At 35.6% G+C, this 144179-nt stretch overlaps 1 protein-coding gene and 1 long non-coding RNA gene across 2 annotated transcripts; both read right to left on the bottom strand.

Annotated features, from left to right (window-relative positions):
- Positions 1-68471: 68471 nt before the first annotated feature.
- LOC149538283 (alpha/beta-Hydrolases superfamily protein) lies at positions 68472-130224 on the bottom strand. The gene is made up of 9 exons (XM_089799652.1): positions 129860-130224; positions 101896-102144; positions 93705-93751; positions 80734-80852; positions 80490-80650; positions 69663-69772; positions 69415-69514; positions 69109-69232; positions 68472-68881 (listed from the first exon to the last, which is right to left on the bottom strand). Exons 1-9 carry the CDS (start codon positions 130072-130074, stop codon positions 68756-68758), a joined length of 1251 nt encoding a protein of 416 aa, XP_089655778.1. The 5' UTR covers positions 130075-130224; the 3' UTR covers positions 68472-68755.
- LOC149538284 (uncharacterized) lies at positions 69961-70851 on the bottom strand. The gene is made up of 3 exons (XR_016356027.1): positions 70833-70851; positions 70359-70438; positions 69961-70011 (listed from the first exon to the last, which is right to left on the bottom strand). It is a non-coding gene; the product is annotated as an uncharacterized LOC149538284 (long non-coding RNA).
- Positions 130225-144179: the final 13955 nt, after the last annotated feature.

The following is a 144179-nucleotide window of genomic DNA, read 5'->3' as shown; positions in this document are numbered from 1 at the left end:
TATTAATTGGAAATGGTGGAATTACCCATTTCTTGAGTGACATTTCCATTACTTGATTTATTTTGCTCGGTAGATTTTGGAATCCACTGTTGCTTCATTTGCTTCCGAATGTTGTCTGCTTTGATTTTCTTCTCATCTTCAATTCTTTTGATATTCATGCAATTTTGAGCTATATGACCAAGTTTTGTACATGTATAGCATCTTACTGTAGTGTCTTTTTTCCTTAGGTGATGTCTAGCACAATTTATGCCAGAAAGTCCATATTCTCCACAATAGTGACATCTGCACCAGGTGTTGTAGTCCCATCCAAATATGGCTTTGACAATCTGTTTAGCTAGATTGAATGATTTGGTTTTGCATTGGAATGCTTTGTGACCATGCTTTTTGCATTTTTGACAGTTGCCCTCAAATTTTGGTTTTTCTTTACACTCATTTGCCTTATGACCATGCTAATTGCAATTGAAGCATTTGCCACTAAATTTTGCTTTCCCATTGCTCCAGCATTTGTTTGATGTATGTCCTAACCTGCCACAGTGATTACAAGTGGGTCTTTTATTCCTTTGTTCACCTTGTTTAGAGGATTCACCTTCTTCCTTGTATCCAAGACCAACTTTACCCTTTTGTCTATGAAGGTTTTCCTCATTTTGTTGATTTAATTGATTTATATCTATTTGGGATTTCATCATTCTTTCATTGACTTGCCTTTCAGAGATTAGGTCATTTTCCAAGCTTTCATTGATTTGTCTCTCATTTCTTAAGTCACTCTGTAGACTTTCATTGATTTGATTTTTAGTGTTTAAATCATTCCTTATTCTTTCATTTTGTGCTCTGACAATCCTGATTTCTTCATTTGCATTAGAGAGTTGGTCTATAAGATCTTCATGCTGATGGGATTGATTGTGAATTTCATGACTTCTATCTTCGAATTCTTCTTGTGCTTTGTTTCTTTGTTCCAAAACTTCACATAGCCTGATTGACTGTATTTCTTGCTCTCTTTTAAGCTTTCTTACCTCTTCTTGCAGAGATCCATTCTTTTCTAGAAGTTCTTTGATTGCTTTGTCAGCTTCTTCTAAATTACTTGATGGTAACAAATCTTCAATCCTTTCTTCAACATAAAGATGGTCATTCATTTGTCTTGCAAGTTCCTTTCTTCTTTTTAGGGATTGAGAAAGATGTTCCTTTGCTTCTTTGAGTTGAACCATGGCCATTTCTAGATCTAACTTTTCATTTTCTATAATATCTCCATTGACTTTGATCTTTGCTCAAGCTGTCAAGCTTTGTCCTGAGAACCAAATAGCTCTGATACCAATTGTTGGAAATATTCAAGATATAACAAGTTACTGAGAGGGGAGGGGTGAATCAGTAACAATACAACTTTTAAGTTAATTCAGCATAAACTGAAAATCATTCATTCACCTAATCTGATGCATGCAAGAGATAAATAAATATTCATAACACATATGCACAAAGATTTTCGTGACCCAGAAACCTTCCAAAATAGAATGTAAAACTGGGGTGGGGATGAAACCCACAAAGCTTCTTTTCTGCAGTAGGAAGTTAGCCGGTTAAGGCATACAATGATCACTTCTGGTGATCTGCCCTGTTAGGAGTAAAGAGGATTGCTAGATCCACGTTGTTAAAGGATTTAAAACATACTTTACAAGTATGCACTCTATTAGGAGATTCATACAAAGACTGTTAAGTCTACCTTGTTAGAGGATTTTTAGATGATTCACCTGTTAGGATGAACCAATTAGATCTACATATACCTTGATTAGATCCTTTGCAATAATCACCTCTTGTGATTGATGAAATCTTTACTGCACCTTGTGAACCTTGCTAATATACTGCTCTGCTGCTGAATTCACATCTGTCTCTTGTATCACAATATATTCATACATGTCTCATATCCATTACAACAATTACAACTCTATATTATACACATATATATACCATTTCAGCAATTATAGATGCAAGGTCGGCTGAACACAAGTAACCATTGGTGACTCGGTAGATATAGTGTCACTCGGTAAAAACTAATTTCTTTGTTAACCGACTGAGCTCGGTTAACATTGAGTCCTTCTTTACTCGGTCAATATTGCTTCTATCTTTACTCGGTTAACACTCCACTCGGTTTAACACTAAGTGAAACTTTACTTGGTTTGAACTATGTCTTCGATGCTCGGTTTGAACTATGTCTTCAACGCTCGGTTTGAACTATGTCTTCGATGCTCGGTTTGAACTGTGTCATGAGTGTTGTCACTAATGGAAAATACCTTTATTCCAACAATAATCACCCTTGAGATAAGCCTCCACAATTTCTTAATTGATGTAGGTTCATAGTGGGCACTAGTCTTCACTAATTCCTCCATTTCCATAACATCCTTTGCAAAGTCTTTCACCACGTTCAGTAATATTTTCTTATCCCTATAGAATTTTATGCCCTGATTAGGAGAATCAATGACCTTAGCCATGATCCCTTCATTGAGCTAGAAGTTGATACCATCAATCTTCACCTTCCCATATTTCCATGACCTAACCACAAGGTCAATTATCTTCAGATCCCAACCATGAAGTTTTTCAATGAAGGTCGAGATGTTGCCTTCCCTCAACTTCTTTGCCACCTTCAATCTCCTCTTCCACTTCTTCACTTCTCCCTTTGGCTCTCTATGATGCCTCTCCCCTACCATTATGTTGTAGAAAGAAGAAAAAAAACTCTGAGTTCTCCAAGCACTATGAGTTGACCATTGGTTTTTCTCACAAAAATTGTACTTGCCTCCTTCCTCAGTAAAGCAGTAGTAATAGCAATTACCAATCACCCATAAAACATGCCATAAAGCCCCCCAATTATGATACCTCTGATTCGACCCATGCCAAGCTTTCATCACTTTAGAAGTTTGATTGATAGCATTAACTTCCATAATTACACTTTATGTTACCCGTCCTCCCCTGGATTCTCTCAATCTCTATTAAACTTTTAGCTACCATCAAAAACCCCTCACCATTTGGCCATCTGTTTGATTTGTCCCTTCTTACCACCTCATTTGCCATCCAGTCAACAACCATGTTACCCTCATGGTAAACATGTGACGCATAGACCCTTTTGAAGGAAAGTAAGATATTTTTCATTTCCTCCATAATATTCTTAATACTCCATGATAGAGGGTGTTCTCCACTTAGGAATTTATAATATTATTTGAATACCCCTCCAACCATGGGCTTTTGACCCCTACCTCTTTTGCCAACTTAGTTGTTTGGAGGGCAGTACAAGCCTTTGCATAATGATTTTTTTGGTGTCACTGGGTAAAAGTAATCATCACAATTCCATTTTCATGATTATTTATGAGCACCCCTCCAAAACTTATCACTCTCGGATTACCTTTGACCGCTCCATCAAAGTTGGCTTTGTGTTAACCCTCCAAAGGTAAAGATTAGTGACACTCCTTTCTTCTTGTCTAAGTATCATTACTGCTACCAATTTCACCTACGAGAGGGTTAGATCCTTTAATAAACATATAATTTTCCAAAAGGGCATTTTGAATTTTATCAGCCACAATTTTAGTAGGAAGGTTGGCATCCCTAAAGATATTGTTATAGTGTTCCTTCCAAATACCCCATCCAAAATGAGGCAAAGCCCATTTACTTATAGCTTGAAGCCCTGATTCCTACCAAGAGTTATCCCATTGCCTAAAGATTTCAATAGTCGAGATAGGAGCACACCAACTCAACCCAAAAGCTTGACTAAAAATAGACCAAACCTATCTAGTGAAGGAGCAATGTGTAAGTAGGTGATCCACAAACTCTGCCTAGATTTTGCAAAGGACACATCTATTAGGAATAGAAAGACCCCTATTACTCAAATTATCTATTGTCAAGATCTTGTTCTTGAGTAAAAGCGAGAAGAAAATATTGATTTTAGGGATAAGACCAAGGAACCAGGCCTTAGCCCAACCCAATCTCAAATCCTACCTCATAATAGTTTGGTATCCTGAAGCCACCGAGTAGATACCATCCGAAGTGTTCTCCCAAAAAAGTCAGTCCTTATCATCATTCAAAACCACAGAGTGGAGAATAGTCATTAGAGGTTTTAGGTTCCTTGATATTGAAGCAAGATCCCTCCAACCCTAGCCTTGTCTATAATCACTCACAAATCTACCAAACCTCTAGATGCAAATGCAAGCCCATCTTTCATAATCAGGGATGTAGATAAGAGGTCCCTGGATCATCTAGTTGTCTTGCTAGAAAAGGGTATCCTTTCCATTCCCAACACTCCATTGGCAACTGACCCTCCAAAGAGCAAGTTCCTAATTGAAGTTCTTTGAAGGTATTTATCTTCCAAGATGTCCCTCTAGTCTCCTTTGCTGGAGAAGATTCTCCAAATCTATTTAACTTGGAGATATTTGTTGAAAGGTCTCATTTTCCTTATCCCCAGTCCTCCATTCTATTTTGGGAGGTGCATATTATCAACGCCACCAGGGGAAACCTCTTGTCATCTTCCAATCCTGACCAAAGAAAGTTTTGTTGGATCTTCTCCAAGAGATCCGTATACTTGCTGGGAATCCCAAAAAGACTCAACGTATAAGTTGGGAGAATCTAAAGAGTAGATTTGACCAACTAAATCTTGTTAGCTTGGCTAAGAGTTACTCCTTTCCAGCTAGCCAGTTTTTTATTAAACCTGTCTATAAGGTTATTCTAGAAATAATCTAGGGGTCTCAGTCTCATGGGGAGACCCAATAGAAGGGAGGCTTCCTAGATCACAACCTAGAATAGTAGTAATCTTCCCTTGTCTCTCAATCATAGTATTAATGAAGAAAACAAAGCTCTTGTTCCAGTTGATAAGTTGCTCTGAGCCCCTAGAGTAAGAGCTCAAGATCTTTTTCACCACCATGGCTTCACCAACAGTGGCTTTCCCTCCCATTACAGTGTCATCAACAAATTTTTGGTGGGAGAAAACTAGGGGACCGAAAGAAGGTTTGATTCTAGACAAAGCTCCAAAATTTATGTTGGTTGAAACTGTCCTTCCAAGATAGTCCAAGATATTCAGCCAAAATAATGAAAAGAATTGCAAGATCGGATCTCCTTGCCTGAGCTCTCTAGAAGGTTTGAAGAAAGTTGAGGGGCAGCCATTGACTAGTACAACTAGGGAGATAGTAGTCACAAACTAATTAATAAGTTTGATGACCCTAAAATTAAAACCAAAGGCCCTAAGAAATTTGAAGAGAAAGTCTTAGTCCACATGACCATAAGCCTTTGACAAGTCAAGCTTGAGGAGGAACCTTCTCTCTTACCTTCTTCCAAAGAGTGGATAACTTCATGGATTGTCATAATTGAGTCCAGGATTTGTCATCCTAGGACAAAGACAGATTGTTGAGGTGCTATAATGGAAGGGAGAACCTTGATGATCCTTGAAGCTAGTACTTTAGAAATAATCTTATAAAAAGAGTTGCATAGGCTTATAGGTCTAAATCGGTCCAAAGAATCTACCCCAACCACTTTTAGAATAAGCACAAGGAAAGTGGCATTTACCTCCTTGAGTAGACTCTTTGCACAAAAGAACTCTTGCACTGCTTTGGTGACATCCTAGTGAACCACATTCCAGAACATTTGAAAGAAAAAAGATGAGAAACCATCCAAGCCTGGGGACTTGTCAGTTGTAAGAGAAAAGACAGCCTACTCAACTTCTAGAGGGGAAGGAATAGCCCCAATCATAGTGTTCTCCTCAGGTTGGATCAAAGCTAGAATATTCGATAAGATATCCAACTAATCTTGATCCACCAGATTTGGATCTTTCAAAAGTAGATCAGTGAAGAAAGAAATAACCTCAGCTACTATTTCATTTTCCTCTTCCAAAACAACTTCCCCCTCCTTGATATTGTTTATTCTATCATGGACTCTATGTTTCAAAGTAGAGGTGTAGAAGAACCTAGTATTTTGGCCCCCCTCTTTCAACCATATAGCCCTTGATCTCTATTTCCAATAGGCCTTCTCTTGACTAATAACACTATGAAGCTCAGTTAGAATAGTTTTTTCCACCTTCGACCTCTCTTCATTATACCCCTTCTTCTAAATAGCATCTTGAATTATGCTAAGTTCCTCTAAGATCTGAGCTTTGGAGTGAAAGATGTTACCAAAATTAGACTTGTTCCACTTTCTAATGTTCAATTTAATGTTTTTCAGCTTCTTAGCCACCTTGAACATGGTAGAACCCTCGATGTGGATGTTCCACCAATCCAAGATACGAAGAGAAATATCTGGGTGGGAGGTTTATATTTTCTCAAATCTAAAGGGGAAGTTATGTTTGATATCAAAAGGGTCTAAAGTGAGAGAAATGGGCAAGTGATCTGATCCTGTCTTGGCCATTAAAGAAAGATTGCAACAATATGAATTCATCTAGTTTAAAGAAATAAGAGCCATGTTCAATTGAAGTTGAATGAAATCTCTACCCACTCTCCTATTAGACCAAGTGAAAAGACCTCCATGAAGGTCAACATCCAGAAAAGCCAAATCATTAATAAAGTTAGAAAGGTCCTACCTGTTGTCCGGATATGGAGGCAGAGCCCCTTGTTTTTCATCATTCCTTAAAGGGGTGTTGAAGTCCTCCATGATAATAAAAATTTCCACTTGGAATCTTGATAAAACATTCTTAATTTTTACCCAATAGTTCCTCCTACCAATCTTAGTGTTAGGAGCATACACATTCAAAAGAAACCAGGATTCTTTATTTTTAATATTTTCAACTTGAATGAGGAGAATATTACCTTCACCATATGAAACATGCGACTTGAATAGATTAGAGCTATAGAGAGTTAGCAAACCTCTCGATACCCCATCCAAATTCATAGCAAGGCCTTCCAAACTTCTACTGAAAGAGATTCTTTCCACCGCCTCCTTTCTCATTTTGGTTTCTTGGATAAGGATGAAATCTGGCCTATGATCCCTAAGCATATTTCTTATTACCTCTTGTTTGTGGGATCCATTTAGCCCATGAATATTCCAGTATGTGACCTTCATTTCTTCTTTGATAGGAAGGCCTCTTTGATGGACCTTTAGCTCCCATTCGCCAAATTCCTTCTTGTCTCCTCTTTCCTGTTCTGACTATGACTATTTCTCCCGGGAGTCTTAGGTTTTGGTCCATCATCAAATTTCACTCTGCTTCTCGTTGGAGCTAGGGAGACTGGGGAAGGGTCATGACTCTTCTTTTTCTTTGTAACAGATGTCCATTCCCCCTGGCATTCATCAATACAAGTTGCAAATAGAGCCTTCATTCAAGTAAGTTGGCCCGATGAAGAGGATCTTACCATATCCACCACTCTTGAGATCTTCCCAGGAGAGGCAATTCCCTTACTAAGATTACCACCTCCCTTGAGAATTGACCTACAAGAGTGAGCTACCTTGACACTCTCAACCAAGATGTTGGAAATGGGGACATTAGATATTTCCCTGCCTATTTCTAGGTTGGTCTTGCTACCCTAGAAAGATCCTCTTGGATTGATTCCCCCATAGAGTATGATTGTAACAAGATTTCTAGAGCTTATGGCTTAGAAACTAACCTCTTCTCCTCAACCACGAGCCTTTTTGATACATCACAAATTGTTTTGGTTCCTGCAAATACTCGAGTTAAACTACTAACATACTTATTTGTATTATAAGTATTGTTTACCTTGATCTTTTCCTTCGAGATTGTTATTGTAGGAAAAATGATTGATATCAAATATAGATGAAGTTTGGCACTTTGTTAAAGGTAACTTTGGATAAGTAGCTTAGAAGATTGATGTTCAAAGGGAGTGTGACACATTCATTTGAAGGACTAGATAGAGGATATGGTTCACTTGATCCTTGAAGATCTTAATCATATTAGAATCAAAGGGAGTTTTGACTTCATGTAGACAATTAATATCATGTGTATGATTGCATGATTTACTAGGCCTACCCCCTACATACAGCTTGAGGAAGTGACGACTTCCAAATGATCATCACTTGTATATGCAAAAGTTATTGAAAGGTGACGATCTTATAGTAACTTAATTTTCTATCATGATGGACATCTTATAATGTATATGCATAAAATGATAGATTATACTTTACATGATATTCAAGGATACCAGTACTCATGATATCAGATGTGATATCAAACATTTTTGAGCAATTGGTGAATATCATGTATTTTGGAAGACCAATACACATGATACTAGATGTGATGTCAAAATCTTTTTAAGTACTTGGTGAATATCGAATGTCAATATTCTGGGAGACCAATACTCATGGTATCAGATGTGATATCAAAACTTTTTGAGTACTTGGCAAATATCAAATGTCAATATTCAGGAAGACTAATACTCATGATATTAGATGTGATATCAAAACTTTTTGAATACTTGGTGAATATTGAATGTTGATATTCTAGGAGACCAATACTCATGATATCAGATGTGATATCAAAACATTTTGAGTACTTGGTGAATATCATGTGTTGAGATTCTAGGAGACCAATACTCATGATATTAGATGTGATATAAAACCTTATTTGGGTACTTGGTGAATATTGTATGTTGATATTATGGAAGACCAATACTCATTATATCAAATATGATATCTAAATATTACTCAGAGTATTTGGTGAATATCATTTGTTGATATTCTAGAAGACCAATAATCATGATATCAAATGTGATATTAAAATGGTGGATATCTTCTTTTCAGAGATGTCTTTAAAATTTGTCATTCTGAATATTATCAATAGTGTAATATACATCATCTATTTATCCTCCCTGGCTAAGAGGGAGTGTTAATGTTTTATAGCTTTAGTTGGATAAACTCATGAGACTAAACTGAAGTTATATATATATATATATATATATATATATATATAGAGAGAGAGAGAGAGAGAGAGAGAGAGAGAGAGAGAGAGATCCCATGAAGGGAACATGTCTCTTCATATTCCTTTCTCATTATAAATTAGAAGTTGCTGCCATTTGAAACACACATACCAAACATTATGGTAGTATTATTACATTTGCAACAATCCTCAGAAAAAAGAACAAATACTAAAAATAATTTTATTATAAATCTATTTTTAACTCTTTGATTTACTATATCTTTAACTATTATAATATTCAATTTCTTTAATTACAGATTCAATTGTGTTTGGATCGCTACAAATTCTATTTCAACAATTGATTATCCTACATGTTATTTTTATTACAATGCACCTTATCCTACATGCTATTTTTATTGCAATGCACTTTAATAGCAAGACATGCCACTATGTGGCACTTGTTCAGATTTCAAGATTTTTATATCTTAAGTCAATTTTATTGATATAAAATACAAAAAAAAAATCTTGTTGATTCAACATAACAATATTACTACAACTTGTCCGTGTATGCAACTTAAAGATCAACTCATATGTCACCACATCTTATTACAAGCTTACATGCAAATATGATAATAAAACTCTAGAACAAGACTCAAACTTAGACTCATGGCTCTTAACTCTTTCATGCTAACTTGCATTTCTAACTAACCAATTGGTTTCTAGTGAATACATGGGTGTATATATATCATCTTTTAATTCCAAGAATGATATGTATCTGTCATAAGCTTACATGCAAATATGACAATAATATGGATACCTAATTCTAATTACACCACTAACATAATCTTATTTAGTCATCTCCTAGGATATTAATAATTAAATATTTATTATTTAATTAATTAATCATCATCCCCTAGTTTATTTATTTATTTAATTAACTATAGTCCAATTGATAAAATCAAATGATAACCCAAAATCAACTTAGCAATTAAATCCCTATTCCTCTATTAAATTAAATAAATCCTCAAATCCATTTAATTTAATCCCACATCCCCCGTTTATTAAATAAATCATTTAATAAATCATCGTAAACCCTTAAACCATCTTTAAACCCTATCTTTGCCCCTAATCCAACCCATCCACCCATACTAACCTCACTTAGCCTCCTAACTAACCCATCCCATCAAAGCTAAGCCACTTGCCCCCCTAACCTCCTTCCTAAACCAAGCCTAATCCACCTCCTAAACTTGTGCACAACTTTAAGCAAGGTTTAAGACTTAATAACCCATGCCAAAGTCAACAAGTCTCTCTTGTCCTCTTACATCCCTATCCAAGAGTATTAATGGCTCTTACATGCCACTAATGTCTCTTACATCCCTCTTACACACTCATCCTCCCTCATTACTCCCCTTGACCCTCCATTTTGACCACCCAATCCCCTCATGACACTTCTCACAAGACTAGAGCCTAGAAGAAGCACAATCCATGTGTTCCCCTTTCAAAGCATCCTAGCCCTCCCTCACCATTCTTCTATCCTTGCATCTTGACCCTCCATTTCACTACCCCTTGGCCTATAAATAAAGCCCTTCACTCTCACAATCCATATCAACTTTCATGCAAACTTATAATGCCCCACTAATCACTACATCATACCCATTTTGCACCATAGCCATGTTAAAATCCATCTTCACTTCCATTGTTAAAACCTCTGTTTACGCCCCATGCTCGATAAACACCCCATCATTTGAAGCTTGAGGACAATCGAGCACACATCCCTCATCATTGGACATATCTACATCATCATAGGTCACACACAAGGAGCTTACCATTCTTGGTTTGCCTTCTTTCATGGCGTCCACCTCGTCTTATCATAAGTGTTTACTTGTTTAGTTTTGTGAATGCTTTTCGTTAATAATTAGTATTCAATATTGCATTACTAAATTAGGTGAAACATTTTGGCATACCTGGTGGGACCTTGCATTTAGGTCACCATACTCATGCTTTTTTTCTTGTTTTTATTAAAACTATCCCACCTAATGTTTTGAGCTTATTTGTGAAAATAGGTGGTGTTTTAACATTGTTTGCAGGCATCAAATTCTCTAATTAGGAAGCACACTCTTGGCCATACAAATAAATCCCAATTAAAAGAACCTTTCAACAACTTTAGTTTGCAAATTCGCAATCGTGAAATCATAAATTTTTACCAGCAAGAATGCAAACTTGTGAGGATGGGATTGCGATTTGTCCTAAACCCCACAACTACGTGGCACCAAACTATTCTTCATAGAATGTAGGATTTTACTAGCATGATCATTGTAAAGCCTGCTGGAATGCCTGGCCAAATCAATCAAACCCTAAACCCCACTTTTTTCCTCCTTTATCGAACCTGCATATACATCTATTAGTAGGAACACTCCCCCATAAACTTGTGGGAACGCACTTTCATGGGATCACTTTGTTACCTTTTTCTCACAGCTCATTTTTCCTACATTTTCACAAGTTTCCTATACCCTTGATCTCGTGAATTTTAATCTACTTTCTCGCACTATGGGATCACTGCTTAAAACCCACAGGTTCACTAGTTTGACCAACTAGTGGCAAATTTTTAAATTTTTTCATTACAGGTATTTCTTGGAGCAGAACTCTAACATGTATGTTTGCAGGCTTTCTTAGATGCTTGCTAGAAAATAAGTTTTTAAGAGCTTAAAATGAACAATTTTTAGCTTTCTAGGATGGAATAAATGTTTAGATCTTAAAAACGTTTTCATTGGAATGTTTGAATATGTTAATTACAAAATCCAATCTTGAATGTGAAGTGTTAAAAACTAAACCAATGTGATAAACATTTCATTTATTTGCAAATGAAAGTTATGAAAACACACTTCAATTTTAGGGTTTAAAAAGAACTCATCCAATATTGAATGCTATAAAGACAAACTCACTCTTATTCCCTCCTTTTTAAAGCTTCCACGATCGATTTCCTTTTATTGATGTGATTTACTTTGTTGGCCATCGCTGTAAAGTTGGAAATGAACATTGAATGCTAAAATCATGTGTGTCTTCAAAATTAGTTGTTAGAATACACTAAGGCATCCAAAATAGAGATGAACCAAGTATCTTGCGTGTTCTGAGATTGTGCCCTCTAGCACATTTTCATCTTCTCTATTTTCTACAAATTAAGACCTTAAAATATGTGGCGCATCTATCAAAAGTTGTTAGCAAGATCATTCACAACAACCTAGGAGTGCTTCTAGTGAGTTCATCCACCTCTAGGAAGCGCATCCCCTTTGGTGAGAATCTCAAACCGATAAAAATCTGATTGGTATATAAATGAGGGGAAAGGTAAACTTTCTCGCTCTATCTCCCAAGTTTGGGTGGTGTGTTTCTAGGGATAGCTTGAGGTGGGAAAACTTTCCCACGATTTCAACATGTCTAGAATAGATCCTTAAGTGGATCACATACGTAACAACCATTTGGCTAACTCCACAGACCTATTTACAACCCCATTTTAGTCATCATGATTTTATCTTTGGTATGTTAATTCATGGTGCAAGGGAAACAACATCCCCAAGATTACTCACCATTGTGCTCCCTTGGTAGAGGCATAAGGCTACTTGGATTTCATCTCCAAATGTCATTGTCCCCGCAAAAGGGGGACTTCTATTTGCCATGCCTTGAAGATTCTTTTATGTGTATCATTTATTGATTGACTCTTGTATGGACTCATCTCTTCGATTAGAGGGACATTTTGCACTAGAATTAGGAAACATCAAGTTGTGAACCATTCAATAACATATTGCAACCAAAATATTGATGTTAGGGATAAAGAGTGTGTTTGAATTGTCTTGTTTGTGCAAAAGACCTATGAAAAACATTTGTTAAACATACACAGTTTCTATGGTTACTATCAAATCCTTTTGCTAAAGAGATCACTTGTCTATCTTTGTCAAAGTTGTCTTGTCCTTTGAGAAACTATTTGCTCATAATACATCGCATCTGAAAGAATCTTATCCTAGTTATCTCAAAGATAGTTGTTAGCAAGTCCATTCACAACAACTTTTAAATCTGGTTGGTTCAACTTTACCTTTTTCAAAAACTATCCTTGTTATCTCAAAAATGATTATTAGAAAACCCATTCGCAACAACTTTATTTCCCTTGGTCCAAATTTATCTTTTTCAAAATATCCTTGTTACCTATCTTTCTTGACCAAAAACTTTCTTTGTAAACATTCAACAAACTATTCACCTTCAAAACAAGTTGTCCTTACCTATTTTAAAAAGGGATTGTTAGCAAGTATATTCGCAACAGTCCTAAGCCTAGTTTTTCCCACTTTACTACTTACATCCAAAAAACACCCAAACCACTTTGCCCTTTTTACATAAACACACGATTTCTTGAAACCTAGTTACTCCTCAACTGATTTATGTTTTCAACCCAAGGTTAAAAGGTATACTTAGTGTAGTCACTGCCTCTAAAAAACCCATAGTTGTGATTAATTTCATAGAGTTATGTCATGTTAGGAAAAACCAAGACTGAGTCCAAAAAGGCTAAACTTCCACAAATACTTGCTTACAAAGAAATAGAAGTAGAACACAAGAAGCATATCGCCAACCCACGGATCACTAAACTAGACCAAATTGAGAAAGATGGTGTAGACGTTGCACTAAAAACTGAGTGGGATTACAAAATTCAAAACTTAACTCTTCGACACGATGTCAACCATAGCCTTATCGATAACTCTAGTGTTACTTACTTTGATTAGGTCCTTCTTTTTCCACACACACTTATGCACTTATTCCCCCTCATAAGCTTAGTATTTCACATAGCTCCTCATCCTATTTAAAGCATTTGGTAGAATCATCTCCTCCATTTCTATCATCAACCTTAGGTTTTCATAAATCATCCAAATAAGCATTATAAGCCCAAGTATCCTCCATTATTTACTCATCACTTGAATCATTTACCATCACCTCATTAAAAGTTTGGTTTCCCTAAAGAACTCTCTGTCCAACTCACTATCATAGTTATCCTTGAGCTAAGCACTATTTAGGAAAAACTATCACTTGTGTCCCACATCACCTTGAGCAAAAGGTTGGGCTATGCACTTAATCCCCATTTTTCTCCCACAAGGTCACAAGGCTACCTTAGGGGTTTGATATCACTATCCCATTTTCAAGTTCACACATAAGGGAAGCATACTTTCTTTTACTTAGTACCATATCATCTAGGTCCCCCAGATATCATTAGGAACATTTCCACACACTCTCCTTTGCGTCTTTGGAAATCCCTCCACCATACTTGCACCTAGGCAAATCATATCCTCACATTCACTTATCATCGTCCTTAGGGAAGTCATCATTCATGCCACCCGCCACACATTTTGGTAATAATAAATGGAGAGAGAAGGACATGGATCCTACTCTTAGTAGTAGCATAGCTCGGGCACAACTATACACCATAATTTCCATGGCACCATCAAACCCACCACCACACATTCATGAAGAAAAAAGTTCTTCACTAGATATTGAGGCTTTCATGAACCAACATGGATAGAAAACCATTGTTAATGCCACCATAGACCGAAATAGGGAAACCATCATGGAAAACTTCATGAGAGATAATGTTGGCACCTTTGATTTTGGAAGACCACCACCTACCACCATTACAGATCCTGCACATCCTCTGTTTGGATGGAAACCACCATCTACCCCTCATGATTCTTTCTAAATTTACCAAAAAGCAAGTACCAACCAACACAAATAGAACCAAAAAACTTGAATATCCCTTCAACCCAAGTCAATGCTTCCATTCCACAAAACCCCCAACCCATCATCACTCAACCCTTAGTCCATACCACATCCCAACCAACCACAAGTATACCATCTGCATCTACTTCTACCACCCATATCTCGGCTTCACAATATACTCCTTTTTCACTTATCAACATTGCATCTTCCCTTCCATCTCAAAACACATCCAATCCATTCACTAGTACCATAAACATCCAACCTACATCCCAATACACTACAGGGATGCCTCCATTAAGGTCAAATACTTCATCTTCCATCCCACCCAACATCACTATCAATCCATTTGTCACTAGCCAGAGCACTTCTACCTCATTTCCATTGGGACCTTGGAGCTTTGGTCCGGCACAAGGGCCTGCCACTAGTATCCCCTTTAGTGTTGCATCTGTGTCCATACCTCAGTCACATCCATCTCTTCCTCCTCAAATCTATTCATTACCACCCATTACCAACTACTTCTCTATGCCACCCTTAGGCAATAGCCAAATTACCCCTCCATCGCAATACTTAGTTGTGAACACTCTTCCTCACGTCAATTATCTAGCCCTTGTTCCTACTCAGTTGCTTTCTCAAGCAAGAGTACAACCAACATACATTGGGCAAGGTGTACATTCCCAAAGCATGGCCCAAGTATTACCTATGCTACCATCTTTTCAGCCATAATCATCACACCAACAATATGCCTAGGCATCCCCACAAAATTATATAGTAGGGCAACAACCCCATACCTACATTCCCCATCAACAGTCTACCCAATAGATGTAGGAGTATGCCCAAACTACATTCCAACAACTAATAACATCAATCCCAATAGTAGCACAACCCACTTTTCAAACATCACCATATGGCAGTCAAGGTTTTCCATATCAACCTTCAACATCTGCTACATACCTCACACCAGGGGCACCAAGATTGGGGGCATTCGTTACCCTGCCTATAAACTCTAAATGGAAAGAGATGAAAAATTCTCTCAAACCCCTAGAGGATGGGATAGACTCAAAAACTTTCAAATTCAAAAATGATTATCCATACCCATTTGACAAAACCATTACGATGACACCTTTTCCTAAACATTTTGAGATCCCAAAGTTTGATAAATTTAGAGGGAAAAGCGACCCTGTCACACACATCAAGAAATTCTATATGCACTAACAAGAAGTGGCCTATAATGATGTGTTCCTCATGTAGCTTTTTCCAAAAAGTTTAGGAGGTCCTACCCTTGAATAGTTCTGTCGTATACCCTATGGTACTATTAAGAATTTTGTTGATCTTTCTGAAGCCTTTGTGGCTCAATATGCTCATCTAGTCGAGAGTGAGTTATCTATAGTAGACCTAGTTCATACCAAGCAAAAGTGAGGAGAAAGCCTTGCCAAATACTTACAATGTTGGCAAACTCTTAGAACTCAAATCTCATGCACCATCCCTCAAATGTCACCTTGTCAAGATGTTCATTAACAACACACATCCTAGTCTTGCCCATCACATGGTTATGGACTATTTACAAACATATAAAGACATTAAGGGAAAAGGAATGGGACTTGAGCAAGGGCTTATCAAGGATTTTGTCATCAAAATTTACAAGGAAAACACCCAAGATTGTGATCCAAGCAATGAAAAACCACACTATTGGAGTAAAAATAAGAACATAGTTACTGATGGCATCATCGACACCCAACATGTTCATGTTGTCGAGGAAGCAACCAACATCCCCACCACATTTTGTAAACAACAGCTTTATCAACAACAACCACCAATCTATCAACAAACACTTGTGCAACACAATCAACACAATATCTAGATACCCAACCATCAAAATCAAACTAATGCTATCACACTTTTGGCTGGACCTAGACCACGTTTTCAAAGACAACCTTGTGTATACACCTCATTGGTGGAACCCCTTGATGCAATTTTTGAGAAACTAGCCAAGGATAATCTTATTCGACACCCACAAACACAACCCTCAAAAATTAATTAGTCTAGGGCATCTTGGTATAAGGATAATGAGTTTTGCAAATTCCATTGTGTCAAAGGGCATACCACCCTCAAATGCATGCAACTTAAGGACTATGTCTAAGACCTTATTGATCAAAAGGAGATCATAGTGGGGGCACAAGCCTCATCTAATGTAGGATTATTGATATACCAAAATGCTTTCCCTCCCCATAACACAAACATAGGCAAGGCCCCTACAAACACCCCTATCAATAATAAACTCAACAATGCTCACAACACACAAGGAGATAATCGAGATAAGTCTCTGAACTATACTTTAGCACACTTGGACTATGGAAACTTCATTGGATGCATATCACATGTTGAGCCTTCTAACAATGTTATAAACATCAAAGGCCCAGACGCCCAATGTGTGGTTACCACTCGACGAGCTCGACTCAACATAGTTGGCCCATCTATATCTACACCATCGAGACCACCTTCATTAGGACCACCCCCATTAGGACCACAATATAATATCTTGTAACACCTTGGAAATACACCAGCTCAGATTTCCATTCTAGATCTCTTATGAACAAGCCCACTTCAATCCTTGACAATATCCTCCATGAGTCATGCATCCCCATTGACATAAATGCCACTGAGTTCCACAACTTGGTTGGCCACCTTTCTACATCATGTGCTTTGTCCTTCAAAACCTTTGACATCCTCGCAGTTGAACTCGATCATATACTTCCACTTCACATAGTTGTCATGGTTTCTAACTTTGTGGTTAAATGGGTCATGATAGATAATGGATTGGCTCTAAATCTATGTACTTTAAAGTTCTTCAAACAAGTAGGATACAATGAGCAAGATATCCTCAATGAGGTCATTACCATCAAAGCATATGACAACTTAGAGCGCACCACTGAAGGAACCATATTGCTACCTCTTAGAGTTGGCCCTACCACTCAAGAAATAATTTGTCACATAGTTGATCTTAACCTTCCATACAACATCCTCCTTGGCCAACCATGGATTCATGCCATTCCATCCACATATCATCAGTGCATCAAGTTTTTCGCATAATGACACTAAGGTAACCATCCACACAGATCCTGAACCCTTTGTTTATTGTAATGTAGTCAAAGCTTCATACACCAACCATTGCCCTGGAATTGAAATTGGCCACACCATGGCTAGTTCATCTAGAACTTGCCACAATTTGGATACCATCTTAGCCTCCACCATTTCCATGATTAACATCAACTACCAAGGTTGCAGAGAGTATAGTCTCACAGATGCTTTTGTTATCGATGCTTTACCACTTGATCCACATACTCAAGGGCACCTGACACATTAGGAGTTGAGGCCAAATACAACCCCTCAGCTCATGAAACTAGGCTCTACCACATTTATTACCAAAGGTATCCTCGATGGAGAGGAAACTGCTTCAAACATTACTACATGGCTATATAGAGAGCCTCCTTTGAAAAGTGAAGAACTTCTGGATCACCTCAAACAAAAATACCCATGGTCTCATCGCCTTGCTATCGAGAAATGGGATTATCAAGGAGGCAATCTAGGCCATCTGGAGTTAGGCATTAAGTAGCCTGCTAAAGCATACAAAGAAAAGAAAAAGAAAGGCTTAGGCTATAGACTCCTTGTAATTGAGGGGACCATGAAAGAAGGCCATGCCTTCATAAACATCCAAAATAGTCCCATTGAGGTTGAAGACATTCCTAAGGAAGTAGAAAAGAAAGCATATGATGATATCCTTCTTGATGAAATTATCCTAGGAGCCTTTATACTCTGCCAATTATCCCTCAATCTTATAGGCTTACCACTTGCTCACACTGAACTCATTAATTGGGACCAACCAAGTGTTGTCCATGTTGACGAATTCTCTATAGAACACGTGCTCCTTAGATTCCTGGGAGCAGAAACACCACATAAATGGCTGCCACCACCATCAACATATGTCTACAAGCTAGATCTAGTAGGTTACTTCAAGGAGGAGGAAACCTCCAATTGCAAAATTGAACTGAAAAATGAAACAAAAAGGCAAAAAAGCTTACCAAATCCATCCTCTGGTGAAAGCTCCTCTGTAGCACCATTAGATTATTCAAAAAATGAAAAGAAAATAAAAGATGCATCCAATAGTGAAAACCTCTTGGAGGCACTTGAGGATGGACATTAAAGCCTTCCCTTATAGGATCATAGGCCCTCCATATCATCAATCTTGACAGAAAAAACTAGATTGGTCAATATCAGTTTGACTGTACTAAAGATCACATACATTGTGACATCTCTACCACCCAAATAGGTGAAACTTCTCATCGAAGTCCTTCATGAAAATGTTGGTCACTTTGTATGGTCCTATCAAGACATTTTGGGTTGTACCCCAAGCTAGTAGTACACCATTTAGTCATGGATCCAAAGGCTAAGCCTATCAAGTAAAAACTCTGAAAGATGCACCCCAAAGTTGCTTTACTAGTTAAAGTGTAGTTAAAAAAATTGCTAGAGGCAAAGATCATTCGCCCGATTGACTATTCAAAATGGATCTCCAACATGGTACTTGTCACAAAGATTTTTGGTGATATTAGGATTTGCACAGACTTCAGAGATCTCAACAAAGCTTTCCTAAAGGATGATTTCCCATTGCCAAACATAGACATGATTGTTGATCTGACTATAGGCCATGAGCTCTTGTCACTCATGGATGGTTTTGCCAGATATAATCAGATTTAGATAAAAGAGGTAGATCAACATAAGACAACATTTACCACCCCTTAGGGAACATTTTGTTATAACATGATGCCATTCGGATTAAAGAACTTCGAGGCAACATATTAGCGTGCCATGATAGTCATCTTCCATGACCTAATCCATAAGACTCTTGAGGATTATGTGGATGATATTCTAGTCAAATCTCTTAATTCCCTTGATCATTTATCTCATCACAGGGAAGTGTTTGATTGATTAGCTAAATATCGTCTCATACTCAACCCCAAGAAATGTGTCTTTGGTGTTACCTCAGGAAAGCTCTTGCGATTCATTGTATCACAATGTAGTATTAAGATTGACCTTCCTAAGACACTAGGAAACTTCACTCTCTCCAAGGGAAACCACAATCAGTCAGGAGGTTCATCTCCCAACTCGTTGATAAGTCTCAACCATTTACGCATTTAGTCAAAAAGGGTCAAAATTTTAGGTGGGACCCTATTTCCCAATGCAACTTTGAACTGATCAAGCAATACTTGACTAATCCACCTATCTTGGTTCCTTCAGTTGCAGGACACCCACTCATATTATACATTACAGCTAGCCCAACAACACTAGGTGCTTTTCTAGCACAACTTGACGATGCAGGAAAGGAGAGAGCTATTTACTACATCAGTCATACTCTAGTTGGGTATGAGCTCAATTACACGCTAATGGAAAAGGCTTTCTTAGCTATGGTCTTTGCCACTCAGAAGTTGAGTCATTATATGTTAAGCCACACTGTGCAACTACTATCCAAAATTGATCCATTAAAGTATATGTTGTCACACACAGTGCTCACAGGATGTTTAGCTAAATGGGTCATGCTTCTCAACGAATTCAACATCCAATATGTCAACAAAAAAGCTATCAAAGGTCAAGCTATAACAGATCACTTGGTCGATGCACCTTTGGTTGCATATCACCCTCTCATTATGGAATTCACGGATGAACACCTCTACATAATAGAAGAACAAACATCCTATAAGTTATACTTTGATGGATCTTACACGTCCCATGGCTCTAGAGCCAACATACTCTTGGTCACCCCTCAAGGTGTTACATTCCTAAATATTTTAAACTATAGGTCTAGTGTACCAACAACATCTCAAAGTATGAGGCCCTTATTGTAGGGCTCAAAATAGCAATTGAATGGAACATCACAGAGCTATAGGTCTTCAGAGATTCACAACTTATTATCAAGCAGGTTATGGATGAATATCAAATCAAAGATGACAAGTTGCAACCTTACAAAGAATTGATAAATCAGTTGAAGAAATTTTTTACTCATATTCAGTTCACACAGATACCTAGATTGCAAAACAAGGCTATAGATGCCATGGCCACTATTGGTTCACTTTTAGAGATCCCTCAGGAGGCTATACCAGTATGAATTCTTAGTTGAGTAGCTACACAAGCCTATATATGAAAATGATGAATCAACACGGGTATGCATCTTGGTTGGTCCCCAATCCGCATGGTACCATGAAATTCCTGCTTACCTACTAAATGGTCTCATATCTCCCCATCTCAGTCAAACCCAATGCTAGAACCTTATTCATACAGCATCTTGTTACACTATCATAGCTCAAATGTTATATCGTCATGGCTATCATGATACTCTTTCTCAATGTTTAGACCAAAATGAGGTTGCAATGGCTCTCAATGAGGTACATGCCAGACTTTGTGGTGCTCACATGAGCGGAATACTTCTAGCTAAATAAATCCTTTAGGCTGGATATTATTGGCCTACTCTAGAGCATGATGCCTGCAACTTTGTGAAAAGGTGCCTACCCTGTCAACAACATGCTAATATAATCTAAGCCCTAGCTTAAGATCTTTAACCTATTGCACCGCCATGGTCATTCGCATATTGAGGCTTTGACCTTATTGGTGTTATAGCACCTCTCTCTTCAGAAGGACATAAGTAGATAATCACTACCACTGATTATTTCACTAAGTGGGTAGAAGCAGTCCCCCTTGTCACTGCTATAGGAGTTCAAGTGTCCAAATTTATCCTCTATCATATTGTATGTCGCTTCGACATCCCAGCTACCATTTTTATTGACCATGGAGGTAATTTTGAAAATCTCAATATGGAAGAGTTGTGCACTTCCCTTCATATCCATCATCATTTTTCTAGTCCATACTTCCCACAAGGTAATGGTCAGGTGGAGGCAACTAATAAAACCCTACTCAAAATCCTAAAGAAGGTTGTTAATGATTCTGATTGTGATTGGCATTTGCAAATCAACCCCACCTTATGGGCCTACCACACCTCATTCCATACATCCACAGACACAACCCCATACTCCCTGGTTTATGGTGATGAAGCAATATTACCTATTGAGGTCAAACTCCCATCCCTGTGCATTTCTTTGTAGGGCCAGATATCAGATGAAGATTATAGAGTGGCTAGACTTACCCAGCTAGATTTACTTGATGAAAAATGGCAACAAGCCTATGACCATCTCATGGTCTACTAGAATTATCTCAAGCGCAACTTCAACAAGAAGGTCCATTCTTTCCAATTTCAAGAAGAAGACATAGTCCTCAAGGAAAACATGAAGGTCCAAGTTGACCAAGAAAAGAAAGGTAAGTTCAAGCCCACATGGCTTGGTCCTTATGTGGTCACAACATCTTTCGATTTAGGGCCATATCAGCTATCCACACTTGAAGGTGAAGTCATGAATGATCCCACCAACATCATTCACCTCAAGAAATTATATGCCTAAAAATCCTCAGTGTATCCTATATACTGCTTCAAAGAGAAAATGGAAAAGAAAAGAAAAGAAAAGAATATATAGTAAAGAAAAATAAGTGTCAAATGGTGAAAACTTGGCAATTCAAGCGCCTTGGATAGGTACCTTGGTGAAAACTTAGCAAATAGGCGCCAGGTGTACTTAGCCTATCCATTATCTATCAATGACCTACATCTCCCCTATCACCCCTTTTTCAAATCTCATCACCCATCTTCCCATTTTCCCATGGTGCTCCAAGAGTTTCATTCCCGCACTCCAACAACTCATGATATACTTTCAACATCCCTTGGCTTGGAAGACCTACCTAGATTGTGTATTCTATTGTGATTAGCACATCTATCCCACTCGTGTACCCTACCACATGTATCATATCAAGTGTATCTCATCCTTTTCATCATGTCCTTGCAACAATAGCAGTACCCTATGTATCATACCCTTGCAACACTACCAATATAATGTGTATCATACCTGTATAATCATAACCATATTACATCAATGCTAACTCCTCATCCCGAGATTTTCCCCATCATATGCACACCTGCTCCCATATTTTATCATAGTTCCTAAGTCATCCGCACGTTGTATAGTCTGACCTATACATTTTTGAGTTCTATAGTGAAACCTCGCATCACTAACTAGTTGTCTGTAGGAAGTTATGTTGGCCAAATGTTGTCATTGTCCTAAAATATTGTCGCTAGGCTCTTACAAGATGCATCCTTCCTCATACCTAACATTATCCTGTCAGTATCTAGTTATCCCTATCTCTTTGGCAAAAGTTTACTTTCTCATCAATTTATTCTTTCTTTTGATATTGGGTTTTTGTGTATTTTTATTTGTTCGGGTCTTTTTCCAAGTGATTTATTTGTTCCCTCCTCACGACCACCATGATCTTTTATATCATGGTTTGCTTTGACTGGGGCAACTCGAAAGCAAGGTTTTGACCAAGGTCTTTTTCTACTTGTGAGCTAGTCGGATATCACCCTTGCATATTCCAAACATGTTTTCATTTATGATCACATGATGCAGTTGGGAAGTATCATTTTCTTGTGGATCACCTAGCATCGTTTCCATTCTAATTTCTTTGGGACTCATGTGTGATGTTGGGACAATTCTTGCATGCTTGTTTGAGTCAATCTTATGTAATATTGGGGAAAAGGCCTTGACGTTCCTAGTAACCTTGGAATATCCCTAATATTCCTATGTCAAATAAAGTTCTCACACTACATGGTGGTACTTCTTTATAAAGTATCCCACCCTCAAGCTTCAAGTATATCCCCTCACTCTCACCATTTTGTCCCATATGAAAAATTACTTGTTCATACCACCTTTACATGCCTCCATACTAGCCCCCTCCTACACATTCACTGCCTACATCACACCTATCCCCTTTACCCCCACTCTCTCAAAACTCTTATCTACCATGTTCTCACATTTTCTTGTCATCTCAATCTCCTACCCAATCCCTGCATCCCCCTAAGTCTCCTACACACATTGTGTTTAAAGTTGTGCATACTATTTCTCCCTCCTAACCAAGGTTATGATCGATTAGTGATATGTTGCACCATCCTCCTACACTCCGCATATGTTTCCCTATCACTCTACTAACCTTTCATATCATGACCGTTTGTCTCCCCTTCATTTCCTTAAATCCCTTCTCCTATTTTTCTTCATCACTTGCCTCAGCTTAATTTTTTCTTTATGCCGCCCATCTTTTTCACCCTTTGGATCCCTCCATCATCAGAATTGCTTGATTTAATTTCCTTATCCTCAACATTGAGTTCATCTTCATTATCATACTCTTACAAATCATAATCCCTAGGCTAAGGTTTCACCATCATCAATTGTGTTCTTTATCATAGTTCACCATTGTAGACTTAGGTTTATCTATCCTATTTCTTATCATCATAGCTAGAGTTCTTTTCAAATTATTTTCCATCATCATACTCTTAAATTTGGTTTCTCATATTTTTAAAGTTCATTCTTTATCATAGTTCACCATCGTAGATTGAGTTGGTTTATCATGTTCTAACATCATAGTTTTAAATTCTTTTATTATATTTTACCATCATAGATTATGTTTATTTGTCATCTCCACCATCATAGTGTTAAATTTATTTACCATGTTGTACCATCATAGATTATGTTAATTTATCATGTCCATCATCATAGTTTTGATTTATCTTATCATATTTCACCATCATAGATTAAATTCATTCATCACATGTTACATACATTTATCATGTTTCATCATTCTAATCTTTAGTTCATTTATCATATGTTATCATCATAGCTTTGAGTCCATTTATCACATTTTATCATCATAGTTGGATTTCAGTTTAAATTATGTTCCATCATCATAAATCTCATGTTTATTTCATCATAGTTTGTGTTCATTTTATCATAGTCATTATCATAGTTTATGTTCTTGTTTATCATCTTTTATCATAGTTTAAAGTCCCTTTTTAGCATGTTCATCGTCATAGTTTGCATATTCTTTTATCCTACTTTTTTAATCATAAATTCACATCCATTTCATTGAAACCTTCAATCAAATCCCATACTCTGTGTTTATAAGACTTGAACAAACCATTCTTAGTGATATTCTAATTTCTCACCTGATTGACCACCAACTCACTATCTCCATATACACTTAATGTTTGGATTCCTCTTTTTTGAGCAAGTAGAAGACCTTGAATCAAGGATTCATACTCAGCCTGGTTTAATATTCAAATCATCTCTGGGATAGAGAATAGACATGCTAATAGACTTGTAGTAGTAGGTACATCTTATGATATTCCAAAGGACCTTGAAGTTGAAAAGAAGCAGCAAATTAAAGTGGTAGTTAGGCCTGCTATTCTTGACAGTAATGCTAAATAGTAATTCTTTGAATCTAATGAAAAAATTGTAAGTTTCTTGTAGAATGAAGTAGAATTCTTAGGGAGAAACCAATCTAGGTTGCACAACCAATATGGGGATCAAATCATTAACCTCAGTTATAAAAAGTTGCCTAAGGGTCTCATTACTTTAGAGATTCTTCAACCCTGATGACCAAGCAAGAAATAAAAGCATGAACTTAGCTACTGACCAAGATGAATACACACTAGAGTTGTAGTTGCTAATGGGAAGACATTAAACATGGGAAAGGTATTCTCTAAAACTAAGCAAGAGAATAGCATTCATCAATGTCAAGAATTTAATGATGTGTTTACTTGGACATATGATGATTTGAAGGGTTTTGACCCAAGTTTGTTTTAGCATATCATAGACTTAATTGATAATGTCAAACCTATAAGTGAAGTAGAGGCCACTGAATCCTAAGATTGAGCCACTAATGAGAAAAGAGCTATCCAAGCTAATTGAGGCTAATATAATTTTCCCTATCAAGCACTCATCATGGGTAGCAAACCTTGTCCCTATCAAGAAGAAGAATGGAGAAATAAGACTATGTGTAGACTTTAGGGACCTTAACCAGGCTTCTCTTAAAGATCATCATCCCCTTCCTTCCATGGAATAAATATTGTCTAAGGTTAGTGGTTCAGAAAGGTTCTCTTTCTTGGATGGGTTCTCTAGTTACAATCAGGTGTTAGTCAAGGAGTCTGACAGATACAAGATTGTATTCACCACCAAATGGAGCACCTATGCTTATACTAAAATGTCTCTTGGGCTAACAAATGTAGGTCCCACATTCCAAAAGGAAATGGAGATGGCCTTCAAAAATATGATTGAAAAGTTTGTATTGGTCTATCTTGATGATATTACAGTATATTCCAAGAGCATGATAGATCATTTTGGCCATCTTAGATAGGTATTCCTAAGATGTAGAGAGTTCGGGCTATCCCTTAACCTAAGAAAGTGTGTCTTTTCCACCAATCAAAGAAAAATATTAGGACACATTGCATCAAAGGATGGTCTGACCAGTGATCTAGAGAGAACTAAAGCCATACTTGCTCTCTCTCTTCCTAGTCATAAGAAAGGTCTGCAAAGTTTTCTTGGTAGGATAATTTTTTTAAGAGATTTATCCCTAATCTTGCTACCATGGTGAAACCTCTTACAACCATGCTTTAAAAAAATACAGTGTTTACATGGATTAAGGAGGGGAAGGTAAGTTTTGAAGATACCAAAGTAGCCATAGCCTCAACCCCTACTCTCATTAATCCAACTTTTGAAAAAATATTTCATTCTTTATACCTTAGGAGGTGAGTCAAGTATTTATGCTATCTTGACTCAAAAAATGATAAGAATGAAGAGAAACCTATTTTCTTCTTTAATGAAGGGCTTAAAGAGTATGGAGACAAATATAGTTATGTAAACAAGCAAGCCCTTGTGGTCATAAGAGCTTTGAAGAAATTTAGACACCTTCTGTCACACAACAAGATCCATTTGCTAGTACCCCATGCCAGTGTGAAGGAATTTATTTTAAGTAAAGATATTGGTGAGAAGAGAGCAGGTTGGATCACTAAGGTAATGCAGTATGACATGAACATTCAGATTACCAAGTTGGTAAGGGGAAAGGGATTGTGCAAACAGATGATTTCATCTCAAGAATCAGATGAGGAAGTTGCTATGGTATTGACAGAACAACAAGAAGCAAGAAATGATAATCCAAGGAATTGGATGGATGACATGATGACCTTCTTGTTAGGTAATGGATATCCTCAAGGATTGGATAGAACTAAAAGGAGACAATATAGGTCACAGTCAATTCCTTATGCCATAGTTGATGGTATCCTTTTTAGGAGAGATTTCAATGGAGCCCTATTGAGATGCATTGATATAGACCAATGCAAAAGAATGATCAAAGAGCTTCATGATGGTCCTGACGGTGGCCACTTTTCGGCAAGGACAACTGCAATAAAGATTATGAGAGCTAGTTACTACTAGCCATCCCTATTCCATGATTGTCATAGGTATGTATGAAAGTGTGAGAAATATGCTTTCTTTTCTAGTATGAAAAGACTTGCAGCCCTTTCTCTTCATCCCATTCAGGTGGACCATCCTTTTTCTCAATGGAGATTGGATTTCATAGGCCCCATCACTCCTTCTTCTAGCTCTGGTCATAAATGGATTCTAGCTACTACGAATTACTTTACAAGGTGGACAGAGGCAATAGCATTGAAGGATGCCATATAATCTTTGTTTGTTGAATTAGTTGATGGAATTATAACTAGGTTTGGTGCCCCTTCAACCATTATTTTAGATAATGCAAAATATTTTGTAGGAGCTTAGATTTTTGCATGGGCAGTTGATCATAATATCTACTTGAGAACATCCTCAAATTACTATCCTCAGGGAAATGGATTAGCTGAGTCATCTAACAAGAACCTAATTAGGATTATGAAAAGGACTATTGAAGATGGCCAAAGATGATGGCATAAAAAGTTGAAAACAACATTGTGGATTAATAGAATAACACCTAAGAGAGCCATAGGAAATTCTCTTTTCATGTTGGTATATGGCAGGGAAGCTAGAATTCCTATTTCACTAGAATTTCCTGCTCTTGAGCTAGCTCATCAGTTGGAGCTAATGGAAAATGATGTTATGTCTATAAGAATGATATAATTGATGGATTTGGAAGAAAAAAGGGAACAGGTCATGCAGACCCTAGAAGCACATCAACAACAAGTCAAGAAGTCATTTGATAAGAAGGCCAAGGTTAGAATTTTCAAAGAGGGTGATCTTGTATTAAAATGGGATGTATACAGAGAAAAACTAGGCAGACACTCAAAATTTGATACATTATGGAGTGGTCTCTTTGTAGTTGTTAGTTACAAGCAGGCCAATGCTTTCTAGTTGAGCAAACCTTATGGTGAAATCTATTAGGATTAAACCACAAAAAAAAAAAAAACAATTACATGAAAATATAAACAAAATCAAAAAATAATAAATCACACAAAAAAGAGCACAAGACACCAAGATTTAACGTGGTTCACCCAATCTCTAGGTTATGTCCACCAAACAACAAGTCTGATATTATTACGATGCACAGTGATTACAACCTAATTACAATCTATAATCCCTTACAACTCAATACCACCACAATAACCTATTTTTGCATCACAACAATGAAATAATCCCTAACCCTAATCAGTCACCACAAACTAACAAAATCCTGCCAATTCTAGTTAATGGGATATATCTCAAACCTTGTTTCTAAGGAAGAATGATGTTTCCTATACATAGTTAGAGTAGTTTGTTTCAAATTTGTTCCTATTTTCCAAGAAGTGCATGAACACATGTGTTTTTTGCAGAGGATTTTAGTTCCTGGTTTTAGTTGCAAAGAGGCAATTTTGAGATTCCTGGGCATATTTTCTATGATTTTAGGGTTTTGTTGGGGAGATCTTCATGATTCCTATGACTCTACTACCCAATGGATGCACAAGCTACTGGTTTATGATTAGCTAGCTTGCATTCCCCCTAAGTCACCAGATTTGTTGATCATTTTTGCCTTCCTGCCAAAATTGCCATATTTGAATTCAAACATAGTAATGTTTACATATTTAAAAATTCAAATAAATGAGGCAAAAAAAATACCTTATGCTAAAACCATATGTTATATTCCAATTCCTAAGTGACTGCACACTTTAATATTTCCACAAGTCTACATCTTCCCAATTGTTAGATCTTATCATAATCCACGATCATCGCTTTGTCGCATTGTAGAAATGCTCATCTTTTATTTCATGTGAAAAAGCAACATTTTGTCGTGTGTATATGTGGGTCCAAGTTAGTTTGGTGGGCCATAAAGTGACAAATTGACAATTCAGACTGAGTTGGTGTACAATAGATGTTTCATTAGACGAGTCTCTAACATGGCCAATGAATTGGTTGCATGTTCTTAGTTTTTGCTCTCACCATCAGATCAAGGATCGTCTATGGTCATCGTTATGTCACTATGCAAAGATGCAAGGGAGTTATTTTATGCAGCATAGCAACATTGTAACACATGTATCTAGTGATGTCATTCCCTTAGCAAGCTACAAAAGAAAATATTGGTTAGACAAGTTGACATACATCTTAGGATCTAATTGGTCTTGATCCTAGTAGGGTCATTGAATTGGTTGCATGTGTCTAGGTCATTAGATGAAGGTAGATCAATGTCTCTTATTATGTCACTATGGAAAATTGATCGATCTTTAGTTATAGTGACATGACAAGGACTTGACACGTTTCCCCGATGGGCCCCTTTTCATCAGATCGCAAGAGGTGGAGGGTTATGGTTACGATAATACGATCAGGTTTTCATGTTATGATCTTACGATCCAGCTTAAGATGAAGTTAATTTCCAAGGCCGCCAATGTTACGATATTCAATGAATGTAACATTGTAGAGGTGTATGGTCGCAAGAAATGGTAAGAAAGGTTATGACCTTATGATATGCAATTATTGTGAGATTATAGATGTGGTTGAAGAGGTCTTCCAAAGGTGCAAAGACAAGGGTTTGTTGTAGCATCGTGATGATTGAAAGATCGTAAAGAAATTTCAAGGGAAGCTCGATGTTAAGATAGGTTGACGATCGTAAGATCGTAGAACTTTGGGTTGACTAGAATAAAGGTGATTCACTCATCCAAGTTGGAAAAGAAAAGGATCTTCGACCAATAGAATTGTAGGAAAGGTACATGATGAATGTTGAATATGATTGACCTACTGATACATCTAAATTGGTGTGCTAGTAGCAAAGATGAAACAACTCTTTAATGGTGAATTAGATTTTTTGATCGTCTCCAAATTTCTTTCAACATCCCATACCAAGTAAATGCAAAAGGAGCATGCACTCATCACTTGGTTATCATCTATCCAACTATGCATTAATTGGCATCATTTCCATGATTTTCATGCCTCTGCAAGTGTACCAAATCAAATCTATTATTGAGATCCTCTTGATTATGCTCTGAGCACTTAATGGTAGTGGTTGTGGAGTAACTTTAGTTAGAAATATCTTAGTTATGCTTGAACTATAAAAATAAGGTTGTAATTTTTTCTTAGGGTCGACTTTTCTCTGTTTCTCTTATATTGCTCTCCAAGTTCATTATAAATTTCCTTTGTCTCTACACCTAATGACATCTTACCTTATCTCCTTCACCCATTGATGACTGTGTAAGATCTATTTACCTCTCTTCAATTTTTTGTGGCTATCTGTAATTCATATGATTGTATCTCTTTGACCTATGAATGATATATAAGTGAATCTCATCTTCCTTGTGTCATTTATTCAAGTTTTTTGATCTGCATGTGATTGGTAGATTAAAAAAAGTCTAGATGTGTATATCTTTTGGTTCATGATGGTTCAAAAGTGCATGTATGGGAAGAGATTGGTTTGAACACTCTATTTTGGTGCATCACCCCTTAGATTAGAATAGGTAGATATTCTTTCTTGCATCTCCTTATCCCTTTTCCTCTCTAAGTGTAGTTAGGTGCACTCTGATAGTAAAGGAAGTCAGCCTTCTCTAGAGACTCAACCTCATAGTTCAAGTCCCACAGCTTGGAGGTTGTTTCCATGTTTCAAAAGGTTGTCCTTAGGTAAAAAATTTGGACAAAGGTGAAAACTTTTGTGACAACAATTACCAAGGAAATCATTCACAAGATCACAAGACTATCGACACAAGGGAAAGGATGACCCTTACATGTAAGCACTACGAGTGAGTTGAATTAGATTATAGAAACTAACTTAGATAGGATATCAATGTCAATTGATAAAGTCAAGGACATGGGTACTCATTTTTCCACAATGATAATAAGATACAAAGTGTACAAGTCCAATTGACCAAAATGTGTGTCTGGCACTCTAATATGGATAGTTCATGAGATGGCCACATTAAAAAAAGTATGTGTTTTATAAAATATGGTTGTTACCCAACTATATGTGAATATGGAATGATTGAAAAAGGATTGTCTATATGTTAAGAAAATTTTTCCTAGAATTGGAAATGTTGAATGGGATGAAAATATGTCCATTATTTACGTAATTAATGAGTATGCTAAGAAGATAGGAGGAGAATTTGATAAGATTATGTGGGGATACTTTAAGGAATTGTAGCTCATATTATAGGAGTGCTATCAAATTCCCACACAAATTAGAGACAAGTATAAGGGCTCTATATGATTTTTGGTTGACACTGACTATTGCAAGTTACATCTAGTAGAACCCATAACATCTTGGGTACCAACACTTGGATACGAGATCACTGAAAAAGAAGTTATCGACTATGCTAACCACATATTATGTCTACCCAAGGATGATAATACAAAGAGATTTGGCATATACAAAGAAATTTATTAGAGCATTACACTAAAATCAAAGGCACCATAGAAGGAGAACAAGATATAAAAAGTCAACATAAAAACATGATGAAATGACTAGTAGCTATTCTTTGAAAGATATCAAATTTGATATGTCATTATTGATAATAATTACACTAGAGAAGAAAAAGAAGAAAAATAAAAGTGCATAAAGTTAGAGGAGACTTTGGTTCTATCATCTGCACAGGAGGTTCATAAAGAAGAAGAAAGTGATGATAATATTGATATAAAAACTCCAATTACTGGTGGAGATGATACACCAGAAGAAAGAGTAATAAAAAATGACAAGGGGAAAGTATTCAAACAAAGGAAAACACAAGCACCTTTTGCAAATTGGAGAACCACCATGAATCAAGCAAGGAATCCACCGACCACCAAGAAATCTAAAATTGAATTGGAAAAAGAAGTCAATTCATAGCAAAGGAAATCAGAAAAAAGAATGTACAAAATCCCTCCAGAGCCAGAGGCATTGGCACAATACATCATTGATACTAGGTTAGTTGGGAAAATGGATCCCGCAACCTTTTCTATGTTACTTGAAAAAGACAATAATCTAGTTGAAGACACAATCATAGATCATTTTAGATAGTACAATAATTATCCTCAAAATTTTATGGATAATGTTTTTAACTATACAAGGAATTACAAATGAGATGGAATTCTGTACGTCACACACTTAAGGAAGGAAATATTGAAGGAGCTATTGCCATAAATATTTGAAAATGATATAAATTTTGTGGTTAAATAAAGTAATAAATCGAAGAAGAGTAAGATAATGATCCACAATTTGACATATTGAAGAAAAATATTTTGAAACTAAAGAAGAAAGATCAAGAAAAATTTGGTCAAGTTCTACAGATCGACATCAATAGATAGAAGGAGGTCTAAAAGACTTAAGAAAAAAGTCTTGGACAAAACATAGTACTTATTTGAAGATTTAATGCCTAACATGATTGTGAACAAAGAGCACTCTATACCTAAACAATTAAAAGTTTATCTAAACAAAATGGATGAGTCTAGAACAGATATGGAAGAACCACTTGCAAGAGATGCATCATATAAGGTTGAAGAATGAGCCAAGGAGACATCACTAAAATTAGATTTTTAGTTCTTGTTTCCAACAATGTAAATGGTTTTGGATTCTAAGCTCTAGGTCAAAAGTTATGACCAGGACAAGTTAAGGATGCCTTTTTATCTTTTGCACAAAGAAGCAAACATTAGTTATCTTATTTTGAAAAAACCCAAAAGAGGACTCCACAAGACTTGGACTGACAAAAAATTGGGTCAACACCAGTCAAAACAGACAAACCCCCCCCCCCCCCCCCCCCCCCCCCCCCAAAAAAAAAGATTTTTCACACTAGTGCACATTCCAAGGACATGGAAAAGTGCACAGTTGCACACTAGCACACATGCACACCTTGATAAGGTGCACATGGTGCATATTGTGCAAGAGAGAGAGGGGGCAGGGTTCTTAAGTATGCACCTCCATAGGTTCACACCTTTGAAGGTGCGCACCTCTGAGGGTGCATGCATGCGCATGTGTGCATCCCTGGAATGGGGTGAAGTGCGCACTTGCACACTTGGTGCACTTGTGCACCTTGTCAAGGTGCACATGTGCGCTAGTGTGCATGTGTGCACTATAAAAGCACATGAAATTATTATAATTGACATTTTTTCTCCTGTCTAATTGCCCGACCCTTCCCAATCACCCAGGAGAGGATCCAAAATGACTCAGGCTTTAGACTAGATGCCTCATAGGGAAACTTCAAACTAGGCAGTCCCCATTTTGTGACTCAAAATGGGGTGTGCATTGTGAAAACACAATAGTTTGCATGCCTAAAGCATTCAATGAAGTGTGGATACAATTTTTTTTAAGTCATGTATATGATGGGTCACTATGGATTGATGAGGATAAACCTATAAATATTACTGAGGAAATCATTCACAAGATCACAAGACTATCAACACAAGGGAAAGGATGTCCCTAACATGTAAGCAGTATGAGTGAGTTGAATTAGATTACAAAAACTAACTCAGATAGGATATCAATGTGAGTTGAAAAAGTCAAGGACATGGGTACTCATTTTTCCACAATGATAATCAGATACAAAGTGTACAAGTCCAATTGACCTAACTGTGTGTCTGGTATTGTAATATGGATAGTTCATGAGATAGCCACTTTTAAAAAAGTATGTGTTTTATCAAGTATGGTTTTTACCCAACTATATGTGTTCATATAGAATGATTGAAAAAGGATTGTCAAAAAGATATCAAATATAGTTCTTTACTTGTTTGAATTTATCTATATGTTAAGAAATTTTCCCCTAGAATTGGAAATGTTGAATGGGATGAAAATAGGTCCACTATTCACCTAATTAATGAGTATGTTGAGAAGATAGGAGGAGAATTCAATAAAATTATGTGGGGATACTTTAGGGAATTATAGCCCAGATTACATGAGTGCTATTATATTCCCACACAAATTAGAGACAAGTATAAGGGCTCTATATGATTTTTGGTTGACACTAACTATTTCAGGTTACATCCAGTAGAACCCATAACATCTTGGGTACCAACACTTGGATATGAGATCACTGAATAAGAAGTTATCAATTATGCTAACCACATATTACGTCTACCCAAGGATGATAATGCAAAGAGATTTGACATATACAAAGACATTTATAAGAGCATTATTTTGAAATCAAAGGCACCACAAAAGGAGAACAAGATTAAAATAAGTCAAGATAAAAACATGATGAAATGGCTAGTAGCTCTTCTCTAAAAGATATCAAATTTGATATTCCATTATTGATAATAAGTACACCAGAGAAGAAAAATAAGAGAAACAAAAGTGCATAAAGTTAGAGGAGACTTCGGTTCTACCATCTGCATAAGAGGTTCATAAAGAAGAAGAAAGTGATGATGATATTGAAATAAGAACTCCAATTACTAGTGGAGATGATACACCAAAAGAAAGAGTAATAAAAAATGACAAGGCGAAAGTATTCAAACAAAGAAAAATGCAAGCACCTTTTGCAGATTGGAGAACCACCATGAATTAGGCAAGGAATCCACTAACCATTAAGAAATATAAAATTAAATTGGAAAAAGAAGTCAATTCATAGTGAAGCAAATTAGAAAAAAAATGTACAAAATCCCTCCAGAGCTAGAGGCATTAGCACAATACATCATTGATACTAGATTAGTGGGAAAATGGATCCCAAGAGCTTTTCTAAGTTACTTGAAAAAGACAATAAGCTAGTTGAAGAGACAATCATTAATCATTTTAGAAAGTACAATAATTATCCTCAAGATGTTATAGATAATGTTCCTAAATATACAAGGAATCGCTAATGAGATGGAACTATGTACATCACACACTTAATGAAGAAAATATTAAAGGAGCTATTGCCACAAATATTTGAAAATGATATAAAAGTTTGTGACTAAATAAAGTAAGAAATTGAAGAAGAGTAAGATAATGATCCATAATTTGACATATTGAAGAAAAATATTTTGAAACTAAAAAAGAAAGATCGAGAAAAATTTGGTCAAGTTCTATAGATCAAGACATCAATAGATAGAAGGAGGTCTAGGAGAATCAAGAAGAAAGTCTTGGACAAAACATAGTAATTATTTAAAGATTTAAAGCCCAACATGATTATCAACAAAGAGAACTCTATACCTAAGTAATTAAAAGTTTATCTAGACAAAATAGATGAGACTAGAATAGATATGGAAGAACCACTTGCAAGAGATGCATAATATAAGGTTGAAGAATGAGCCAAGGAGACATTATCATCCAAGATAACAATTTTGAGAAGTGAGCTACAACAGGTTATTGATTCTTTATAGGAAATTTTGATTGAGGAAATATCCATGTATACTATATTGTGTAATTTTGATATATTTACTACTGAGATTAAGACAAGGATTATCATAATACAAAGTGAAATAATGAGTCATATAAGAGGACTAGACTCCACATCAAATGCCACGGAACTATACCATCTTAAATTGGATGCACTCTAATTTAATGAAGGTTTAGCACCTATTTAATGTGATATCATCAATCTCCTTATGTCTTATATCCTTTCTTCCCTTTTATGTCCTTTCTCCTAGGTGGAATTGGGGTAAAGCCTAATAGATCCTCTTTAAAGCTCTTATTTTTACAACATTAAGCTCAAGCTAGGATCTATACTCCTAAGTCCTCCCTTTCATTCATCTATCCACTTGGAATCTACTCTTCACACCAAATGCAATTTCCTCATAATCTATACTAGAATTCCAAATTCTAGAATCTATTTGGAGTCCCAAGATAGTCTTGATGGTTTTTGCACCTGATCATTAGGGGAGTTGTGCACCCTTGACCAATTTGGGGTGCATTCTACCCCCAATGGGTCAATCAAGGGTGTATTGCACCTTTGATGAGGCCTTATTTTGGGTCTCCTCTTTGAGTCATATGTTCTAGAATGTTCGGGGTATTGGTCTATAGACAAGTCAGCCTATGGGAGTTAGTAGATTATAATCTCTATATAAACCCTTCCATTTTCACATCTCATTCTCAAGTATCCAACCATTCTATCACTAAAACTCTCTAGCATTGAAGTCTTCAAGCATTCATTCAAGCATTCCTCTATTGAAGATCAACGATTCAATCATTGAAGAAATTAGAGAAGTTTATCTTTAAGATCTTATTCAATCCATTCAAGATCCTTTGTTTCATCTTCTACATCCATTCATATTTATCTTCTTGGTCCAAATCTATTGGTGAAGGAAGAACATTGCATTCGATTCAAGAGATCTAACTTCTCTAAGGTGAATTTGTACATTTACTTTACATTCATGCTATTTAAATTCAAGGTTAATTCTTGAACTAGGGTTAGACTAAGGAAAACCCCCCATCAACAACAAAACCCCCCTTTTTTTCACTGCGGGTTGCAAATATCAAATTGGCAAACAAGTTGCAGATCTGAGTATCCTTTTCAACTTTCTACAAAACTATTAAGTTAGAATCAGTGTCACACATTGTCATTAGGAGCACACTGTACCCCTGATGATCCCATTTTTCTATTGAATATCTGGTTTTCCAAAAGATTTTTGGGTTTTGTATATTATGCAGTTTTGGGCCCAAATTTTATGACTTCCATTCAATTTAATTAGAAAATCAAGCATAAAACAAACTTTAAAGGTGTGTTCTTCATCCTCTTTGTCTTTTAAGAACATTTAGATATATCTAGCTCTAGTCTCTTAAATTCATCTAGGGTTTTCAAGGATTTTGATACATTTCCCCTATTCTTCCTAGACTTAGCTTGCATCAATGCTCCTTGCTTATTTGGTTAGCACTAATCTTTTTGAATCTAGTTTTCTAGAATCGAGATTGAAAGGATTCTTCTCCTTGATTTCCTTCCTCTCATATTGCATGCATATGTGAGGTGGTTATGTGATGAATGTAGGTCTTTTATCCTTGATTCACATTTATTGGTAAACCTAACTTACAAAATTTCCACTTTTGATTTTTTGTTAGATTTCTTATTCAAAGTTAGATCTTTGTATGCTCTTGTATTATCTTGGGATCTATCTTTGCATGCTTTATATCTTTCTTTACTTTACATTGGATTTAAGTTCATTTCATAAGGTTAGATATCTTTGTGTCTCCTTTCCTTATTTGGTGTATGAGCTTTACTACTTTTAGTCCTACTTATAGTATTCCTGCTAGGAGAAGTCATAGACACGTGGATCTCTTTGATCTAGATTCCTCTTCTCCTCGCCTTGGAAACCTTAGAGACCATATGATTTCTCATGATTTTAATAATTCTATGGAGAATGACTTCCCACTCATCTCATTATGAGGATGAAGTTTCAAGGGTTCCTCCTTAACAAAATGGAAAACTTGCTACTGACATTGATAAAATGTATGACCAAATTTTACAAGAAAATCACAATACTAAGACTATTGCTACTTTTGATTCTCTTAAAAAAGTTATCTGTGATGATGAACATGGTTTTAATATTTCATGTGGTCTTACTCATATTCCATACTCATGCTAAGCCTTTGACTCAAGTTGCTCCTGAAGTAGGGATTGCTTTGCTTCTGTCTACTCTTGAGCATGTTTGTTTGCTTTTGTACCTATCTCCATTATTTCCACTTATATTCCTCCTATTGTCACTACTTTGGTTTAGATGCATGAAACTCTTATTATTCTTCATATTCCTTATTTACCTATGTGTGCTACACATGTTTCATTGTTGACTTCACAACCTTCATATAATAGTGTTCCTTTCACTTATCCTACTCCTACTATGGTTCCTAGTAGTCCACTTGAAGTTTCATCTATTCCAACCAATTCATAAACCCTTCCTAGTTTGTCAAATGTTCACGTGCCACCTATTTCTTCTAATTATTTCACTATCCTTAGTCTTTCTCAAACTATGTCTTCTTTACAACAACAAATGGCTTCTTTCACTCAATCTAAGTTTAATGTTCGTACATGTAATATGGGCAGTCCTTTGTCTTTTGACAATATCTATATCACTTCTCCTCAACAAGATTATATACCTCACCTTGACACTTATAATGGTAAAAGTGATCTTGTGACATATCTTAAGACTTTCCAAGTTCTATGTAGTGACTATACTCATGATCATAAGATTCTATTTAAGTTATTTTCTTACACATTTCATGAAAAAGCTTTACAATGGTATTTCTCTTTGACACTTTATTCAATTGATTCTTTTCATAACCTTTCTAATTCCTTTACACAATAGTTTCATAATAATATTGTTCCTTGTGTTTCTTTAACTAATTTTATGCATTGTAAATAGGGTCCTAAAGAAAAAGTGATCGATTTTATTGGTAGATATAAGCATTTGCATGCTTAGATTTCTTTTCCTATTCCTAATCTTGATATTCAACATGTGTTTATTGCGAACTTACAAAAATATATTAGAGATAAGATTATGATTATTAAGTTTACTTCTTTTTCACAACTTTGTGCAAGGCTTCATCATTATCAATTACAAGAGAGTTATTTTGAGAGAACCACTCCAATGGATCATATACCTTTTAACAAGAGTGGTGTTGCACCTAATCCTAAAAAAATTCATCAACCTAACAACTACATCAAGATTAACAAAGCTAAACATACAGTAGATGATCAAGTAGCTATTGCATCCCAAGATGTTGCTACTTTTTTCTCTATTTTTTGGATGAATCATAAGTTTAATCCTCTAGATGAGTCATTACATTCTATTGTTACTAAGTTGTTTAGTGTTAATATGATTACACTTCCTCCTATTAAAACACTTCTTCCTTCTACTACATCAAGTACACACTTTAATCCTCAAGGTTTTTGTCAAATCAATCGCCAGCCTGGATATGATACAAAGGCTTGTTATTCTTTGAAACATAAGATTTAGGATTTGGTTGATACTACCATTATTTTTTGATACTCAAGATTATAGAAATAAATCTATCACACCTCCTAATAAGAATCTTCAAAACTACACTAAGACTTTACCTCAACATACTACTAATACTATTGTCGACCAACCTTCTTCTTCTTCCCTTCCTAAAGTGAATGTTGCTTATAATAATATACGACAAGAGAATGATAATAGTGTTGATTCTTTGGATTGTGTATCTCAACTTCCACCTCCACCCAAGAAAGACATTCCCTCTACATTTAATGAACAACCGAAATCAAAACCAAACCGTAAGTGTTCTAGAGCCCTTACTATCTCATTCACTAATGCTAATAAGTTCAAGGCTCTAGATGGTCCTCTTTATAGTACTACTTAGATTACTAGAAACATCCTTCTTATGTGTTTCTTTTTTGTCTACTTCTATGGTTAACATTATTACCAAGGAACATTTACATGCTAAGAAAAAACACCGTGATTTCTATAACTCAAATGATACTTGGATTCAAACTTGTAATGGTTTCTTGTATCCTCTTCAAGGTTCCATCTCTTTTCATATTGAAATATGTGGTAAAGTGGTGAATAGCACCTTTTTTGTCATTCCTACTTCCAAATAGCTCCAAGTGAAGCTTGGTTTACCTTGGTTGACTTCCATGTAAGACATTGCTTCTCCTATTCATCAATGCATTTAATTTCCTTATGATGTTGAGATTAAGATGATCAATCATAGTCTTTATCATCCCTATAGACCTTGACATTGTGCTACTCTTGATTTATTTTGGCATTTTATTACTACTACTCCTCCTACTCAACCTAATTATGTTTTTCACACTTATCAAGCTAATAAATATCAAAATATTTTTGAGTTAAGTATGCCTAGGGGTATCTCTCATGGTCTTTTACCTATGCCTTCTACACCTATTTCTTCTAAGTCATCTATTTCTAATGGTCAACCACCTCTTGCAACTACTAATCTTCCTAGTGTGGTTCCTTCTCCTAGTATGGATCCTCCTAGTGTTGTTCCTACTACATCTAATACTTATGTCATTCCTCCTCCCATGTCTTTAAAAGGTAAGGAACCTATGATTGTTGATTTTCCTTCATCTTCTAAACAAATATATAATAAAACTAAGTGTAACTAACATGCTCAAGAACATCAAAAGGGCTGTCAAGCTTGCGCTAAAGCCCATATAAACACTTCTCATCAAGCCATGTTTGTCAAGGAAGTTAATGCTATGTATATTACTATTTTGGATTGCATTTCTACTAATTCAGATGAAGAAGATACTTTAGATGATGATGAGCATGAGATTATTGATCTTGATCTTGATTTACCTATCATTCTTTCTGTGAAGCTTATACATACATCTTCACCTAAGCATAGTGACTCTTCCAAGAGTCCTTCTTTGGATTATTGTTCCTACCATTTTGGATATAACTCCTCTTAAAACCTTTCCAACTTCTCTTATTACTACTAAGGGAAACATGCTTGAAGTGAGTTCTCTAGCATATTAGCTTTTTGTGTGTTTTCTTGTTGTTATGTGCTTCCCCCGTATATGGTTTTCTTAATGTTTTTTTAGATTCATTTAAATGAACATTGTTTTTATATTGGCACAAGGTGATAAAGAAATAAAAGTATTGTATTAGTATTCTATGTTTATCTTATTTATTCTATATCTTTGTTCTATTGTTTTTACTTGTATCCTTGTGTTATCTTCTTGGACTTGTGACATGGTAGCATCAATTCTTTTTTGTCTCCATGTTGATGGTCCAAAAAGACTTTTCTTTGTAAATCTTATATGCCTTTCTTCCATTGTATTGTAGTTTTACTTCCTTTGGGTGATGATGATATTTCATACTTGATATAATATCTACATATTATCATATGATATTATTGAACCCAAACTTATCAGATCCCTTTTATGCTCTTACATGTTATGTTTCATTTCCCTTGATTTATTTTCTTCTAAATGCATCTCATGGTGGAAACATTTTCTACTTATTGCATGTATACTTCGTTAAAGCCATTGTTATTGTTCAAGCATTACCAATAACTATAATATGGGGGCATATGTTTTGCTCATTTTTGCAATCCACTCATGGGGTAGTGAATACAGATTCTGAATCTATCTTGGGGTTCTTTAGTCTTGATGTTTAGTATGCTTTCTAAATTAGCATCAAATCTATGCATTACCACTTCATCCCTCTCTTTCAATGCACATATTTTATGAGTCCCTTTATGGATTATGCACAATCCTAAAGAATGGATTCTCTTTGCACACATTCAATATAGGAAATGAGCATCCTTGACATTTGGGCCTATCTTTCCTTCACATGCACATATGCTAAATCTCATCTATAGGTAACGCATAACAATTTGTTAAGTCCCATACATGGGTAACACATTCTTACTAGACCTTTTGGATTGACTAGCAGGTTAACACCTCGTTAAACTATTTCAATCCATCTTTTGCAACATCTTTTCTAGTGATTCATAATAGGGTAGAACCCTACTAGGTGAGATAATCACTCCTCTCTTTTTAGTCATCGATTTCTCTCTTATTTTGATTTGAGAGCTAGCAAGGTCTCAATTCTGGGGGGGGGGGGGCTTGATGAATTCCTTGTCTCCTTGAGTTTAATAAGAGTATTTTATGTATTTTTATATACTCTACTAAGAGTTTGGATCAACTCCATACTCTCACTAAAGTGGGGGCTAAATATATTATCTTAAATTGGACACACTCCAATTTAATGAAGGTTTAACACCTATTTAATGTGATATTGTCAATCTCCTTATGTCTTCCATCATTTCTTCCCTTTTTTGTCTTTTCTCCTAGGTGGAATTGGAGTAAAGCCTAATAGATTCTCTTTAAAGCTCCTATTTTTACAACATTAAGCTTGAGGTAGGATCTATCCTCCTAGGTCCTCTCATTCATCCATTGTTACACTTGAAATCTACTCTTCACATTGAAATAGGATTTCCTCAAATTCTAGACTGGATTTATGGATTTTGGACCTATTTTGGAGTCTCAAAATAGTCCTGAGGGTTTGTGCATTTGATCATCAGGGGCATAGTGTGCCCCCGATGAGGCCCTATTTTGGATCTCCTCTTTGGGTCTAGTATTTTGGAACATTCGGGGTGTTAATCTCTAGGATGGTTGGCCTACATGAATTAGTTAATTCTGAGATCTATATAAACCCTTCCATTTGCTCCATTTTCACATCTCATTGTCAAGAATCCAACACTCTAACACTCAACATTCAAGTCTTCAAGCATTCATTCAAGCATCCCTCCATTGAAGATCAAGGATTGAAGCATTCAAGCAATTGAAGAAGCTTATCTTCAATATCTTCTTCAATCCATTCAAGATCCTTTGTTCCATCTTCTACATCCATTCATCTTCATCTTCTTGGTCCAAATTCATGGGTGAAGTAAACACATTGCATTCAATTCAAGAGATTCAAATTTTGTAAGGTGAATTTGTACATTTACTTTATAGTCATGTTATTTCAATTCAAGGTTAATTTCTAAACTGGGTTTTGAGAAAGGCAAACACCCCATAAAAAAACCATTTTTTATTGTAGGTTGTAGATATTGAATTGACGAACAAGTTATAGATATGAGTACCCTTTTTGGTTGTCTATGAAGCTAAAAAATTAGAATCAGTGTAGCACATTGTCACCAAGGAAGCATTGTACCCCTGATGATCCCATTTCACCCCTAAAGATCCAATTCGCCCCTAAAAGTTCATCAATTTTTTTTTGGGTTTTGTCTATTACACAATTTTAGGCTCAAAATATGACAATTTCCATTCATTTTTATAAGAACAACAAGCATAAAAAATACTTTAAAGGTGTGTTCTTCATCCTCTTTGTCTTTTTAGTACATTTACATACATCTAGCTCTAGTATCTTACATTCATCTAGGATTTTCAAGGATTTTGATACCTTTCCCCTATTCTTCCTAGATCTAGCTTGTATTAGTGCTCCTTGCTTAATTGGTTAACACCAATCTTTCTAAATCTAGCTTTCTGGAATTGGGATTGAAAGGATTTTTCTCCTTGATTTCCTTCCACCTATATTGCATGCATATGTGAGGTGGTTATGTGATGAAATTAGGTTTTGTAGCCTTGATCCACATTTCCAACCACATAGGAACATTCAATAAGGATAAAAGAGCTAATATCAAGAGAGAAAGATTTGAAAGCTAAAAAAGACAGAACAATTGCAAAAGTTTTGGAGCTAGAAGGAATGGTAACACCACACACTAATATTAAAAAGTCTAACCTAGCATAAGAAAAACAAATTGTTCAATTGCCAAATATGTGTAGAGTCAAAAGTCTTGAAAGTTTTACATCTAATCTAATAAGGCACATTACTAGTCTGACCACATTAGAGGACACACATCATACTTTTATCAAGTCATAGGTACAAGGTGTACCTCCATTCTGACAAATTTATTATGCATCTATGTTTTTTATGTACATATATTATTTAACATATTTATTCGACATTGACTACAACAAACAAAAAGGGGAGAATAATATACATAGGGAGAGTCAATAAACAGTAAAGAGATATAAAACATGGGGAGATGAATATATATATACTAGAGAGGAGTGCTACAAATTCAATTTTTTGTAACCATCAATGCCAAAGAGGGAATGTTTGGCATATGATGAGGATATAGATTGGTTGGCACATAATATATAGTTTTGTCATTGATGTAAAATAACATGGAACCTATATTGTATAGTACTATCAACATATAAGGAGAACCATCAGTCAGAAGCAAATGTTATCGAATTCCTATCAGATTATAGCTAGCATTATTGGATAATTCTAGAAGTTGTCTAAATATTGGATTTAGGTATCAACTAAGGGAATTTTTTTATACCAGCTGACAATAGAAAAGAAAAGTGTTGAACCCTACAATAAAAGGTCTATATTATATGAAGGATTAATAGGATCAAGGATGATAATTAAAAAAGATAGATGATGATAATAGAAGAGGAGGAGAAAGAGAAAAAAATGAAATAAATCAAGCACAAAATTGAGGATTGAAGAAGAGCGGTTGAACAGATTTGACAAGATTAGGCAAAAGCAATATCAAGCCAAGTTATCTAGTATAAATCCATGATCAATTTTCTACAAGGTGTATTAAATCCTTCAACAAGGTAGTTTTCGAAAGCAATATTAAGGTCATATAGAAATTTTTATAAATCTTTTAATAGGGTGAATTCCATAAATGTAAGATGAAATCTCTTAACAAAGTAGTCATAATAGGCTAAAGATAATATTTGCATTGTATTAGTCATTCCTTACTGGGTGAGTCACTCAGAAGGTGAAAAAGTTGTAATCCCTAACCAACAACCTTATTTCACTGTAGAGAAGAAGTTGCAAATACCATCCCTACCAAAGTTTCCCCCTCTGACCAAGGGTTTTCTGTGACACCAAAGATCTTGTGTTATGGACATCTAATTGATTATGCATTTCTATTATTTACTTTATGGATTTAATTTCTAGCATATAAGTATTACTGAGACAACTATCGGTAAAATAATTAGTAATGATAATGTATTAATTGTTAAAATTGGTCAAATATATAATTATTGATTCACCACCCCCCCTCTAGTACTTAAAATCTCCAATTAATAGTTATCATATGATGGTATGGTCTCCATGTAATATTTGTACCTAGCAACAAATCAAATCTGACTCTCCAGTACAGTATGTCTCCAAACTGCCAAGTCTAGCCCAGTGTGTTTGAAAATACTCTAGATGACTTGATTGGTATATCTACCAGATGTCCTACAAGCATCATGCTTGTGAAGTGATCAAATCACCACACATGTAGGAGTGTACACACGATCATTATTTGTCTCTAATATTTGATAAACTTTCCAAGCTCATGGTGAAGGTGTTCTAGCATGCTATGTTCCCATGCATAGACCGTCGAATCTCTCTCTATACATTAGATAATATGTGATAGAGGGGTTAGGAACATGATACCCTTTGTATTAAGTATCAATGTCATGACTATCATGCAAAGTTGATCCTCCAAAGAAAAGGAGATCATCCTCATAGAATGCCCTTTAGGATCACTTGATCATATGCAACATATCATATACCCATGCAATAGCCAAAGTCTTTACTATTATCCTCTAGAGAATGGTTGCGCCATGGTCCAATTGTCAGTCCTTGGACTGGAAGATATAGGATCTGATAAACATCCTATAAGGTGACCATCATCTCTCCCACTAGTAGATGGAATGTACATGTTTCCTCATCCCATCTCTCCATCAATGCTAGTAGCATGCTTTGGTGGAATCTCACATATGAAAGGACAACTACCAAGTATAGAATAGTACCTTTAAGTATCTATGTCTCTATTGTACCTAGCTCCCCTATGTGACCTCAAACATGCACCATGACATTCAATATGTAGTTCTCCTGCATCATTGGTGGCTCTTGTAATAACATCAGAAGGGAATCTCATTAGTATATCACATTAAATATCAATTTGTAACATCTCTTTCCACCTTATAGTCTACCTGATCAAAAATAGGTTGACCTCCTTGGGAACATATTTACTTTGCTGGGAACAAGTCAACTTCCCCTAAGATCAGGTGGACTTTCTCCTGGTGTATCCTAGATATACCTAGGAACAAGTTGACCTACCAAAGGAATACATAAACCTCCTGCCTAGACACCCTAAAACACCTATCTATGAAACAAAAACTCAAATTCTATGCCTAAGAAAGAAGAAATGTGTAAAGGAAAGGAATTGAAGCAAGTAGGGGGATCAAGACATACCTCCTCAAGCTTAGAACCATCTACCACTACTTATTGGAGCATCTCCATTCGTGTCAGCTGTAACACTTCCATCTTAGGCATATTTCTGCTTCTTCTTCTTCACCTATAATTGAAATTTCACAAATGAATTTCCAAAAGGTAAATTGGGTTTATAGAGGACTTGTAGCTTACATTTTGAATTTATATTACAAGATTAACTCTAAAACTAATACCTCTAGACATTCTTTTGATCATATCTTGGGCTTGGTAACTTCAATTTGTGCTTTGTTAGATGCGTTGGAATTATGATTCAATTATCTTGCTTCCTAAGTACCTACAGGAGAATTTTGAATTCATCTTGAGATGATTTGAATGATACTTTTCATCACATCCCATCTTTAGTTTGTTGTGGTAAACATGATGCCTTGTTTCATCTTTTCTAAATGAGCAAGCCAAAATAAGGGGGAATAGCCCCCATGAACTTCACCAACCTTCTCTAGTAAGTATTAGGTGATTTTGGATTAACACTAATTTATGGTTTTATAAGGTGGGGTTACTTTCTTGCAAAAATTGTGCGTATGGACTTAGCTATATCCTTTTTCATATTTTTTTTTTCCTTACTTTAGCTTTCATATACACTTAGTGTCATACATAGCTAAAGTGGGTGATAAATGTACTGCCTTCAATTGGAAGAAATTTAATTTATGACCTTTTAGCTCATCTTTAGTATATTTTCATTTAACGATTGCAGAGCACAGATTTTCCTTCTTTTCTTTTCTCTCTCCTTGGTGAAATTGAGGTAGGACCTAAGAAGTCCTCCTTGATTTCCTCTTCTCTCATATATTGGCCAAGGTAGGATATGATTACTAAGAATCCTCCTCCTTTTAGGCCTCATATCCTAGATTTGTTCTTGGATTACCAAATTCTGACATACATTACTCGAACCCCTACAATCTTTGAACTTGGAATATTAGAACCTTGAAATTGAGCCTCTTGGAGAAGAGGTCAACCTCAACCTCTTCTTGGAAGAGATTGACCTTAGGTCAACCTATTCTAGAATAGGTCAACCTGTTCATGGAGGATCCTAAAATTTTTGGCTCATGCCTATTTTACTCTCCAGGTTGATTCTCGCTCATTGCAATTGACTCCCATGGGGTAAGTTAAAAAAATATCAAAAATACAATACAAAAGGACATCAAATCCCTCCTTTACACATAAAGGAAGCAAGAGGAAAACACACATGGACACCCCAATCTAACATAGGGAAATTTCAAGGTAAAATCAAAGAGTTGGTTTCTTAATCTTCATTTAAATCAATGGAATTATGAATATGGTTAGAATAATTTATCCTTGGGGGTTTGGTATGATTTATATACCATATTAAGATCTGATTCTTTGCACCTTCACACATTTTAATTACATTTACATGTGCACATTTATATCTTAGGCTTTCACTCATAGAGTAGTTAGCATTCTTAGCACTTTTACATTCTAGATCTACAATTTAGGATATACACATAACATCTTTCCTAATGGCTATTTGTGGTGGTGGAAATCACCAAAGTAGGGAGTTGACTAAGGAAAATACCTTTATAGCTACCCACACACTCTAAATCTGTAGCAGGATTGAAGGACATCGTATTAGCAATTTCAGATATGAAAACCACTCCTTGGGTCCTTTTTGGAGAAGTTAGGACAACCTTCCCATAGTGCCACAGGAAGATAGTGACTTCGTGAAAATATTTTTGGAAGAATTTCCACCATATTGACCTAGTCTCTGTAAGACCCCTCCTCTTATGCACTTAATAAAACCCTAATTTTGTGAGTGTGCCCTTGTTAGAGGGATTTAAAGATTAAGTATGTGAGATGAGACATTACATTTGAGAGACAAGTGACAACTTTACTTGAGAATATTGTTGTGAATCACATATTGTTCTCCATGTGGAAAGTTTTCACAGGGATATCATTAAGAAGATTTCTTGAATTTCTTGTATATCATTTCCTTCATTGATTGATTAATTGTGGGAACTTATTTGGGGATGATATATCTTTTCATCTAATTCCATTATTAAATCTCCTGTTCAATTACATTAGGTTGATGTGTTTAGATTTATTGTGAAAATACTTGATGTGCCATTATATTGGAGTAGAACCTATGATTGAGGTTTTTTTGACACTTCACGCTTTATTAGAGTTTATTGATGGTTAGTAGGGTAGAATGTTTTGGTAGAACCATTAGAAGTTATAGATAAGATTTTCTTTTGACTAAGAAGTGTTTGCATGGTAATCTTAATGTATGGTATTAAATTGCTATATTAGTGTATGATTTAAACTTTATTGTCAAGATAGAAGGTATAAGTGCTTTCTTATAATGGTTGATTATCAACATATGTTGACATCATTATGTATGCATCTTGACCAATTAACTTAAGTGTTTTATGAATTATGCACCTAATTCTACTAGGTCTTACCTCTTGATGATGATTAAAAATTTTAAATGATTTCATGATGGTTAATTGATCAAAAAGGATATTATGTGGTGTGAGGCCTCATCTCGAGCCCAACATAACATTTGATATATTTTCATAGTAAACTCATTTTTTTGATATATCATATTGATGTTTTATGGATTGGACTATAGTGACAGGGATTGCTAGCATTTATTGTGATGCATTTCATGTTATGACAGATTACATAAATTACGTTGACATAATTTTCTATATGTTTTATTTCATGATGATAATTGAAAATTCTAGTGCCACATTATGGTTAATGGATTTTCATAGAAATTACAATGTGATAAATGTTCTCTATATGAAAGAACTCTGGAAATGGTGATTTAGTTCATGTTATGTGAATATGGTCCTAATGGGAATTAATTTTGTTGTATTTTGTATATTGGAAAATATTGAATTGAATTGATTTGGTTAAATGGTGAATTGAATCATGTGATGTTGGCATTTTTGCACATTGTTTATATATATATATATATATATATATATATATACATTGTTCATATTGATTTTTTATGGATTGGACTATAGTGACAGGGATTGCTAGCATTTATTATGATGCATTTCATGTTATGACAGATTATATAAATTACGTTGACATAATTTTCTATATGTTTTATTTCATGATGATAATTGAATATTCTAGTGCCACATTATGGTTAATGGATTTTCATAGATATTACAATGTGATAAATATTCTCTATATGAAAGAACTCTGGAAATGGTGATTTAGTTCATGTTATGTGAATATGGTCCTAATGGGAATTAATTTTGTTGTATTTTGTATATTGGAAAATATTGAATTGAATTGATTTGGTTAAATGGTAAATTGAATCATGTGATGTTGTCATTTTTGCACATTGTTTATGTGTGTGTGTGTGTGTGTGTGTGTGTGTGTGTGTGTGTGTGTGTGTGTGTGTGTGTGTGTGTGCGTGTGCGTGCGCGTGCGCGTGCGCGTGCGTGTGCGTGTGCGTGTGCGTGTGTGTGTGTGTGTGTGTGTGTGTGTGTGTGTGTGTGTGTGTGTGTGTGTGTGTGTGTGTGTGTGTGTGTGATTTCTTAGGCTACCAATCAGATTTTATATGATATTCTATTGATTGCAAGTCTCTCATCTTAACTCCAATTGGTGGGAGCTTGAACTCAAGTCTTGTAATTTTAGTTATGCATGATCTCTTTAATGGAAACTTTGTACATATGTTTTTGGTTCTTCTCTGGTTAATTACAACAACATTATGCTCTATATTGTATTCCTTTTGCCTTCCATTAATGAAATATTTATATTTTTATCTTTTCTTGTCGCTCATTAATTTGTGCATGTTTATTACCTTGTTTTGAATCTTTCTTTTCCATTTTCTCAGACTTGCACATTGTGTTAATTTTATTGGTAGTTCCCGCATAAGTGAAAAATCCAATTCCTTTTAGCATTTGATTAGTTTTAACCTTCATACAAGTTCTTTGAAAGTAGATTAAAGTTGAAACTAGTGTATATTTGGGTGTTTCATTGATGTTACATGCAACTATAGGCAAAGGTAGTAACCAACAATTTAATCCGTTGCATCACCCCCTTTCCATTTAAGCAACTTACTTTCAACATTTGTCTTTGTTTTCCTCAAAAATTTGTAGTTTAGGCGCATCTTGATTGTAAGGAAGTCAACCTTCTCCAGAGAGTCAACCTCAAATCATAAGTCCCACACATGGAGGTTGTTTCCATGCTACACATGGTTACTTGAGGGTCATACCTCAAGTATGGGTTCAAAATTTTGTGTCAACAATTTTTGGCATGCCTGGTGGGACATAGTTTCAACCTCATAAGTTTGTTGGTTATCCAATTTGAGATTTATTCATTGAGAATTTGGGTGTTATTCTTAGTGCCAATAGACTTTGGAGGAATTCCATCAAACACCATGATGACTTTAAGTGCAAATCTACTAGTTTTAAACTGACCAAGTGTTGGTATGTGTAAGATCATTTTCGATCTTTTGTGATTTTCAATATTTCTATGAGATTATTTATTTGAATGCCTAATCATAAACCCATTTCATAGAAATGACTACTATTCCCCCCCACCCCCCATACCATGAAAATTCTAATCCTCGACCCTCTTACTCTCAATATCAATCTCAACCTTAACCTAGGTGTAGCTCATTTTTTATTGCTGCACAAAATGGGCAGTATGCTCAAAATTCTTACTACCATCTTGCCTCTACTCCACCAGTCCCAACATCCCCATACAAAAATCTTACAAACATAATGTTGCAATTCCAAGGGAGGATGGACATGAAGTTTCAAGAGCAATATAAGAAGTTGCTAACCTAACATAGGCAACTTAATGAGATTGAGACGCAACAAGAACGAGAATGACAGTGACAACAACAAGAGGTGGAATACCATGCCTATCTCCAAGAAGACAAAGAGAGGGAGAACCATCAAAAATAATTTGAGGAGAAACTTGATAGGCAAGTTTTTGTAGAAAAGAAGAGAAAGTGAGGTTCAAGATGACTCATTTTCAAACCAAAGAAGCAGAGGTAGCCCCTTCTCCAAGATTTGTCATTCCAAGCAAGAAGCCCTCTCCATTACAAGATCTTGTTGTTGTAACTTCTCCACTCCCTGTGCAAAAAAGATGACCCTATCGGCCTTTTGTACCTATCACCATGTCACTTTTTAGGGTGGACAGATTTTATGGACTCCTAATGTTCCTAATATACCATTTTGGGAGAGTAAAGAAAAGTTAAAGTTGTCATGGGAGGAGTCATAGCCTATTGTTTTAGAACCTTTACCTGGGAAAGAGGAGGAAAAAGAAGTGGAGATTGAGCATAAGGAAGAGGATCCAATCCTCTTATTTGAACAACTTCCCTCTTTTATAGAAGAAGAGGAAATTCATGAAGTTGTTCCTTCTCTCGAGGAACAAATATTGTCTTTTGAGCCTTTACAAGAAAATGAGGTTTTGTTGCAAGAAGCAAAAGAAGACCAATTATTGCAGAAAAAAATCCTCCATGATAGGGAGGATGATAAAGAGGACCCCAAGGATATCTCTATCCTTGAGGAGGAACATGCTGATATGCATGAGGTTCCCCTTCAACCCATGCATATTACTACATCAGAGCTAGAGGAGTTTGATGAAGAAGAGAACTTTTGGGGTGAGATCGAATTATTTTGTTCATCCATGGATGCCAAGTCATCTTCTCCTTCATCAAATGATCATGAGTTACAACAAAAACATGTGGAGATCCACATCATACTAGTAGCTCCCATGGAGGTGGCTTAGGGGCAACATGAATACAAGGTGGAGATCATTTACTCATAGGGAAAAAAGGAGCCACTTTCAACCAATAGGATGCAAACGTTGCAAAGAACATTAGCACAGTCAAGGTTGATTTCCTAGACCCAAATCCATCAAGAGGATGCCTCATAAGGCATCCAACTCTATGAAAAATCAGAAAGTTTCCTCTGTCATGCTTATTTTTTAGCATGAGGGTGAGTTTCAAAAAGAGGAGCAAGTATTTCTTGCTTAAAGAGACAATCTCCCAGAGCTAGAAAACTTCTTTTTCCTCAACATTGGGAAGGTATTTCATACAATAGTATACTTGTCATGCTTGTTGATTTGTTCAACTACCCACATGCATGAAAGGAACAATCAATTAGGAAGGAAGGTCTACTATTTTAACAAGCTAGTCAATGGATGTGTTTGATTTATATTTTTGTACATTCATGCATAGTAGGTTAGATGTTTCCAACTTTCCAAAAAGTGCACAGGCACAATTGTTTCCCTCTTGGAGATAGAAAACTTCGATATTTTGCCAAGTTGCAAAGTTGATGATTTCTATGTTGTGACAAAGATTTGCATCATGTTTTGATGCTAATGACTCTATCCCCAATGGATTTCTTCAAGGTCATTGATCATATTCTTAATAGGTAAGAATCCCCATTAAGTCCCCAAAAATGTTGACATTTTTGTCACCCTTTAGCCCATTGTAGATAACCGATCAAAGACATCTTTCATGGGCTAAGTTCTATTTATTTTCATCCAGGAAAAGTTGTGTATCTACAAAATTCTCTGGTGCTCAAAAACATTGTGTGGTTTCGAGCATCATAGGACTTTTATGTCATAGGAGTTTGGCAAAGGAGTTTGTCTTATTGTAAAAATAGTTTTTTACTTCCTAAACATTCATAGGCCAAAACCATGATGCATGTTCATGCCCGCACATGATCGCAAGTCAAATTGAAGAGAAGAGCTTTCTTGGTGTGATGTTGCACAAACCAAAAATATTGTACATTTTTGGGCATTGTAAAAATTGATGATGAATGATTTCAAGTATTGTAGGAAGCCCTTTTTTCTCATTTAATGTTGCGAAGTTGTGGATGTTGCAATCTTGGACCAGTATGTTTTTGAGCTTTTTGCATGAGTGTGGGTTAGTCTAAAGAGATAGAAAATCTTATTGTGATGGAGTAGAAATTGAAACTGTTGTGTGTTTTCATGTTTTGTGTTACATTGAAAGTCTTTTGTGTAGGAAGAGGTTTCATGTTACGATGGTGCACAAGCCGAAAAATGTTGTGTGTATTCGTGCCTGCATTAATTTTTCTATTGATTGTGATATAAACCAAGAGCTCAATAATTATTACTAAACTCGTTTTTGGGCTTTTTCACGTCACACAAAGGCTTTTCTTTCCTATGTTGTCACTTCCAAAGGGTATGGGCATGATTTTATTGACTGTAGTAGCATTTATTGGCCCATTTTCCATCATTACATGGATTAGATACACACGAAAATCAGATTTATCCTATCTGGGCTATCTTTTCATTTTCTAGAGTTCTTCATCTCTGGTTGTTCTCTATCGCTTCATGATTAAATGTGCACACAAGATCATATATTATCTTATATTTTATTAATTTCAAGTCTCTAATCTTAACTCTAGTTGGTGGGATTTTGAACTCAAGTGTCGTAATTTGAGTTATCCTTAATCTCTTTAAACTACAACTTTGTACATATTTTATGGGTTATTCTATGGTTCATTACAACAACAATATGCTCTATATTGTATTCATTTTTATTTTCATTTATGAAATACTTATGTTCTTACATTTTCTTGTCATTCATTAATTTGTGCATAATTATTGCCTTGTTTTGAATGTTTCTTTTCCATTTTCTCAAACTTGCATGATGTGTTGATTTATTGGTAGTTGTTGCATAAGTGAAAAATTTATTTCCTTTAAGCATTTGATTAGATTTAACCTTCATACAAGTTCTTGGAAAGTAGATTAAAGATGAGACTAGTGTATATTTGGGTGTTTCATTGATGTTAAGTGCAACTATTCAATTCAGTCCATCACCTCCTTTCCCTTTCAACAATTTACTTTTAGCATCCTGATTGTAAAGAAGTCGATCTTCTCAAGAGATTCACCCTCAATGTGCAAGTCTCACACTTAGAGGTTGTTTCCATGTTACACAAGGTTGCTTGAGGGTCATACCTCTGAAATTTTTTGTCTCAATGGTTAGGTTTATTGAAAAGACAAGACCTCCTTTGTAACAATGTTCTATTTGTGAGTGTATTGTTTGCATGTGTGTGTAATTTCTAGGTGGACATGCAAGTGTGTGTTGTGATGTGTATTTATAGTTTCACTTGACACATGTGAGGTGTATATGTGGCAATGACATGTGCACTTAGACATATGCGAAGCCCAACTTGACCATAGGACCCTTTTGGAATCCATATGTGATCCACTTGGTTAGAGATCCTTAGGCTAGTCAAAACACTTGGAACCCGTAGATAAAATTTAGGTGGATTTTTGAGGGGTCAAATTAGCACCTAGGGTTGAGTTTAGGTTGTTTTTAGCAAGCCCACTTGGTAGAATTTTGGGTAAGGGTCATTTTTAACTCTAAGACACCCATAGTTAACTTGGGAGATGTTCCAAGAGTTGGCATTCTAGGATGGACAAAAATCAACTTTTGGAAGCATGACCTTGGATGTGCAACCTTCCATTTTGATGCTAGACATCATTTTCCCTTTTCAGTGCCACCTTTTTCGTTTCCAAACATAGTAACATTTAAGTGGTTGGGAAGAGGGACCAATGATATCTCATACTTTCCCCAAGAGGAATTTGAGAAATGTGTAGAGCCTTTATAGTTGGTTCCCCCATGGATAGCCAAGTGTTCATCCATTCTCCAACTTAGGAGAGAATCTAGGAGTTAGAGATTTTGGAGGTTTTTGAAGAAGGCTCTTCAACATGTTGGAATTATGATATATTTGTCATCAGTGACAACACTTATTCGATTCTGAATGCTTACCGAGCTCATCACCTAGTCTACAGTTCACACCGAGCATTCAGTAGTTACTTTATAAAATTCGCATGTAAACAGTTGATACCGAGCATTCTTCTGGAAACCGAGCATATGGGCAGTTCAACAGTGTTCTCCAAGCAGTCAATGCTCACCGAGTCATCAAAAGAACTTAGTGTTTACCGAGTGATCAAGGTAAACAAAGAACTTAGTGTTTACCGAGTGATCAAGGTAAACAAAGAACTTAGTGTTTACCGAGTGATCAAGGTAAACAAAGAACTTAGTGTTTACCGAGTGACCAAGGTAAATGAAGGAATCAGTATTTACCAAGTGAAGAAGGCTATCAATGGATTCAATTTTTACTGAGTGACACAATATTCACTGAGTCACCAATGGTTACCGGGTTCCAAGCTACTTAGAATGATTAGTATGGACCGTGCCTCTACTCTTACTGAGTGCATGACGATGTAGTGTATTGTAGTGGATGCCAAGTATCAGAAGGTCACCGAGTTAGTTTGTGGAACCCGAGTTTTCTACCACCTAGCCAACTCAGTAATACTTGTTCACTTGTATTTGGCCGACCTTGCCAGTGTAAATATTGGATTGGTATATATCATGTGAAATGATGAGATGTTATGTTGTTGGTTATGATGAGTAGCAATTTTTTGAGAAGAGGGAAAGTGAATCACTAGCAGAACAGAGGAATACAGCAAGGTCAACATTGATGCAGAAAAGATATATTTGTCACATCAGGTGATCAGAGCACATGGTAAAATATTGTTATGCAGAAATAGGATTAAAGTTTTAGAGTTACTGATTCACCCCTCCCCTCTCAGTAACCTTGTTAGTCTTGATTATTTCCAACAATTGGTATCAGAGCTTTGTGGTTCACAAGACAAAAGTTTAATAGCTTGAGCAAAGATCAAGGACAATGGAGATATTCAAACTTGACAAATCTATTGAGAATGAAAAACTAGATCTGGAAATGGCCATGACTCAATTCAATGAAGCAAAGGAGCATCTTTCTCAATCCCTGAAAAGAAGGAAGGAACTTGCAAGACAAATGAATGATTATCAGTATATTGAAGAAAGGATTGAAGACCTTTTACCATCATGCAGTTCAAATGAAGCTAATGAAGCAATCAAGGAACTCCTAGCAAAAAATGGTTCTCTGCAGGAAGAAGTAAGAAAGCTCAAAAGAGAACAAGAAGTCCAATCCATCAGGTTATGTGAAGTTTTGAAACAAAGAAACAAGGCAAATGAAGACTTAGAGGTAAGAAATAATCTATCCCTTCAGCATAAAGATCTTATAGGACAACTATCTAATGCAAATGAAGAAATTACGATTCTAAGACTTAAATGTTGAAAAAAAAGTCAATGAAAGGATGATAAAATCTCAAGCAGATATGGATTAATTGAATTTTCAAAATGAGCAGAATCTTCATAGACAAAAAGGTAAAGCATGCCTTGGATACAATGAAGAAGGTGAATCTTCCAAATAGGGTACCCAAAAGAATAAAAAACCTACTTGCAATCACTATGGAAAGTTAGGTCATACATCTAACAGATGTTGGAGCAATGGTAAAAGAAAATTCAATGGTAAATGCTACAATTGCAATCAACATGGTCACAAAGCAAATGAATGCAAAATGAAACCAAAGTTTGAGGGAAAATGTCACAAATGCAAGAAACAAGGTCACAAGGCATCTGAATGTAGATCTAAATCATTCAATCCAGTAGAACAAATTGTCAATGCATTATTTGGTTGGGACTACAATACTTGGTGCAGATGTCACTATTGTGGAGAATATGGACACATTGGAATAAACTATGCAAGGCATCACCTAAGGAAGAAAGATACTACTATAAGATGTTATACATGTACCGAACTTGGTCATATATCCAAGAATTGCATGAATACAGGAAGAATTGAAGATGAAAAGAAAGCCAGAGCTGATAACATTCGAAAGCAGATGAGACAACAGTGGATTCCAAAATCTACCGAGCCAGAAAATTCAAATAATGGCTATGTCACTCAAGAAGTGGGTGACTCCACCATTTCTAATTAGACTCATCAAGAAGGACCAGGGACTGCATCTTCAAGAAAAATCCTAAGCAGTTCCAGAATGTAGAAGTGCAAATGACAAATCAGTATTGTTCACTGTGATGCATTTTACCGAGCAAGGTTGGTTTCAGACTTAACCGAGCCAGGTCGGTAATATGAAAGATTTTTTGTTTGTATACCGAGTTGCAAGGTCTACCGAGTAAGTCAGTGACTCTCTGAAAAACCTTAGGTCATCTCAGCTACCTTCGTACCTGAGCATTAATGGCAGATTTTTCATCAAAAGGGTAGAAATTGATCTCATTTTTTCAACGCGAATTTAGAATTTACAGAGCAAAGAGTTTCCAAGAGTGCGAAAGAGAGTTCAAGCGATTGAAAGTGATTTTCCAGCGAAGAATTTGTTTAACAAAATCATTCACTTACCAAGCAGCAATGGCATCCACAAGCACCAGCAACAGCAAGGCAAAAAGAGGCTCTGAAATGCTTGTGAAGGGAGTAGAATGGAAAGCACCCAGCTTCAAGCTCGTTCCCGCCATAGCTGAATTGCTCGATCCTCATGGAGCTCAATAAAAAATTCCACCAAAGGTACTTCTTATAAACGACATTCGTACTCATTTCAAATGCACTGTTCAAGAAATAGGGACACTAGATATGGATAATGCCCTAGCCGAGTTGTGTGTGGATGGAACCCTCAAACCCGAATTCAAACATCTGGAAACCAAAGGTCTGACCCATATCCCTCATCTGCCAAGGAACTTCCAAATGAAATGGATAAGATACATTTTAAGCTGTGTGCATAATGGTCAGTTGTGGTTAGAGCAACCCATCTTGATAACAAAGAAAATGATTCATAAGATCACGGGTTTGCCAATTTTAAGTAAATCAAAAACCACCAAAACTCTAAGTCAGGATGAACTCCAGAAGTTAACCCTAGCTGAATGGGATGGCAGAGGATTAAAACCTAACAATGTATCTGATGCAGAGTTGAGATTCGGACTCTATTTAATTGCATATAAAATGTATAGTTCTAGCAGATTGAACAGCGTGCCCTACGAGGCTATAGATTTAGCCTATAAGGTTATAAAGAAAAAATGGAGTTTGACCTAACAGATGTGCTGCTTAAACAATTTAATAAAAACATGGACAGTATAAGGACCTCAAAAACCAACTCTTGTAAATTTGGTTCTTTGTTGGTTTGCTTATTTTTCTATGTACAGAAATTTTTCCCTTCAAAAGGTACAGTTGTATGGAGGAAAGATATTCCAATTTTGTATCAAATAAATGAGTTTGTAGCAGAGATGGGTGAAAATTTTGATAGTATTATGGATAATTATTTTGAAGACTTCAAGGAAAGAATGAATAACAGATTTAGAATCCCTCCTAAGTTTGTTGAGGATTACAAAGATGATGTGTGCTTCATGGTTGACTGTGACAAGGTATACATTCAGGTAGTCAGACCCTGAGTTGCATGGGTAAAACCTCTTCCTTATGAGGTAAATATTGATGAAACCAGAGACATCATAGAGGCACTAGTAAATGAGCCAGTAGACCCAAGACAACCAATTTTTGGAACCTATGAAGAAGCTAATGCCAGAATTGAGCTTGAAATCAAGCTACCACGGGCCATAAGCAAGGGCAAGAGGAAAATAGCAAAATTGAAAAATTATACCGGATCTCTTATGCTCACCGAGGGAAAAGGTGAAGATGAAGAAGAAGAAGAAAGAGGAGAAGAAGAAGAAGGTGAAGAAGAAGGAGAAGAAGAATCTGTAGAGGAATAGCCAAAGAAGAAAGGTAAGGTAATCATTACCAAACCTAAGAAGAAGCCTACTGCAGTATTCACCAAAAGAACCAGGAAAGGTAAGCAGGAACTTATACTAGTTAGGCTTGCACCCACATTTGAGAAAAGGCTCAAATAGTTGGAGGAAGGAGCTGGCATCACAAATTTCAAAGCATTGAAATTTGAAACTAGAACTGATCCTGAGAAAATGCAGATTGAGGAACTGGTACTCAGCAAGATGGGTAAATGGAAATACTCCCCGGACCAGATTGCCCCTCAAATCTCAAAAGAACTCCTGGAGAGATTGCAACCGAGATGGGAGTTAGCCACCCAAACGGTAAAAGATATTTATGAGCAATCTCTAAGGAATCTCCGACCAAGTCTCACTGGAGTAGAAGTAAAAGCTGAAATGATAAACCATGAAGGTAAAATGATGATCAGATTCCACACTTGTTTGATTTTGATTAAAGACATTGAACATGTTGTAAATGATGCTACAAACATGTGGAAAAACATCTATCATCTACATAAGCCCAATGTAGACCCAGTAGAAATCAAAGATGATGACAGCGACAGTGATGATGAACTTGACAGCACTCCATCCGTCACAGTCTCACCAGGAGAGCTGCATGCACTAATGGAAGATAAGGAGGAAGAAGACAAGGAGGAAGAAGTTGAAGAGGCAGATAAGGAAGAGGATGACCCTGTGAAAATTGTAGCAACAGTTATTGCATCCCTTCCTCACTCTCCACCTAAAACTGTAATATCATCAAGGTTGGAGTCAGCTTCGGCAGGTTTGGTCACAACTACATTAGATATATCATCTGCACCTGCCACATCTCAGCTCCAGGTATCATCAATGGAAGTGTCTACCACTTCATCTACTGAGCTGCATACCTCCACTTCATCTACCAAGCTATAGGCAGCTCCTTCAGTTACCGAGTCATCCACTGCAGCAGTCACCACATCAGAAGTATCTATTACTTCTGCAGTATGTACAGTAAGTTTTCCAATTTGCTCTCCAATTTTGTCAACTTCAGCTACATTAGCACCAATTTTTGCATCAGTGAGCTCTTCAATTGTAAATATTCCGGTATGCACATCAATTCTGGGAAGTATACCAATTTTGGATACATTTAGCCCCTCTCTCAGTCTTCCTTTAGTTGGTCCTATTCCAGTTTTGATAGCCAGTCCAACCTCATCAACCATTGTCTCTGTTTCAAAAGGCAAAGATGTTAGTACAGTAGAAAAACCAAAGACTCCATTAAAACTTCTGCTTACAGGCAAGGCAATTGATGAGGATGTAGACTTGGATACTGAAATTGTCATTCCAAAGATAGATACAGACACTGCTTCAGTTGATGAACTAAGATTGCTCAGTCAACGCATTGAACTGAAAGCAAAGCAAAAACAACTAAGGAATGAGAGAGATAGAGAATTTAAAATTATTGATGAAGCGAAAAATATAATAAAAAAGGCTATAGGTGTTGATGTTGATGCTTCTCAACACATTTTGCTACAATTAGAAGAGGCAATAAATAAATTCAATGAGGACACCTCCGGTCAAGAAAAATTGATAGAGAAGGCAAAAAAGAAGTTTGATCATAAGGTGCTTGAGCACATTGCTCAGCACATAGCAATAAAACAAGTTGAATTAACCACAGTTTTGGCCAACATTGAAAATTCTTTTAATAATGTAACATCTCTTTTTGCTAAGCTTTGTGATGTTACCGAGTATACCAAGGAAATAAGAGAACAATTGAATAAGATAGATGAGGATCTGAAGGCAAGCGCACAAAACCTGAAGCTTGACCCCAGTTCAACCTCATCTCATCACCTCAGAATCAAATTTTTGTCAGAAAAACAATCAGAATTGCTGAGAGAAGAGTTAAGGATCCGATCTACATTGTTAGATATTCAGAATATGATCCTTCCCATCATGGACACAATGCAAAAGCACATTGCCCATTCAAAAACATTGATCCATGACAACAATTTCTCTGTTGCAGACCATGTGATTGAACTCTCTGCAGAAGCTCAAATAGCTCTATCCATATGCAAAATCCTGCAAGAGAATTGGGACAAGACTCTGCAACTCATTCTTCAAGTCCGTTCAAAGTTTATCTCACATTTTGGTGTTTCTATGTAAATACATTTTTTTTTATTCTTTGGCATTATTGTCAAAAAGGGGGAGAAAGAGATACTCAGAAAGAGTTATTGGTGAGATAAATGTACAAAACAGACAAAGAGATACTGTAAATAAAAGTCATATAACTCAGGTAAATACCTTGTGTATATTGTATGGAGGAGTCATATGCAAGGAAGCCATGTATATTCAGCAGAATAAGTTGTCAGTATGTCAAATATTGTATATAAGTTTTGACTCATAAGTGTTTTTGTCACTAATGCCAAAGGGGGAGATTGTTGGAATTATGATATATTTGTCATCAATAACAACACTTATTCGATTCTGAATGCTTACCGAGCTCATCACCTAGTCTATAGTTCACACCGAGCATTCAGCGGTTACCTTATAAAATCCGCATGTAAACAGTTGATACCGAGCATTCTTTTGGAAACCGAGCATATGGGCAGTTCAACAGTGTTCTCCAAGCAGTCAGTGCTCACCGAGTCATCAAAAGAACTTAGTGTTTACCGAGTGATCAAGGTAAACAAAGAACTTAGTGTTTACTGAGTGATCAAAGTAAACAAAGAACTTAGTGTTTATCGAGTGATCAAGGTAAACAAAGAACTTAGTGTTTACCGAGTGACCAAGGTAAATGAAGGAATCAATATTTACCAAGTGAAGAAGGCTATCAATGGATTCAGTTTTTACCGAGTGACACAATATTCACCGAGTCACCAATGGTTACCGAGTTCCAAGCTACTTAGAATGATTAGTATGGACCGTGCCTCTACTCTTACCGAGTGCATGACGATGCAGTGTATTGTAGTGGATGCCGAGTATCAGAAGGTCACCGAGTCAGTTTGTGGAAGCCGAGTTTTCTACCACCTGGCCGACTCAGTAATACTTGTTCACTTATATTTGGCCGACCTTGCGAGTGTAAATATTGGATTGGTATATATCATGTGAAATGATGAGATGTTATGTTGTTGGTTATGATGAGTAGCAATTTTTTGAGAAGAGGGAAAGCAAATCACTAGCAGAACATAGGAATACAACAAGGTCAACATTGATGCAGAAAAGATATATTTGTCACATCAGGTGATCAGAGCACATGGTAAAATATTGTTATGCAGAAACAAAATTAAAGTTTTAGAGTTACTGATTCACCCCTCCCCTCTCAGTAACCTTGTTAGTCTTGATTATTTCCAACACAACAACTGTCTTTTCAAAGCTTGAACCAAGGTTGTTCTCCCTCCCATCTTGTGCATTTGATGTTTTGTTGCAAAATAGGATTGTAAATTGTTGTTTGCATATTAATACTTTTGAGAAGATGTTGTGTGGAGGTTTTTGTGTGAGTTATTTTTGTTATAGATATTTTATTCCTTTGTACATTGTGTTGTTTATGGGAGTATCAAGGTTTGTCTCTTCCTTGGGAGGTAGAGATGGCCTTTGGGGTGAAGGCAGGTGACTCCTTTTAGTGTAGAGAGTCTTCTCAAGGAGAGGGATGCAACAAGGATACATGGGCTCCTTGTGCCACTTTGCAATGAGAGGCATAGAATTTTTATAAGTGAGCAAGCCTTGTTGGAGCTCATAAGGATTTGAGGGTTTCTATGTGATAGTAATATGTGTTAGAGTAATAATTTGTTTTCTTATTAATTAAATCATATTGATTTAATTATTAAGTCACTTATTATCTCTAGTTTACTTAAGCTAAACTTTGGGCATATAATAATTAATTCTTTTATTAATTATTATCATGCAATCTAGGCTTTAGCTATTAGGGTTTTGATCTCCTTTTATGAAGATTGATCTCTTTGTAATTTATCCATTCACTTTTGATAATAGCAATTTCTCTTTTTGCTCATAAAAAATGTCTCATCTATGGATCTGAGAATTCTAGCCTCCATAGCTTTCACTTCTCTCTTTCTGTGATAAGTGTTTGCATGCAGGTGATTCTTGAGAGTTGTGGGGTTGATCTTTCATCAACTTCAACAATATTTATTTTGTTGTCTTGCGATGACAAGTAATTTTTTTTATATATGTGGTTTTCTCTTCATTGAGATGTCCACCTTCACCTCATTGATGACCATTGACATTCTTGTGAATCTTGGGAAAGAGAAAGGGTAGTGTTTTATGTATATAGTTGCAAATTTATAAGGTCTATGTTTGTGTGATATGAGTGTGTATATCCTAGTCTGGGCTCTAGTTCTTCTAGTTTGAGGGTGGTGTTGTAAAGCCTAGGCAAGTGAGCTCTCCATTGAATATAAATTCTTGTTGTTTACGAGTTTTATTTGAGGAGTTGTAAAAGATTGGAGTGAAGAGTAGTTGTTGTAAATGTATTTCATTGTTGAGAAATATATGGACCTTGTTGTAACTTAATGTGGGAGTCTCTCCTATCAATTGTATTTTTAATCCATTTATGTTATTTGTTGTAGAAGAAAACGATGCTAGTTCTATCTCAAAATCTCCTTGTTGTAGCATTGTAGGTGGGAGAGTAGCCCATATTATAGTTTGTTTTCTATTCATGTTACTAGATATTTTGTGGGCAATATTTTACCAATATGTATGAAAGAAAATCCTGCAAATTTCTAGGTTTCAATACATAAGATGTAAAGTTAAGAAATATTAGGTTAAAATTTTAGTTTAAAGATGGATGTAATAGTGTTAAAGACCTTATGCAAAAAAAAAGTAAATAGAGATAGTACATACTTGCATACACATAGAAATGTTAGTGATATGAAAGAGAAAAGACTTTTATTTCTCTATTCGTTTAGAATAGTTAACTCAATTTACTTGTGGTAAAACATATTTCTATTTTTCTATGAATTAACATGATTCAATTATTTAGTGTGTTTAAGCAATGTAAAAAAAAGAAAGACTTTTATATTTCTATGTTTAAAAGTTAACATAATTAAGTTTAACATTATTATATTTGTTGTTTTAAAAAGCTAATTTAGATCAAGTTTGTTACTGCACTTCAACTATGGAGTCGATTCAAGAAAATGTGTTAAGTATCATTGTTAATCATATAGGGGCTATTTAATTTCTTAATATAAGGAACACAAAAAAGATTGGGCATGACATTCTCTGATCCTCGACCAAAAAATTAGTTTCTAGGTTTTTCATTTCATTTGGGAATCCATAGTAAAATATTAAAAAATAGGCACAAATCTGTTGTTTTCTGAGCAATGAGACACTCTTTCAAGCACATTTCAAAGAGAGTCCTTCAACCTTCATTTTAGCTTTCAATATTTACTCATTATCATATCTATAATGGGTTGTTTGTATGCATTTAAGATCTATAACTATCATGCATACCTCATTTAGTTCATTATTGCTTCTAATTTATCGCATACCATTGCATGAAAGAGGCCTTGCTAGTGTACTTCCTTAGTAAGTCTTTAGATTTCGTATTGGCATCCCTTTATCAATACACTTGGGATTCGCTAATCAAACCTAGGTCTTATTGAGAGTTATGCTTGGAAGCCCCTCTTTCTCTTGTACTGAATGGCTTAGGGAGAAAATGTTAAACTTGTTACATCTAGATTGCATTGTTACAATTGATGTAATTTCTCCCCTAAACATTTTGGTGAACCCGATGTGAACCCTCCTTGTTTGATCCTGGTAGTTAGACCTCTCTTTTACATGCATTGCATTTATAAAAAATAAATATACAAAAAAAATCTTGCATTATTAGGTTGATATTTCACTTTCGTTTAAAAGGAAAATACATTTTGTTTTGCATTTCATTTCATTTTGAGTAATTTGTTTTACTTTCAAGATGTATGATTTATTTCATGAGTATTTTGATGATGCATTAGTTAGTGAATCCATAAAGGTGTTTAGTAGAAAAGGGTTGGATGAAAAGAATGAGATCTTAATTGAATCCATCCCTCCAATGTTTTCATCTACATCTTTCAAAACAAATCTTTACGATAAGTTTTTATCATGGCTTCCTTTTTGTGATATTGTTTGTAATATTGAGCTCGCGTGATATTCTAAACCTCTTATCACTCTCAAGGGATGTCCTCCTTAACAACCTAATATCACTCTTAAGGTATATCCTCAAGATGATGAGCCTCTTATAGTTCCTAAGAGAAAACTCAATTACACTTTGGTTACTCATACTTCTCAAATATAGAATAATCGTCAACCTTCTATTCCAGTTGTTCCTACACCTTTACCTCCTTCTCAATAGGTGCTTCCCCAAGCACCATGTTTACCTAGTTTCTTAGGAAAGGAGTATGGTCTACTTGAGTAGTTACACGCTACTCCACAAAGATCTCCTTGTGAAAACTTCTTCAAAAATCTCCTACTTATCATGAAGGTTTACAAAAGGCTTTGTCTACTCTTCCTGTACCACCACCTAATCAAGACAACATTAATTCTTTCTTGGAGTGTATGAATGTTGTATCTACACCTCAAATTGTTTTCACTAAAGATGATCTACCTCTTAAGGAGATTCAAAATCAATGGTTGCAGTTCTCATAAATGGGAACCTCATTCATAGAGCTTTAGTTGACAATGGATAAGGATTGAATGTGTGTAGCCTAGAAATGTTGAAAGCTATCAAAGCTTATATGTCCATAAAACCTGATAACATTCTTATTCATGGCTTTGATAACATTGCTAAGAAGACTTTGAGAATCATAACTTTACCTATAAAAGTTGGTCTGGTCATATTGGATACCCAAATTCATGTAATGCCTGGACCTCTCAATTACAACCTTCTTTTGGGAAGACCATGGTGGCATAACATGCATGCTATTCCCTCTAATCTTCATTGCAAATTTAAGTTCATCTACAACAATGTGATGTATACTCTCCATGTAGATGATAAGCCTAATAGTTGATTAAATGCTTAATCCTCTAAGGTATCATAACCTAGGGAGGAAAAAGAAGAAGTTAAATCTAAAATTGAAAATCAATCTAAAGAAGAACCTTCCTCTTCTTCTCTATCCAAGGATAATTGGAGTATCTTAGACTTTCCTATAGTGCCTCGAGAATATGATGACTTAGTAAAAATCCTTTCGGAAGGATTTCCACCAAGTCAACCTATTCTTTGATCCTCGACCAAAAAACTTAGTTTCTAGGTTTTTCATTTCATTCAAGATTCCAAAGTCAAATATTCAAAAACAAGTCCAAAACTACTATTTTGCAAGCAAAATGTCACTACTCTTCATAGCATATTTCAAGGTGAGTCCTTCATCCTTCATTTTAGCTTGCAGTGTTTACTCATAATCATATCTATATTGGGTTGTTTTTGTACATTTAAGATCTATATTTACCTTGCATACCTTATTTAGTTCATTATTGCTTCTAATTAATCACATAACATTTCATGAAAGAGGCCTTGCTAGTGTACTTCCTTGGTAAGTCTTTAGGTTTTGTGTTGGCATCCCTTTATTACACTTGGTTTTTCTAATCATACCTAGGTCTTTTTGAGAGTTATTCTTGGAAGCCCCTCTTTCTCTTGAATTGAACGGCTTGGGGAGAAAGTGTTGAACTTGTTACATTTAGTTCGCATTGATGCCATTTCCCCCCTAAACAATTATAATTTGCCTTTATTATGCTTGATTCTTTTCCATACTCATCTTTCTAGTTTGCATGTCTTATTTGGACACACACAATACCTAACATTTCAATGTTAAATTATCGTCTATTTTGCCTTGGCATTACCACTACAAGATCGTAACTACTATTAAAGCTTGATCTGTAACATGTCTTGGTCTATAATATTGTCAATTAGAAATTGTTTTCCTTGAGATCTTGTAGTCACGACATCCAATGGGGGAACATATCCTTGGAACATTTGGTCAAACAATTCAAATGCCTTGTTTATGCTTCTTTGTATATAGGGTAACATTAACAATGAATTACATCCTATATTATGTTTGCAATAAAAAATTGCAACTTAGATTCTTTATCTAGTGTAACACTTTTTCTTCCTTTGTTAGAACTATTATGTAGTCTTCTCTATAACCTTGTTACTTATGTCAAGCTGGCACACTGTCTTATTCAAGCATACCTCAAGCATCTACAACCATTACACATTTTTGGGGTTGACAATGTTGATAATATTTTCTTTGTTACTATACACCCATGCACTCGTCATTAGTTAGGAGCACCTTTGCAACCCTAGCTGGTATAAACTTAAATTTTATTTGGGCATAGAAAGGTCAATGGTTTGTGTTCTTGTAGTAGAACTAAACCCTTATTTACTACAATGCAAGTTCGAATTAAGAATTATTAGTATTGGCTTTAGATTATAGTAACTTGTTATCTTCGTAATATTAATCTCTGATCCAAAATTGTAACCATTCCTTTATAAGTGTCCATTTCTTAGTTCATCCTTCTATGTTTACATTAGTCTTGTAAGGCATAATTGTAACTTTCGCTTAATCCTCTCCTTACTACGTATTTAGCTTTGGTATAGTTGGAGTTTCTCTTATCTAATCTACTTACTATTGAATTCTATGAGCATATGCATGATGGGTTTAAGCAATATGATCTTTATAACTAGGTTAGTCTCCTCTCTATTATTGATTTGAAAATACCATAGATGGAAATGTATCATGCATGTTATTGAGCAGAGGAATGCTTACTTGGAAATGTATCATGCATGTTATCGAGTAGAGGAATGCTTACTTTTTCCTAGATGTGTTATGGTGCCTTAATGATTACATTGTAGGTGAGTATCTCATTTAGCATTGTGACCGGATTGGCTTGTAGGTGTGCATTGCATTAAAAGTCAACTAGACATGTTGTGTAGCATATATAGTTTATCTAAGGATGTTGTAATGCTCCATCATCAATTATCACATATGCAATTAGAATTGCTATATATGATGCACTATGTCTCTCTGATATTCATTTACTTTAAGAATCGACATGTGGATGTGTTCTTGTGTTTTCGTCCATTTTGACACAATTTCTCAAAATGTTTACTCCTCTAGATGAGAGATTAAAAACGCGATTTCCATAGTCAAGCAAGGGGTGCTGCTTTTAGTTGTATGATTATGACATGTGGTTATTGTGTGACCATGCTTTTCGTTGTATCAATTTATGAACTTATCCTTCACACAATTCTACTATTCCTCTTAGTTTTGCTTATTTAGACTACCTCAAGCTGGGTTGGATATCTTTCATGTTAGAAAAGATTTCGAAAAAGCTTAACTTCGGAAAAGTGAAAACTCACTCTTACAATATTATTGTCCTTTATGTGCTTGAGTGATGCAGATGTCAAGAGTTCCTGTCAAGAGTTACTGTCAAGATGGTTGCCATACTCACACAATAGCTATTCTTGAGTTCGACCCATTGATATACGAAGAAGGTATATATACACTATTTTGTTAGTCTAACTGAAGACTTACACTATACTTATGTCAAAAGTGATTATCTTGTTGGTTTATTTAATTTGGTGTATATTAATGTCTTCAACGTTTTTGGTCAACTCCTTTACTTGATCAAGACTCGTGTTTTCTGTTCACCTATTCAACATGTTGGTCGAATCTTGCTTTCCTGTTTTGGGAAAATTAGAAATAGTAATTTTGGTTTTGTCGATACATGATTTCGACCCTCGACCCACTTGACTGACTTTCGTCTTTTGTTTTTTTTTGATGTGGCACTTATTGTCGAGGTCGCAGTTATCCCAAAAAAATCCTATACATCAAATTGTTTAATTCTGCAACTACTTCGTCATTTTTGTTAATTCCACAATGTAGAAACATTTCTCTTTGGTCCATAGAAGAATACTCGAAAGCTAGAAGCAACAGGGACACGTTTCCATTTCAGATTTGAGATCGTTCTGAATTCAATTTACCCTTCAGAATTTGATTTAAAATTACCTCATGAGTTCTTGACGCGTGTCACAAGTGCTCAAACATGCTGGTAAATAAAACATAAGAGTAGAGTGAGTAGATAACAATCTTGTGTATAGTGTCACGATTCGTTCAATTTGCATTCTCAAGAACTAAACTTCTAAACAAGCTTTCCCCCTGCAGCGCAAACCTTTCTCCGTTTCAGTTCCCGAATTTGGATATATCATGGATAGATATGATGAACTCAGTTCACTCATAAGTTCCATTTCCACTCCACTAAAAATTCTGAACACCCATTAGATGGAAAATTATATATAAAATAAGAAATAAGGAATGAGAACGTAATCTTGAGCGTTCTCGAGTTCATAATCTTCTAGTTAAAAGAATGAGATTTACAATGTTATACATGTAATGCTACATCAACTTCTGAAGCTTTGTGATCGAAAGCCATCACCATTTACCAATTTTTAAAATAATAATATTCATCAATAAGCAATTTTCAAATACAATGATACGTAAGGCACATCTCTCCTATTTCTTTAATTTATAAGGAACACTGCATGATGAATCACAAAGATTGTTATGCTTGTATAAGCCCTTCAGGAAAGCTTTCATTTTCATGCTTCTTTCCAACAAAATTCCGAAGCGCATAGAACACTGCTGAGTGGAATCCTTCCGGATTGTCTAGGAAAGGGAAGTGATCAGCCTGCATGCACAAACCATGGTACGTTACTAATCCTTTTCAATGCTGGATAGATTTTCCATCATCCCTTAAAATGGCAACACGATAGTCTAAATTTATCCAAATTATTATTATTATCTGTACACCTATATTTCTTTTGCATAAATACAACAAAGCTATTGAATAGATATTTTTTAATGATTTTCATCATTTACGTAAACGATCGGAAGCATAGAAGGAAAGTTACGAACTCGAGGAATTCTTATGATCTCAACAGGAACATTCATCTTTTTACGTGCCTCCTGTGCTCCTTCATAGTCCATCCAATCACGATAACCATACATAAAAGTGGTTGGTACCTTCCACTCTGATGCACTACAGAAACAGAAAAGATTCAACAGTAAGCACTTCAGAATATACGGCAGCTTAAAGTTCATCAAAATGATATTTTCTGCTCAACAAATCGCCTTACAAGGGATGGGACATCGATAAAAAGATCGAAAATCAACATAAATAAAGGGAAATTGAAATGCTGAAGCTTGGGTCGGATGTATAACCAATTTAAAAGTGGTTTTCGAGGAAATGCAGCAAACGAAAATATCTGCTTCAGGCACAGCTCCCCAGATGCTCTTGCAGCTAATGTATGATATATATAATCTGAAATTTACCAGAGGAACAAGACAGTGTCATGCAAACAGCTTGACAGAAAGCAGTAGAAGTTCTTATTCCAGTTTCCCCTGTCATCGTACCCAGCAATACAAAGTACTAAAAAAATTTAAATAAGAAGTCCTGAATACATAACTACCTGAAAGCAATTTGGATTCTTCCTCAGTCAATGTATCACCAGCTGACTTCGTTCCGAACCTAGTAGTTGTGTATTTTTGCACCAAATTTGGACCCCATGGCCCTAGACCCCTACATAGACACAATTTCTGAACGATGAAAATAGAATCTTCGCAGACGGCAACATTGCAATTGTTGCAACATTCGGGCATGACTGTTAAAAATACATGTAAATAGAAGACTAGACGAACTTGAAACAGTCCATTACATCTGGAGTGCAGAACTACTGAATGCCACTGAAGAAAAAGCAAACAAACAAGAACTATGGAGCTCCTGAAATATCAAATACAACCCTAATGCCAGCTGACAGTCTACAATTCCCAACAACATTACAACATAAAATGCTGTCAGATTCAGATTCTGGAAAAGAAACATAACTTAGCCTTGGATTGCAAATTTTATAATACAGGTGACAAACAAAATAGTGATTAGATGCTGTTAGAAAAATCATGAAAACGGAAACTCAGAAACAATAATTCACTTGCAAATCTGTGTGCTACGAGGATGGCAGTTGGAATAAACCTACACACTGGTTTTCTCACCAGAATCATTCACAATCCATCTTACCAGGTCCGTGAGTGACTCAATGATTTAGCGTATTGGTAACTTTATTTGATACCCCCCAACCCCACAGAATAATACTACAAGCACCACATACCCTTGACTATTAGCTCGAGGACATTCTCAGCTTGCTTGGGGATATAACTCATATTGATCGCATGACTGATGCTTTTGGTACTGCATATGATAGATTTCGACACAACCAAAAAAAAAAAAATTTAAAATTATATTGTTTTTTCGCTTGCATCTGAAAAAAACAAAAAAACTGGTTGAATATGTCTTTGTATTACTGTTACTCATGTATACTGACAGTAAGTATTGGTTATTCTTCAACATTGTGAGGGTTTTAATCATGCATTGGCTTGGGTCACCCAAGCAGCATTGGTCAAATAAAACAGCTATTTGGCACACCACTTCTTCCTTCAATCAATGAGGAGGGCGAAAGCATTGTGATGAAACCAATATGTTGTACTAACAATATCCTGTCTCAATTTGCAAGAGACTTAATAATGAGAGGTTCTCAATTTTTATCGCTGGCAGGCTCCCTAAAGATAAAGGAGATCAAACATACTTCAGTGAATAAACCGCCCAGATGATGTATTTGATGAGCACAAGGTTATACTGAGAGGTAAGGGTGGCAGGGGAATAGTATGTCAATAATCTTTACTTAATACCACATTAAAAACTTGATCAATAATAACATCATTTTCCCAATCACTAATCATGCACATGAGAAAATAACACATAATATTTGCTTATATAATAATCTCATACAAATAGTTTCCAAACCTTTAAAGGCACCAACCCCTCATTCAATTTCTCTTCACAACCCTGGTCACCAATCTGCCAAAATTCTAGTTACAAATCTGCTACAAACTGATATGCTTCAGAATTCTTCTTAATTCAACCTTGAACTCTCATATATTCTCTCCACTATGCATATATTCTTCTTACAATTTTCTCCTCATTTAGTAGTGAATTGGTATGCTTGTTTGAGTTTGTTCTACCCTCCTGTATTTCATCACTTCTCAAATGCCTTTTATATCCTCAATGATCTCATGAATGCGGATGTCTTTTGATGAGAGAGACAACCCTCAATAAGACCCCTACTTCATACTCATTTCTTACACCCTAATGACTCTTCTTATTCAGTACTTTTTTATTCCATATGCACTTCACACATCATTAACCTTTTTATACACCTTTGCCAAGAGAGATGAAATTCAAAAGAAATCACCCTTCATCATAGACACGCCTTCTTCAAAAAATCTATTATAAGGACGCTCATAGAAATGCTAGAATATTGTGTATAAATCATTTTAAAAATTTACTCTAAATCTCTTCATAAATCTGCTCCAAATTCCTCCACAAATTTGAATATATTTCCTTTAAAACTTTTGCATATATTCTCTTCTTAAATCTTTACATAGGATTGTTGGTGTATATCTATTTTGTCTATTTGTTTTCCAACACATTTGCTGGTGTATGATATTTTCGTTTACCTATAACTCACTCTTCTGAAGAAACAATTTTATTCCCTTTTATATCTTCATGCCTTCATGAAGAGATGCAACTCTTTCAAATATACATGTATTCTGAATGGTCATGTACATTACTGACAAATCTGCACGGTATCCATGGAAATAATGGTATGCATTTTACATGTTTGATTTCTCACCTTTTTCTTATTCCTTGTCACACATTCTCTGCACATTTCTTATTTTATTTTGTATCCTCGTGTCTTCATGAAGAGCGACATCTGTTAGAAAAGATATCTCTCTAGAAAGTTATTAACTTTTGTTAATATCCTTTCTTAAATTAATAACTTCCTTTGCTGAATATAATTGCCGTTTTTCTCCATTGTCCTATTCTGTTTTATCTTCTGTTATGCCTTTTTAGTTTCAACGCTATCTTTTTATTCATGTTAATTCTCTACTGTTTTTCCCTTGCAAAACTGACTCTAAGTACCCCTGTTAATGGGGCTCGGAAGGTTAATCTTTGGTATACCAATTGGAGTTAAGTGAAATGGACCGCTTCTAAGTAAGGTTGGATCAAAATCAAATTTGATGGTACTGTAATGTCCCCAACTCAAAGCATGACAATTAGCAGCAGTTGGTTGTCCTTTCCTTGGATTGCCCAAGAGGAAGCTGACACAAAGCATCATTGGGTAAGAAATTAAGTCTTTGTTTTTTTTTAAATTCTAATTTTAAGTTGAGTGCATGTATTTTGATGCAACTTAAGTTATTTTAAGTGAGGCATGTCTTTTTAGGCAGCTTTAAGTGATGTCTAGCCAAGGGACTTATCTCCTCTTTAATGTACTTAAGTGACTTAATAAAAACATGTGACATAAAAGCCACGATGAGTTCCTAGCCTCCAGGAGTTTGATTGGTGCATACTTCGGTTTCTATTTTGTGGCATTGGATTAAGAGGTGGACTATTAAGGGTGGAGATTAAATCATATCTTTAGAAGGTGCTAAAAAATACCCTAGAGTGATGTGATTTCTATTTATTGCTGCTGCAACTTAGCTTGAGGATTCAATCCCTTACATATCCCTGATTTTAATGAGACATACAGGCTCTCCCTAGTCAGAAAGGTGTGTTTCGGTGGAAGAACTCCGGTTTGTAAAACCCTGGCACATTGTTGATTCTGGGGTGCAAGTATTCATCAGGTTTGAGGCCGAATTGGGGACAATATCAGTGCTGGAGACTCGGATCTGGAAGCATTCACCACTGCAAATCATCTATTTCTGAGTTTTCTGTGGATGGCTGTTAAAAAGCATCAATTTAGACTTAATGCTAGTCAATTTAGGAGCCCAGCACCACTGTGAGAAGGTCGATTAGGGTTAGAAAATATTCTGACCTAAATCTGGAATATTTTGGTATGTTATCAGCACATAGCTTGATGAAAATATCTTATTCTTGGTTCTGAAAAATGCAGGGCAAAAGTAAAGGGTCTTAGTGATTTTCATAAGTTCATAAATAATTTTTTAGGGTCATTAGACCCTTACCTATGTGACCCATTCTTTGGTGTCATAAACTTTGTCTTCCCTACAAGTAACTTGGTAACTAAAGCAATACCATCCTTATGTACCTAGGAAGTAGAATAATAAGCAGTAGATGAAACACTCATCTTTGCCATTGGTTTTGAAGGCAAGTGTAAAATCTATGGATCTCTCAATAAAGAGATAAAGGACCTATTGCATTGAACTATGCATGCATCTAGCCAAAACAAAGTGGTTTTGTGGGCCTCCTACCCATTGTGTGAATGGATTCATCCATGATTCAAAGGTGTACTGAATCTTAAATGATTTGTGGAGATTTGCATTGAAGAGTTAGATTCAAGTTTATCAAAATAAGTTGTTTTCTTGCAAATATTATTGAAAGTATTGGTGAAGGATTTATTATTTTATATGCTGGTCATATTTTTCCAAGGTATTTTTACAGCTAGCCACCAGATTTTGTCATCATCATAGGCAGTATCAGCAAGATAGAAGCCATGTTTTTTTTGTTGTTAGAAATTATCAGTCTATGGGCATCACTTTTAATTTTTTAGTGAGACCTTAATGAACAAGGCCTTGTAGATAGATGTAACTGATCCACTGAGAGGCAATTGGTATTTTGGTTTCAAAATGCACATGAAAAGTGGAGTTTTCTGCCCCATACCCTACTCATGCAGAGTAGAGCTAGTATTTGAGAGCTTCGATTTAGGAAAGAAAGAATCTATAATGGAGGTGTTGCAGCAATTTCTAGGAGCATTTTCTTGTGTTTTGGCAGGCTGTTGCAATCTGTAGGCTGCCATGCCATTATTTGCAGGGAACAAAGAGATTTTAGCTATCTTATGAAGTCATACAATCCAGCCAAACAGGTCATACTGCAACAGCAGGTTTATTTTCAGAAGACTCGGGTTTGGATTCTTGTATTGCAGTTTTTGAAGCATGTAACAGCATTGTATGATAAATATTTTCAATAAATGAGGAGCTTTTGAGGTCTTTCAGCTACATTTATACCTTGAGGCTTGTATCAGTAAACATGGGTTAGCAGTTTGTATCAGCACTGTTGCAATAATTGCTTCTAATTTGCATTATAAATTCTCTTGCATATAGATGACATCTAATAGACTAATATGATAGGAGAAAAAATATATTTCTTGCATTTTTAGTTTATTGGCATTTTGTGGAACGCTTGCAAAATTTGGCCTAGTCCTTTACACTAACTCATGGCTATGTTGAGGATGTGCACACTAAAGAGAAAATACATGGAAACTACTAATACGACATTTTGGGAAATCTTCCCCATTACTTATGGCAGTTCAGAGCATGTTTGATAATTTTGGTTGTGGCTGAGCCTTGCAATGCAGAGAGTCAAAATTGAATTGCAATCAGAATCAAAAGATGCACAAATATTGAAATTTCCAAAAGAAAAAAAACACAATTGAAATCCAAAAATACAAGTATCCAAGATCAACAAACTTTGCACTATTTCTGTCACACTCAACAAATTTTCTACCTTTTGATGTTTGTTGCCTGAAAAAGGATCTCATTATTTTGTGCATCCATGGCCTCCAACAAGCCTTCTATGTGGTATATGTTTGTAGACTTCATCAAGCTTTTTGTGTTCCAAGCATCTTTTGAGCCCAATACTAGGTTCTTTAAGGAATATGCACCATCCAAGGCCCTTAAAACAATATGATTATATGTTTCCTTCTGTAACACTTACCATGGCTCCTTGTGTCACATCCCTCTTGTTCACTGATACTTTGTTATGAGTAGGATAGATTTCATATATGTTTATATTTCATGCAATGCAATCAAAAAGTAACTTGGAATGTATGTGTGGGATAGTTTTATGTTATGATCATAATTTTGATTTACAATTATATATATTGCGCATGTATGATTGAAATGATTTTAAGCTAGCTACATTTTTTTGCACAATGTTTAGCTGGGTGTGATTGCGATGGTGAAAATATTGAAACAAAATCACACCCAAATAAACATTGTGCATATATCATGGATTGTGGAAATCTGCTTACATTACATTTTTTTGACCGAGTGGTTGTAGGAGATCATTGTGGGAAAGTATCACTAGGTGTGCGAGGTAAACATGATCATGTGTTTCAAGCCATCTGAGCTCCTAGTTTGTAAGTATTGGCTAAGTCAAGTTTCATATTAAGCCTAGAAATGTGGGGTTGTGTTCTAGGTTCCTATGTTGATCAAACTCTACATAGTTAAGTCACCCGTGTTTCACCTCGACTAAAAACTTATGTTGTGGACTGAGATTGCTAACTTCACTTAAAATATGAGATGAAATTATTAATCACTTTGGATTAATTATTTTAATAAATTTAATATTCACATCATTTTATATGTATATATGCATATATGGGTGTAGTATGCATAGTGTGTATATATAAGTGTATCATAATAATATGACAAATGTATGTATACAAGTGTGCATGCATATATATGCTAAATAAGAATATACATATACATAAACATAGAATGTTTTGAATAATATTATTTTGCTCTGCTAGATTTTTGGATTACATCGTCTATTAGCATTCAACAATAATGGATTATGGAAACCTCATATCACTAATAATAATGTGGTTTAGCCTATATTAATACTTACTTTAGATTGGTATTTGATAAGAATTAAAAGCCACATATAAGTGACATTACATTGGCCACATTCATAACAAGGAAGAGATAATGTACCAGCTAAGTGGATATTACTATCGAACCGGAATTTTGGGAAATTCTGTTAAAAAAGCAATTTCCTTGAAATAAAGTGTAAAAAAAGGGAAAAGGCACAAAATGAAACTCTTGAAATGAAATCAAGAATTCCATGAAATGCATGCTCAAGATTGTAGCTGCGATAGAGATCTTTATCTCTCAAAATCTAGATGTTATTACAGCTATGGTCACCTTCAGCTGAAAATGACATTTATTGTAATATTAACTGTAAATGACATGTCATTCAATGCGTTGAGGCATAAATATTCAAAGAGTTGTAACTAATTATAAGAGTTATGGGAAACTGAAGAGACTTTCAATTGTTATGTGAAGGGTCTCTTTATTGGTTATATATTTCATTTCAAGCGAAAGGATAGAACACTTGAATTTAATTATTAATAAAATGATCTTTTGTTGTGTGGCTGAATTTTTCCCTTCATTTTCAAAGGATTTTCCCAGGATATCTTGTAGTGTTGATTGTATCTCTTCCATGGTTTCTTTATTGTTATTTATCATCTGATTTCTCAGCTAAAACTTAAGAATGCAAGGGATATTGGATAAGGACATTAAATAGAGATGTTTTGTATCATGTCTCAACTGCTAACTGTCTTGGCACTGGAAGGAAGTGCATGTAATGTATTTGAAATGCAAGCACCAAATTCATTGAAATGAATTACAAATTAAATCAAATTTACTTAACTGTTCAATGAAATGGAGTAAAATGCATTCTAATTCTAATGCAATGGAATTTGGAACCTTTGTGAAGCAGTATTTATTATTTAGAAGTAAAAACTCTTATTTTATGATCATCAAAAGAGGAAATGTAAGAGGAGCATGGGAAAACAGGAGAGCAAGAAAACATGGGTAGAAGAGTTGATAGAGCAGGGAAGCATACTTGGCTGGGTTGTGGCTGCACGGTCATGTTTAATCTTTCATTGTTAATTCTCCTTATATGTTGACAAGCGGGGAGCACAATTTCTTAACTCTTGAAAACATAATTTATTAAGTTTCAGAAAGAAAGATTTTATTCTGTAGCTGCTCATGCATGAGCTTAGTACATAGTTTTGGAAAGAATGTTAAAATTCGGCTGCTGCTCGTGCATGAGGCTTTGTTCTTAGATTATGGAAAAAAAGACTTAATTTCAGCTTCTATTCATACATATACAGCATAGTAGTTGTTATCAATACTCATTGTTTTGAGTTGGCTAAAGTCCAAACATAGTCAACAGTATTAGAAATACTATAAAATTGATATCCTTGAGGGTCCGACAAGAAATTGTCTTCCTGCCAAGTTACTGATAGAGGTATTAAACCATTTAAACATATTCTGAAATGAAATCCTTTTGGAATTGGCACAGAGGTTCATTTACAACAATAAATCTGTCCTTAAACAATGAGTAGTCCAGGCAGTGGACGAGTAGTCAAATGGAAGAATAACTTCGAACTCAAGTTAATTGTTCTGTTATCATGGAAATTACTTCCTCGTTCTATGAAACTGCGCTAATATAAATTGCATACCCCTCTCACTGATGTGACTGCATAATAATATCCTCGCATGTAGAGAGTTATGCAGACAACAATCTACGCTCAAACATGAACAAGAGTGCAGTGAAAGCGATTAGATATTTATTATTCATATAGATTGCAGTAGTTGGCATGTCTAAGAAAATGAGTGGAAAAGATGGTTCTATAAGTCCCTATACATTCTAGGGCATTTTATTCAAGAAAATTGCCATTCAAGAAAATCACCAAAACTGTTAAATCCTTATAACTCGATAATAGCAATGTTCTGATATTCTTGATCGGTCTGATCCGATATGCATAAATGGTTCTTTGTATTTGCCTTATGATTAATACTTCTCCAAGCATCATGATCGGCGACTTATGAGGTATACTTGTTTGCCTCTTAACAAACTATTGTAGTTGATTTTTGTTAGCTATTAGTTAACTGTTTAATGCTGCCGATTTGTTCTGAGGAAGAGATTAATTCATGGAGGGCCGACCTAGAAGGGATATGTCTTTTGGAAAGACAAGACCCTTGGGTTATATATAAATAGGAAAATGTTTGTGGATAGAAGACATACAATTATTACCAAAGTCTGTTCTTCTAGCAATCTGCTCCAAAGGATTTATATCAGAGAAAAAATTATAATTTCTAGAATTCATTTCAGATTTCCTGAACAATAACATTTAGACAAGACTTGCAGGAGATCAATTTTCAGCAAGACCTAAATCATTATTTCAGTATTAGTTATCAGAATTTGTAGAAACTTTACAAAACTGGCTATTGTTGTAATTAATCAGCAAGGTCAAAAAGGAGCTAGCAAGCCTAGACCAGACGATGCCAAACATTAGTAGCTGTAATCTGTTACATCAATACACCATAGCCAAGAACATTTGGTTAGCACTACTAGATGTTAATGATAAGCACATCCTTACATAAGTGTGCAAATGATATGAATTTCATTGCTGTTGTGTACCTCAAGAGATAAAATGATTAGGACTGACTGAGCCATGAATCTTGTATGAACATTGAAAATAAACTAGTTGTCTAACCAAAGCTGAGTAGGGTGACAACCTTGACTGCATGCCTTAATCATGCTTGCAGCTCTATTCCAGTGCCAGTTACTTCATTTGGTCCATATACATTAACTAATCGAAGTTCATACTAGGTAGGAGTAGCTATGGTGTAAGATCGACTAGATTTGTATAGGAACCAAGCACCGGGCTCAAATGGCTTAAACTATAATCATGTTTATGCCCCTCGAAGTGTCATATCACTTCAAGTAGGAAGTTGTGTAGGGGATCAGTAGATCCATGGTTGGGTGGTAAAATGACCTGATGATGTTTCTTTGATTGTTGCACTTGGATCACAAAGGAATTCAGAACGGATTTCTGAATGCTCATACATTATAGTAAATCTCTAAAATTCCCTTGTACATCATTGTTAAAGTTATTTTGATAGAAATGATAAATGAAAAGGTATCTTTCCTTTATAGTAGCTTTCTATATTGTGGAAAAGATGCAAATTGATTTTTAATTTTAATTTTAAGTAAAAAAAGATTATTATCTTTCAATAATTTCCTTTTTAATTTTGTATGCTAGAATTTGCATTCTTTTAGTTCAATAGATTAGTCACGTCACGCCTTAAAATTTAGCTAGACAATCTATTTCACTAACAATTAACTCTAGCCTCACTAAAATTCTATGTTCCCCCAAGTTTCTGGGATGGGTTTTCGGGACGGCAAATTTTTTTGGCGATTTTGGGGACCGGGGGGGGGGGACGGCAAATGGGGATGGCTATATATGGGAAAATTTCAAAATATACACTGAAAATTGCAAATATACATGTCATTCATATGAAACTAAGCACAAAGCATGTCATTTAAACATTATAGAACCTTAACATACCCCATTTGAATGCCATCTAGGAAATAATAACTGATTTTAGTACTTAATTGTCAATATGCATATCAATATGTGAACAAAAATATTTAAATATAAGTTTAACAGTGAACAATATCATAAAAATCTGGAAATCTAAATATGTCCAAAAGCTAGAGGGCTGTCATAAAATTTCATCATCATGTTCAAGTTCAACATAGAAAACAAAATATAGAATAATGAAGTAGACTGCTGCTCAAGCTCTTGGAAGCAAAAAAATCACCTCTTCTTGAAAAATGAAAACCCCAAACAGCTGCAACACACTCCAACTTCATAGGCAAAACCAAACAAATGACAAAAACAACCACAATGTGGTCTTTGTTGACCTTTTAGGGCATTTGGAGAGGCAGAGCCCCACTGGATGACCAAGTAAGGACAAACAAAATAAAGCTTTTAGTTTTAAAATAAAAATTTAAGCTTCACAAAAAATGCCGTCCCCAGTACGGTTAGGGGACTTCTGGACGTCCCCTTTCCGTATTGGGGACAACTTCCCAGAAGTCCTTGACTTTCGGAGACATCCCCTAGTGATTTGCAAATTTTAGGGACAGCTGGGGGATGTCCCCTACTCGTCCCCCCGTCCCCGAAACGTACCCGTCTTGGAAACATGGGCTTTTTTGGTCAAGGATGCATCATCGAGGTACATAGCTAAAATTAGAGGGCCTATATAGCACAAGTAAAATAATAAAATATAGTCTTGACTCTTAATCATTGTTTATCTTATAAATTTACACTACTCTATGAATAAAAATAGGGCTTTAAAAAAAGGAATTTATAAATACTTTACCTTCACCATGTAAGAATATATTTCGCTAGCACCTTTTATTTGCTCTCACCATACTAAATGAAATTATTTGATTTTATATTGTTTAGGATTTAAAAAGCATTCTAAATATTAAAGAGCGAGAAATGGGAAAAACAATTTCCTGAATTGCAATAACATTTCTAAAAATATTCTTTCAAACTCACATCAAAGACAAAGAAGATATCCACCCAACAAATATGCATACAAAAAGCATGCAAACTGCATAAAATAAGTACTCCAGCTCTTACCGAACTATTTTTTGTGGAGTAAAATCGGTCTCCCACAAATGATTCATTATTTTGCCCTTCCATGTTGTTTTAAACTTTACTATCCACTCATACTTTTCATCTGACTCTGTAGTGAAGCCAGCAGGACCAACCAATATTAGGTGCTGAACATGCTCTGGGTGCTGCAAAAAAAACACACTCATTTTCAACTAGGAGATAAATATGAGCGAATTCCCAAATTTGAAGATAACTGATAAAATATCACCTTAATAGCATACTTTGCAGCCACGTAACCCCCAAGAGAATGACCTAGTAAAATGAAGTTATCTAGATTTTTGGCTTTACGCCATGCTTCAAATGAATCAATGAACCAGGATTCTGTTTCTGTTGTTGTTCAAAACACCAGCATGGGATATCAAATTAGTAACAATCTAATGGATTATATCACCTCAAACATTCTGCATACATAATCCACACTGCATTCTAAGAAAAAAATTAGAAATGCTCCTAGTCTAAAAGCATATTATATTTATAAGAAATAGAAAAGACAGCTTGAGCTATACAGTGAAAAATTACAATTTTTCTTCTACATTGGTTGAAGGAACTCCTTAACATATCAATGACCTTAACATACTAATTTATTACTAACATCTACTAGGTTAGCCTACCTGACAATTATTTGCAGTATCATATTAGATGGCTTCTAAGGACATAGTTCCTTGATCTCTTTTTATGAACTCTTCAAAAATATGTGGCTCCTTTCTATTTAATCATGCAGTTTTGGAGTCAATTTAGCGCTTACAATTACCATATTTGGAGCTGTAGTATTTGTAAAGTTTGCAGAAATCTAATTGGATTCAGGCAATTTTAGTCTCTACTATATGGATACCAATTGCAGAGCTTGACCTAAATCCACTTGATGAAAATTTTGTAATATTAAATTAACTTCGCCTAAATTTACTGAATAATTGTTTCAATAAATTATTAAACCCTTCCACATGGTTTCTAATCAAGTAGAGATTGCAATGATAAAGGACCCAGTAACTCCGATAACTCTGACTTTGATAAATATTTAAAATCTATGTTTACCAGATGATATCTACACATGAATTATAAAAGAAAAACTTAACATTGAAAAAAACAATGTGATCACAAAGGAAAAAATAAGTTATTTAAGTTTACAAAAAAGAGCTGGTATGCCCTTGCAGCCTATTTAATTAAGAGAAAGAGAGAACAGAAGGAACAATCACTACATGTTTATTTAGGAAATATAATTTGGCATATGATTATCATTTTTGAAACACTAAATAAAGAAAAAAAACAGGGGTGTTCCAATAAGTGGAGGAAAGCCACATGAGGCCTGCTCATTAACACAAATAAGCACTAAATCAGACAGTGTACTAACAAGAGACACATAGAGATGCACAATTAAGCTGAAAATGTCAAGGATATGTAATGGCATAAAGGCTATCAAATGCCAAAATTACTCTCCAATTTACAATCATTGTTAATTGATCAATTGCGTGACCAGGCTAGTAGTGAACTTATAGCCGAGTTCAAAAGGGGTTTGTACTTTGAGGCCTTTAGCCTTTAGCAACTCACTCCAGGGGGTTGTGTCAGAATAACTAAATCATGATCTCTATTTTAGACAGCTATTACTAAAATATGCACATTAGTATAAAGAAGTAAAAATCATTGCTTCCTTAAGGTACAGTGATCTTTATATTCTAATCTTTGATACAATTTTCTTTTGATTGGAAGTGCTATAGTCCCAAAGCCTCAGTTTTCTATATTAGAAACACTAAAATATTTCACTTAAATCCTCACTTAGCAAGTACTTTTTATCAGCAAGGCCTTCAAAGCATCATCAAGGAAGATTGAACAATAGAGGACAGAAATATAAAAGTTGAAGATCTCCAATTTATCTTCTCAAATTCAGCAATACTTGCAGACTGCAACAGATCTCCCTTGGGGAGACGATCTAATGAACCCCGTCTATTTGAGCAGATTCAGAAACACATCATATCCAAGGCAATGGCACTGGAGAGCTCCTCTGCAAAATCAGTGGCCAAGAATGGGTAAATCTCCATATGTAATGTCAAGTGCAACTGTGAGCAGAAATTGGCAGAGGAGCAACTCAGAGAAATTTTCTCCTTCCCTGGTGATGTGGAAGGAGTAATAAAGGATAATATTGAAAAGCAAAAGCTGTTGAAAGCGCATGTGCATAGCTCTGCGCTGTTGGAACAGTTTGTGTATACCATACTATACACTAATGGAGACATCGAGCAGTCCAGTCGTGCCATAAAAAGAATCGTCCACCTGCAGCTGCAAATCAAGTTTTGAAAGGGATCAACGGTGTATCTATGCACCCAAAGACTGGATTAGTCAGGGATGCAATATGCTTAGAAACCACCAAAAACAAAACTGATATCAAGGCTATAAAGGCAGTCGTGCAAGAAGTAATCAGCGATAATAGGATGAGCACATATGTATCTTTGGGCTCTCACAAGGACGCTCTAAATCTGGCACATATCAAGTGGTCAAGAGGGCATTGAAGCCATCCAAACTCTGTTGCACGTCCTTTCTAAATAGAAATGTAATATCTTTTTGTGATTTATGGAAAGGGAGCTAACCCCAATGTAGCAATTTGCCAAGATCACTTTTTACTTTTAGCTTGAAAATAAAAATGAAGCTGAGAAAAGAGGGTTCAGATTATAACAACTAAGGGCCAAGAAGACAGCTAAATTAAAGAAAAATAGAAAGAGTGGCAAACTCAAATTAATAAAGACAAAATAGAGCTTAATTTTAGACAATAAAATATTAGCACGTTGTTTCATCAAATATGGATTTCCAGGTTCGAGGACATTTCTAAGCTACAGAATGTTGCAACTAGCTGAGGAGATTATTACACATGTTTCTGGCCAGCCCATGGGGATAATGGGTTGTATACAATGTGAAATTTACATCTTCAAAAATGTTTTAGAAGACCACGAGGATTCCAATTCGTTTGTAATTGTTTTCAATGCCATTTTCATGTTTCCAGTACCGCTATCATGTTTCTGACACCATCTTTTGTCTTCCCAATACCATTTCCAGCTTTCTAATCTTGATTTTTATATTGTTTCTTGTGAGCTTACCCAATTATATTCTTTCCTTTATAAATTTATCCCAAAGCTCTTGTCATTCCCTAACCCTTGTCAGCTTCCGTCACTTCCTAATTGCAAACCTCTACAATTCAAAGACTTGGGTATTAAATAGAAAGACGCATGCAAAGAATTCAGAGAATTAGAGAGGCCATAAAAAAGATGGTCAGGTGTCCTTTAGTAGGATTTGGGCCCTAGTTTTCTTTCACAATCCTACAGCAACTTCCTATGGCAAGCTACGTAAGGCCTTATTTACACAGCTTTGTTTTTTACTCACTCCACATGTTTAGACCATCCATGTTAAGGTAACTACATAACAAGTACTTCCAATTAAATCTTTCTGAACTAATGCACATTTGCATGTGATACAAGTCTCTCTCTCTCTCTCTACACACACACACACACACACACACACACGCACGCACGCACGAAGTCCATTGTTGAAATTTGAACCTTGTGAATGGCATACAAAACTTTCATTGGATGGGATATATAGCTTCTTGTTGCATTCAACATCCATATCGTAGGAAAGAAAACATAAGCCATCTCTAGGGCATGCTGGAGTTTCACACATATCCCATACAAATCCCACACAACACATGCAAACCAATGTTCCGGGACTTTGAGAGTCTGAGCAAGACTCAGCGAGTCCGAGGCAGAGATAGCCTTTCTGAGGTAGTTGGCCTCCGGACTTGAACTCGCCAAGTCTTGAGCCTAGGACTCTCGACGGCAACAAACAGAATAAAGTGCAAGAATTTAAAAAAATGACTTAAGTTGAAATTTTTGGTTGTTATTACATCTATTTGACCTAAAAAGGTCATTCCACCATTTGCTTATGCTTGTGATAGAGAGGAAAGAGTTAGAGAAGAGTATTGGGGTTAAGAGAGAAATTAGCAAACCGGTTGGACCTCCCGTAGCGATTGCTAATGGTTTGTGCAACTTTGTAGCTTGCACTTAAGCATTTGAGAGGAGCTTAGAGAAGCATTTGGAGGAGGCTTCTACAAACTTACTTGCATTTCCGTTGTTTGACTTTGTGCAAAGTTGAACAGGTAAGCAACAAGTTGCATTTTTTTTGTGTTGTTTTTTAATATGTCTTAAATTCATATTTTTTACTTTCCATTTTGTTTACATTTGTTTTAGTCCCTACTTCTAGTATCTACTATTTACAATCTAGATTTATTCTAATTGAACTTGATGACAAAGTAAGAAGGCCCCAAAGTTTAAAAATCTGATTTGATGCTAACTTTTTTCTATTTATAATATATTCATATTGCAGCAGTAAACACATTGACATGATGCCTCAGGGTGAGCCTTCTGGAAGTGGAACTAGGCCTGCATTTAACCCTCATGCAAACCCAGCTGCAATAGCAAGGGATAGGGCTTGGAAACATGTCATCTTGGGCCACAAAAAAGGAGTTGTTGCATGTTGGCATTATGGTGTAGTATACAACAGGGGAGGCATAAATAGATTGAAGTATCACCTAGCACATATACCTAGGTGTGATGCTAAAAAATGCAAAGATGTACCCCACGATGTTATGCGAGACATGCAAAACTCTTCTAGAGGAAAAAATGGAGGAAAAAAAATTGAAGAAGAAACAAGAAGAAATGACACAACTAGCCCAATAGGGATCTTCTAGTTTTCGCTCTCCATTATCCCCTACTCCACCTACGGATGTTACTGCTTCTACGAGTGTGACCATTGGGCCTTGCATTCGTAAGCAAAGATTGACACTTGATTCCATGTTTGTTCCACGCACGGCTCCAAGTGCACAACCATCGCTTGAGAGCATGGATTGGAACAAGAAGCATGATTATGCAAAATTGGCACTTGGAGACTTCTTCATCTACAACAACACTTCATTCAATGCAGCAAAGTACTTATTTATTTAAATTTAAATTTATGTCTTACTTCTCTTGCTTTCAACTTTCAAGAGAATAATATGCTTATTTTGTTTTCAAAATTATTTATAATTTACTAATTTGTTTAACTTAATTTTTTTTTAAATTTGTTTTAAGTCCCCTTATTGGCAAATTGCAATCAATGTTGTTACTGTTCGTAGTCCGGGGTTCAAAGCCCCTAGAGCTGATGAGCTAGGACCTATTTTGACCCAAAGGGTGGCTAATGTAGAAGGTGCAATCAAGAAGCAACATGAGGTGTGGAAGACGAAGGGTTGCACCATCATGATTGATGGTTGGACTGATAGAAGGAGTAGAACACTCCTCAACTTTCTTGTCTCCTCATCAGGTAATTGTACTTGGACATTAAAAATTTAGAAGTAGAACTTGTACTTAAATGATTAAGTTTATAAATTATGAATTTAAAAATTATGATTCATCATTGATTATTATACTAATTTGTTTCTTTTTCTTCAGGTGCCACGGTTTTTTTGAAATTAATTGATGCCTCAAGAAAAACAAAGAATGTTGAATATCTTTATGTGGTAATGGATGAAGTGATTAAGGACATGGGTGAGAAGAATGTAGTGCAGATAATTATAGAAAATGCAGCAAATTATATTGTTGTAGGAAAGCTTCTTATGGAGAGACACCCTCACATATTTTTGACCTAATGTTAGAGGATCTTGATAAATTCCCCTGGATAAAAACAATTATAGAGCAAGGAAGGGGTATGCAAATTCATATATAATCATACATGAGTCCTCAACCTCATGGGGAAACACAATGACCAAAAGGAGTTGTTTCGTCCAAGGGTCACTAGATTGGCAACCAATTTTCTCACATTGAAATCTTTGCTTGATTCAAAGAGAGGTTTGAGACGCATGTTTGTTAGTGAAGAGTGGACTGCATCATCATATGCAAAGACCACTACAACTCGGACTTGAAGATAATTTCAACCAATAAATTGTAATTATTTTCGAAAAAATTTAGAGTACTGGCTCTGATACTATATTACGAAGTAATGGGTAAATATTTGCTTGTTATTAACAGTGATCAAGAAATCAATTTATATAAGAGCTTGAACAATGTTTCCTTAAGAAACAATCGTAAAGAATAGAAACATTCTATTCTAGAAACATAAAACTAAATATTAAAAACATTCTAATATTTGCCATTACATACTAAACAAAGATTATAGAAACTATATATTATCGTAATAGGCACAAATAGGCTTTACTCAAGGGATTCTACCATTTCCAAGCTCCTATAAGATACCCCGATCACTAGACACCACATGGCATAATTAGACAATATTTGCAGAATTCCATTGTTGATGGGGCCAACAAAATATAACTTGTACTCCATAATCCATGTCCTTTATCCAAGAGTCAAAAATCAGCAATTTTGCCCAAAGAAAGAGAGCATGGCTAGAGTTAACATATCCTTTCAATTGCTGCAAAAGAAAGCTAATAAAGAAATATTAATTAAACAATTAATTAATCCACTTGTTGTGGTGTGCAATTGTCTAAAGACCATGTATGTAGTGCCTCTCATGTTTGCAGTCTGTACCTTGTTATATTTTGATCCGAGAGATACTTGTTACTCATGTTATTTATACATTTGAGATGACTTGATGATCAGGTGTTATACTTTGAGTTCCAGTATCATAAATGTTAGATTACTATGTTGTTCAATTGATCATATTTGCATGATGATGCCTTTTTGAGATGACAGTATGTTTTATGATGATATCTGGTTATCCGGTATTTGGACATATCCTCCAATTACGTTTAGATGTTGGATTTGATGCGATGGTTATTTACTTTATTCTTGCTTTGGAATGCTTTATGCGAAAGTGAGTGATATAAATGGATTATTTCAGTATAATTAAATTAATGGTTAAATTGGATCATTTAATGCATTTATTGCTTCGGCTACATTATTATATGCAATTGCACTTGATCATGTATTTTAGTGTGCTGGATTTATGTCCCTAGCAGTGGCACATGGAGTTAGCGATTCAACTGTTCATATTTAACCAATGTCATCCCTGTATGGTCGACATATCCTATTTAATTGTTTAAATTAAACCCTCCAGTGATTTAATAAATCTGGACTCATTTGCATTATGTGATTATACACGTGAGTGTGTGTGTGAATTTAGAGGTTCACATTTGTCACGAAAGTTATTAAGGAATCCTGTGATTTTGGTTTAAGGGAATTTTGGGCTTTATCTTATTTAATTTAATTCCCGACAACTTTGTCGTAGATGAATTCCAATTACTTGGAATAGCTTGTTTTCATTTGGGTCGATTTAGGGTTTAACTAGGTGACCTGGTTATTTACCCAATTGAAAAGGAATTTTATTCCTCACTTCTCACTTTTGGAAATAAGAAAATTGAGAGCAATTTCCAAATCCTCTTATGCAGGATTGTGTTTTTGCTCATTGTAGGAGCTACGGGCATAGGATTGTTGCGAGATTGGTCTCGTTGGATCCAACTCGGGGAGGCCTTGGATTGCCGTGATTTTTGGCAACCTCTACGAGATTTTTATTTTGTTGTTCAAATTCCCGTTTTGGCCCTTTTGGATGTCAAGTGGGGCTCTCCTGTTTTGTGGTTTCAACTCTATTTTTGCTTCTGTTTTTTGTAGTTGTTTATTAGGAGGTTGAGAACTAGTGTTCCCCTTTGTTTTTTATTTCTAGCTCTACCCGACTAATCGAGTATGAGCATTTCCCTAATTTTTGGCATGAGAGCTTGGGGCTTCACACCATTATGCTAGCTATTTTTGCATATAGTGTTCGAACTCAATTTTTATTGGATTTCTACTGCTCATTTACCCAAGGGTAGAATGGGTTTTATTTTCGTTGATTTTCGTCAACATTGGTTTTTTGAGGTTTTTGCCTCAATTTGCGTGTCGCCCAAATTTCTTGGGTTTTCTTAGCATGGTGTTGGTCATGGATTTGGATTATCCGTAGGATGTCAATCCAACCATTGTTGCATTGGGATGCGTATCGCATCCATACTCCCAAGCTTGTATTTAGTTGAGTGTAATTTTGCTTGCGTTCTCATCCAACCCTTGTTTTTATGATTTTCGTGATGGTGCGCCCACACACGATCACATATGAGTGCATTTGTTGGGTGCTTGCAAGGTCTGATCTCTCGGTTGTTATCAGTGGAGTGATGTTCATTAGGGTTGGGTTGGGAATATGCATTACATACAGGCACTCATCATGTGATGAGCATGGGTATGTAGGGTAGGACCATGGAGGGGCTTCTCTCACAACCTTGGTGACTATTTCCCAGGTTGTTGTAAAGTTCTAAACAAGGCATAATAAAATTAATTACTAGGTAATAGATATAAGATAATAAAAATGTGAGCACCCAGAGTTGACCCAAGGACACTAAATTGTGCACACGAAGTTGACCGGAGGACACAGTGTGATGTGCTTCCTGGGGGAGTTTTGATTCCACGCGATATTTTAGCTTAGGCTACTTGATACCAAGCAACTTACCCTCCATTGAGTCCCTACATAGTTGACCCATAGAGTGTCTAACCAGGACCTATTGTACTTGCATTGTCTCATGATCTTGGTTTCAGTCATCTTTACTGTTTGGCATGAGTGTTAGCCATGGATGTTTGTTTTATGTGTGTTTGTGGTTGGATCACTATCATCATCAGCATGATGGGAGTGGACCTACAAGTTCCAAGTGGTTGGGAGGCATAGCTACCTATACCACTACTCACGACTGCTGTACAAAGACGGCCTTTTTCCAGTTGCAACTGATGTTTGATATTCACTTGGTATATTTGGATTTCCGAAGTATGTTTCTTTGTGATTTATGCTTTTATTGGAATGCTTGGATATCACTTTTAGATGATGTTAGTTTCATTGATGCATTCCTTGATTACGATGTTAAAATATGGTTAGATGATGTGATTCACTATTAGATGGAGTATCTGTGCTTTGTTGGTTTACCATGTTAGATATTCATGTTCTTATGTTGTTAATACGTTGTAGTAGTAACACCCTCATAAGACAATTCCGACCATCTAGTTGGCAATTTGGGATGACTCAGGGATGGCTAAGGCCCTTGAGGTCTCATGATGCTATTATGGTTAGGAGGAACCAAGCAGGAGTTTTGTTGTTTATGTTTTCTTCATATGATGTTGGTTTATGAACCATATATGTATATTGCGATGTTGTTTTCCATATGTTCCTTCATAGGCTGTTATGGATCAGATAGTTAGATGGTTTATGCTTCTTGTTGTTTAGTGTCGTGTTATTCTTGCAATCAAGTGTCCAAGACTCAGTTTTGTGGGTCCAGTACTCCCCGGTGTGGAGGTTCTAACTCTTTTCTTCCCCTCTGAATGTTTGTCGGAATGTTTCCTTGCATTCCTCAGCAACGGTGCTTCAGTATTGGGCGATATTGATATAGTATCGCATGCCTTAAGAAGTTATGTCGTACGATATTGGAAAGTATCACATGGCAGTGTTGAGTTCTATCATACGATACTAGAAGAGTATCACACAACTATAGCCAACTCTATCGCACGGTTCTTGGAAGTATCGCACGATAGTGGTGAGAAATGTCATACGATACTGGAAAAGTATAGTATGGCTGTATTAAAGTATCGCCTAGATATATTGAGAAATATCGCACGGGTATAGTGAAAAGTGTCGCATGAGTTTGTGAGAAAACCTGCTCAAGCGACCAGCGAGCACTTTTTGACTTGACTGGAACTTTTTGTAAGGTGACTTGGCTACCCTTTACGGAGTTCTCAAACTCTAGTGTTTGAATTTTCGAATTCGGGGTCTTTCGGATTCGAACATGTTTTGTGACCTCGGTAGCATTGTCGTTTTATATTTTAGTGCCACTTGGAGATTCATTGGAAGCCTGGAATGGTTAGTAAGTCTTCCTTTGCGATCTTATGATCGGTTGCATGTTGATGTTGTTGTATTCCATGCTTTTAAAAATATATATATTGGCTTTTATTTATCCTTGTTCCAAGGATCTCCGAGCGGGGCATTACAATGTAGGTGATAATAAATAGGCCTCAACAAATCCTAATTTCAAAGATGAGTATTACCATCTAAAGAACTGATACAGCTGCCATTAGATCAACAAAAACAGTCAAGTTCTCTCCAAAAAGAACCATAAAGACGATTTTGCTAGGAGAAACCAATTTCGATCACAATAGAAGAGCATAAAAACACAGCCTCAATTGGAAGATATATCATTTACAAGAGTGGCTTGTAATGTTAGAGACGTGCATCTTCCAAGCAGTATAGAAATCTATATAAGGGATCTTAGCTAACTGATGTTTATTCCAAGAAATGATTCCCTTGCCTTCCATGCATATTATAAAAGATATGAAAATTCCAAAGTTAAATATTCAATAGAATTTGTATTACTTACAGTTCATTACAAAGACTAGCTAAATATGGTTTTTCCATATAAACATTATCACTGAATTTCGCAGGTACAATTCCGCATGCATGACCAAGACAACTAATTCTAATTATTTCAATTGTAAAACAGAGTAAAATGATAATGCAGTTCTAGCACCAAAATATAGAATGGAATGGAATACAAAGAAATAAAGTAAATGAAAACAATAGAAGATAATATTGTTAGTCCGAAATATATTGTATGAGACTTTAATTCATCAAGTATTGTTGAGGATCAATTAATAAGTACTTGCTCTTTCATTCCAAACTTTCACTGAACCCCCACACCATTTTCAACGAAAGAAACTGTATACAATAAGCAACATCTAGAAAATGACTCCTAAAAGTGAATCTAACTTCTATCATCTCCTTGTACAGTAATTCTAGTTCTCTGAAAGAAATGCAGAATTAAGTTCATTTCCTAGTAAAGTTTGTAATCTCTATTTCAATGCAGTGATCAAAAAGAAAATATTTCTTGTTCCCAAGCTAGGACACAATGAACCACATACATCAGCTTTTATACCGAGTTGATGCTTTAAACAATATTTTGTACTGAGTTGATGCTTTAAACAATATTTTGTCATTTTATTTAACTCTTTTCAAAAAAATTAAGAAATCAATAGAGAAACAATTGAGGCATTGCCACTTGTGATTCCAATGAATTGATACAGACTTCCTGAATGCACAGAATATTGCACCAACTGTTATGTAACTGGCTTTCAATAGCTGCCTACTATACATGGATCGTTTATGTTGAATTTCCTACTTCCTGTTACTATTTCAACCCTCTAAAATTGTGAGGAACATCAGAACTCAAACAAGAGAAAGCACATTTCTATTGCAGTCAAAAATGTTCATTGAGTGGTCAAAACTTTTATCACTTAAAGTTGATGAATTTCTTAATAGCAAATACAGATGGACAGTTTAAGTTGAGCAGCGAGCTTAATGCACATGCATACATATAATTTTATAAATATATGTATGCATGTTTTTATGTGTGTGTGTATATGCAGCTAAAAAATAGAATTAAATTTAGAATGTCAAATACCAATAATATCTAAGTTACCGATTCGGCCTCCTGGAGGCTGGATGTGGAAGCGGATGTGGACGGGTGTTGGAGGCAGATGGGTGCGCTGTGTATGCCATCCGGGTGCCTTTCCGGATGCCACTCAAAGTCACCCGGATGCGTCCGGATGCCTGGCTGTGGATGCCATCCGGATGCCACTCAGAGGCACCCAGATGCGTCTGGATGCCTGTCCAGATGCATCCAGGTGCCTCTGAGTGGCCTCCAGATGGCACCCATAGGGCACCCGAGAGCATCCACAGGCTTCCTCAAGAAAGACAAACATTTTTTAATTTTGTTTTTAACATGTGGTGTGGTTCTATTAGGCTTAAATCATGAGTAAAATAATTAACCAAATGTAATGAAAGATAAGAGCGATATGATAGATTTGAACAGCAATGAGACATTGACGACCCAAAGAAACTCTTTGTGGGTGAAAACTTCAACCAAACAATACCATATGCTGAGTGCTTAAGAATGGCTTACAAAACTAATTCCACAGCTCCTTTTGAATTGCAATAGGTTTCTTTGCAAGGGTTTCTTTTGGGCTGCTGTCTAGGGGTTTTGCATCTAAACAAAATACTTGAAAGAAACAATGTAGATCATCTTTTGATCTTAAAGGTAAGAATACAAGACTGAAATTATTTATCTGATTTCTTTGCACGCGCGCACACACACACACACATAGACACACACATGCATCCATACGCATCCACATCCCTCCCCCCAAAAATAAAATCCCGCATGCCATATTTACTTCCTGCATCCACTTCGAAATCCACATCCAAATTGGTAAACTTAGAATTATATGCTAAACAAAAGCATTACAAATTTCAAATTTTGAAACACGTCAATCTATGTTAAATCAAAAAGATCAAGCTAGAATCTCATGATAGTTAGGTTCAGAGTTTCTGAAAGAAAAGTATAGGTCTTAAAAATATCTAAAAGATCAAACTAGAATTGCTAAACATTTTAGCATTTACAAACACAAATCCCAGATGTGTATCCGCTGGAGATTAATTTCAGAATCTGATTCTGGTACATTCCGTACCTGCAATCGCCTAGAGAGGTCCCAGGATTCAGCAACTTAAGTCAAAAAGAATGCAACCCAAGACCAGTGAATTGACAGAACTTCAAAGGAATGCTAGATATGCAGTTAACAATTCAAATACAAATGTTAGAAATGAAAAGCTAAAATGCAAAAGTGCTTTCCAAAATCAGATTCATCAAGGCGTAGCATACCTTGTTCAAACATTATCTCAATTAACTTGTGTCCTAAGAAGTTTCCAAAGTGTGGGCTGGTTCTCAGACATCATTCATTATTGCCCTCTATTTCTCACAAGTTGTAGATTAAGTTGCGTTTTTACATAAGAGCATACAATTTCTTTTAATAAATGGAAGCCACTTTGTCTATTGTAAATACCAACTATACAGGAAAAGAATGGACAATAGCCAAATTCATAAGCAGATTGACATTATTATTTTGCTAGCCTCTAGATTATGAGTCAAAAGAAGAAGACTTGAAAATTTGCAATTGCTTAATCTGGTTCAGCGGTTCAGAATCTAATTAAAAATTATCAAAATTGAAGGACCGTCAAGAATGGTTGTCCCGAACAGCAATTTACAAATTATTGTCTATGACAAAACTGCCCAAGGATTTTCAGACTTTGTCACCTTACCTTCTGTGCTTTTACATGTAAAGTCCGGTCGACTTGATGCACCCCATCTGCCAAGAAAATTTAATAAATTTCAGAGTAATCATCATGTCAAGTTATCAAAGCATGTTATGTGATCTTATAAAATCTTTATGATGAAAAATTGTGTGAGACATGAAATTTGTTGACTTGCAAGTTTTAATAAAAAAACTGATGAACAAAATGCAATGATAAGCACATTAGCCACATGCAAACCATGTACTTAGCCTCGTCCAAGCAATAACGTGACAGGAAACTTTTGATTAACCAGGTTTTTACCAGTGTTATGAAAAAGAAATTCATCAAAGCACAATCCATCTTTTTATGTAATCTTTCCCCAAGTAACCAAATTCAATAAAATTTGCATACATAAAACATTATATTTTTTGGATCAAAAATTATAAATTTTTCACTCCCATGTAAAATTGTAAATTTTATTGTATAAATAATGTTTTAAACCTTGTGCCAATATTTTCCACCATTTTTTTTTCTTAATATTTCATTAAAATTTATATTTATTGATCAATATGCAATGCCTCCATTTTTGGGTTATCTTGCTTTGCGGTTGACTCTGTCCTATATGATGTGCCGATGGTATTGAAGTGGTTATTTGATGTTACCAATTTACCATCAAGAAAAGGCTCACAGGATATTGTCCGAGGTTATTTCCAGCTTCCAGTGTGCTCTCCAAGATTCTTGGACAGTGTATTTTTATTAAGTCACCCAGTTGGATCCAATTATCATACCTCATTGTCAGTATCATTCCTGTGCAGTCAGTTTTCAATGAACAGGAATGTTGGAAGGTTAACATTGCAACTAGAGTCCCCAGAATCATTTAATATTTGATAAAATCAGTTTTGGGGGATATAAGATTAATTAAATTATAAAGTGATTTAATAATGTACTTTCTGTAAAGTTCTTAGGATAGTTATAAAAGAACGCTTAAGGCCATTTCTTGCAGAGAGAAAGAAAACGTAGAAGCTTGTTGTCTTCTGTGTGGAGATTCAGATATTTGTGCCTGTGGACCGACTCTTCTTTATTGGATGAAAACACCAAAGGTTTGTTGGAGCTCTGGATGGAAACCCACTTGCCTCACCAACATGAGCCCACCCAGGGATCAGCACAGCACTGAAAGTTTGAGCCAGGATATAACCCCTGATTCATAGGGCATCTTCTGAGGCAAGTCCAGGCAGGGTTTGTGTTTGTATTTAAAGATTAAAGATTTAAGTTTTTAAATTAGAAAGTCTTCCATCGGTAGTGTTTTGGACAACACTTTGTCAAATAATAATACATGAAAGGTATGATTTGAGTCACTTAATTACTTGCATCCCTATATGCCATGGTTTGGAGTTCAACTGTACTGATCCTTGCCTGCTGGGCGACAACCTTTAACAGTATATGAATTGTGGAGTCTGAAGCATATTCAAAGATTTATTGCTGGTGTGTGGGGAATATCCACAATTAAGCACTCTAGAGAGGTAGGCCTGGACCTGATATGAAACAGAGGCCTCGACTGAATGACATGAAGCAGGCAACCAGCAAGATGAGTTTGACTCACTTTGATAGAAGTGGAAAGGATACAGCTAGAGCTTGGGTTCATAAGCTCGATTTGTATCTTTCATTAGGTCCAATGACTGAAGAAGACACTATACGGTTTACTGTGTTGCATCTGAATGGTATAGCCCATGACTAGTGGTACTATGGGTTAGTTTCATTACATCATGATAGATTACATCCTACCAGGAGTTTGTGGATACGCTGGTATAGAGATTTGACAGGAAGGACCCCAAGACCTATTTCCATGAGTTAGCACAATTGAGGCATACTGGAGGTCTGCAGACATTTATCAGTGAGTTTCAGCATTTATCAGTAATGGTTTACGACATTTCAGAGAGGATATGTGTGATGCTTTTTATAGAGGGATTAGTTAAGCCTCTTAGAGGTTGGGTTAAATCTCTTGATCCACCTACCTTGTAAGAAGCCATGAAAACAGCAAGGAATTTGGATATGTCTACTCCATGAAGCAAATTTGCTTCTAAACCATCTACCTCTTCTTATGATAGGAAGACAGCCCCAGAGAAGGTTGAAATTCAGATTCTAAAAGACCTGTTGCGGCCCCTTTAGATCAAGAAACACTTAATGATCTAAGGAAGAAAAAGTTTTGCTTTTATTGTAGGGGACCTTATGATGAAAAACATGATTGCCCTTTGAAGCCTCAGGGTAAAAACAAGATTATGGACTGGTTTTGTGATGATGAACATAATTCTGATTTTTCAGAACAACCAACTGAAAATGAACAAGAGACTCATGAAGGAGTGATTAATAGTGAAGAGGTTGTTGATGATTTCAACCTAAGGTAGTGTACCTTTCTAGCATGACAAAGGAAGAATCTTTCAGATTATGAGGTCTCTTGGCAAGGCAGTGAGTTATTGGTTTATTGGACACAGGTGTCACTCATAATTTCATAGATTCTCGGTTGGTATCTAGGAGGGGCATTGAAGTTGTTAAGTTTGAAGGTATTAGTGTTAGGGTGGCTGATGGTTACACTCATTAGTGTAACAGCATGATTTCTGAGCTTCCCATGAAGCTGAATAATTATGAGTTTATGGTGTTGACATGGGAGGTTATAATATAGTTCTTGGGATGAGTTGGTTAAACACTATTGAGCATATTTATCTCAACCTTAAGAAGATGGAAATGAGGTTTTTAATTAATAATAACACTCATATCCTTAAGGCTATCAAGTACAGTAACTTGAAGGTGATGTCATTTAGACACATGTAACGTCTCATCGATCATGATGCAGTTGAGTTGGCAGCAGAGTGTAGGATGTTACCTACACTTAATGGGACATATAAACCAGTTTATCATCTTGATATTCAAGAGCACAGAACTAAACACTCTAAAGTGTTTAGTGATCTACCCCCTGGCAGGCCACCTGATAGAGGCATAGAGCGCATCATTGAGTTAGAGGAGGGCAATAAGCCCATTATGATTACTCCATACTGGCACCCAAGCACCTGAATGATGAGATAGAGAAGACTATTCAGGAGCTAATTGCTATGGGTCACATTAGGCTAAGTAAGTCCTCTTTTCTTCAACAGTTGTTTGGTCAAGAAAACATATGGTACACTTGGGATGTGCATTATTTACCGGATGTTGAATAAGAGGACTATTAAGAACTGGAATCCTATCTGACGCATTGATGAGTTACATGGAGCATGCTACTTCTTCAAGATTGAGGTTCAGTTATCACCAGATCAGAGTCCATGAGTAGAATGTGGAGAGGACAACATTTAGATGTCACTGTGGACACTTTGAGTTTTTAGTCATGCCCTCTAGTTTGACTAATGCCCCTGTGACATTCCAATCTACCATGAATAGAGTCTTCCACAGTTAGTTGAGGAGATTTGTTCTAGAGTTCTTTAATGATATTCTTGTTTACAACAAGATGTGGTATGGTCATATTGCTCATTTGGATATAGTGTTGGATATTTTGGATAGGACCCCCTTGCATGCCAAGGATTTCAAATGTGCCTTGGGTATGGCATAGTTACTTTATCTTGGGTGTATTATCGATGCAAAGGGGGTTCACATGTATCCTGATAATATTTGTGCTATACTTGATTGGCCTTCTCTGGAGAAGCTGACACAACTTAGAGGGTGTATTGGTCTATGTGCATTCTACCACAGATTTGTGGTTGGTTTCTAACGTCATGCAACTCTTCTTACTGATTTGACCCAGAAGGGTGCTTTTGAGTAGACCTCTCAAGCACAAGAGTGTTTTGAGAAGTTCAAGTAGATTATGACATGTCCAATACTTGCATTACCTGATTTTTCGAGGCCTTTTGACTTGCATTGTGATGCCTCCGATGAGGGCATTGTTGTTGTTCTTTCCTGGGATCACCATCTATTGCCTTTGATAAAAGGAAGCTCGAAAGTCCTAAGAGAGATTTTAGTGTATATGACAAGGAGATGTTAGCCATTATGCATACTTTGGCCAAGTGCAGGCAATATGTAGTTGGCATTAAGTTTTGCATCAAAACTAACCATAGTAGCCTAAAACACTTCCTAGGATAGTGAGATCTCAATGAGAGACAACATAAGTGGGTCAACAAACTTCAGTCTTATGATTTTGATATTTCATATATCAAGGGTACTCAAAATGTAGTTGTTGATGCACTTTCGCAGAGATCCCATTTATGTGTTATGACTAAGATATCTGAGGTTTGGAGACACTTGATCATTGCTCAATATGTCACGGATTAGTGGGCATATGGTATTGTTGATAGTACTATATGGGACAACAAGTATACTCTTGTAAATGAGATGATCATTAACAAGTGGAGGATTTTATTGGTCCCAGGATCAAGTGTCAGGTAGATTGTGTGGGCCTTTCATGATTACCCATTAGCTGGACATCCTGGGTTCTGTAAGACATAAAGATAGATATAGGAGATATTTTCATGGAAGGGCTTGAAATTAGATGGGCAACAACATGTTAGATAGTGTTATTATGTTAGCAAAACCAACAAGAGCATACTTATCCAATTGATTTGTTACAACCACTTCCCATTCCTAAGAGGAAGTGGGAATGCTTATCTATGGATTTCATTATGGGCTTGCCAAAAGCCCAAGGTAGAGATTACATATTTGTAGTGGTGGATTGCATCACCAAATATGGACACTTCTTTCTTGTCACCACTACATTTTCAGCGGAAACAAGTAGTCGAGTTGTTTTTCCAAGAGTTCCCAGTTGCATGGTTTACCCTAGAGCATTGTTAGTGACTGAGATAGCGGATTCATGAGTCAATTCTGGTAGGAGTCGTTTAGGTTGTGTAGGACACAGTTGACTCTAAGCACTAGTTACCAACCTCAGACTGATGGCCAGGCCGAGATTGTTAATAAGTGGGTGGAAGCATATCTATAAAATTATACATCAACGCAACAGAAGAGCCTAGGTGAAGTGAATATATGTGTGAGTATTCTTATAATTCCACTCACCTAATATCTATTCACTTGTCTCCTTTCAAAGCCTTGTATGGGTATGATCCTCCGAGTTTCATGAATTTGTTGTTTAGTGATAGTAGGGTGCTCAGTGCAGGAGATTTATTGCAAGATAGTCAAGAGGACTCTAAAAAACAACATTCGAAAAGCTCAAAAGCAAAAGAAGCAATATGTTGATCAATGGAGGATTGCTTGCTATTTCTAGGTGGGTGATATGGTATATCCAATTTGCAGCCTTACAAGGAATCATTTGTCAGGAAGAATGGAGCTGAGAAGCTCAAGCCTCGCTACTACGGTCCCTTCCATGTTGTTAGACGTGTGGGTGAGGTAGCTTATGAGTTTGATTTGCTAGAGGACAACAGAATGCATCATGTATTTAATGTATCCTCAAGAAGGTGTTAGGCAGGCATGCTGCCCCATCTTCTACTTTACCCCCACTGGAGGATGACGGGAAGGTGGAGTTGATTCCTAAGATGATATTGGATACTAGAGAGAGGCATCTGCACAAGCGAGTCATTAGAGAGTTTTTGGTGAAGTGGTAGAGTTTACCAAATGAGGATGCCACTTTGGAGTCGGAGGAAACTTTTCAGCACCCAGGATTGCAATTGCTTGAGGACAAGTAATCTTAGGGAGGAAGAACTGTGATGTCCCTAGTTTAGCAGGTTTCAAGAGTATGGGTATGAGAGATCATCATCACACCACTTGTGAGTTAACATTTGGATTTGAGGGTCTTTGTTTGGTCGACTTACTATTTATAGTAAGCAGGTGAGTTGGTTTCTATTTTTAGTAGTACACAGTGGTGATGTTTTGGGTTGGGCTCTCTCGGTACTCTCATAAAGCTTTGACAATAAGAGCATAATGGAGGCTATTAATTTTGACTTAATTAAATAACTTTATAAGTTAAATGTTCTAAATGAAAGGTGTGACCAAGAAGCTTCTTTAGTAAAAGGTGTGCACAAGAAGACTCTCGTCATTGAGTTGTAAAGGAAAAGTTTTTGGATTTAAAGTTATAAATGTAATGCTTTGTAAAATTCAACCTATATCATTATATTATGTTTTGTGGAATTTGTGAATTGCAAGCTTCCAAGGTTTTGGGCGTTGAGTTTGGAGGAACTGTGAATTTCCTCAATCTTTTTTCTGCACTTTGAATTGGTTCTCCTTGCCAATGAAATGTGCCAATTATCTGGTTACTGGCTGCTAATCGATCAGGGATTTTAAGACATATTTTGTGCCAAGAAATGTTCACCATTGCTGTTAATTGTTGAGAGAAGGAACAGCTATCATAGGTGGTTACAATTATGCTTATACAAACAGCATTTTATGTCTTTAGATGCATATTAGTGTAACAGCATGCAGATTACAAAGGCAGTGCTGAGTTACTTCAAGCTATGATCTATTTATGGAGCAGCATTTCATAATACTTGGTTCCGATCAATATTTCTTTGGCAGTGATTGAGCATACAGGATCTGCATTTGCTGATAAAGGTCAAATTATATTTCATCCGTCATCAACAAGGTTCCAATGTTGATGATTCTCATTGCCAGGTTCTCTCATTTAATAAGTTTATGCAATTTGTTTTGGCATTGTAAATACTTGTGAGTTCATTATAGCAAATAAAGTTGGTGTGCATTTTGTGATAGTTTTTTTAATTTGATGTGCATTGTTATCATACATTTTGAAAATTACAAATTTCCAAAATACAAAACTTTCAAAAAACAAAAAGTCAGTTCTTCAGCATAAGACTTAGTGTGAGCCAGCAGGGTTCCTTACAAAATATAAATCAATATTTTCAATTTATTTGACCATCTCCCTTCCAATGATAATTTGGGAAATCTAGAAAGAAAAAAATCCTTCTCTATATACTCTTTTCTAGTCAAAGTTGAAACTTCAATTGAAATGGTGAAGGATGAAGCAATCAAGAAGAAATATATAATGGGATCAAGAGATAATGAAAAAATCGTTAAATCTGAAAATGCCCCCATGTTTGGAGGTTGTGGAGTTGATTCGACTTAAAATTCCAAGATGAGATTTATTTGATCTCCTCCTCCACTTGGCCATCTCAAATGAAACTTTGATGGAGCCACTTGAGGAAATCCCAGTCCTAAATTTGGCTGCATTTTGCAGAATGAAGTGGGCTCTCAGGATATATCAGCATTAAAAAATGAACTAACAACAAAGAAAAAGTGCAAGCTCTCATTCTAGGTTTGCAGGTTTGTGAAAATTTTGGGCTCTTTTCAACAATGTTGGAAGCAGAGGTCATAATTATCGTCAATGCCATCAAGAAGAGACGTTATTCGAGCACTAGAATGGCAAGTATCTTACAGCATGCATAACCTCTACTGGACACCTTAGAGCTCTTCTTGGTTCAGTATTGCTACCAAGAGATATGCAATCAGTAGCAGCTGAAATGACACTAACAGTGGGATGTTAATGACTGCTCTTTTTGCTGATAGTTTCCTTCATGTGTTTGATGCAATCTCTGGATAGTTATATAAATGTGAAACAAGTTCATATCTGTAAGTTTGTTGGTATGTAATCCCTAAATGTTCAGCAGGGTAGGATAGTAGTTAGATTCTCCCCACATGGAGTGGATTGATGCAAAACCTTGTGCTTATATTTGCTAAGTTTAACACGGGTAAATTCCCCTAGATCACAACTAATGTACCAAAAAACTGAGGCCTCAATAATTAGCCACATCATTAATTAAGAAAAGAACTAAATGCTTTTTGTATAAGAAAAGGCGCATCAGCAAGGCTTGTTTGGCTTTTATGCTTGGACATGAGGTTGAAACCCCAGCACTACAAAATTTAAACAATAAAAATACAAGGTAAAGTGAAAATGTTGCTTGATTATACAAGAGATTCAACTTGATGTGCTACAGAGAAAAACCTTAGCATTGCCTGATCTTTACCTTATATTTCTTATTTTCCCATATGTCATGAAATGATATATGATAATTTACTAAGTCTACTACACATATGAATTGATAGGGATTTTTTTTCCTATTTTGTTCAACATCCAACTTCAACTCAATTAACCATATGTAACCTCAAAATACCCTAATGATACGCAGAAATAAATTTCCTATTAGAAAATTCAGATTGTGTGATGCCAACCAGAACATAGAAAAATTTGCAAACTATAGTTATAAGAAATTAGAATACACACCCTAATTGGTCAATAGCAATGACTCTGAACTGTGTGGCAAGTGCATCAAAATTACGGAAGAAAAAACCCTGAGAAGCTCCATAACCATGAACCAGCACTAAAGTTGGTGCGCTGCTACTATTGTCACCAGAAGACTCAAAGGTCACTGTATTAATAAATCGTGGCTCACTACTCGAAGACCTGAACCATGAAACCTTTGATCCAGGTGGGCCACTTCCAATGTTGACTTGCTCTTGCACATATGGAGTCCTGAGAAATTTAGCAAAAATCCAGCTTGAATTCAGCAAAATTTCATTCAAATTACACGATTGCTTGAAGTTGTCACCTAAGACATGAAATCTTACAGGAACTCTAATCAAAGACCAATAACACACGTTCACAGTGACTGCTGAGTACATGAGATATTAAAATGAAATTCCATTCAAAATTAGGAAAAAAAATTCAAGAAGAATTCCACAAAAGATTACACAAATTATACAAGTACTTTAAGTGATATGGAACCTTTAAAGAAGCTCTTTTCCAGAAGTGAACTTTCAATATTCCAATGAAAGTTTACTTAATTTCCTCTTTTTTGACAAATTACAATACAAGTATTGCATTAAAAGCAGATATCTTTAAATTATCATGACATCTTCCAATATTTCTCAGCAAGGTATCCAATATTTTCTTGAAAATATCTTTGACAAAAAATTTCACAAATATAAACCATTTGACAATGCCACAAGTAATATTGCAATAATTAGTTTTTTTCTATATAATCATTAGACCTGCAAGCTTTTAGTCATTCTAATTAAGGAATTCAATAAACAAGATACACCTCAAAAAGTGTCAGTAGCTGTAACAATTGCTAGCTGTAATTATTGAAAAGCAGATAGATCTAGTGCCAAGGGTCATCAACCGCAACTGCCATTGTTATTTTTTTTTAAAACGGTTAACTACAGTTTTGAAAACACCCGGTATTTTGGGTTTAAAATCCTTGTGAATAGGGAACATGACTGTCATTATTGGGATTAGTGAGAACAATTGTTTTGCCCAAATTTACATTTTATGTTTTGTGATTGTAAATGTTGGATGCAAATCCAACAAGTTACAAGTTCTTCAAATGAGCTGTAATGTCCCCTTTCTGAAACAGAAATTAACAATAGATAATAATTAGTAGAATTACAATATATATAAATAATAAATAATAAAATATAACTACAAACTACAAATTAATTAAGTTTAATAAAAGATCAAGAAGCTATCTCAACATAAGATATAAAAGGGAGAAGAGTTCATTTGAAAGGGGAAATGGACAGAGCAGGGAAAATTGGAACTACTGGGGAAGAATTCAAAAATAAACCTGAATTAAAATAAAGTTCAACAATTAAGATTAGTCAAGGAACAATTAGGATAATGGAAGGGATGCCACACATGGGAAGATATATTAAGAAGTTGTTGAGTTCATTTGAGGAGGCCAAGAGTTTATATCAGACTTAAATTTGCAGATTTGCAAATAAGAATATAAAAGATAATATCATAAAGGCAAGGTTGACAGCATAATTGGAAGAGGAGTTTATAACATAATTGTAAGAAGAGTGTATGCAGATATAAAAGCGAAATATATGCAGATATAAAAGAAATGCATATGCAGAGACATAAAAATATTGCAATGTTTCTTTAATGGTCATCTTCATTGCTTTAGAAAAGTTGCAACTTGATACGCTCCTTGAGAGGTGAAAAGCCACCTCATCTGTAATTGTACCCTGCTACTGTCTTCTCACTGTGGTCTTCGTTTTCTTCGTGTCATTGTTGTGTTTATTTGTGGGTTTAACTATCTTGTCTTTCCTTTGAGGCTTTGTTTTCGTTCTTTTGTAATTTTATGTTGTACCTTGTTTGCCCTCGGTCAGGTCTGGTGTCACTGGGTTTGGCTCTTTGAGCCAATATTGCATTTAATACTTTTAAGAAGTAATGGAAGATATTAATGTGGATGTACTATCGAATGAAAATGGTATTAAACAGGGCAATGGGAAGGATGCAAAGACTATTGTTCAAAAGCCAGTGGAAACATTAAGCTCTAAACCTACATATAAAGCAGTTCTTGTCGAAGATTCATCGGTTGTTTTCCTTCCATCTGCAAAATTTAAAGGTCATTCTCACCACAAAAGTGGAGCCAAGAGGACTTTCAAGGTCTAATCCTGATGGAGATAAGAGCAGAAGCGAGCTCAAAGCTACAAATCCCGGAGGGGGAAGAGACGGATAGTCCCTCTGCATATCTTGAAGACTTTTGTCTCTTTCTCCGATTGAGGATATGGTCAAGGTAATTATGAATGATCAATGCAGGTTGAAAATGTTGTTTTTCTTTCTCTGTGTGTATAGTGATTCTTTGCCTTCAAGAAATTGTTTCGATGACTGGCTTTCTAATGTCCAAGGTAAAAAGATGGGAATCCTTGTGAACTTTTGTCATATGATACAAAAAGGTCTATTTGTTGTGTTCTTAAAAAATCACAACATACAAGAAAGAATATTGGAGAATGGACTCTGGAATGGTGGGAAATCCCTATTTCATGCATTCTTGTGGTCACAAAGAGGGAACCTTGAACACGTCTTGGCTTGTTCTTCCCCAAACTGGGCAGAACTTAGAGGACTCCAACCTGAATTTTAGCCATCTGTTCCCCAAATTCTCAAACCATTAGGGTCAATTCTGCAAGTTGAGGCCCTTAGGTTACATTACCTCATCTGAATGCAATAATCTTAATTCCCTTGCCCTTGATATCTCTATCCCAGAAAGAATTTCACTGAAAATTCATGAGGATTTGTATTCATAGTAGCTTGCAGTTCTAGACAATCTAAATGTTTGTATCCCTGGTAAACTAAATGTGCATACTAGCAGAGAATGCTCGCCTCTTAAACATCTGCAGAAGGGGGATTTTAAAGTTGCCCCAAATCAGTAAGGATTCAAACCCTAGTATAATTACTCAAAAGAACAATACTTCAATCTAGAATAATCTGGATGTGAATAAAGAAGCAAATGATAAAAAGGCCAATACCACCTTGAATTCTGAAACTCATGATGATTCAACAAACAATGAGGGGTCAAAATTCATCTCCCTCACCAATCCTCCATTGGAGAATGATTATAAATTTGTCACTCATGTGAATAAACAGGGTAATCCTCCTCTCTTTGCAGTCTATTGTCTATCAGATAAGCCTTTTAGTGAGAAAATTACTCCTAATAGGAAAAAGTCAAGCAAATTGCTTTAGAAACTATTAACTAAGATATTGATTCTCTCCCAAAAACCCAGGGTGTTGATGCCTGTGCGTAAGGATGTGTTGATGCTTTTGGATGCTGCGCCGGTGCTCTCAGGAAGCACGCCCAGCATTTGTGGATGCACTCGGCATGCTTCCAAGAGCACCCAGAGAGCACCCAGACAACATCCAGGTGCATCTGGGGACCACCCATGACTTTTCAATGCCCAATCACTTAAGTGACTTTAAAAGCATGTGTTAATTAATTTTTTTAATTCTATTTTTACTCCTTTTTTCTCCTAAACCCTAAACAACCCAAAAAGAGGCCATTCATTGCCCGTTCTTCTCATTTTTTTTGCAGTTGGGTTCTTTTCTTATTTCAATTTGAACTATCAATGGTTAAGTATCATGCTATGGAATGGTGTTTTTTTGTATATTTCTTGCATTTCTTTGCATACAAACATATATATGGATGCACTGAAACGCATCAAAAAACCCCCAAAAAAAATTCACGCATCCACACATTAGCACCCCGCACCTGCATCAGCATCAAAACCAGCATCGATAACTTAGACTATTAATGAAAGGGCTGAAAACATAGAAACTTTAAACATCCACCTTTGATCTTTGGAACATAATGGTTCCCCCGGAGTACATGGACTACATGGATGAGGAGTTGGCTAATAAATAAATTGTACCAGTCGCAAAAGATTCTGCCATGAATAATGGGAATTGAAGTTGTCAGTTAAAGTTACAAGAAGACCATGGATAGACAATCTCTATCCAAATCTTCTAGTAATGCCAACAAGCCAAAAAAATGTCAAACTGCCTGATTGTTTCAACAGGCTTTATAAGAACCAGAAGCCTACCCAAATTAATCAATGATGATAAACAGTCCCAGTTGGAATGTTAAAGGCTTAGAACCCCTGACAAAAAATATGTTTTGAGGGATTGGTGCAAAAATATTTAGAGAAAAGATATCTTGTTTCATCAAGAAATCAAAGTGACTGGTTATCATTCCTACACTGCAATGAAATTTATTTGGGACCAAGCCACTCATTTTGTCTCCAAACATGAAAGAGGCAAAGAGGGAGTTGCCATTCTTATTGGCCCCAAATGGGCTGACATGATTAAAGACAATGGGCTCTCCCTATGCTACAGGGCAACATGGGTCAAAGATAATATTCTGGGTTTTTGCAGTATCTATGCTCCAAATGACTACAAACACAGAGCTACCCCATGGATTGGTTGGCCTTGTCTCTCCCCATTCTCTGGAGACTTTAGTAGGGTAGAATTTGGGGGAGGATAACTATGGAGGTGAGTTTAAAAGAAGACTTAATTTAGTGGATCCTATTGAAAGAAAGAAAGATCTTTTTTCTGATATTTAGTTCTCATGGTGCAATAAACAATCAGGAAAACAAAGAGCCTACTGTAGGCTTAACAGAGTTTATGCTGATTCCTCTTTTTCCTCCTTTCCTTCTTCTGATGGTTTTTCCCCTGTGAGGGTTTCCCCTGCCTCTATTTCAGATCACTCCCCCATTTCCACTACTGTCTAGATTGGTGATATCTCAACCCACACCTCTAGACTCAAGTGCAAGAACCCTTTTAAGCTTTATGTTTCCCTGCTGCAAGACCATGACTCCATTGATCTCATTAAGATGGCTACTTTGTCTTTCCAAGATCTGCAACAAAGGGCTTGACCCAAGGAGCCAATGGGAATCCCTCACCTCTGTTTGGAGGAAGATGTTTCAATTTTCAATTAATTGGAAAGAAAAAATCTGAAGACAGAAATAAAGTTGAGACCCATCTTCAGACAAGACTGAACTCTGTTGAAAAGATGCTTCACAATAATGCCAATGATAAGTCTCTAGAAGAATAATTATGCATTACTGAAATGGAGCTTTAAAAAGTCAGAATTATAGATTCCAAGTGCAAAAGGTCAAAGTCAAAATGAATTGGCTTAAGGAGGGAGACAAAGGTACAAAATACTTCTTTAACCTGATCAGAGACGAACAGAAGAGAGAGTTGATTGAGGAAATCCAGGGTCATATGGGTCTTATAAAGATGTAGATGATATTAAAAATGTATTCTTTAATTTCTATAAGAATTTATTTTCTACTGAACATGAGAATAGTAATCAGGGAGTGCTAAATAAATGTCTGGATCTAATCGCAAGAAAGGTCCCTAGAACTAATGCAAAGACTCTTGAAAAGAAAATTTGTTTGGAAGAAATTGAGAAATCTACTAGAGTAATGGCTATTGGGAAATCACCAGGACTTGATGGACTGCCTTGCTTGATTCTACAAACAAACATTGAATGGGTCAATCTGGAACACCTTGAATTGTACAATGAGGCATTCGAACAAGGCTCTCTTGGAGAAAACATTAACAGAGGTGTGGTCAAACTGATTCCAAAAAAAGAAGATAAACACAAATTAAGAATTGGAGGCCAATGTCTGATGGACTATTAAAACATATCATTTATGTCGCACAAACAGGAGGATTCATTAAAGGCAGATATATTCTTGAAAAGCTGATAATAAGTTGGGAAGCTCTTCATTGGACCAAGGAAGATGGACAAAACTCTGCTATGGTCCTACTGGATTTTGAAATAGCATATGATCAGGTTGAATGGCCATTTGTGCATGCTTATGGCATTTGCCTTTCCACCTTATTTCTGTAAATGGATTAATATTCTCTTTATAGACTCTTTAACAGTTATAGATATCAATGGGGAGCTCTCTGAAGTCTGAACCTATCCCCCTTCAATGGTCCATTAGACAAGATTGTCCTATTGCCCTGACCGTCATTGTGATTGCAGCAGATGCACTTTACTACATTCTCACAACCCCTACAGCGGGTCCACCTATTAAAGGTATCACTCTTCCTAATCATGAAGAACTAATCAATGCTCAACTCGGTGATGATGTAACTCTTTTTGCGGAACTCTTAGAAGGTAACTTTGATAATGTGCTAGAAAGATTACAATGCTTTTGTCTAGTCCCTGGAGCCAAGATTGCTCCCCATAAATCCACAGTTCTTGGATGGAAAGATGATACTTCTATTTGGATTGGTAATAAAGGTTGGATGTGGGTTGGGCCCTCCTCCATTCTCAGGTATCTAGGTGTTCCTTTTGCAATCTCCCCCTCTCCTAAAGACATGTGACAAGGGTATATTCCAAGATTGAGAAAAAAAAATCAAAAATGGCGAACACACCTGCTATCCCTGGCTGGTAGAGATCAAGTGGTTCAAGAAGTATTGGCCTCTCACTCTATCTATTTCTCTTCCTCTTGGTTATTTGCTACTTATGAAATGGACAGATTGGATATTATTAAACATGATTTCTTGTGGTCTGATGCAATGGGTAGAAAAAGACTCAGTCAAGTGGGAGTGGTGTTGTATGCCTAGAAAATTAGGTGGTTTGGGACTAAGGGACTTGAAAACACATGGAATTGGTCTGGCATCTAAATAAATTTTCAAAGCCATACATGGTAATGAGCCCTAGAAAGTCCTCATAAGGAATAATATTATGAGATCTTCTGTTAGAAAGGGAGAAAACCGGAGAAACCTTTCTTTATGTGATATTATCATGGGTGATTTTGACTTATAAACCTTTGGATCAAGTATATTTGCCTCTCTATGGAGGGCATGGACGTTAGGGGATTACTGTGTTCCAAAGTTGTCATTGGAAGCCCTCCTCCCTTTTATGTTGTAGATAGATCATTATGATGGGGCATTCAATTAAAACAATAAACCACTGGCACTTACCCAAAGTTGCTTTTCTAAACTGTGGAATGAACATGGCATATCTCAGATTAAGGACATTCTGATTGACAATAGACTAGGGACTTGGAATGAATACAAAAATAAATTGAAGATTCCCATCTCTCAGAAAAAGACTTACACTTTGATTGCCAAGGCTGTTGGCACTTTCTTTCCAAGTAAAATTGTTCTCGGTGAGGATTTTATAGAAGAGCTGAAATGGCAAGGTGGATCTTTTTTAATGGATGGTTCTACTAGATGTTAATATTTTATAGCTTCAGTCGGATAGAACATAAAATGTAAACCTAAAGGACATCCCCTTGATTAAATGTTATTATAGATATAACTGTGTAGATATATTGAATATATATAAATATATGTATCTATATTTGTAGAGATATATATATTATATATATAGTAATATATAAATGTCATTATAATATATATCTATAATATTATATAATAATTATTATTATAATTCAAAGTTTCTTTTATATATTTTAAAGTTGTCAAATCATTTCAATAAGCACGATTGGGCATGTTTTACCTTTCGCTCGTTGTGATTCAACTTCTTGTCTATGTCTTGGTGGGCCCCATGATTCGACATGTCAAAAGTGATGTGGGTCACGTTAATGTTTATGCTCCTGCACCATCGTTAAGTGGGGTTGTACTTGGAGGAAGAGACACGTCAACAAATGGGCGTGTCTCCCATGTAGGAACATGTCCATTCATGGACGTGACTCCATATTTTTATGTTCAGCCCTATTTAAATGGATTTGGGCGGGCTGAGTCAAGACATAACGAATACATCTTTTCCAATCTTCAGTTACTTTTGAAAAACAATAAATATTCAGTCTTCAGCAGTCAATCGTAGGTCAATAGTTTTCTTTGCAACAGTAAAATCAAGTCATTGGAATCTCCTTTATGGTATATAATCTATCTTGCAAAACACATACAGATTGCTATAGCAGAGAGTGTATATAAAAGATAAAAATTGCAAGTGTTATTGCATAATTTAGTCAAGCAAGTTGGATAAATCTGATCACCAAAATTTAAGACTAGATAGATATATAGCATGCTTACCGATCAAAAAAAAGAAGATATATAGCATGCTCAAGGATGATTCTCATATTCTTAAATGTTTAAATCGATCATGGGACCTTGATTGGCCGGATTCGAAGTGGCATTTCATACCAGACCTATTTTGGCACCAACCCACTGAAACCAAGAAGTCCTGCTTTAGATGGCTTTTTTTGCTAAAAAAACTTGATATGGGTCATATTTTAGCTTCTGCAGATATTGCACCTCCTTGCTGTCCTCTTTGTCCAGTTCCTGAAACTATTAAGCATCTTTTTGTAATTGTAAGTAGGCTTGCTTGGTGTGGTCTCTGTTTATAAGATCTCCCATTACATGAAACTCCTGCCCTGGCTTTACTTTGATCAAAGTCCTTGCTGCCTATATTGATGTTTTTAATGCAAAAATGAATACGTTTTGGTCTGTGTTGTTTCAGCTGAAGTCCTATGGTTCCTCTGGGAACAGAGAAATGATGAAGTTTTCCAAGGTAAGAAAAGGAACTTACTAAATTTAGTAACATAACTGCGCACCAATTTATCATGGAACAGGTACCTGTTGTTCTAGAGATCACCGAGTGAATATTTATGATCCTGATTCAAAAAGGTGCCCTTATCATCTACAAAGCTGGCATCCAATCAGCCTACTACTTCAACACATACAATGACATGCTTGATCAGAATGAATTGGTAATGCTAAAGAAACTGGTTAAGGACAAAGGCATTAACATTGAAAAGGAAAATACAAACATCATGGAAACTCATTGACCAGATGCACCTAGATGGGAAGCAGCGGCAAAAGTTCCTCAGGCTGCTGATCCTCCTCTTGGTACCTTTCCCACAAATCATAGAGAATGCAGCAATAATATCATTGGGTCATGGGACTCACGATAATCTCTACAGACCTTGTTCCTTTCTATATTACTGTTTTAGAATCCTCGTAGGATATCTTTTTGATGTGGAAAGTGATGTAAACTGATAATCATTGGAAAATGTCTTGGTTGGTAGAGTTAGATCAGATACACTTTGTTTTATTTTACTATTTGGAGACAGTGGCAGTCTACTGATACAAGCATGTAATGATCATTTCTAAACTATCCTTAAAATAAAAATTGTTTCATTCAAAAACATCATCTTTGTAATTCTCTTCACAGAGGCCTCTGTCTCCTTTGTTCAATACATCAATATAACAAAACATGGTATCAAAGCGGGTTGATGGGGTATCATAAAATTTGGCAAATTTTTAAACAAAAATTCATAGCCTCTTCTTATTTGGAATTTTTCTTTTCCAAAAAATTGTCTTACATTCTTTTGTGAAGCAAAATGTTTAGAGGTATTTTTGTTGGAATAATGGGAGCTTTTCTCTGCAATTTGAAGTTTTTTTTGGGAGCTATTTGAAAGACTTTTATTTGTTTCACATAGCCTTTATGCATGGTTTTTTTTGTCATTTCTTCAGGCTCCTGTTTCTTTGTTTGCTCATGTTTTACTGCCCAGTATGCAGTTCATGTCACATAGCCGTCATGTCTTGTATGATTGCGACCTCTTCTCTATGCTATAAGAGTCATGCGATCCATTTTTTAACAGATTTCCAAACACATTTTTTTGGTTTTTCCTCCTATACACATGTTCAACCTGCACTCCTGATCATGGGTTTTTCCTTTGCGTATTGGCTTGGGTCATGTTTTTCTGTCTACAGCTAGTACCTTTTTTTTTCTGCAGCTAATTTTTCTCTATATTTGGTCTTCTACACACAACTTGTATGTTCTCCAAGCATTGTTTTTGGAGCAGATTTTCAATGGGAGGATCTCAGACCCGCAGCTTGGGTTTGACTTTATGCCACTTGTCTTCTAATCAATTTTTTTCATAATAAAAAATCTATGTGCCCTTGTTTTATATAACCTAGGGTTTCACAGATTTCTTTCTGTGATTAAGAATTTATTTTGGGTTTTCTATTTTTCTCCACCAAAACTAGTGTTGGTTTTTCTAATTTTTCTCCATTAGATTTAGTGGTGGCTTATTATAAGTTCTTGGAAAAAAAATTATTCTGAGTTTTTATAGTTTCTCTCCTTAAATAGTCTACAAGGGTTTTATCTATTTTCCTTCAACAAATTCTAAATGGTTTTTATAACTTTTATCTTTTTCTAGTTGGGTTTTATAAACTTTTTCCTAAGAAATTATTGTGGGTTATATATGATGTTTACTACATGTTGTCCTGCATTTTGCCACCACAAGATGCAAGTAACAGTACGAAACTTTTTCAAACTAGTTTCGCATTTCTCTAAGTTCAATTTGATATTCAATCGCTTAATGTTGATCAATCAATCAACTCCAATTAGTATATCAAAACATTTTACTAAAGGCTTTCGTCAAGCCTTTTTCATTTTTCTGTTTGTCAAGCCTATGCTTGATTTTTGAGGCCTTCGTCGTCCTTTTCTTTGCTTTTGAGTTTGTGTTTCTTGTTTAGTCCTTTGGTCTTGCTCAAGTCGTGGCTTTCGGTTTTTCTTTCGATTTGATCTAACCTAGAGCGTAATCGGAGTTGTCAATCAAGAGATATAGTTGTTTTAGTGCCTCAAAAGTGGACTTTTTTGATGCAACAACACAAATTAAAAATATCATGTTATATCTTTAATTTGACATTCACTTTTTGAAAAATATAACTTAAATTCACTTTATGTTATGTTTTTAAGTTACTTCATAATTTTAATTTTTCACTTGAAGTAATTATAGTGCACTTTATGTTATAATTTTAAGTTGAATTATTTTTTTATTTTTCACTCAAAGTGACTATATTAACTATATAGTTCAGTTTAACTTTTGACATTTAAATTAAATGCTCTTTTAAATGTTACTTTTCAAATAATATTTATATGTTATATTTTTAATATGATATGTAAATATGGTTTATGTCCCATTTAAGTAACATTTTAATGAAACTAAATTGACAATATGTTTATCAAATCATTTTAAGTTATCAAAAGTGGACATTTTATATGTCATTACATGTAAAATCCATCAAAAGTGGACCTTTTTGGTGCCATTGCATCTAAAGGTGAGTTTTATCACTTAAAATGTGTTATTGCATCCAAAACATGAGCTTTCACTTAAAATATGCAATCCATACCAAAAGGTGCGATTTTCACCAAATACATATTTTAAAACATGTCATGCCTCCCAAAAGGTGTGATTTGCATCATAAGGAGTTTTTAAAACATGCATTGCCTCCCAAAAGATCTGATTTGCATCTTGTGCATATTTTAAAACATGCATTACCTCCTAAAAGGTCTGATTTGCACTAAAACTCATGTTTTTGCTCTCAAGAAGCCCGAACACATACAAAGAGCCTCCAAGAATGCGATTTTGAAGATTGTGGGAGATTTACTTCATAGTTTTTCATGAGATTTTCTTTAATAGGGTCGATTTTTCCCATCAATGGATTTTCTACCAATAAAAATCGATTCATCTTGCTGAAAAACGTTTTTCCAAGCTCCATCCAAGGGCACGTTTTTGGAAAAAATTCCAAAATGCATCATTTTTAGCTCACGTGTTTGCCCAAGGATGAATTGATTTGGCTTTTGATGTGTTCTACATTGCATCTTGGTACATATTTTGACCTTTAACAGCCAAAAAAAATTATCTTTTGCCTTGAAGAAACGCGTTTTTTACAAAAAAAGGTCCCATAAGCATGTGCATACAAAAACGTTGGATTTTTAGCAATGATAGGGCACATTTTTGGCATATCCCACTAAAAGGCCTTGTTTGCTGCCTTCTCTCATTCGAATTTGCAAAGTTTGAAAGATTCAAAGTATTTTTGAAGAAATTTTCAACATTGGAGCATTTCCCTCCACCATTTTTGGCACTTTATCTTCATGTAAGTGGACAATTTCTTCCTTGCTATTTAATTTGTGCTTATCTTGCTGATTTTATGCACATTATTGCTTGATGATTGCCACTTGTTGAAATTGATACCATGAAAAGTACATTTTTCCTTTAGAAATGAAGAAATTGTTCATTTTCATGTTTTTGATTTTTCCCCAAACTCCAAATTCAAAATTGTGTGTTGAAGTGCTTTGCATGTTGACATGTTTGGGTCACTTTCCAAAGGTACATTTTTCTTTTGAGTTTTTTTGTTTTGTGTGCTTGCTTTCCAGTTTTCTCCACTTTGGAGAAGTTACAAGTTTTTTCCCAATAATTTTTTCTAGTTTCATTTCATGCGAAAGCATCATCACATTTCACTTTCATCTTCCATGTCACAACACTTCACATCTCATCTGACAAATGCAATCACATGTTTTTGCATCTCATTCACCATCCGCACATGCATGTAATCCCATTTTCTGCTTCCATTTTCACTCATCTCACTTTCTGCATTCATTTGCATGACACGATTACACGAAAAGCCTTACATGTAATTGCATCTCAAAACCCTATTTTTGACTTAAGGTCACTTTTTCAAAAGTCAAAAAGATGTCATTTTCATCTTCCATGTACTTTGACTTCACCTTTCCACCAAAGATGACTATAAAGTTCATTGTCCCTCTTTTATTTTCCATTTCCATCTCTCCATATGCATTCACTCCTTCATGAGAAAATACATGTTTCTGCATCTTTCCATGCTTTGCACCTTATCTTCCATTTGCACTTACGTGTAAAAGCTCATCCTCCATCCGCCTTCGCATTCTATCTCATCTTTCATCCCTTGTTACATGTTACACTTACATGTAGTCATTTTTCATGCAATAATGTCTTGAAGATTCTAAGTCATGTTTGAAAATCAGCAATCTTCATTGACACGCATTCCCATGTGTTCCACCTTCACACATTTTCATTTCATTCCATCTTCCATTTTCCACCTTCATAACACTTCATTCCATTTCCATTCTGTATTTCATCTTCATTCATTGCATACCTACATGATTTCTTTTTGAGATCATTTCATCGGATCTACAAATTCTCCAATCCGTTTTCGAATTTTTGTTGCTAATTGCAAATCAACTTGTATGGTGATTCCTTCTGATGATGTGTTTATGTTTTGGGATTTTTGTGTTGCAGCACAAGTGCAAGAAATGGCCTCACCATCGAAATCAAAATCCCAAGACAAGACGAAATATCAATTCGATAAAGAGTTGGCTCGTGCAACTCCATCATCAGTATTTGTTCTTGATAATGTAATGGACACAATAATCGGTCATGTGGATGTAGCTGATTTTCTGCGGAGAGTTGAAACTCCTGTTGACCACGAAATGAAGTGTATCAAAAGAAGTCACATTCACTTGGTGTTTGCATTTCCTATGGCTACCATGGAACTTGATTTCGTTCTTGGATGTGCAAGACGTTTTAATCCAAAATCAAAGACTATCAAGGACACTAACGATAAAGTTGTCATTAGCCTTGATCCAGAGGTCATTGAGCAGATCTTCAAGGTACCACATAAAGCAAAGTATGCAAATCAAACCAAAGAATCATCTTTGGCAAGCTGGAATGAGAAGAAAGGTGATTATCAGAAGTATGTTAACCAATACTAGCTAGACAATAAAAGAAATAACTTCTCAAGATGGGCAAAGACCGTTCATCGGTGTAACTTCAAACAAGAATACAAAGATCTCATCATTCTACTTAGCAGAGTTTGTGGTCTCAAAGATTCTACTAATTTCGAGCCATGGATGTACAAGTTCATCTTCCAACTCATGGAAAATAGAATACATCTTTTGGGGAGAGCTGATTAGCATTGCACTTTGCCAGCAGTTGCTCAACGTAGGAACTTTTGCGCCCTTTTACATAAACTCTTACCTCGTCTACACTGTTGTTGCCATGGGATCTTTCTCTAGTCTCTCTACTAAAGGAGATCATCTTCAGATTCCACTTTAAATTACTATGACCAAATCACTCTGGCTAATAGTAAATTCCATTACAGAAGAGTCCAGGATTCTTTCTTTGGGCAATTCCAGTACTTATTCGATAAACAGTTATCCATCAAGAGGGTATCTAATGTAGCATGGGAAAAGGTGAATCAATACGATTGTATTTTCATTCAGTTTCCAACTTTTACATACTTGAGAGTTGGGTATTTTAAAGGTGAACCGTATACCTTACCTAGGTATGCTACGGATTGAATCATCTTGACAGAGTTAGCTAGACAGCTTATGGAAGTGCAGAGTGATCAGCATACTCTGCATAGGCTTGGTTTTGGTATTACTTCAGCCAAACCTTTAGCAATCAACACTCTCAACCAAAGGAGATCGTCTTCAGATTCCACTTTGGGATTACTATGACCTAATCACTCTGGCTAATGGTAAATTTTATTACAGAAGAGTCTAGGATGCTTTCTTTGGGCATTTCCGATGCTTATTCGATAAACAGTTATCCATCAAGAGGGTATCTAATGCAACATGGGAAAAGGTGAATCAATACGATTGTAGTTTTAGTTTCCAACTTTTACATACTTGAGAGTTGGGTATTTTAAAGGTGAACCGTATACCTTACCTTGATAAGCTACGAATCGAATCATCTTAAAGGAGTTAGCTAGACAACTTATGTAAGTGCAGAGTGATCAGCGTACTATGCATAGGCCTGATTTTGGTATTACTTCAGCCAAACCTTTAGCAATAAGCAACTACTTAATCAACTTTGTGCGCAAAGCAAAGAATATGGAAGCACAGTTGCAGTTGATTACTTTGAAGAAGTTCAAAACACGATTCAATTTTGATTATCGAGAAATGAATTCTCAAATGAAAAGGGCATTTGCACATGTTCATTGCATTGAGAATGTCTGGATTGATATGAGAACGGAGTTTGAACATCATGAAGATGGACTACTGCAAATTAACCTTGATGCAGATAATAGACCTTAACATGCTAGAGATTCCTTCAGATTTTCAAGTTGAGATGATGACAACATCCATGATCCTGAGTAACATCAAGCTAGTTTTGATAAGAGATGCCCTTTTCCTATTCAATGGCAACAAAAAGAAGGTACATCTATCTTGGATAGATTCCAATCCATTTTAGTAAATACCAACAAATGGCTGAAAAATAAAAGCCTTAAAAGAGTAAATCCTAAGATGGGTTTGGATTGTGGAAGTTGTGGCCCTTTTTGAAGGAAGTCACAACTGGAAATTATAGGGAAAGATGGTGCCTCCTCTTTCGATGCTAAGGATTCTCTCAAATTCAAATTAAATGGTGGAAAAGGATCTAAGTCATCTCAAATCTCTAAACCAGTTCAAGAATCAGAGGAGGAACTGGATACAGAATTAGATGAAGAAGATACAAACGAAGAAGGGGAAGTCATGATCATATCTCCCCCAAGGCCTGCACAAACTCGTACAGCATCTATACATAAAGCACCTTTTTTGGATGAAGTAGAGGATGATGTGGAATCATTCTCCATTCTTTTCACACCTTCTATTCCAATTTCGGAAGACAATACAATGGCTCTTCCTATTTCTTCTGTTGCTCCTCTCATCCTTGCAAATGAACAATATGAGCATTTGGCACTGTGTTTGAGGATTTTCCAACTCTTACAAGTGGTCAAGTTTCCCAATTTGATACATCTTTAACAGGTTTTGAGCTTTTCATAACAGAGTCCTCTCAGCATGCTCCTATACCTTCAACTGTGCAGACCGAATCTTGCTCAGTCATGACAGAGATACACTCTAGATCAATGCCAATGGTCTCCACTATACCTGCTTCCGCGGATGAAAGTTCCAGATTGCTTGCATGGTTGAGTAGAATAAAAACAAAGAGAAGAAAAATGGTTGTACCTTCGAATAATCTCCCTGTTAAGAAAACTAAATCCAAATTTTTGAAAGATAAGATTGTTTCAAGGATTTTGGTAGATTCGGATAAAACCAAATTTGTTGAAGTTGTTGAACCCTTGGTGGACAAACCTGTGGAAGAACTTACTCATTCTAATTACAAGTTTACTAAGGTTGAAATCAGGAAACAGTCACATCTGAGTTGTTTACAAGATGCTCAAGATGCATTAGCTAATGTACCAAAAAGCAATCATGAGCTATGGGAGAAGAAAAATCAACTCAAACAGGAGATTTCTCACCTGAACAAGGTCATTCGGCAACAATCTTCTCAGAGTGCAGTTGTTATGTCTCAGACATCCAAGGAGAGAAAGTTGATTGAAGCCGCCAAGTCTTGGATAGGGGAAATCATCTCTAAAAGAGTTCGAGCCATCACGGAGACATTTGTTGTTCTTAGGCATGTCAAAGAGATGAATGAAATGGAGTAAAACTTGATCTCTTTTTTGACTCAAGAAGCGGGTGATTTGAAGGAAATCCTCAATGATTGGGATGAGATGGAAAGATTTGATCTAGATGCCTTGGTCTCATGTGACATTCTTCTGTAATGTGAAATGTTCTTCAAATTTCCAAGACTTATTGGCTACAAAGGAGAAATGTTGAGGAAACTGATTACAAAGTTGCAGGCAGCCCTTGGAGATTGTCAAGCAGTTGAAACTAGTGTTACTTGTGATTTGGAACAAATGGGATGCCAAGTTATTGATGAATCTGGTAATCTCATTGTAGTTGAAAGGGTAAGCTCAGAATATACAATCAGGATCAATGTTGATATCGATTCTGAAGATTTTGGTTCACACACAATGAACAAGTTTGTCTTGTATAAATCCTCGACAAAGCAATTGTTAGATTCTCTGGCAACAAATTCTAAGGTTTTACAATCAGTGTATGCAGATAAAGTGAGGATTGAAGCCATATCAAAGACAATGGAAATTGTTGATCTTGCCACAGTGCATGATGTCATCGTCAAATTCAAGGGACTAAGAAATAATCTTTAAGATTGTTGTTTTTGTTTTTATTTATGTTTGTGGGTCTAAGAGGATGCAAAAAATGTAACTACATGTAATGCGAGTTACATGCACTTGAAAAGATGTAATGTGAGTGGCATGTAACCCTATAATTTCTCTTCTAGTTAGACTAGGTCAAAGTTGGTTGAGTTGCTCCCACTTTTTCCTCCATCTTTTTCTCAACTCCTGTGCCTATATAAAGGAGTGTCTCCTCATTGTAAAAATCATCTTTTATTGTATGCAAGAGAGCTCTGGAGAAACTGTGCCAGCTGTAATACTATTTATAAGAAAAGTGAATACAAATGAGCATTTGAGACTTAACTTTGATTAAGTGAGATTGTTACTTGTGTGAATTATAAGCTTTGTCTATAATTTGTCTAAGTTATCTTTGATACATGATATCTTGCATTCTTGGTAATTGAATATACAAGAGTTAAGAAGTAATTGGAGCCAAAGCATTGACTAAGAGCAATTGTGGAAATATATAACTAAAAGCTTTGTCTGTAGCTTATAATTCTCTTTTAATTCGCAAAATAGTTAAGTTATTTTTACTTTTAGGAGTCTTTGTGCCCTAATTGTAAAGCTTTTCCATATAAAAGTACGACCATACTTAGAGCCAAACTGGTACGCTTTCAGCTAGCCTTTGAGTTAGTGTTAGTTTATTGGTATCACCGTTTCTAGCTTTCGATAGAAGTGTAGTTAGAGATTCACTCTGCCCATTACTCACTCCACGAGTAAGTGGATTCTTTCTTAAAAGATAAGAAGAAAGGATATTGGTTACACCCATTTTACAAAATCTCTCGACTTCTTGCTTACCTTGAGTTGATCCAAAGAACGGTGAGAAGGGGGAGCCTTCCCTTTAAGGTAGGAGAGACTCTATCTCACACACTATGGTTGGTCATCCTATTTTGCGACTGGATTTTTACCCAAAATTATCGATTGCAAAATATCCACCCAACAATACAAAAATTGTATTGTACAAAGGTTTTAACATTTTTCCTATAAAGTGAAGTTTTGTATGCTGATTTGTGTCTCAGACTTTGTGTCAAGTACTATGTGTTTCAGTGTTCGAGTGTTCATTTACCTAAAAATGGGAGATTGATTTTTCTCCTAAAAAACTAATCTAAGTTGTCGGTTCGGATTCAAGTATGGATTTGTGGGTTCAAGCAAAAAAAAGAAACCATTTGGATTTGTGAGTGTGTATATATATAATAAGAAAACAATATTTGGGACTAGGCTTGACTGCAAATGTGGTTTCCAATTATTCAATATATATTTCATTTTGGTGTGATATTTTGAATCAGCTGTGTTAAATTTGGATTAATTCAATTGCTATTGGTATTTAGTGTCACATATTTTGTTTTATTAATGATGGGCTTTAATATAAATATATATATATATATTAATGATGGGCTTTAATATAAATGTGTATATATATATATATATATATATATATCTTGTGTTGAATAACAAGGATTGTTTCTGCAAATGTAATAACATCGCCATCATATTGATGTGTTCCAAATGCAGATTTGAACCTCATATAAATATGAGAGGACACATGTCTCTATGGTCTTATCATCATTTAAATAATAATAATATATTAACAAAAAATAATAATATGTATAATATATATATAATATAATAATCTATATTATTTAACATGGATGAGTAAATATAGGAAATGATGATTTAACAATAATAATGTATCTCAAATTGAATCAATTTGATTGAAGCTACAACCTTAACACTCCCTCTTAGCCAAGGAGGATTTGTAGAACACATTATGCTCTCAACTATATGAAGAGATATCATCTCAATATGATATTCTTGGAATGGCATATTTAAGGATATCAACATAAATCCATCAAACTAGATGTTATCTTTCAAAATAATCCAAAGTATAATTCAACAAGAAATATCAATCATATGATATTCAACATACGTATATTCTTTTAGTCTGTGCACTGGCATGAAATCCTTGATGCCTGCCAAAAGAATATGTTATATCCTAGAAGGATATGAGTTATCTGATTTCTGGCACTCTGAGACAACAACTTAACAAGAAATCACAATGTCATGGTCTCTATCATGACAAGTATCATGATCTCTGGCGCTCCGGGACAACAACTTAATGAAGTATGATCATGATACGTTCATTATCACGACTTCTAGCACTCTAGGACAACTTAATAAAGTATGTCATGATAACAAGTCTACCATTTATAAGATCTTCACCTTACAATGATTGCCTTCTATTTACATATGTCAATGAAAAATAGTCACCTTTCATTATATATCATATGCGAAATAGTAACCATCGTGAACCAAGTCAGAGGGTGGTACTAGGGCTTTCACCTCAAATCTCTCTCACATAGAAGAAAGCATTACAAGGAATTTCACTTCGAACTTTTCCCTTATATAGAAGAGATCATACTTCAAATTTCTTTCTCTAAACAACAACCCTAGGAAGTCAAGTCCTCTAGTTACTCCCTTAGAGCTCTCTTCGCCTAAGGATGCCTATTTAACTCCCTCTAAATCTGATATCGATCTTCTTGACTTTTTGGTAATAAGTCATAACTTCCTCATGATATACACAGGAGTAGGCTCATGAGCTCAAGCAATAACACATGTATTTCTAGACCCCCTCTAAGTATCAATCTTCTAAGCTCCTGCGTTGCCTTTGAAGAAGTGTCATACTCCCTCTTAATGTAGAAGAATACTCATAATCTCAATCATCAAGAATATTCACTTCAAGAGCCTCTCTTTATCAAGTCCGGTCATCAGATGACTAATGAATTTGAGATCATAGCTTCTTTCAAGCTACTGTCATAAGATTGAGTCTGCACAATATTTTAGTAGCATGTGTAAAGTACCAGCCTTCTTTTCCTACAAGAACATCCTCAGACATAAAGGAAAAGATCAAGGCAAATAGCTCTTAATAGTATCTATAGAAACACAAATAGAGCACATAGATTAAAAATGTCCCCTCTAAAGATGGTTCAAGTGGGAATGGAACATTGTTTATTGTTTTCCCTCCCCGTAATGTAAAATTTCCACTCATTCATTTAATAGATTTTTCAGTCACTATTTAATCCCATAACTACACACACTAATATCTTTCTTCCTTGATTGCAATATCTTATACTTCTTGATTCATCCTTTTATATGATGAACTTTGAGATCTCCACAGGCCATGTTATTGACCATCACTTAGACCATCTATTTTTTGAATGTACAAATTATCTCCCCTCTCTAAGTTTCTTGAGGATACTATCGCCTTGCTTTACCTCAAAATACAATAACCACAAATATCACAGGATGAAGCTATAATGTTCCCTTTGAAATATGAGATGCTAGTAATCATCATCGAAGTTTCACATTGTGCATCTTCCCAAACAATTGAAAATTCATGACACAACCCAATTGAATGGTCTATGACACATATATTTGGATGTGATATGATACTTACTTAAGAGTGCCAACCCCTGAAAACCATCTAATATATATGTTTTTGTCTTGCATAGCTCTCCCAATAGTTTTGGCTAATAATATACCCCTCACAAATTGCTAGTTGTTTAATAGCATCATCGAATTCTATGCTTGGAGTAGTCTGCCACCACATACTCTATGTTGATATCATATCGATCAGATGTAGGTGAATCTTGCAAATGTTAATGAATGATATTGGGGCTTAATCTGAAACTAAGATAAGGTTTTGTGATTTTGAAAGGTGTCACTTGATATGAAATGCCACATGTAAGCAATGCTACTCCACAAACACAATAAATTCTATCAAGACGCTACTTCCATCGCTCAATTTTATCTCATGTTATTACAGGCATACACCATTAGTCTAGAAGATGAAGATGCATATGTAATCTCCTCTTTCCTATGCTCAAAAATTACGCTTTTCAACTAGATAATATTATTTGTGATATGATAATCTTTAATCTTGAAGTTGTTCTCTATAAAGTCTTCATCCCCAATATATGTGGATTTTGCTAACCTTGGAACTACATGCCAGATCACACACCGACACAAGATATGGTTATGATTCAATGAATCATTCTTCTGATCCTAACGAACTCCATTTCTGATATCTTCGCCATCGACTAACAATATAAATGTCATAAATAATATCCATGCTATAAAGACTTTTAAATTTCTGTGAAAACTTTTCCAATAAAAAATGGGACCAAAGCAATAGTTGCCTCCATCAAGAGAAATGATAGACAGCTCGCCAACAATTTGAAAGTCTCAATAGCGGGAATATGGTCACATTTCCTTAATGTTAATAAAGGATTTGAAGCATTACAAATACTCTCAAATTCTTTTATTTGAACCGAGTTCTTCTGATGTCTCATTCTTTGTCACGTGTGTGTCTACACACACACACACACATATATATATATATATATATATATATATATGAGGAGATCTTGATGTAATTACTTGATTCTGAGGATTTTTGTAGTTTGTTTAGTATGTATTGTTTATTACTAAAAGATATTTAATGCCTTTCACAAATCTCTAATGAACCATTTACACAAGGCGTCAGAAATTCTTTCATGTGAATGACCAAGATATTACTTCTACTTGGCAATAAGACTTCATTTTATTCCCTCATATCGAAGAATGGATGTTCTTCCATGTACACATACATCTCTGTAGATAAGTTGATTTGATATTATTCTCCTCTACTGTGACTACTCTGGTGCAAGGCTCAGTACCAGATGTTGTCGAGGACTATATTCTACCACTATCAATGTCGTATATATTCGTTTTCTTCAAACTCAAATTATAGGATAGAGGTGGAAACAGGTCATCCATCCGATTAGGTTTTCCCTAGAATTTCATTTGTTAAAAAAAGTTAAACAAGTATAATATCATCAAGATACAACAACGTATGTGCAAAAAGTTCAATAGCATCAAAAAACTAACACCAACAAGACAGCTTTGTGTTAAATGAGCCCCCGGTGACCCCTATTCAGTGAAAAAGATGTGAATCTCTTAAAAATGATGCAAATGCGAATGTTATTTAAGCTGGTGATTTGTGCTTAACAAGAGAGGTGATGATGTATACAAAACCAAAGGAATCCTTCACCTTTCTATAAAATTGTCTTCATGGCTTCTTTGATAACGGCTCTGTCACCATTGCTCTTGTCTCCACTGTCTTCTCAAATGCACCCTCCACATCATCAATCTCCAAGTGTAATATTGCAAACGTTCCTTTCAGATTAAGTGGCAACTTCACCCTATCGTGTGTAGTTGAATCAAAGCAATTAGCATGACCAGTAAGATAGGCATGCTCTTGAGCTTTCTAGTGTCTTATGTCTTCCTGCAAAGATGATTTCCCATACCGCTCAACCAGAAAAACTTGGCCAATTCTTGTATGTGATTTATCAATCACCAATTCCAAGGATATACATGTATATTTCTTTACTAAGTTCGACCATAGACTTTGGTCTACGATTAAGTGCAGTCTGGCGACAACCTCTTCAATGACATGGATGACATGAATGATGTTGACTATATCCTTTCAATTTCTGCGAGTAATTTATTCTTTCTAGCTAAATAATGTTACTTCTTTACGTTTGCAGCCCCGCTCTAATACCATATTGAATAACAAGGACCATTTCTGCAAATGTAATAACATTGTCATCGTATTGATGTGTTCCAAATGCAGATTTGAATCTCATATAAATATGAGAGGAGACATATCTCATGAAGAGACGTGTCTTTATGGTTTAATCAGCATTTAATTAATAATAATATATTACCAAATAATAATAATAATAATAATAATATATATGTGTGTATTATACAATATTATATTATCTAACATGGATAAGTAAATATAGGAAATGATGATTTACCAATAACAATAATATATCTTAGATTGAATCAATCTGACTGACGCTCCAACCTTAACAACTGGTACCATTTAATTTTAAATTATATCAAACAGCAATTTACTAATGGTACTGTTATACCATTTTGGTTGATTGCATCTTCTTTTATTTTAATATAAGGGTATAACGGTACCATTAGTAAATTGCAATTTGATATAATTTAAAAATAAAATGGTATAGCTCATATATATATATATATATATGAGTTGTACCATAATTTAATTTTAAAAATATAGTTTTTTGTGTTTTTAACATACTTTTTGGCCTCATGGGTTGTGTACTAATGGTACTGTTATACCATTTTGGTTGATTGCATCTTCTTTTATTTTAATATAAGGGTATAACAATACCATTAGTAAATTGCAATTTGATATAATTTAAAATAAAATGGTATAGCTTATATATATATATATATATATATATATATATATATATATATATATGAGTTGTACCATAATTAAATTTTAAAAAAATGGTTTTTCGTGTTTTTAACATACTTTTTGGCCTCATGGGTTGTGGGTCCGGGTGAGGTCCTCGAGGGTCCATGCAAGGTCCTTGAGGGTTCGCACAGGGTCCTTAGTGGTCCTCTCGGATCCCTGAGGGTCCGTGGCAGGTCCAGGCAGGGTCCACACCATTGACTATGGGTCCTTGTGGGTCCGCAAACCCACAAGAACCCACAATTTATGGCGCGGACCCTGCCCGGACCTACCACGGACCCAACACGAATTGGGACCTAGACCTAGACCCAACTAGCAAGGTCTGAACCTTGCAACCTAGAAAATCAGGTATGGTTTGTTCAATTTTCTCCTAAAAAACGTTTTTGGGATTTCTGATTGTTTCCAAAAAATCTTGACTAGTGTTGTTGGTCTCAAGGTTTTTTGATTTTCTATTTTAAAAAAAAAATCAATGGAGGGTTTTGTCAAAAACATTATGGCTTCTTGCAGTTTTTTTTGAGTAGTACTGCTTCTCTACAAAAGTGTTTGGCAAATCATGGTTTCTAACTTTCTTGCAATCAGTTTTTGGGCTGTAGCACTCATCTCTCAAGGGGTTTGGCAATTTCTCCTCAATGTCATGGTTTCAATCTCACAAGCTGAACTCAGTGACTTTGTCTATAGGGAGGGATGGTTTTGTTTACCAACATCAGGTTGGAAGAATTGTAGTTATCTTGGCGACCTCCAAAAATTCTGCAGATTCAAGGAGGGGTCTCAACAGTAGGCCCATTTCGCAAAGCGTTCTGGTAAGATGGGGCAGCCTTCTCAATGCATATGTGACAAAAGGAGGCAGCCCACCATACATTTGTGACCAAAATACTTGCAGATTGTCTTCTATAGGGTTATAAGACCAATGACCACTAGAGGGGGGGCATTAAAATATTGTAATGTTTCCTTATGATCATTTTAGTTGCTTTAGGAAGTTACCATTTCTCTCTTCGCAATTGCTTCGTTTAGAAACATCATCTTTGTAAATCTATTTAAGAAGCCTTCATCTCCTTTGTTTAATACATCATTTCCAAAAAAGAGTATGCTAATGTAAATAAATAAACTGAAATTCGTTTTGGAAATGTAAATAAATTGAATAAGGAATCTGATTTTTTCAACTGAAACTCTTCCGTATATTTGAATTTCGAAACACAATGTAAATAAATAAATAGAAATTTGTTTTGGAAATGTAAATAAATTGAATAAGGAATGTAATTTTTTCTGATTTTTTCAACTAAAACTCTTCCGTATTTTTGGATTTCAAAACACAAGGATAAGTTCCAAGAGGTTAAGATGGCGGTTACTAAGTTTTTCAAAGGACTCATTATTTATAGCATTGCCATGTGGGTCACTGTTACCTTGGAAATAAATTCATGAAATTGCTTGAACATGGGATAGTGCAGTGAATACTCCACAAGTCTTATATGGCTAGACATGGGCATTCAACAAAGAGAAGAAAAGACCATGGACTGATTCAGTCACTAAAGAGGCATAAAGAGGAGAACAAACATTTTTGCAAGAACTGATGAAGTTACTAAACAGGCATAATGATGATGGACACAGTGAAGGAGCAAAGAGGGGAACAAATATTTTTTTTTGCAACAACTAATGCAATTACCGAATAGATATAAAGATGATGTACTCAGTGAAGGAACAAAGAAAAAAACAGAGAAAAAGAAAAGTGAGGATTTGAGTCAATAAAACTGATAGCGTGGGCGTAGAAGCCATGAGATCCAACAGTGACATGTTGTAAATTTACCCCACCATTGACTGGAAGAATCTAGATCAAAAAAGTGAGAGTGTTGATTTCTTGTTGCAGCTGGCAGATCTTGTTCTTTTTTGTATAAGCAATAATCCGTATAAACTGTATTTTTTGTATTGCCAGTGGATCTCTATCAGCTGAAGCATGTGTATATGCAGAGATTCTTGCACAGTTGGTATTCTGATGCCTTAAGCTGATTACTTATCTTTTTTGCCATAGCTTAGTATGTGCCCTATGTTGACCAGGAAAACATATCTCTGATCTTTTTGGTGTTAGCTACATGCTGACCTAGCTCTTGATGGCTGTATCTTGTCCTTGTTAATATCCTTAATATATAAAAGATAAAAGAATCCATCCCATCTATCTAAATTTGGTCTGGCTGATATGAGTTCTAGCTGACTCTAGTGATTTGATTTTGGTGAGATTTTTTGTCAAGTGACTTGCCCACCAGTTTTGCCTCACAAGTTGCCAAGTAACTCACCAAATATTTGAACTGTAGAAGAGATAAAGCAATATGACAACAAATTAGCAGGATTTGAGGCTTTGAGCCCTATGGAGGTAGGTTAAAAATGATAAAAACAAAATCTTTAAACTGATTTATATGTTACAATAGGCCAAGCCCCAGAGATAATTTTCAACTATGCGACATTAAGAATTCATCTCAACTAATTCAATAGCATGTCAACTAATTCAGTTGCATCTCAATTCATTCTGTCCATCCCAATATCACAATTAAGGCTTGACAATATCACAATAAAATGAGGTTTCAAGTCCCAGAAGCAGTCTAAGGAGAGCATTTCTAAAAATACACTCACTTCAAAAGATCAAAGGTAATTTTTTCTATTTGCAAAAACCTGGTAAGTATATATCACTTTTGTCTGCAAATGAGATGATAAGGGGATCTGGGATTGCTATGTAATCTCTCTAAAAAGAAACCAGCCTTGAGTTCAAATTTCTCATTGTCATCTAGAAATCTGTTAAAAAGTTGATCTGGATTGATGCAAGAGCATCTGGATCCATAGATATTCTTGTATCACCCAAAAATAATTCTAATACTTTATTTTATCAATGACAACAGATTTCCACAATCCATGATAATTATTTGCAAGCTATTCTGGATTTGATCATGTAAAGTTTTTTAGCATCCACATTTCTAATCACATGCTGTGATCCATCATCGGGATGAAACCAAGCATAAGAGGCATAAGGAGAAAAGTTTTTTCTCCTTATGCTTGGTTTCATCGTGATGATGGATCACAGAGTGTTTCTCCTTATGCTCTCTTATGCTTGGTTTCATCCTGATGATGGATCACGGAGTGTGATTCGAAACATCAATCCTAAAAAAACTTTACACAATCAAATCCGGAAGTGCTTGCAAATAAGCTTTATTTTATTTTATTTTAATTTAGTTTGTTTTACAAGTAATTTCTGCCTGAAACTGATTCCAGTACAGTTTTTAACATTATCAGTTTATTTAAAATTGTATAATGTCACTGTTGCAATAACTACTTAGAGGTGCATCGCATATTAAAGTAATTTAATATGTTTTATAACATGAAATATTGTGCCATGAATCCTTTCAAAACAGTAATCAATTTGCACGATTAGCAGATGGAATCCATGACAACCAGGTTATGACAAAGCATCAAATAAAGAGAATATTAAATAAAACAAGTGGAAGAAATGATAAACAGCCGAATGGAGCTTATACGTTATTATTCATACATTTTCAATATTTAAAATTATTAAATGGTGGCAGTTAACAAAATGGGCACAGGAAGCTGGCATTGGGAGGCTATTTGAAGCAAATTTAGTTCAAAATGAGGGAGAAAAGTGTTAAAGCATTTTTAAACGACCAAAAGGTGTGTTGGGAAGTAAAAAGAAAGATATTAGGGTTTATTTACAGGTTTGGGTTGTGCACGAAGAAAGATTAAGAAGAAAATGCAAGAAGATAGCTCCAACAGTGCATATTTCGCTTTAACTTGCAGGTTTTCTGCATATACTTTGGTGGTCTTTGGTACTGTATTCCAGACTTTGTAAGTCTAGTATTTATGTAGTAAAACAGTTTTCTGTAACAAGAGGTTTAAAAAGTTGCATGTTGCAGAAACAAGTTTCTACATCAAAAAGATCAACTGATTTGAAAACTTTAGCTGCAGATTGCAGCGAAGCTGCAGATTGAGAATTGTTGACCCAGTCCAAATGAGTGCTGTATCATAGTCCTTGCTGCTGTAACAAAAGGTCTTGGCTGACTGTAATTTCACAATTGTGACTCCTAATAATTTGAAAAGTGTTGTTTGCATTCACTATGTGCAGCTATAAAAAATGCAACTGTTGTGCGAGTATGCTTGTGAGGGAGAGTACCCTTCATAAAAGTTTTCAATTTCCTGTAATAAGAATGTGAATTGAGGTAAGTACTCTGCATCATGGGTGCAATGCTAGCCAAAATTGCTCGGTTTCAAGCATAGCCCAAGGTGATAAACAAAATAAAGCCTGGTCTGACCTGTCTGATTTCATACAGGAGACGCATCAATATCACAACGAGGACTAGGGTTCAAAGTCCCTGGATCTAATTAAGCAGGGGCAGCGTTGATTGGTCTAAGTACAGTCCAAAACCTGCTGGACAAAATTGAGCTGAAAAGGAGGCAATAACCTCAAAGAGCTTGTAGACAGATGCGTATTTGGAATGTCTTGGGTTCAAATATAACTATGGGAGAGGAAATTTGTCCAAAAAGGTGCACTGGTTGGATGCCTCCAAGAATGCTGTCAGCTGGTGGCGGGGCGCCACTGTTATACCAGTCCAGAAAGGAAATCAAAAAAATTCCCTTTGTCAATTTGACCTTAAGCAAAATGAAATCCCAATTCCCCGCTGCTTTAGAAAGATGTCGCCGCTCAATTACATTACACAATTATCGATCAATTTCATATAAATTAAAACTTACTTGACAATAGAGAGGAGTCTCCGTTCGGAAGCAATTATATGTTGTGTAGAGGTAGGAATCCATCTCAGGAAAGCAGGCCAGCGAACAATTGATGGAGTTCTTCCGTCCTTTACTCTCGCAGGGGATGATTCTGCTACTGCAACTGTTGTTGGTTTACTAATTTCTTCGGACATTTTGGACCCAATTTTGACGCTCCTCCGCCAGCTGACCTTCATACCAGGGATGCAGTTCTATAACCGCGAAGGTTTGAGCAATAAATAACGAAATAGAACATTCTGCTGGTCAACCTTGTGGCGGATCATCTGGAACTTGCTACGATTATTGGAAATGAAGAAAACTTCCGCGGGCGGCTACCGAGTGTTAATGTGGTCAAAAAAATGGAACTCCTCTAAATACAACATTTATCGTATAAGATTCGATTCCAACTGAAAATATCTTCTTTGCAACAGGTACTCCGCACATGGCTTCATTTTGTTAACAAGTTAATTTTATCACGATCTTAATAGAGCTCCCTAATGTCATTAACTAGCACTGAACCCAAAAGGAGGTGCAAGGGATACGTATTTGATTCGAAAGCATATGTATTGAATCTATATTTAATAAATAAATAAATAAGCGTTGTTAACTTTTAATAATTAGCTATCAATTCTTGTATTTATATATTTTTGTTTTCAAATTTTATTTGTTTTGATTCTTTAAATGAACTATTTATTGATCTTGTCGTCTTAGACTCTTAGATATTAAATGTCATATGTTTAACTATTTACAGCTTCATGAGTAGACTTGGCTTAAAAACAAACTCACCCAAGAAGCTTCTATGGAAATATCTTGAAATGGTACTAAACAATTTCAAATGGTAGAGAATATGTTCACATTTTTTATTATTGTAAATTTAGATTTCAAGATCATACAATCATGTGACAAAGCCACTTATGCAAGATCACTTTATAAGGCATCAAATCTTGTCTGAGTCTAGATGATAAAGGGATTCTTGAAGCATAAAGTCTTGAGTAAGGGATGAAACCTTAAAAGTCACTTGTAGCCTCTACACATAAGAGATCAAAGAGACCGTTGAAATTTTCATTTCAAAATGAGTCTACAAGACTGTTGATTAAGACATTATGTGATTTGTCTATCATAAAGGATGGCATTCAATGTTGTTTATGGGCCATATTGAAAAAAAAATGGTGAAATCAATTAGTAAGGTTTCAAAAGGGTGCATGGACCCAATTTTGGAGGTAGTAGAACCTTATGAAACAAAGAAAGTAAATTTGCCAAGGAATCCTTCAAGCTCATAAGGAATTAGTGGGTCAAAATAACAATGTTTGTAGTTTCTAATAGATGGAAAGATGCAAAAACAATGGTACATTTGTCAATGTCATTAGAATATCTTTAAAGGAGAAATATTTTTAAGAGAAATGAATTATGATCAAGAGGTAGAGGATGATTTATTGCTAACATTCTTTGACAAGCTATTGAATAAGTGTTACTTCAAAATGTTGTGTATGTAATGCCTTGCCCGCCAAGATTTTTTTTTTAAACAAGTATAGATGCACACGACAATCACATTTGAGGATTACAAAGACCGCAATTGAAGACTTTAACCAACAATCTTGACAATCAGTGAATCTCCAAACGCCACTACCAACTGGCACAGTCAAACAAAAAGACGACAACAAAACAAATAATCTTTGATCTATCAAAGCCTAGAAAATCAAGCAAACCTAAAGGGTACTCAAAACACCAAATTGCGTTCTCTAAAAAATAGTGGAGATACCCCCAGTTTTTCACACGAGAAAACACAACTAACAGTGTCGTGTGAGGAAGTGTGTCAGGCCACGTGAGGAACTACCTTCTTGTGCAAAGGAATGCTTGGCCCAGTTGCCAAAATCATTACACTGATGTTGAGGTTCGCACGAGGAAGTGCAAGTAGCCACGTTAAGAACTGCAAGCCTCCACGCAAAACAACAAACTCTCACATGAGAGTACAATATCACGCAAGGAAACACATCAACAACCAAAGAAAACAAAAGATGAAAAGATAGGGAAAACAATTCCTCCACACCGGGGAGTACTAGATCTGCAAGTCAAGGCTTGAACACTTGAACACAAGAAAGGCCAAATGGAAAAGCAACTAACCGTTAGAAACATAGCAGTATAGGAAACATACTAAATATAACATCGCAATGTACAAAAACAACTGCACTATTGCACGATTCCTCCCAACCATAATAGCATCATGAGACCTCGAAGGTCCTAGCCAACTCATGTGCATAGCATCCCAAACTACCAACTAGATAGTCAGAGATGTCTTATGAGGATGTCATTACTAGAACATAATAACTTCATAAGAATAAGGAAATCTAATCATGTTAAATCAATAAGCAATAGATACTCCAACTAAGTAAATCACACCATCTAATCCTATGCTAAAAATATAATTATGAAATGCATAAAATAAGTAACATCATCTAAACATGATATCCAAGAATTCTAATGAAAGCATAAATCACAAGGTAGCATACTCTAGAATCCCAAATATACCAAGTGAAACGTTGAGTACTGATTCCACTAGAATAATAGACCATCTGTATACACCAGTCCCCAACAGTGATATAGGTAACTATGCCTCCCAACTATGTGAAACTCATAGGTTCACTCCCATCGTGCTAACGGAGATAATGATCCAACCACAACCACACATAAAGAAAACGTCCATGGCTAACACTCACGCTAGACAATAATGATGATTGAAACCAAGATCATTAGACAATGCAAGTACAACAAGTCATGGTCAGACACTCAAAGGGTAACTATGCAAGGCCTCGCCCAGAGGGGAAAATGCTTGGCATTGAAAGCCCAAGCTAGCGTTGTACCGAATCAACTTCCCAACGGAAGGCTCACGCATTGTGTCCTCGAACTAACACTGGGTGCTCACAAAGTATTTTATTATCTTAAATTTATTACCCAGTTAATTTATTTAGTTATCACTTGTTAAGCCTTCTTTCCACCAACCTAGGAAAAGTCACTAAGGTTGCGATAGAAGCCCCTCCCTAAAGCTACCCTACCCTACCATACTCATCCAACAATGAGCGCCCATAGGCATGCATATTCCCAACCCAACCCCAATGAACATAACTCAACTAAAATACAATGGGAGATTGAGCCTCGCAAGTCATCTGGCAAATGCATGCACATGTGCTCGTGTGTGGGTGCACCACCATCACAAAGATCATAAAACAAGGTTGGATGAGAACACAAGCAAAATAACACTCAACCGAAACTGAGCTCAGAAGGATGGATGCGACATGCATCCCAATGCAACATAAAAGTGCAACAATTGTTTAACTGACATCCTACGGATGATCCAAGTCCACAACCAACATCATGCCAAGAAAACTTGAGAAAACTGGGTCGTACACAAATTGAGGTAAAAACCTCAAAACTTAACAACTTTGAAATATAAACCCATTTGTTCTTAGGGCACAAAAGCCACAAAATTCCAATAAAATTTAGGTTTAGACATCAAATGCAAAAACAACCAGCATAATAGTGTGAAACCCAAACCCTCGTCCAAAAAATTGGGAAAACATTCATCCCCATCCAAGTGGGCAAAACTAATAATCCTAAATGGAGGGGAACACTAGTTCTCAGCCTCCTAACATGCAGCTACCAGAAATGAAAGCAGAAACGAAGCTAAAGCACAAAATGAAAGAGCCCTACCTAATAGCCAAAAGGGCTAAAATGGGAATCAACTAGATAAAATAAATATCTCGCAGATGCTGCCAAAAGTCACGAAAAACCAAGGTCTCCCTGAGCTAGATTCAATGAGACCGATCTCGTGAAGATCTCACACCCATAGCTCTCACAATGAATAGAAACACAATCCTCCAGAAGGGGATTTTATAAAAAAACTCTCAAATTTCTAGTTTCCAAAAGTGAGAAGTGAGGAATTAATTTCCTCTTTGGATACTTATTCACTTTTTGAGTGAATAATCGATTAGGACAAATAACTAGGTGACCTAGTTAAACTCTGAATTGACCTAAACAAAAATAGGCTATTCCAAGTAATTGGAATTTATCTATGGCAAAGTTGCTAGAAATTAAAATCAATAAAAAATAAAGCCCAAAAACCAAAATCATAGAAATTCCTTAGAGACTTTTGCGACAATGTGAACCTCTAAATGCACAAACACATTCACAAGTCTAATCACATAATGCAAATGAGTCTAGATTTAATCAAATCACTAGAAGGTTTAAATTAAACACTTTAAATAAGATACATTGACCATACAGGGATGACATTGGTTAAATATGAGCAGCTTAATCACTAACTCCATGTGCCACTGTCAGGGATATAAATCATGCATACTAAACACGCAATCAAGTGCAATTGCATACAATAACATAGCCGAAGCAATAAATGCATTAAATGCCCTAATTTAACCATTTATTTAATTATACCAAAATAATCCATTTACATCACTCACTTTCGCATTAAGCATTAAAAAGCAAGAATGAAGTAAATAATCGTAACATTAAATCCAATCATATAACCAAATCAAAGATATGTCCAAATACCGAATAACCAAATATCTTCATAAAACATATTGTCATCTCAAAATGACATCATCATGCAAATATGATCAATTGAATAACATAGTAATCTAACATCTATGATACTGGAATCAAAGTATAACATATGACCATCAGGTCATCTCAAATGTAAAAATAACATGAGTAACAAGTATCTCTCAGATCAAAATATAACAATGTACAAAATGCAAACACAAGAGGCAATACAGTGTACATTATAATAGACAATACCAAAAAAACATAGGGTAGTTGATATAATGGTTGAAAAGCATGATTCACACATTATAGGACACCTTGTGTAGTTTTCTCCCTCAACCAAATACTACAAAAATTGGCAACAAAATTGATGGATCAAACTAGTGGATCCGATGCTCCGAACATCTAATGTCTCAAAGTTTTGATGTGGAAACACATAGATAATATATAACAAAACTTGGTAAGATGGTATTATAATACAACATTCTAACTTTGTGCCCTCCAAATTCTAGCTGAACATTTCAAATGGCTTTCAATCTTGTAAAGCAATTTAATTGTCAAGGGTCTTATGAATAAAATTTTATTTCCTATTTAAAAAATTCATAGAAGACAATTAAACATTTGCACGCCATAAGAGATCATACCATTCATTCAATTCGTTCAGAATATCTAACAGATTAATTGACAATTAGATCTTTTCATAAATGTCAATTGTATAGTTCACTACCTTATAATTTCTTAGCAAGTTTCATCTTATCGTCCATTCCCCAATTTCTTGCAATAGGCACATTTTTATTTCTTCCAATGAATTGAAATATTTTTCCTATATATCATTTCTCTCCAAGCACTATAAAAAATATTGTTCAACAACCTCCTCTAGTATGTAAAACATATATAATCAGATAAAATAAAATAAATACATGTGAAAATTTCTAATGAAAAAATATTGTTGGAAATAGTATTTGCAATCACTCTTTATTAATACTAGCATTTAAGCCCCATTTGGTTGCAAGAATTGACATGCCCAATCCCTAAAAAATTCAAATCCGTTATTTGGGTGGTTAAATTTGAAATTGGGATTTGGGGAAATGTGGATTTGATATCCCCATTCGACCCCCAAAACAAGAATTCCATCTCCCCTCAAAATAATTGTTATTTGGAATCCACATTTTAAATCCCATTTTTTCAAAATGAAGATTCCAAATAAAGTGAATTTTATTTACATTTGACATCCAAATGCTCATTTTTGCAGCTACATAGAAAGTAGAAGCTCTTCACCTCCAAATTTACAATGAATATCAATAGCCAGAGTGATGAGAATGTAGGACGTGGCTATGAATTGTTAGTGTAGTTTTTTATTTTTCCTATTTTGCTAGGTTTTTCCTACACTTTTAATAATCTCGCTTAGGTTAATAAAGCATGTCGTATTAGGTGAATGGTTGTGAGGTGTCACCTTCCTACATGTGAGCATCCATTAGCTATCTTGGGAAGATACTTTGCTATCTTTAGTCCGATAGATGGTTGCTCCTCATTGGTTGGTGTTGCCACCTCCTCCCTCTTCTTAGCCTATATAAGCATGCTACCTGACTTGTATTTGTATCTCTTATTTTTGCATCCTCTTAATGCTATTTTGCTTCCAGCATTTGCATTACTCTCTTGGAGACTAACTCTATGATGCTAGTTTGATTTTGTATCATTTGCATTCATAGTTTAGATATTTACCCTTTGCACTAGTTTTTTGGGTTATTAATCTTATCAGATTCTAACATGGTATGAGAGCTTTTCTATGTGCAAGAGTAGATTTTAGTTTCTTTATTTAAAAAATTCGGGGGAGGGGGGCTAATAAACTTTATTGTAGTTTTTTAAAAAACGAAGTATACTCTTCTCTTGCATCCTTGGATGATCTTGAGAATCAGAAAAGTTTTGACAAAAACAGTTTTTCTCTGGGGTTTCAATCTCAAATTTGACAACCAACTTGCATATTTGGAGTTTTCAATCAGTTTTGCAGGTTCCAGCATGCCATTGATGGACTTAGGAAGCTGATCCAGCATTTGCATGTTATATTCTGGTTGTTAGGGTTGTTTTTTGATTTTTGAAGCTGTTTTTTACTGTTAAAGGTGTCTAATTTACACTATAGTAGAATCTTCTGTACATCAACAAGAAAAATGCTTTCTGGGTTTTGTTCGCAGCCTCGAAAAACCATTTGGGTATCTTTTAGATTTTGCATACAAGCTGTATATTTTGCAAAATCAAGCATGCAAAGCTACAACAATACCCCTCTCCGTTGGCAGTCGCAGATTTGAACGCAGTTTTCAAATGTCTCATTCTTGCTCATACAGACTCTGATTTTGATGATTCTTGTTATGAACTTGGCTATTTTTTTGTGCTCTATCCACTAGTGTAGTTGTTTTTTGATTTTCATGCATGAATTCTTCAGAAATTGCAGATTCTTAGCCATGACTGTGCACAGTTCTCGTTTTGGAAACTTCAAAGGATCATAACTTTCTCATACGACCTCGTATCGAGGCGATTCTTTTTTTGAAAGTGCATGATTTTTTGAGTAGATGGCAGTGGTGCTATTTGTTTCCTTGATTATTGTGCCCAAGTTTCACTTTTAGCATATCCTCTTCATGAGGAGGCCCTGTCGATTTTTCTTCTGTAACTTAAGCATACAGACATATTTTTTCAATCCAAAAAATGCATCGAAAAGCTGGTTCTAAGACAGAGATGATGGTATAAGTTTTTTTGATTTTTGCTATAGTCTGGTTGCCTATTTTGGCAATCAAAGCCAGATGTTCTATTTTGCCTTCCGAGAGCCATATCTCGCTCATTCAGACTCTTTTCTGGGCTCGCCAGATATCGTTGGAAAGCTGGTTCTGTGAGTTATTCAGTTGTAGAGGTCTTTTATCTAGATTCTGCTCCAGGTTCTTTCTCCTTCGAGTTTTGCACTTTTGCACTTTGGCGGATTACTTGGATTCTACAGGTCCTGGAATCTCTTCTTCTGTTCTTTTGGCTCACTCTTCTTTCTGACTTTTGAGCATTGTATGCTTCTATTCTGTTGCATTTCTTTTTCTGTAAACGCACTGAGATAAAGTGCCTGCTTTTGCATATCTGGGATCTTGTACACCTTGTGTTTGTTTGTACTCACACTCAATTATAAAGTGCCATGGGGGGTCATGATGTTTTTCCATTTTGTGCTCATCCACCTTTGTCAAGTGAATTTTTCTTCCACGACATTAGCCCATGCAGTGTGTCGGTGACATCGCCCTTTATCCTCTGCTTGTACTTCTATTGCACTGTTGGTGTTCTTGATTCTTCTTCTTGCAGATGTTTTTGGCATTGCATTTTAGTGTTCCTGTCACCCCTCTCCCTGTTCAGCATTATGGGGGGGTTCACCTGTTGGCTCTATTGCTTCTTTGGTTCAGTTGAGTGATCTACGTATTCAATTTTTGTTCCTATGTACTAGGCGGATGCAGTGGCTAGGCACCTATGCATTTCGGTGAGATGGTTCATCTACTATATAGACACTCATTCATTCCTACCTTTGGAGGTCACCTCTTCGATTGATCAGCTCTTCAGACTTTGTCTTCTCTACCTGGTCATGCACTATTTCAGTGGGGGTTCCAGCAGTTTCTTCTGATAGTGTTTGCAGCTCCATGCTTCGAAGATGCTTCATGCTTCAAAGATGCTTCATGCTCTTTATTGTTCCTCTCTTTGGGACATTTCCTAGATTGGAGGCTTAGTTTCCTTCATCTAGTTCTTTTTCTTGTATTGGGTACCTGATCAGGCCTTGTTGCCAGGACCCATTTTCCTGCTTTCATAGCTTTGCTAGGTTAGCATCCACCTAAGCTTCGCTTATGGGGGGGTGTTAGTGTAGTTTTTTATTTTTCCTATTTTGCTAGGTTTTTCCTACACTTTTAATAATCTCACTTAGGTTAATAAAGCATGTCTTATTAGGTGAATGGTTGTGAGGTGTCACCTTCCTACATGTGAGCATCCATTAGCTATCTTGGGAAGATACTTTGCTATCTTTAGTCCAATAGATGGTTGCTCCTCATTGGTTGGTGTTGCCACCTCCTCCCTCTTCCTAGCCTATATAAGCATGCTACCTGGCTTGTATTTGTATCTCTTATTTTTGCATCCTCTTAATGCTATTTTGCTTCTAGCATTTGCATTACTCTCTTGGAGACTAACTCTATGATGCTATTTTGATTTTGTATCATTTGCATTCATAGTTTAGATATTTAGTCTTTGCACTAGTTTTCTGGGTTATTAATCTTATCAGATTCTAACATGAATTCCCCCACAAAACATAAACTTTTTTTAAAACCTCATTTACTATGCACACTCAAAATAGTCTACACCTATATTTAGTCAAAGCCATAAATCATCACATAAATAGACATTCTAAATTAGTCAGCTGTGTTGGAATCAAGATCTTTTTATACAGTAATCCCTACCTTGCATCAGATTTGAAAATAAATTATAGGAAGTTTCACCTTTTCGACACAAGTGCATCGGTATATGGGGGAATTCATATCCACAGTCATTGCATGCACCTTCCAATATCTCTGACATGCTGTAGTATACCATTTTTGTTGCTTTTCAAGCTCTGAGATTAAAAATTTGAGGCTTTTTGTTCTAATCATTGTAAATTTTATATTCATCTTCTGAACCACATATTCGTATTTAGAACCAAATAGACTAGGAATAACAAATTTTGAATATCAAATATTGTTGGGTTTGAATCAAAAAGTTCCAAAATAACTTCTAGATACCATAATCTGGATTTCAACTTTTGGAATCCCAAATCAAAGATTTTGAATACTAAATCTCAAATCATATTCCAGCAACCAAACATGCATATTCCTCCACTCCTAAATTTTGTATGTTATTGATATCCCTAAACATGAAAGAAAATATGAAGACTTTCAATAACAGTATGCACATAAAAGAAAGTTTTTCCAAATACCACTAGAAAGACAATGAAGCAAGGAAACTGCACAACTATCGCGTATGATAATTTTCCAACTGAATTAATCCTCTCAGGCCTAGTTGATAGATAAGTCATAGATATAATGGAGTCTCATACATGAATTAATATTTGTTTTAATCTCCTACTTGTCGTTCAAATTCTAAAACATTGGTAGACCAAGGCCTTGTTGGATTAGGTAGTGTTACTGGACAACTTGAGATGATCACAACCACCTTTTACATATTTGGACAAACTATCACATTAACTTGTGCATATAGAAGACCAATATGAATGCATTGTGTTGCCCCACTTGGGAACCCAAAAGAAATAAACCCAACATGTTACAATGTTGAATAAACTATTTTTAAAAAAGTTTAAACAACACAAGATAGCAATGTGGAAGCAATATACACATACACATCAAGCACACATAAGCAATTACAAATACAATTTTCCATTTGCCAAGGGTTCCTTCATGTTAAGTCATGTTTAAGAAGTTTATAATAATTAATTTAAGTCTTCAGAACATGTTCATGAATCATAAGGAAATAACAGATACATTACCTCACAAGCAAATTACAATGAAAATATATCTAATGAATAACATCAACTACACATGTCGCAAGGTGTGGAAGAGTAGATACAAGCACATCAAAATACAAGATACATGATAATGTACATACATCAACTAAATATAATTCTCTGAGATAAGAATAAGAATGATAGCGATACAACTACATCCGTGAACATCCAACATCTATTCAATCAAAGGGGACCCAAATGGTAAGAAGTCACTACCTCTTGATCACATGGTCACCTAAGTAGACTCTCAGTCTCACCATGTGGGAGAGATAATGTACGATCCACACACATATAATCAAACCATAAAATAATCCTAGGTAAGGAATCTTGATACCCAAATCTACCTCAAGGGTACACAAACTACTAATAAAGAAAAATAACAAAAGTCAAACAAGATGCTCAACCAATCATACACCACATACCAAGATCAGCATCAAACACCAAGTATAAATCAAGTCTCAAAATAAAAAGATATAACACAAAAAAATATTCATTCCCAAACCAAGTGTCAAATGGAAAAAGCACAATAACTGACAGATAACCAATTGCCATCAATGAAAGTAAATCACCAACAATAAATAACATCCGACAATAAAACACCACCCATGAATAGCTGACAGTCATCAATAAAAGTCAACTATCAACAATAAATGACATCCAATTAATAAGTAATAACTCACAATAAATACACCATCGAAGGTAAAATCCAACAAGTACACTACTAGAGGCAAATATTTTTTTAAAACTATGAAGAAGACTCAGGCTACATACTACGGAGTACTATCACATGGTCAAACTACCTGAGTTACCCTTGACTAGTCTCTCAATAGACCCCAAACCCTCAAGTGTTGAGTTACCTTCGACTGGTCACTCTAGACCCTGAACCCTCAACATGACACATATGGAACCATAATACCCTCTCATGAAGATGACAAAAACTAGTCATACCTCTCACTAGGTATCATCTAATTCCCATCCTTAGCCTATACAAGCACTTAATGCATGGGTGAGGCAATATCTCTAACTTGTCTTTTTAATGTGCATCTAAATATTTTAAATTACTATGTTATCACTTGTTACACAACTTACAATGAGTTACCTTGGCAACCACTTGGGGCTTCGACCCCCATTGCAAGCCACTCTCATAACCATGCACCTAAACTACCTTCCCAAAACTCACAAACCACAATTGTGTCCCATACCACAAAAATAATACTGCTTGAATTTGGTTCCTTAACAGGCAACACAAAAATAACATTGGTTCTCAAAACCCAATTTCTCATAAATGCTCATCAAAAGATATCTGAAAAAATAAATCTCAATTTGAATCAATAAATACATCATGACATCGAGTCAAATAATTATAAAAGAAATCTCAAAAATGCCTATGGTGCACATCCTAACTTGGTCAACTAAACAACCCACAAAGGAAACCATCACAAAAATAAACATCACAAGACTATAAATAGAATATAAGAAAATACATAGTTTTCAAACATATAATTTAATTTCATTATTTTCTATTGTTTACTTTGGATCATAAGGATGTGTTTAGAAATAAACTAAGAATATACATGTTAACATAAATTGTTATGCTAATATACTCATTTAAATCAATAAATATTTTTTGTGCATATAAAATATCATGCAATATTATCACGTTATTAATTTAAATAATCTTAAATCATAAATGATTTAATTAATAACATAAATGATTTAATTAATAACATAAATGTATATTATTAGATTTTTTTATTTTTTATTTTATCAGTAAACGGCCAAGGCCTTGATTATATTTATTAATTCAAATTACTAATTTACAACAACATTTCTTCATTCAAACGGGCACTGGTAGGAAAGAACGGAGAAGAAAACCTCCAGTCTAGCCCAGAACTGATGTCCTTTATTATTATAGCTTAAAAGGGGCATACCCCAGTTCAAAAAGTCATTATTTCCAACACTATACAATCCAAATAAATATATTTGTCATTAATTGTTGAATGCAAATGCAACCTTTGTAGAATTATCATTTTAGCCTCTGTTCTTTTGCATCCCTATGTAACTGCGCATAGAACTCAACCCTGCCTTCTTAACTTAACCATTAGAATTGTCAATAATAGAGATGCATATCATATTAAATATAATGGATACCTTGAGAAATGATTATCATCTTACATTAATTTATATGTGCTATACATGTATCAAAATAATTGATATCAATCCATTTTTAGTTCACAGAAACATGTTGAAATTTATTAAAGATCCTATCAAATTCTAACATCAAAGCAACCATTCTAACCTCTAAATCAAACAACCAACCCTATACTAGTCTTCAAAAGGAACATCAGTAAATAACCATAAATGCTAAGTATTAGCGCTCAATAGTAGACATAAACTCTGGATTCATCATATTAAATCCTTATTCCATACCTTAAGCACCAAACAGAGATCCTTAACTGAGTCATACTGCTTATAACCCTATTAAGAGGAGATTGAACATTAATTAACCTCCTTGAATCTGAGTTTTAAAAGGAAAACTATAATTATCAAGTGGAATGTTGTCCACTCTAACTTTCAGACAAAGGGATGAAAAGTTGAACTATCACTGACCTTATCTCCTCCTGCCCATATATTACACCAAAGAGATTAATTAATCCTGATGAAGGAGTGTTTAGAAAAAGAGCATCTCTCTTGATATATATCTAATATGCTAGATAGTGAAGAATGAAGATCTAGCGTCAAAACCTGAAACTAATCTAAATCAGAGCCAAATTTTAGCTACCTCAAATGAACCTTATTTAGTGTGGATCTACCTATCCAAAACGTCTGACCTCTATGACATACAAAAGAAATAAATATATTATCAAATCATTATTACCAGCTGGCATCTAGAAAAAACCTCTACTGCCCAACATGCTGAGCATAAATTGGAAAGATGAAATGAATTAAAAAAGAGAACCAAACCCTCAAGTATTACTAATTAGATTACCAATGCAGAGAGCCCAACATAATGAAATTAATATCTGCACTAGTTATGGATGCCTTGTAGAATACAAAAACATTGATAGAAGAATAAAGATCCATATTTATATTGACTGAAACAAGAATCCATAACTTAAAACACTTTAAGAACAAGATAACCAAAACCATACAACCTTTTTTATAATAATTGGATCATATATGAATTCTAAATACATATGAAATCTTGATGATCATATGGAGTTGGATCCATTAGGGAGATAAAAGTTAAGTCTAATTAGTGAATAGATCAAATAGAGCATAAATATACATGACTATTGACAATATGCCACTATCAATCCCTTAATCTAATTATGCTGGACAAAAACCCCTATATGAGGTATCCAAGACGCGTTTCTTTCAGAAAGATAAAAAATATATGAACCTATTATCTTTATACATATTGAAGATCAAACCCTCCTACAAAAAAGGACTAGTAAACATAGTCAATAATCCAAAATGTTCACCCTAACTGAGTGTCGAACCAAATATAGAACCTAGCCAAAAACCTCACCATATTTACTTTTTCTAGTATATCATAATAACTTCAGAGATATCATTCTAACATTTTGATTGGAAATGAGGTAGAAATTCAAACATGGATCTATCTCTGCTAGATTTCTCGATGTTGGGTGTACAAAAATTGATCAGGTCAAGATTATAAAAAATGACTCCCGGATGAATATATGCTTTGAACAGACCAAGGTAATTACTTAACCATGAAATATCAACACCAATCATGATCTTCCTCCATCTGAGCAAGAAGTGAAAATAGGATTCCATCTTGGGCCGATTTAGATTGAAAGCAACATAATCCCTAATAACTAAAGCCAACCTCCTAGGAATATTAGCTATAATCAGACTATTAGGAGGATGGTTCATGTACATCTCAGGTAAAGGCACATAAAGGTTTTTGTCCAAGCTTGAAATGGCTTCAATAATGCCTTTGCTCCAAGTGGAATCAAATAAATTTCAACAAAGCCTTACCATTGCCCATTTGGAGATCCCTGCTCTGGCCATGTATTTGATGAAGATGTTGATTATGTCCTTGTTTTTCCTCTAGGTATACTCATAATCAAAATAACCTTCTCCAATTGCTCTGCTGACCGCAATTCTAGTCATACCATCAACTTTACTCAGAATGTGATTCCATCTTTTGGGTTTGATATTGCC

This window comes from Cupressus sempervirens, chromosome 9 (assembly GCF_028749045.1).
Source record: "Cupressus sempervirens isolate cs-2001-9-10 chromosome 9, ASM2874904v1, whole genome shotgun sequence".
Classification (NCBI taxonomy): Eukaryota; Viridiplantae; Streptophyta; class Pinopsida; order Cupressales; family Cupressaceae; genus Cupressus; species Cupressus sempervirens.
Note: the sequence above shows the minus strand (reverse complement) of the source record. Positions and strands in the feature narration are given on the sequence as shown.

Bases quoted from the DNA above. Each gene is read 5' to 3' on its own strand.
- LOC149538283 (XM_089799652.1), bottom strand. From the start codon at position 130,074: ATGAAGGTCAGCTGGCGGAGGAGCGTCAAAATTGGGTCCAAAATGTCC. The intron at 93,752-101,895 runs GTGTGTATTCTA...TTTTCTTGGCAG, and splicing joins ATTGCTATTGACCAATTAGG to ATGGGGTGCATCAAGTCGAC. The intron at 68,882-69,108 runs GTTCGTAACTTT...TTGTGCATGCAG, and splicing joins AGATCATAAGAATTCCTCGA to GCTGATCACTTCCCTTTCCT.